Source organism: Elgaria multicarinata, chromosome 7 (genome assembly GCF_023053635.1).
Source record: "Elgaria multicarinata webbii isolate HBS135686 ecotype San Diego chromosome 7, rElgMul1.1.pri, whole genome shotgun sequence".
In the NCBI taxonomy this organism is placed as follows: Eukaryota; Metazoa; Chordata; class Lepidosauria; order Squamata; family Anguidae; genus Elgaria; species Elgaria multicarinata.
In genome coordinates, this window is record NC_086177.1 from 79,059,919 (window position 1) to 79,177,536 (window position 117,618).

The following is a 117,618-nucleotide window of genomic DNA, read 5'->3' on the forward strand; positions in this document are numbered from 1 at the left end:
TAATACCACATGGGTAGCAAGGCTTGCAAAATACATGTGGTTATCTAGTCGCAAGTATAGTGAGATTGCATCATTGGCACATCGTAGTGTGAAAATGTAGCTAGGGCAAAGAGGAAAAAAATCAATGTTATAAAGGATAGCAAGGAGAAAAAAATGAATAGTAAGGAATAAGTGATAAAATTAAAGGCAGGAAGAGGCTTTGTTTGGGTAAAGAGTGGGGGGGAAATGCTGGTACAGTATTCTTGACAACTTTTGTGACAGACCAACAGCATGATGACTTTTTAAAATTGCCCTCTTAATATTTGGAGAAATGCTGTTGTAAATTGTTGCATCAACAGAATTGCAGGAAAATAGCTTGATTTGGAAAGTTATTGCTATATCAGCTCTTGCATTTAGAACTTGATAGGCAAGTTCCTTTATTTTCACCTTCAAAATTGTGTAGAGGGCTGTACAGCAACAGCATTTCCATTCTGCATATGATTTAAAATATAAGAATGTGCAATTACCTGCTGTTGGACTTTAAGTACTCTCTGTCTTTCATCCTGTAGTAGTGTCTTCAAGTAGGCGAGCTCCATCTCAAGTTGCCGTTCTCTCTCTCTCCCCGATGCCAATTTGCACACCCTTCTTGAATGGGAAGTACTCTCCTCCTCTCTCAGCTGCCTCTCCTGTGGCATTTGTAGGATTTAAGGCTGTACATTAGTACCGTTCCCTTTGCCTGAGTTGCTTCTACTTTGCCCACCCTCCCATGATTACTCTAGTAAACAGGACGCATATTTGCTCTCCCTCCTAGTGTTAAAAGATCTATAGATTCTTTAAAGCTAAGAGCGCAGTGTGCATAACCTCTTTAAGACTGGATAGAATGCCACACGATGGGGGGGGGAGGGCATAGCACTTTACAAAGACATTGGCTGTGTTCGCATGTCACACTAAACCACCCTGCAAATAAATTATGCAATATGGGTTGTTCATGGAACAACCCATTGTGCACCCAACAGATGATTGGGCTCACTGTGTGGCTTGTTCTCCACTTCTTCCCCCTTGGTCCTCCAGCTGGTATTCCAGTGCCCTTCGTGGCAGAATTAGTCTTGGCTCTCCCTAGCCGAATCCCACAACTCACAATGAAATTGCTCTCCTGGGTTCAAATGACACAACAACCCATCGTGAATCAAACAACACCTAGAGCAAGCCATGGCTTGTCAAGTTGGTTTGTTGCCGAAAAATAAGTCACCCTGTGGGAAGTGGTCTCAGTTTGGATGACATGACAACCCATTGTGTCTAGTTACTCATGATGGGTTGTGTTGTGTGAACCCAGTCATTGTAGTATTATGGGGACTGTGTGTCTGGTACTCCTTGTGGGGAAGGAAGAACATGCTGCACATAGTATACTACACGTGTATACTAGATCCTTGCCCTTCCTGGCTTATAAAAGCTGCCAGAGGGGGACTGGCTGAGTGGGTAAGCTGAGTGGTCAATGCCTCCCTTCGCCAAGGTAGGGTCCCAGCCTGCTTAAAGGAGGCAGTGGTAAGACCCACACTAAAAAAGCCCTCCTTGGCCCCCACTGTATTGGATAACTACCGGCCAGTCTCTAACATCCCATTTTTGGGCAAGGTATTGGAGCGTGTGGTGGCCTCCCAGCTCCAGGGATTCCTGGATGAGACGGGTTATCTAGATCCATTTCAATCTGGCTTCAGGCCTGGTTATGGGACAGAAACAGCTTTTGTCGCTGTTTCTGTTGGTGGATGATTTTCGCTGGGAACTGGACAGGGGGAGTGTATCCCTGCTGGTTCTGCTGGACCTCTCAGCGGCGTTCGATACCATCAACCATGGTATCCTTCTGGGCTGCCTTGCTGGGATGGGTCTTGGAGGCACTGTTTTACAGTGGCTCCATTCCTTCCTGGATGGACGGACCCAGAAGGTGGTACTGGGGGACTCCTGTTCGACTCCTTGGCCGTTGGCCTGTGGAGTCCCTCAGGGCTCTGTTTTGTCCCCCATGCTATTTAACATATACATGAAACCATTGGGAGAGGTTATCCGGAGTTGTGGGGTGCAGTTCCACCAGTACGCTGATGACACTCAACTCTACTACACCTTTCCACCGAATTCCAAGGAAGTGGTTTCTGTGCTAAACCGGTGTTTGTTGGCAGTAATGGATTGGATGAGGGCGAACAAATTGAAGCTTAATCCAGATAAGACAGAGGTGCTCCTGGTCAGTCGAAAGGCAGATCAGGGAATAGGGATTCAGCTTGTGTTGGATGGGGTAACGCTCCCCCTGAAGACGCAGGTCCGCAGCTTGGGTGTACTTCTGGATTCAGCCCTGAGCCTGGATGCCCAGGTTTCGGCGGTGGCCAGGAATGCATTTGCACAGTTAAAGCTAGTGCGCCAGCTGCGCCCGTTCCTAGAGATGTCGGACCTGGCCACAGTGACACATGCCTTAGTTACATCCTGATTGGATTAGTGTAACGCGCAGGGCAGGCTTTTTTGCGCCCTAGGCAAGGTGAGCTGCTTTCACCCCCCCACCGTATCCCCCCCACTCCAGGTAGGTGGAGACAGGTTACCTGTCCCTCGCCTGAAGTCCTCCTGGCTTGGGATGCTGTGGTGGGGTGGGCGGGCAGCTCCAATTCCGTCCGTTCGCCGCCGCCCCGCCCCCCAGTGTCCTGGCTTGTCTTTGGCTGGGAGCCCCCAGCCGAAACCAAGCCGGGAAGCTGGGGGAGGGCAGTCAGACGGCTCCATGTTCTGACTTTCGGCATGCACCGGAAGTCAGAACGTGGAGCCGTTCCTTCCCCCCCCCCAGCGTCCCAGTTTGAGTTTGGCTGGGAGCCCCCAGCTGAAGCCAAGCCGGGAAGCTGGGGGAGGGCGGTCAGACAGCTCCATGTTCTGACGTGGAGCCACCCGTCCCCGCCCCCCAGTGTCCCAGGTTGGCTTCGGCTGCTGGGCGGGCGCCCAGCTGAAGCCAAGCCAGGGACGCTGGGGAGCAGGGCGGAAGGCTTTGGAACGGCGCACCCGGAAGTGGCCCTCACTCGGCCAGAGCGGCTCTGGGAGTGGGAGGGCGACTTCCGGGGGCGCCGAACTTGGCGCTCTAGGCGGCCGCCTAACTGGCCTCTATGGAAGCACCGACCCTGGTAACGCGCTCTACGTGGGGCTGCCTTTGAAGAGTGGAAACTCCAGCTGGTTCAAAGAGCTGCAGCCAGATTGTTGACCAGGGCTGGTTACAGGGAGCACACAACTCCACTGTTAAAACAGCTCCACTGGCTTCCAGTCTGTTTCCGGGCACAATTGAAAGTGCTGGTTAAAGCCCTATATGGCTCGGGTCCAGGTTATTTGAAAGAATGTATTCTTCCTTATGAGCCTGTCCGTGCTTTGAGATCTTCTGGAGAAGCCCTTCTTTCAGTCCCACCATCTTCACAGGCGTGCTTGGTGGGAACATGGGAGAGGGCCTTCTTGGTGGCTGCTCCAGTGCTCTGGAACTCTCTTCCCGGGGAAGCTAGGCTGGCTCCCTCCTTGATGGGCTTTCGGAAGCAGGCTAAAACTTTTTTGTTCCAGCAGGCCTTTGGAGAATAATCTGGTCCTCCATCTATGTTAATGTCTTATAATTTTGTTGTGTGTTTTAAACGTTTATGGTTTTGTCCCCCCCACCCCACCCCCAATGTATGTTTTAAACTTTGTAAGGCCGCCTTGAGGCCCAGCATTGGGCAAAAGGCGGGATACTACTACTACTACTACTACTACTACTACTACTAATAATAATAATAATAATACAGGTACAGTTTGCTTTTGCTTGTAAAGGGGCAACTGTGATAAGCTCTAGACAGAAAGTGAATTGCAAACTGTGCATCTATATGAGTGAGTACAATTTGAAGACAATTTATGTCTGTTCCCACTTTCATTTCACAGTATGAAACCAGAAGTGCAAGAAGCAGTACTTGAGAAATGGAAAGTATCATGTTGTATAGAGTTTTACCCATACTTCCCTAAGTAAACTGTTTCTTTGCTATTTCCTTAAAATTTCTTAGAACAAACAGGTAGTGAAGATGGAAAAGCAATGTGCAAACATACCCTTAATGGTGACCATTTCTGAAAACTCCTACGGTTTTTGCAAACTACTCTTCCATCTTGGATTGATTCTTGTGCCAGGAGGTATGTGCTACCATTTTGACTTTAAAATGCTGTCTGCTTTTAATGCACCTACCGCTTTGGGCACATTTATGCCCTGTCTTAGGGAACCACCATACAGTCTGAAGTCCTAAAATGGTAAATTCACCGATATGGATGTAAGTGTATTGCATTCAATAGGACTACTGTAGTGCAACTGCTTTGTGCATGAGTTGCTTGATCCTTTGTATTACATTTAGCTGGTGCTGTGCAAGCAACAGCTTCTTTTATGGAGCATAAGTTAGTTGCAAAGCTATGTTCTAGTCCAGGGGTCCCCAACCCCTGGGCCACGGACCGGTCCCGGTCCGTGGCCTGTTAGGAACCAGACCGTGCAGGTGAGCTGCTTTCACCCCCACCCCAGTGTACCTGGGTGCGGGGCGCCATCTCGCCTGCCCAGCCAAAGCGAAGCCAGGATGCTGGGGTGAGGGGGCGGGGGGGGGCTTCCCAAAACCATCCCCTCAAACCACAACCACCCCGGTCTGTGGAAAAAATGTCTTCCATGAAACCAGTCCCTGGTGCTAAAAAGGTTGGGGACCGCTGTTCTAGTCTACTTGCTGTAACATTTCTTTACTACAGGGAAACAGCAATAGAGTTTTTCTGCTGTGCCCATCTCTTAGGTCATATGATGCCTATTTGGGAAATACAGGCTCAGCCATAGTGGTATTCCAGGATTACTGGTAGAATTCTATGCTGGCCCTGGGACCTGCATATCCTGTTCAATGGGCCTTACCCTGCTTCTTTGGTTTCTGTAGCTAAAGGAATTCTAACAAAATTATTCAAGTTTATTATGTTTTGTTTCAGATCTTGTCATGTATTTTTCAGTAACATACAAGCTCATAATTTACAAACTTAAAAAAATCTTGGAATGGGACTCATCTATGTTTTTTTCTAATGTTTTCAAGGCAAAAAGACAATGAACTAACATGCTTGGTACCAGATAAAAACTTACTTTGCTTAGTTGCCTGGTACCTTCCAGCACTTGAGCTTGTAAGAGGCCATTTTCCCTTGTCAGATGTCCACAATCCTCCGCCATCTTGTTGCGTAAGTATTTATCCTCATCAGCTGAAAGCTCTTTTTCCTTGAGCACTTGCCTTAATTTTTCAATCTCCTCGCTAAATGTAAATAATTTAAAATATCAGCTCATATGGGGTATGGAGAAAAAGTTAACTTTTGCTGCATTTTTTAAAAAAACGTGCATGACAATTTACATTATGTTAGCCATGCCCAAGAAAAACCCAGGTTGTTGTACACAGTAGTGAAGTCTGTACTACAAAAGGTACTAGCTAGAGTTGGCATTGTTGAAGCCTGCCCGTCTTTGTCTCCAGCATCTAGTATTCAAAGATAGCTTTCCAAACTTCCAAACTTCTAAATGGGGGGTTATCTCTCAAGGCTTTATCGGTATAAGAAATTGTACTATACTTTTTAAAATGCAAGCCATTGGCAACTAAGTGTGAACAGTAGATGCTCAATAGTTCTGAAAGTGTTAAAAGACAATATTCATGCCCCTACCGAAGTTCTTTAGCAATATGCTCTTGTGTGGATGGGGAACCCGCGAGGAATTTCTCTTCTAGCTGATGGAATAATGCTTGCAGCTGTATGCATTCTGATCTGCTTTCTGTAAGTTTTCGTTCTGTATCCTGGCACTGTTGAATCTGCTGCTGAAGCTGAATAAAGCATACTGTAATAGTGAATACCAAATGATCCTTGTCTTCCCTGTTTTATTGTTTGATAGTTATCATTAAATGCCTGTTCTAGTGAGAAACTCGATCAAAAGCAAAGACTTTTGGTTTATAGAACAATCAGTGCTGTTGTTACCCAGGAATTATACAGAGATTGATGGCTGTCTTCCTTGCATTTTTGTAGCACTGGATCTGCTCATTTTGTGCCCAAGGGAAATGCAATTTTTTGCCAGCTTCTACCCCTAATCATGCTGTAGCCACAAGCAACAACTTGTGACCCTGGCCGTTGATGCACCACCAGAAGTGGGGATTGGCTGAGCATTGTGATGCTAAGGTAGATTTGCATCTTGAGCTACATCAGGAACACATGAAATTTTCCATTTTGGAATGTGACTGTGCAATTATCCTGGGCACATATTGGTCATTGATATGTTCCATTAATGATGGCACACAACTGTCTTTATGCTTCCAGTAATTTGAGTACTTAAAAAAATAGCAGTTGAGAGTGCTATGCACTCTCCTGGCCTGTCTTTTCAGTGCTGCCACTCTCTTCTAGACTAGTTAGCTCTTTAAAAAAATAAATTAATGGAAACACAGCATAAGCAACCCCTTCATCCTCACTACATCAACATTTCAATCATAAAATCATAGAATAGCAGAGTTGGAAGGGGCCTACAAGGCCATCGAGTCCAACCCCTTGCTCAATGCAGGAATCCACCCTAAAGCATCCCTGACAGATGGTTGTCCAGCTGCCTCTTGAAGGCCTCTAGTGTGGGAGAGCCCACAACCTCCCTAGTAACTGATTCCATTGTCATACTGCTCTAACAGTCAGGAAGTTTTTCCTGATGTCCCGCTGGAATCTGGCTTCCTTTAACTTGAGCCCGTTATTCCGTGTCCTGCACTCTGGGAGGATCAAGAAGAGATCCTGGCTCTCCTCTGTGTGACAACCTTTTGATTATTTGAAGAGTGCTATCATGTCTCCCCTCAATCTTCTCTTCTCCAGGCTAAACATGCCCAGTTGTTTCAGTATCTCTTCATAGGGCTTTGTTTCCAGACCCCAATCATCTTAATTGATTTTTATTTTCCTTTCAGGTTGTGAAAGGAAAATAAAATGATGGAAAAACAGTTCTGCCATGCCTATGCATCCATTAGTATGGCTGCTATTTGCAACTTTAAAAACACCTTCTCCCTACTGCAGAAGGATTGCTTGGGGATTGGATATTGAATTCTGGAGCTGCATCAGAGAGGCTCTAAACATACTTACATTACAAAATGGAAGGCTCCAATCCTGTCCACATTTACCTGGAAGCAATACTCATTTTAACACTGTCCAGCTTGGTCTTGGTAATATTAACATGCACTGGATCAGGCAGTGGTGCCATCAGGGCAGAACTTTGCGGAAGAAGTCCAGGGCTCCACTCCGCCCCAAATGCAGTAGGGCTATCATACCATATTTTGAAGTAATTGAAATAATACACTATCTAAACAAGGGTCTTTGTAAGACCATAAGTCCAGAGTAAAAAATTAACTAACTGCACCACTAGGATCAGGCTGCATATGTGCCAGAAAATGGTTTTCACTATCAAGCTTCCCCCCCCACCACCAATAATCCTGGAGGTTGTTGTTTTGTAGAGGCTGAAATCTCTTTCTTTGGCTGAGATCCTTGGTCCTTTCACAGACCAAAATATCCAGAGATAAATTGTGGAGAGCCAAGGAATTTTAAACAGGTTAATTTTTCTTTAATCTAGGGCATGTGTGTCCTATTCTACGGGAAAGCCCATAAAACGCTTGAAGTTTTCAAGACTGTGCTTAAAAGTTTGTGAATGGAATGTATTCCTATTCAGGAATGTAATCATACTCAGGTTACCGAAACAGGTTTAAAACAAGCATGTGAGTTTAGCTAGGTTGTGGATTGAGCAGTAAATGTATTTCATTAGCACATTTAACAATGTATTGTGTATTAATCAAAGCCTGTATCTTTTTCACCAATGAAAGCTGGTCCAAAGTTTTATCTCTTGGTAACTTAGCTTAATATGGGAACAATTCCCCACACCAAATACGTTTTTGAATGATTCATTTATTACTGAGTTGGAATAGCTTACCTGTGATTCCAAGTGATGGACTTCATGTTCTTTTTCCTTCACTGAGTGTACAGTACACTGCGCTTCTCGCTGAATTTTTAGCAGTTCTGCTTCTTTGTGTGAAACAGCCTGGGTGGAGCTGTTAGCCAGTTTTTTCAGCATTGTAGCATCCTCCATTAATACCAGCTTTTCACTAGCATTTCCATCTGCAGGAAATCATCAGGATTGCTCAATACCTTTTAGAACTTATACAATCTTTTTATAAACTTTAATTTTCTTAGATGATTGTTCAGTTGAATTGTAACTGACATCCAGGGAATGGATCCAGGATTTGCCTTCCATGCACCTGAATTTGAGGATTACCCCTCCCACACACCACAGCTCACAACATTTAACAGGGTCTCTGTTGCATTTTGGGGCTGGGGAGGAGGGGGTGGGGAAGTTAGTGCAGAATGTCAGTGCAGTGGATCCAGCGTAAATCTAGATCCAACCACAAATGTTTCTGAGGCGCCAATTCTAAGGACCTGTTTGAACTAATGGCAGCATCTGGTGGCAATTCATGGGTTAATTAACCCACAAATTGTGGGGATGTGCACTACATCCGAGCTGCTTCCTGTTTCTATTTACAGCCCTCGAATGGGCATTTGAGGGTGGTTATCATGACATCCGAACCTGGGAGCTTGGAAGTTGTTCATAGGTTAAACAATCCCAAATTACTCCGTGGCTTATTCTTGGGTTAACTTGGGGTTGTTTATCCCATCAACAACCTCAGGTTCCCAGGTTTGGAGGACCTGGTAACAGAAAGCAGTTCGTCCATGTCCCTTAAATTCGTGGGTTTAATTAACCCATGAATTGCCAACAAACACCACCAGAACTATCAGGGCTCTGTACCCTTCTTTTCCCCTTTGGATTTAGGGTACCAGCAAAAGAGTTTTTGGGGGAAAGCTGGGCCTTGTGTGGAAAAATGTTGTACCAAAATATAGGTAAAGGCAATTGAAAATGATTCAGTACTGACAGGCTGAATGCATATTCCAACACACATCCAACATATGCCCATGGTTCCTAATACAGCAACTTTGGAACAATGAGTAAAATCTAAAGCTTTGCATGGACCTACAAAGCTTCCACTGTGAGTTTTGTTGTGTCATGCAAAATTATTGGTAATGGTCATGGTGGAAAAATTGTATGATGTATACACCATGGCTAAGGTTGGATATAGCAGGGGAGGGGAAGCAGCATGTTCCTTATATATCAACCTTTTCCATAAGAGAAAAATCCATAACAACAACAACAACGAGCCAATTTAGCATCAATTCATATTTATAAATGCATTTTAATTTTAAGAATAGCAACTCATGTAAACAGTTCCGTATTACCAGACAGTGATTGAAGACGCCTGTGTATTGCTTGAATTTCAACTTCAAGTATCTTGACACTGCTTTCTTTCTTTGCAATTTCTATTTGGGCTGCATTTATTGTAGTCTCCAGTTCCTTTAAAATATACTACAGATTAACCGCATAAAACACACTGATTTGGGGCAAACCACCACCACCAGGGTTGAAGCCAGATGACAAAACAATAAAGAATACAAGTGAGATGAAAATGTTATTTGGTGCTGCGCCCAGATTCCCAATAGTGGGTTGAATCCAATGTTAGTCCTACTTAGGGATACAGAACTTCTTTCAGTACAAGGGCCAAATTTCGTTTCAGACAAGCTTTTGGAGTCGCATTCCAGTGGTGGGCAGGGCCAAAGACAAAAGGGGTGGAGCCAAAATACCAAGAACACCAGCATGAAGCTCTTACTGCTGGTAACCAAGCCGTAGGAAAGGCATTTTGACCTTTTAGAAGGGAGGGGGGAGGAATCTACACAAAAGCTGGGAAACCACTAAACAATCAGTGGTTGAAGGAAATTGGGTGGGGCCAGGGAAACCCAGGAGGGACAGATTCCCCCCCCCCCGCAAGCCTGGGGTTCTGAATCCCTGGAATAGACCCACTGAAATGAATGGGATGTCCTATTCGCTCTGATGTGTCTACTTCTAAGTGGTACCAACATTAGATTCAGTCCTGTATCAGGAAATATAATCTAGTTCCAAGTGTTGGCTGCAAAGATCCAGCCTATACTCAGGACACTTTTATGTTTTTGCCTCCTCATATAGCAGGCGTTCTGCATGTGCTTTGCTCTGTATTGGCTGGGGCAAAGATGCTGGACGTCAAAGATCTATACAGAAACACATTCCCCAATTTTATGGTATGACATTTCCCTGAAAGAACAGATGACACTTCAGTGGACATCTGGTAATATAAGCCAGGGTTGAAATGTCCAAAATATTGCAGTTATTGTTGGACTGAGTAGACTGCAATGAAACCTTGTACAGTATCTGTTCCACAACTCAACATGTAATTTCTGATTGCCTTTAGTTGATTGTGTCTCCATCTGGCTCACAGCTTGCTCTCCCTGGCTTAAATCAATGTATTTTGCTATTTTCCAAGGGCTGGCTATACTGCTAGGTCAAGCTGATAAAGGTAGAGAACACTCAGGGGGGTTAACAAAAGGATAGGCCATGCCTCCAGTTAGGTACACTGAGCTATAAGGCATTTTGTGCATATCAGGTTTTTAATTTACAAAGGTGTCTAACATCATAGCATAGTATTAGTACAAATTTCTCTTTATCCAGAAAAGAACGGAAGCTTACTATATAATTCAATGACCTACGGAGCAATCCTAAAGCTGGCCAAAGGCCAGCTGAGGCCTCATTGGACGTGGTGCAAGTGCTGCTCTGCTGGTGGAGAGGAGCTGTCTGCCCGTGGAAAGTTCCATGGGAGTATATGCAGGCTCATCATACAATTTCCTATGGCCGTGGCAGATGCGATCCTGAATCCATTGGATTCAAAGCCCCTCTTTCCTCTGATAATCCACAACTGATGATGCCCATTCCCTTATTTGTGTCAAGAAAATAAATGGAGAGAAAGATACTGTAACTACCTAGCTCCTCCCCTGCTCATTGTAAACCAGTTGGGCTTAGGAAGCAGCAGTTCTTTGCCATGGAATTGTCCCACCAAAGGATTGCTCTATAAGCAATGGTAAGAATGGATAATTTCCATGAAACAAGTGGTTATGTGACCGTCCATCATAACTACTTCGTGTTTATAAATGCTTCTGTACATATATCAACCCCCTGATGATTTTGGTTCCAACTGTGCAGCACCTCATGCTTTAATGAGATGCCACTTTGGAAGGTCTCTAAGCCCATAGAAGTGTTCTCTGAAAAGCCACAGGAAACTGCTGTAGGAAAGGGATCCCCCAAAGTCCTGGTATGGCTGCAGAAGCCTGTGTGTATGCTCTTTTGAGTCCTGATCATTAAGCTAGACAAATTAACAATTGTTTTAAAATAGAATTAGTTCAAATGTAAGAGAACCTAGTAAACACTTAGGAAGTTACCTTCATTTTTTGCAATATTTTTTCGGCTTCTCTGGTAACTTTGGGTTGGATGCTTGTAGCTTCTCTAGCCGTCTTTCTGGTTTATGATGCATAATTAAGGAACATTTGTTTGAAATATTTAGAAGACCAGTACACTAGTTTTAGAAATATATTTCATATTAAAAACCTTGTGCTGTCTGTGAATTTGTTATTCTCTTCCGACACCCTCTAAAATTTCTGCAGTACTAATGAGTGCAAAGCCCTCTACTACATGGCCTCTTTCCAATTCCTTTTTTGATAGGGTGACCATATGAAAAGGAGCACAGGGCTCCTGTATTTTTTAACAGTTGCATAGAAAAGGGAATTTCAGCAGGTGTCATTTGTATGCATGCAGCACCTGGTGAAATTCCCTCTTCACCATAATGGTTAAAGCTGCAGGAGCCCTGCCCTCTTGACTAGATACAAAAGTTAGTACATGTAAGTATTATGAAGATACAAAGACAACTCAAGATAAAGAAAGAGAATCAAAATGAAAGAGAGCCCTGGCCTCTTTTGTAGAGTGACCAGATGCTCTAGCTATACTAGAGTGACCAGATACAAAAGAGGCCAGGGCTTCTGCAGCTTTAACTGTTGTGATGAAGAGGGAAATTCACCAGGTGCTGCATGCATACAAATGACACCTGCTGAAATTCCCTTTTCTATGCAACTATTAAAAGATACAGGAGCCCTGAGCTCCTTTTCATATGGGCACCCTAATTTTAATAAATGTCGGGGAGGGGTGATTGGGAAAAGAGGGACACAATCCAGCTCCATTGAGTTCAAAGGGAGAGTTAAGCATGTTCTTCATATCTCTCCTACTCTAGTCAATGCAACTTAAATGCTTTCATCTTTGTCCGATATATGTAATAGGCCTAAAAAGGCACCCTATTAACTTGAGTGAAAGGAGAGTGGGGTATCATGACATACATGTTTGTTCAAGATATGGGAGTTATGTTAACGAAGAGGGAGTATTATGAGAACTGCATGTAATGAGTCATGGGGTCCTCATTGTTATTTCCCTGAGCACCCAGACCAGGAAATCGCTGTCATGCCTAGACTTTAGAATCACTAACAGATTTATTGTGGTTAAAGCTTTTGTTGACTAGAGTCTACTTCATCAGATGCATGAAGTGTTATTCTTAGTTGGCAGATACACGTATAAATGGGTATAGAATACATATCCACGTTTCTGCTGAGGTCAGCACTTCATGCATTTGGTTAAGTGGGCTTTAGCTTAGGAAAGCTTATGTCTCAATACATCTGTTAGTCTTTAAGGTTACACAAGACTGTGTGTGCACTTGTCATCTCAGACTAACATCCTGTATAACGTAGCACTTTGGAAAGTTTGATTACCATTATGATTTTACTAGTAAATATCAGGCTGGTAGTGTGTATTATCTTTACCAGAGACTCCTTCTAGCTTGCTATTCTTATCACAGATTGGTATATATGAGAGAACTGTAGGTGGCTTTGTTGTCCCCATCTCCACAGAATGATTGGGGCCAAGAGCAAGGGAAGAAAGTAACCACCAGTGATCTCTATAGCCTTTCCCCACTCTACATCTAACAGTGTAGACGAGACTTCGCCAACCTGGTGCCATCCAGATTCTTTGGCTTTAGCTCACATCAGCCCCATCCAGCATGGCCAACGATCAAGACTGCTGGGAGTCCAAAACATCAGGAGAACAGCAGGCTGGAGGAACACTCTCTCCTCCCCACAATGTGATGTACAGAAGTTGACTGGGTGAGTAGCCAAATCTTACTTTAACACTGGCAAAGGAAGAGCATCCTACACTACACCTAAGGGTAGCAGGCTAGCTTGGGTGTGTGTGTGTCAAGGCAGGCTACGTATCACACCCAGGTCTATCCTCCAAAATCTCATCACAGCTCCTTGTCTTCCAACACCTTCTGCCTAATGGTAGGACTGGCCCTCTGAAGAATACCAGCGTGGAAGCCTGTCATCACCTCACCCCTACCCAACTCTTGTTTCATGCTTCACTTTCAATGTGCTGTGAGGGCTGTTGAAATCCTCCCTACTGACAGATGTACCGAGTGCACAGACTGTTTGCTGGATGGGATAATTCTTTCCTACACAGGACACTGTTGAGTACCTGCCATAGCAGAACCGTATGTTTCCACACACAATCTACCACTGCAGAGCAGTTAGTGTGTTTGCTTTTTAGTCATGTGTCCATTGATCCACACATCACACAATGCCAGTTTTCTGTCTAACAAATAGTTATCTTGTGGTTATTAAAAGCATATAATAACCAAAAGGATATTTGAACATGGCACATAACTGACCCGAACTTAAATTTTAACTTTAGATGATTTCTGGCGTCATTGTTTGGAATAAAGAATCCTGAAACTTGTTGTTATTTGAAACAACAACATTGTTTCAAAGAGTTAATATGATCTAAAGCCGGGGCACATCCTTCTCAGAGGTTATAGGATGGCCTTGGTTAAATCAGCAATTTTTGGCTTACATTATATTGTTTTATATGAATATATCAAATTAAATTATACGTCTTTTGGCAACAACCCTTCTTCTGCCAAATTACAAAAATGCTTCACTCACTTTTCAGCAAATATAAAGTCACTTTAATGGCCATATCGTTCTTCAGCTACCGCTTCCTCCATGTACAATTTCAACACAATTGCCAATACTGATACATAATAAGAAAAAAAGAGTGAATATATACGTACAAAAGAAGAAGAAAAAGGCATCATACACACATATGCATGCACACACACGGAAAAAGGGGAAGAGTACAAAGAGTCAGCTGGTATATCAAAGCCAAGTGTTCTGTGAAAGTATTCTCAAAATAGATCCCAGATTATTCTTCAAATCTTTCTGTCAAGGGAGGCTAGTTGTCCTTCTCCAGCAGGCAAAGACATTTTTATTCAAGCATGCCATTGGCATGTAAAATGGTCTTTTGGGTTGGGTACTTTTTATATTGTTATTGTTGTGTTTTTAATATATTTGTTTTATTGTTTTAACCAAGTTTTATTTAAACTTTTTTAAAATTTCTGTGATTGTAAGCCACTTTGAGTGCCATTTTCTTAGTAGAACAAAGGGATACAAACCCAATCCAATAAATACATCAAACATTGAGGATCATAGAACAGTAGAGATGGAAGGGGCCTATAAGGCTATCAAGCCCAATCCCCTGCTCATTGCAGGAATCTACCTTAAAGCATCCCTGACAGATGGCTGTCCAGCTGCATCTTGAATGCCTCCAGTGTGGGAGAGCCCACAACCTCCCTTGGCAATTGGTCCCATTGTCATACTGCTCTAACAGGAAGTTTTTCCTGATGCCCTGCCAGAACCTGGCTTCCTGTAACTTGAGCCCTTTATTCTGTGTCCTGTACTCTGGAATGATCGAGAAGAGATCCTGGCCCTCCTCTGTGTGACAACCTTTCAAGTATTTGAGGAGTGCTATCGTGTCTCCCCTCAATCCTCTCTTCTCCAGGCTAAACATGCCCAGCTCTTTCAGTCTCTCCTCAAAGGGCTTTGTTTCCAGACCCCTGATCATCCTCGTTGCCCGCCTCTGAACACGCTCCAGCTTGTCTGCATCCTTCTTGAGGTGTGGTGTCCAGAACTAGATGCAATACTCAAGATAAGGCCTAACCAGTGCCCATTATAGGGGAACCAGTACCTCGCACAATTTGGAAGCTATACTTCTATTAATGCAGCCCAAAATAGCGTCTGCTTTTTTTGCAGCCACATCACACTGTTGGCTCATATTCCACTTGTGATCTAAAATGGGCTAATCCTTTATATCCTTTATATCCTGCTCAGAGTTTCTGGCAGAAAAGAAGTGGGATACAAATGTGGAAAATGCCTATTGCCCTGTTGTTTGTTGAGCTTCTCCCAGTAACATTAGTCTGCACCAAAAATCTGAATCACTGGTCAGTTGATTTTCCATAGCAACATACCACAGGCCCATTTCAGAGCACCATTGAAATGCAAAGAATGCATTGTTTATTTGTCTTTGGCTGTTCTGGGTATTAAAGAGGTACTAATTTTCAATCATCTTTTTTTTAAAGATGAAAGAAAGAGTGACTACATATGATTTAAAAGGACTACCTGCCACATCCAACCTGCACAATTCTCTTGTGCCACTGAAAATAATTCTTATATACTGGCATTGCCACCTGCCCCTGAACAGGTAGAAAGTGCTGGGACCAAGCTGTCAAGAACATAAAGGGACTAAGATGCTTTTTACCTGTTCAAAGGATGGTTCTCCATATGCTTGAAGTAGAATTGATACAAATACCTAACCTTTGATTGCCAGAGATTTATTATGCTGCCAACAAAGCTTACAGCTATAATTCTTGTCTCAAATATACCGATGTCAAGAGAAAAAGTTTTTACAGTCCCTGGTAAGCAGAAAGTATACATAGCTGGTCACAATTCTCTCTACTGAGGGAGAAGTCTATTACTCTAGTCTAGTCATTCTTGCATATGTGTTTGGAAGGATATAGATCTGGACTCAAGGGGACAAAACCAGGGCCCTCTTCTGAAATGACACCAATAATGTATCTAGTGTTTCAGTATATACTTTTTAGTATAGTTGATGTAATGTGTAATATGGAAAATAGGCCATGTAATTTCAGCAAGACTGTGGGATGGATATGCAACTATTAATTTTGAATGATTTGATGGGTTCTTTTTCTTGCCAACACACATCTCTCACAATAGTTAAATCCCAAAAATAGCAAGGTGGAGGCTCAACACTATGGCCCCAAACCCCCAAGACTGTATTACACCTCTGGAAGGGCACCCTGAGAAGATTTGGAGGGACAATTCTGCATTGCTACTTTACAAGGTCCAAGACAGGCATCTTACATTATCACCAGGATCTGAGGTAGAGCCCCACTCATTTTTCTGCTGTCTTTGCATTTCCTGCAACTGCCAATAGACCTTCTGATGCACATATATGTTTTCTAGGGGTGTATCTGTTACTAGTCCCTGTTGGTTTCAGAGGAAAACATCCCATGTGGAGTGGCTGTTTCTAGTATAAACTTCTTTTTCTTTTCGGCTTGAGCCACATGTTGCAGTTGGAGTTAGACTAAAACACTATGATGCTTGAGATGGAAGATCAAACTGTCCCACCTTCCCACACATTTCCTAATTAACATAAGGTACAACTGCAAGGAATTTGTCCTGTCAACTTCTCCCTGAATAGACAGACACCATGATCTTCCACATACGGGAATAAAATTGATATTGGTGTATCAACAAAGTCCCTATTACCCCAAATGTAAGACCAAAACTGGTCTTACATGCTTCAAATTGCAGCATGAAAAATAGAGAGGGTACAGGCTGTACTATCAACAGAAGGCATGACTTGTCTTTCCAAAATAAATTGGGGAGAGGAGGGGGAAGACTATGGTAGATTTTTTTGGGTTGAAACCAACAAATTAGCATTTTTTTTTCAAACAGAAGAGACATGGATCTTCAGTATTGCAGAACATAGTTCTCCAAATATATAGTTAACATTGAAAAAATAAAACCCATTCAGTGGTTTCATAAGTAATTGTAATAAAACAGTATTACTTTAAAAGGATATAGATATGATGTCTCAAATTCCAGTAAACAGACTTCTTTTTGCAAATTCTTTATGTACTCTACTTCAATGGAACTCAGAGAATCCATTTTGCTGAAAAGAAAAGGCAAAGCGTATTTTGACTTGAGACTCTACAGGATACAGGCAGGGAAACCCCCCAATCATTTTGCATTTGCATGTCTTTTGTACAATTCAGCCAATTTAGGAGATTTGTAAAAGCTTCTAAATCAATTTATATTGCCTTTTCTCATCCCTCATTAACATTAAAAAAAAGTCAAATCCACATGCCAAGAATATATAGCACATTATTACTGAAAAATGAACCTCCAGGGACACCCCGCCCCTGCAAAACACTCTGTCTTAAAAAGAAATCTCGAAGTCAAGAGGCTGATTTCAATAAGACCACATTTAATTTTAATCACACACTTAAGAATACAATGCATGGGTGGAATCCAGTGGAGTGCTTATGCCTCCACCAATTCCCGTACACCCTTCCAATTCCTGTCTGTGAGCAGGACGCACCACTTGCAGAAGGAAGATTTAATGCTTCCAGGACAACTGGAAACAACAATACAGCAGGGTGGTAGAGCTCTAACGATCTGCCCCACTTGTTTCAGGGCTTATTATTATTATTATTATTATTTATTTATATAGCACCATCAATGTACATGGTGCTGTACAGAGTAAAACAGTAAATAGCAAGACCCTGCCGCATAGGCTTACAATCTAATAAAATCATAGTAAAACAATAAGGAGGGGAAGAGAATGCAAACAGGTACAGGGTAGGGTAAGCAGGCACAGGGTAGGGAAAAACTAACAGTAGAAAGTAACAGTAGAAGTCTGCACAACATCAAGTTTTAAAAGCTTTAGGAAAAAGAAAAGTTTTTAGTTGAGCTTTAAAAGCTGTGGTTGAACTTGTAGTTCTCAAATGTTCTGGAAGAGCGTTCCAGGCTTGCCCTGGGAAGCTCTAAATTGCTGTTGTACAAGCAGTGGGTCCCACTTGCACAACAAAATCGGCGGGACCCATGATGTGTGCAACAGAATCAGCAGAGTTCAAGAGAATCAGCGGAGGCATAAGCACCCCCATTGGATTCTGCTCCGTGCATTTTACTGGAAGTCCCCACTGTATTCAGTGGCACTTACTCCTAGGTAAGTGTGTAAGGGGTTGAAGCCATAAGCTCAATGGGACTTTTTTCTGATTAAACACAATTTCCTCCTGTGTGATGACGCTGTATAGGTTGGGATTTTATTGCAAGTCTCAAGATGTATAATTCTGACTGTTTGAATATACAGTATCTTTTAAGTTAATAAGGGCAGGATCCATGATAAAGGTTTATAAAATCAGGCATGATGTGGAGAAAATAGAGAGAGAGAGGTTTTACCCCTCTCTCATAATACTAGAATCCAGGGTCATCTCATGAAGTTGAATAGTGGGAGATTCAAGACAGATAAAAGGAAGTACTTGTTCATGCAGCACATAGTTAAACTATGGAATTAGCTACCACAAGATGCCATGCTGGCCACCAATTTGGATGGCTTTAAAAGGGGATTGCAGAAATTAATGAAGGATAAGGCTATCAATGGCTAGTAGTCTAGTCAAAACAGTGATATGGTAACTCCATACAAGAGCCGGAATGACTCTGTATGCCAGTTGCTGGGGAACATGTGCGGGTGTGTCCTGCTTGTGGGCTTCTCAGGGATATTTGGTTGGCCACTGTGTGAACAGAATTCTGGACAAGATAGGCCTTTGGTCTGATCCAGCATGGCTCTTATGTTCTTAATGCTGAAAGCAACGTAAACTTTAAAAAAAAATATACTCACTTAGAAGCAGGTGTCATTTTTGGGGTAAGAATCCCTTTTGAAGAGGTCAGCTTCTTTGCAGTTTCTGAAAAAGTTATACAAGGGCTTTTGGTCACAGAACCATACCAACTTCTCTTTATTCCTATCTAATGATGGATATGGAGAAAAATGACCATTCAGGGGGCTAATAGGATATTCAGCACAGTGAGCGCAACTGACAGACTCCCCCACCCCCTCTCCCTAACCTCTAGGAACCAGTGGAAGTGGGTGGCTCCGATTTCAGTGGGGCTGTGCATCCATTCTGAGTTTCAGCCAGAACTAGCCAGAACCCTAAAGCATCTATCCAAAGTTCTGAATCTGTTTCGGGGGTGTGTGTGTTGGGTTCAGCGCCCTATCCGTCTGGCCGATGTACTTACCAGCCCACATCACACCGACACCTGCTATTCAGGAGGAGCAGAGCAAGAAGCTGCTGGAGGCTGCTCTAGAGGCCTCTGGGCCCAAGCCTAACGCGGTTTGCTTCGGCCGCTGCTATAGCAACCACGCTTCGCCCTCTCCCCCCGCCCCCCGCGCAGGTTCTTTAAGACATGGGAGGATGCAATGTGCGCTATTGACCACTAGGGGCGCCCTTAACACGGAACTTTCTTCTATCTAGAGAAGAAGGGCTCTGTAGGGCCAAGCAAAATATTACGACAATAAAGCACGCGGGCTCTTGTAGAAGCTGGATGTTAAACAAGGCTCTTACTGCAGATATTTGAGCAAGGTAGGGAAACTCTTTGCAGCTCAGCCTTCACGCTTATAGGTGCAAAGAGCCAAGTAGGCACAACAGAGATCATTAGGGCATTTTCTTGGGTGGCGTTTACCTGTGAGTAGCTTTGGCTTGGAAAGCTTTTAAGGCCTAAAGTGTTGGTATTATTGATAGTTGATCAACAGAGTTTTGTGCCGAGGCTTTGGCTAACCAGGTCTGCAATTAAGTAGCTGTTCCTCGCCCCCTTTATTGCTGCATTCCAATGTAAAGTTCTGATTTGAAGATATTTAGAGTACAATCCAATCGATGTTTAGATAGATAAAAGCCATACAACTCGCATTTCCAAGCCAGCCACGGTGGCTGGGCGGTGCTGGGAGTTGTAGGACTTTTATTCTATGTATAAATTCATAGGATTGCCTCCTTAATATAGTTTCTGTTTCATATTGACTATATTTAACAACAATATCTTCTTGTTTTGTGATTTCCTGTCAGTGTTGTTCCATGAATTAAAAAGTGTATAGACCTGTTGTTGTTGTTACTACAACTACAATTCTCCAAATACCAATACCATTCTGTCTAAAATCTGACTAAATATAAGCTCCTTAATTTATGGTTATCTATTTATTGTGATAACCTAATGGTGCTGTGTTATTACTACTTACTAGCACACAAAAGCTTAAGGCATAACTGCTGGTTTCTACATTCTGTCTCCCTACAACCAGGATCTTTTTGCACCTGTGATGACCTATTAACAGCTCAGTCCTATGCATGGTAACCTACACCTGCCGAAATTCCTTCTTCTTCACAACTGTGAAAGGTATGTACAGCTCTGTCCTCTTTTTCACCTGGTCACCTTACAGGGGTACGGTTACAAACTTCAGGCTAGATTTCAATCATGTCCAGCAATATCTGTTTCTAATTCGTTGTTGTTTTGCTTAACATTCTGCCTGATCAAGCATTTTGATGAGCCTGAAACCTTGCATGCTTTTTCATGACCTTTTAATTGAGCCAAATAAGGGTTGGTTTTTTTTGTATATTCTACTAGTAACTGACATTTTATTTAAGAGGTGTCACTGTAGAATATGATAACGTGATTTGATTTTATGTTTTACATTTTAACATGCAACTCTTGTCTATAACACTTTTCTGTAAGATTAACTTTTTTTTTAGTTATCACAATAGCAGTCCAATCCTATGCACATTGACTTGACAGTAAGCCCCACTGATCACAATGGTATTTCGAAGTCAACAAGTATACATTGAATAGGATCAGGTTGCACAACTACAATCCTAAGCTCACTTCCTAGGGAGTAAGTCCCATAGAATTCACTAGCATGTTTAATAGGCTCATTACATCTTTACTGCTTCCTTCCAGAATAAGCAAATAAATTAGGATAATATTTATTCATTTATTTATTTATTACATTTTTATACCGCCCAATAGCCGAAGCTCTCTGGGCGGTTCACAAAAATTAAAACCATCATAAAACAACCAACAAGTTAAAAATACAAATACAAATACAATATGAAAACTTAATGTGTAGAATTACATCACGAATGTATGTGTAAAGTGTTATTGCTATATCTTAATTTGTGTGGTAGATGGTACATTAAAAGCAAATAACAAAGAAAATGTTTGAAATATGAACTGAAATGGAGTGAAGACTTCAAAAGTCCTTGTCTGTTTGAATTGTCACTGTAGGTATTTGTGTTGGTTGTGGGAATCACTTTTATCGCCAAGTTTGCATTCCTGGGCCGGTCACAAGACGGCTGATACTGTGATCTACAGGCATTGGCACTTTGGATATTGCTTTGTTTAATAGGATCTTTCTATCCATATGATGTTGAAATTGCCTCTTTTTGCCTTTTTATAGCCTCCTAGTTGAATTTCACACACATACATCCAAAGCTTGCCATTAGGCGCTGTGAGCCACAGCCTCTCTCTTTCATTAGCCTTTCCTTTCCACAGCTTGCCTGGTTTCTTGGCCTGTCTCTTCCCAGAACAAAATGTTATGAGGGAAACATGGGCTTCTCAACCTTCCTTTTTCATCCTGCAGCAGCACATTTGGAGGGTTGCATTGCTTTATTCTCCCAAAAAGAAAAAGAAAAAACTGTTTCAAAATAGATATGTTTTCCAATGCATTTTCAGGAAACTCTAAATTGAGAGAAATCTCTGTAAAACAATAAAGAATTATACACTCTAAAAATATACAGAATCACACTCTACAAAGACAACATCCAAAATAATAAATCACATTAAACAGATACTGCAGTATCTAAATATATACATAATGCATATAAAATACTCAGTATTTTACACCCATTGTAATGAACTGCATACAAAACTATAAACTAGAAAACCCCTAGTACCCAAAATATTGCAAAAATATGAACATAATTACTTCGAAATTATTTCTTGCAACTTTTTAAATGGGAAAGCATAGGCCATAAAACGACTTAGTGCCTAAAGTGCTGCAAGACTCTTCATTATTTTTGTAAGTTTATACGTAATATATTTTAAAAGCAAAGTGTGAATTAATGCACACATACCTAACAGTGTGTTACACAGGTATGTTCTTCAGGGAGCCATGATAGTTTACAAGGCAGTCCCCTTTTGAGCACACCAAAGTTTGCTTCCGCATAATTTGGGAAACTTCAGGCCTCTGTGTTCTCCACTTTCTTTTCAGTCCAGTCTCCGCTCTCCCATCTTTTTTAGTACCTAGTCTTTAACTTATTTGCCCCCTAAAACATCTTGTCACTGGCCTTTTCAAACCTTAGCTTCTTCTGTCATTCATGAACACATTATATATCATTTGTCCCAGTGCCTGTCCTGTAGGGCCCCACTGTTTGAATTGTTTGCTTAGTTGTGAAAACTGCCAGTTTATTCCTTTTTTGCCCTGCGACCCCTCGCATTTTAGGATTGCCAGTGAGGCTTTTGGCCTGTTCCAGTTTCTGGTCTCTCATGAATTGTGTGTTTGTTTTCCCTGGTCTCTTTGAAGAGGTGGATGAAGACATATTTTGTTTGCCCATGCATTTGGAGATCGTGTCTATATGGGGCTTTACGTGTTGCATGTACATGTGGCTTGGAATTGTTGTTTTGGTTGTAAACTGCTTTGTAAACACTTTTTTTGAAAGGTGGCTTAAAAATATTGAAAATAAATAACAGAAAGCCACATTGCGGTGTAGAACACCTCACGCTCTTGCTCTTGTCCTGGAAATAAGCAGCAAGCTCCCACAATTTTTCTCCTTAAAATGTGCTACAAGACAGAGAATTGGCATACAAAGGAGCTTTGTAGACAGTGGCAAAGGAGCCCTTGTTTTCCCACAGTCCCGGTGCAACCAAGTGCAAGAAGATATAGCAAGTGGGTTAAATGTAGGTCTCAGTAGCAAGTGGGGTCGTGTTGATCTCACTCAAGATGTTGCTTGAGCTGCGATAAAGTCCTAAATAGGATTTTGTCTGCCAGGCTGCGATATTGTGTCCATCCTGTGCAAAAGTGAACATTCGCTTCCACTTTCTAAAGTGATTAGTGATTTAAATTCCAGTTCAGGTTACCTAGCTGTGGCACATGAGGATCTCAGGGGACTGACTGCTCTCCTCCATTGGACTCTCTTTGTGCAGTGCTGAATTTCTCAGTGCCTTCTGCAATTGTGACCCCTGCCGTGAGAATCCATTAATTCCTCCCATCTGTCTGGATCAGCCACTATGGCAACTGTGCAGTGTTTCCAGTGCTGAGAATTTCCCCCTTGAAGTGTAAACCTGAGATCGATCCAGTCTTGGTAGGAAGATGTAACCCTTCTACCAAAAGCAGCTGTAACAATGCTGTGTGAGGTGTATATGCATCATTTTTTGTGCTTGAGAATCTACCCATGCCTCTTTCTCCATGGCTCAGTGCAGCCACTGGGATCTTCTTATCTATGTGAGTATTGCATGAGAAATTGCTGCACACGATGGGCGTTGCCCTCTGGGCATGTTCAAATGCCAGCACCAAGGAAGAATGAAGGAGGAGGAAATCCAGCTCTTTGTTTTGATATTAGGATTTCCCTCTGCAAGCCTTTCTTTCTTTAAAGCATATGTTAGCAGCCATTCCAAGGCTCTACGTGGCCTCCATACCAAAAGCTAAACCCCAGAGGGTGAGCAGGGGGTTGGACTCAACAGCCTTATAGGCCTTTCCAACTCTACTATTCTATGATTCTATGACCATTCCACAGCGGTGGAGCAGCAAACAAAAAGGCCCTGCATCTACTTCTAATCCTGAGTGAAGACAGTAAGCAAAGTAGAGTTTGGGAAGATGTGTAGTTGGCTTGGGGACAGTGCAAACAAGGGTGGTCACTTGTGTGCTGGTTTTAGGTTCTACCCAAAGGACCCTCAACCAGCTGTCCCTCATGTAGGACACATGTGTATTAGCTATCTTCGAGGCCTAGGATGTAGGTGTGTGCAGTTGCCAGACTAGAAATCGTCATATGCTCTCGACATTGAGAAAAACAATGTCAGAATTCAGTGCCAAGGAAACAATAGTTGTTGGAGTGCCCTAGATACAAATAATTCTATTTAAAGACGTCTTGCCAAACTGTTTTGATAGCAGGCTTCTAAATGGTACATAACGTACCATGGTGGTCCTTTCTTTCACTTCTGTGTCTTCCCTTCGGCTATTGGGCGGTATAAAAATGTAATAAATAAATAAATAAATAAAATAAATAAATACTTGTCCCCATAATCTTTCTTTGTTTCCTTCCATCTTTTTCTTTTTTGTTGCAGTTTGAATTTTTTTTGGGGGGGGGAATAAAGGTAGGATAGGGAAGTGTCAATTTATTGGTCAATTGATAAATCTCAATTTTGTGGGGAAGGTACTGCCACAACACAGGCTCTTTACAAGAGGCTTGTCCGCGGACACTCCCTGCTCAAGCTAAGTGCCACCACTTTATGAGCCTGAGGTGAGGAACAAACACCACCTTTCTACAAACTACGTGGAGAAAGGGGTTAAACTAGGGTGACCATATGAAAAGGAGGAGAGGGCTCCTGTATCTTTAACAGTTGCATAGAAAAAGGAATTTCAGCAGGTGGCATTTGTATATATGGAGAACCTGGTGAAATTCCCTCTTCATCACAACAGTTAAAGTGCAGGAGCTGTACTGTGACCAGATTTAAAAGAGGGCAGGGCACCTGCAGCTTTAAGTGTTGTGATGAAGAGGAAATTTCACCAGGTTCTCCATATATACAAATGACACCTGCTGAATTTCCCTTTTCAATACAACTGTTAAAGATACAGGAGCCCTGTCCTGCTTTTCATATGGTCACCCTAGTTAAACAGGAATAATTTCAGAAATAAAATAATGCACTGTGAATTATATGTGCTGATGGTGAATTAATGTCAGAATGGGTGTTATATGTATATAACTGCAGATGATAAATGCCAAGGAGACACGTGGGATTTTTGTGGTAGTAAAACAAACTGAATAAAAATGTATTTCAATGTTCACAAACTTTGTTTCTGTCAGGATCGGTGCTATTGCTGAGTGCTTACAGGACCCAGATCCGCGCTCAAAGGGCTGCTCTGCTGCAGAGTGCTAGCAGAACTCAGGCCCTGGCCAGCAGCATTTCATGGTGGGTTAATTCAGTGCAGCTGGGAGCAGCTAGAGTCAGGGCTATTTAAGACCAACATTGTAGCTCCAGCTTTTGCCACAGCAACACCGTTTCTGTGGTGCTCGGCATCAGTTCCCGTGTGCCTTGTTTGTTCCTGATCTTGGACTGCTCTCTGGACTATGCTACTGCTTTTGCCTCTGCCACGCTTTGTTTGTTCAGACCTTGGACCATGCCCTTGCTTCTGGCCCTGTCTGTACTCAGGTTGGACCTTGCTTTTGAACCCTTGTTTGACCCTGGACTTGCTACTACTGATGGCCCTGTTGGACCCTGGTCTCCGCCACCGGGTTACCACCGGAACCTTGCCCCTGCCTCTTGCTTCCGCCACGTTGTGCTTGTACAAGTAAACCGGTCTATCCCAGACAGCTTGTGTGTGTTAGTCTCTGTACACCTTCACTCTCCCGGGTCCCGGCACCCAGTCTGTGTTCCCAGCCACCCACGCCCCGGACTGTTACAGTTTCATAATAAAACTTTTCAGACCCTTATTAAAACCTCTCATCCAATCCTTTCTCTCTTCTCATACACGCTTTCCTTTCTCTCACACCTTCACTCTTGAACTTTCTTTATTATCAGGATTGTTTAATATACACCAACTAACTATCTGCACACTACACTCAAAAGACAACCCTTTTACCCTGATCCTCTAATTCTCCCTCGAACCAAACTACTTCAAAAGCAACCTCCTTATCACCTCAGTCATTCCCTTATATAGCCTCCTTCCCCCCACCCCAAAGATATTCAGTCTCCATCCACTCAGGTCAACATTCTAAACACTATAGACTTGCAAATCTTAGACATACATTAGGGAACTGACTTGTGGGGTGTAACGCCACAGGTACGTCTTCTGACATGGAAGTCCTGCCTCCTAAATCCCAGAGGCGTAACATCAGAGGTGCTGTTCTTGATTACACTTGATCTTAGCTAAAAGGCTGTAAAGTGATACTTTATTATTATGTCACATGTCCTAAAGCTGAAAGCTGGCAGTCCAAAAAAGTTCTAAAACTGAATTCTCCTGAGCTTTTATTCAGTTTAAGGCTGTACTCCTGTGCACATTTATGAATAAGTAACAGTGAATTCAGTAGTCCTATGTATACTCACTCATGAGTCGGCCTCATTGACATCCGTGTGACTTATAAGTAAACATGCACAAGACCAGGCTCCATGTCCTCCTAGTATGAGAAAGTTAAATTATTACCAGGATATGTATTTTTCTTCCAATTCATGTTTTCTCATACTTCTAAGGTGTCCTCCACCTCCCGCCGAGTCTCTGGGACTCAAAATAACCCAGATTCTAATCTTCTAGTTATGGGGTCTATTTCAGATGTTTAGTGTTATCCAAGGAAGTGTAACTCAGTGTTAGATCACATGCTTTCCATACAAAAGGGCCCCAGTTCAATTCCTGACATCTCCAGATAAGGCAGGGAAAGACCCCTTCTAGTAACTGTTGGTGGGGAACCTCCAGCTTGTGGGCCTAATCCAGCTGTTGGAGGCTCCCTATGTGGCCTGCGGAGGCTTGGCAACCTCTGCAGGTCCCACCCACTCCACTTCCCAAGTCCTGCCCCTTGGCCTGAAGGCTAGAAAATCTGCTGTCATTCAGCAGATGTGCACTGAGCTAGATGGACCAGTGGTCTGACTTGGTATATAAGGCAGCTTCCTATGTTCCAGTGCCGGACTCCAGCATGTTGTGTACTCAAAAACAAAAATAATTTATTGACATGGTGGACAGGGACGATAATTCAGTGAAATTTTGCATGTACAATCTCCGAGGTTCAAAACTTGGTATCTCCAGTTAAAGGATCTTGGATAGCAGAGCTAGTAAACATCTCTGTCTGCCAGAGCCTCTGGAATGCTGCTGAGTCTGGAATGCTGCTGTCTAGAGTAGACACCTCATCTAATGGTCTGCAATAGTGTATCATCCTCACGTGTTCATCTAATATGAATTAATCTACGTGTGGGTTTCATGTTAACCCTACCCAGAACTGGCCATGTCATAGGAACTGTGCAACACAAAAAGTAGCCCTAAATGTTTTTAATTAAACTGAATTTCATAGTCAGGTTAATCCAATCCCGGTCCTGAATTGGGGGCAGCACTACAATTATTTCCCTTTTGAATCTGCTAGTTACACTATCATTGCAATTAATGATTATTATATTTGGATGAAGCACAGGGGCATGTGAAGTCACTGAGCGCTATGAAGCCTGCAAAACATTGTGGGATTCCTCTGAATCGCTCTTTCCTGTATGCAAGTACAATATCCTGACATTGTCTTGTGCCTGGCAAAAAGTAACACTTCATTGACTAGAGGATAATGGCTTCAGACAGTGGCAACAAGGCAGTGGTGTGTAAGAAGAGCCCCTTTGTTCTAGCTTGTAACAGCAGCAACAACTGACTCCCTTCCCATCTCACTTTTGTTACATGTGGCCCAGTGCGTATAGAAAATGCCACATGTATCCTCAAGGATTTTTTTTTTTTGCCTCGAGGAATATGTTTCCATCTCATGGAATATTCAGCTGCAGCCTTGATGATTAATGTGGATGTTGACTTGGTATACTACCAGCTCCTCTGGGGAAAATCCAGATCAAATCTCTCATAGCCAAGAAAGCAAAAAGGCCTAGTTCTTAAATAAGATGTATGAAACTAGGGCAGGAGTTCAAATATGACAACTGTTAGCAGGCTTGCCTTTTCTGGTTTCAGCTACCAGAAATGGAGTTGGTTGCAATTTCTTGCAGTTTTAGAGCGCAATCCTATGGACTGTGCTCTCAATAGATGAAGGGCTCCAACAGCATCGGAGCCCTCCATCTATCCAATGCCCTGCCAATGAGAGCCAGCCAGGGCGGGAGGAGGACTGAGGCTTTTAGAGCCCTCTATTCCTCTAGTTATGTTGTTTATCACCTTCACGTAGGTGAGATGTACGGCAGAGAGGCTTGGGGATCTATGGCGCTCCTCTCTCGTCCCCTTCCCACCCACTGGAAACACCCCTTTTCTCCCCTCTCTTCGGAGGTTGCTCTTGCGACCTCCGAAGAGAAAGCACCGTGGTGCTTTCCACGGCAGCTGCAAGGAATGAGGGGTGGAAAAATCCGTACTTGGATTCCCACCTCCATGGTTGTAGCTGTGCCTCTGGCCTCGGAGGTGGGGATCTGTGCCATCCTAGGGCTCCTCAGATGGCAACTGAGGAGAGATAGGATTGCTCTATTAGTACATTAATCTCACAAGAGTTTTAGGAAGTGTAATGGGAACAAGAACCATTTCATAATCTATACATCTGTGCCTCTTCAAACTGTTAAATGTTAGCTGGAAGTATTCCACAAAAATACAATTTGCATTACGTTTTTTTTTTAATACTATTTTTATTGATTACATTACGGTTTTTTTAAAAAATTATCTGAAGGTCGGCTGGGACTGGACAGTAAATATTTATGAGACTAATTTGGAGTTGGCAGGAGGAAGTCTTTTGTCCTGGGAAAAAAAAATCTTAAGAGATAAATGAAAACAAGAGAAAAAGCCAAGATAAAGCATTCTGTAAGGCAACTAGTGAGTAATTTCTAAAGAAAGTTGTGCTGGACCACAAGCCTTTCTGCAAACAACATCCTCTGACCTGTAACAGTTTCTCTCCAAGCGAAGGTATGTGTGGACTGGATCTGATAACCCAATGGTGACAGACTTTTATTTTCACTTTCCACGTGCTCAGAGGCACTGTCACTGATGTTTCATTCTACAGGGGAGTTCTATCTCAGTTAAAACCCTGAAGGTACCCTAAATCCCTACAGGGCACACTACAAATTCCTATGCAGGAATACCAGTTGTGCAAGTCTTAAAACTGTGCCAATTGTACCGGTGGATATTTCATTGCATGTGCATTGACTGATAAGTCACATTAGCTGCAGTTTCCTGCCCATGGGTTGAATATATTTCCTCCGAAGGAAAAGTAGAAGGAGCTGTGACAGCACAATCAACTACTCAGTCTCTTTTGAAGTCCCAGCACCAGGAAGTAAGGACTAAAACTTGCATTGCCAAGTATGGACTCTATAGGATTTTATAGGAATCCACTCTGTAGAAATATAGGAAGCATCTTTACATGATGTCAGACCATTGGTACTCTCTGGCAAGGGAGACCAGTGTGAAGAACCTAGGTTCTTTTCAGGATATTTAGCTGCTGGTATCAAGCTCCATTTCGTTAGGAGGGGATGGCACTCACTCACTAAAACCACCTGCATGCATTATCATAAGGTTTGTAGTCTTCAGGCCTTCAAGGTCAGAGCTGAAGCTCTGCCAAAATTAGATGAACAGACTTTGGCTGGGTTAGAGTGAGAGCCTTTCACTCTCCCCTCCTGGAAGCTGAAGTAGTCATCCAGTTTTACAGTGTTGTTCACCCATAGAGCATTTCTTAGTGCCCTAGAGTGTTTTATAGCCTCGTTGCAAAAGCGTGGTGCAAATGTTTTCCCAATTCTTCCTAGAATTACATGTTTTTGGTCTGTGTACTCTGAGCATATGCAGAGTATAATTTGCCAGAGCACTTGGCAATCTTTGTAATTTGAAAAAGTAAGTTCTGATAGCTGAAACCAACAGAAACTGTTATTAACACCATGTACCTTTCATTGCTGATAAGAACCTCACACATCGTAAGGGCCTGGGGTGAGTGTGTTATAAACCTAGGAGGGGCCGCTGTTGTCGTTTGGTCTTCAACTGTGAATCTGGTCTTCAATCGAATCCTGGTTTGAATAATAATAATATATTTATTTCTTACCTGCCCCTCCCTCTGGATCGAGGCGGGGAACAGCATCAAATATAAAAATACTATAAAATACATCAATGATTAAAAACATATAAAACAAATACATTATTAAAATAACAGCCAGACATCTTAAAATTCGACTGGGTAGGCCTGCTGGAAGAGATCAGTCTTTATAGCTTTTTTAAATTCAGAAAGACTGTTGAGTTGGCGGATCTCTCCTGGCAGGCCATTCCAGAGTCTGGGAGCAGCAGAAGAGAAGGTCCTCTGGGTAATGGTTGTCAGCCTAGTTTTCACTGACTGAAGTAAATTCTTCCCAGAGGACCTGAGTGTGCAGGGTGGATTGTATGAGAGAAGGCGATCCCGCAGGTAACTTGGACCCAAACCATGTAGGGCCTTAAAGGTAATGACCAACACATTATACTTTGCCTGGAAAATAATTGGCAGCCAGTGAAGAGATTTTGAAATTGGTGTAATCTTCAGTCTTCGTCTGTCAGCTGGCTTTGGGCCTGGGAACTTTGCAGCTTGTCCTATCTGAAGACCCTTTACCTCAATAAAGTATAGGATAGGATAGGTAGGACTTTCTTGTTTTGCCTGCAGCATTGCTTCAAAAGGTTTCTCTGTCATTTTGGGTTTCTTAATTGTCTGAAATTGGTACACCTCTTTCCCCTCATTTCCCCCTTCCTTATTGTTAATAACACTCACATTTACTTTAAAGCTGGTGTGTGCTTTAATCCATTGAAGCCTCAGTACTAAATCCAGAGCCTTCTGCTTTGATCCTGCTGCTTTTTAGGGTTCTAGGTTTGGGGTACAAAATAAAGGGTGTCAGTTTGAGCCCTTATTTCTGTGCCCTAAGGGTGTCCTGAAAGTTCTGAGTATTCCCTGGCTCAGGCTGGGTTGGATGTTAAGGGGTGGTGGCAGCTTACTGGTTAATTGGTTTGCCTGCTGTCCACGGAACAGAGGGGGTTGGGTGTTTTGGGGTAACCCCTCTTACTCCCCCTCTCCCTTGGGGGGTTTATTCCTTCACTGCTAAGTTGGCCTCTGCTTGGATGACCTTCCACCAGCAGGCAAAGACATTTTTTTAGGCAGGCATTTGGCAAGTAAGCCAGTCTGTTGCCAAAGAGGTTTTTAATTGGTTTAATTAATTAATTTTATTCTTTTTAATTCGTTTTTAATTTTAAGAAAATTTATTTGTTTTCTTGTTCAAGTTCATAGCACAATTAGCACAAATTAAACAGTGTAACAATCACACCAAAGGAATTCATTAAGCATATAAAGTTTAAGACTCCATCTGAGAGTTGTGGTGAATTCTATAGTCTTATTTAGTCTTGCCATGTAGAGCTGTGACCAAAAGTATCTTTCCAGAGCTTCTCCTGAGTAGTTGGTGATACATTCTAATTAAAATTGTGTTTTTAATCTGTATTTTGTTATTGTTAGCTACCTTGAATGCCATTTTTGGTGGAAAGGAGGGCTATAAATTAAATTAATCAAAATAAACGTGTACATCTTGCTTAGCACTGTCAACACTGGCTGGCAGCGGGACTCCCATGCTGCATACAGGAGTTTTTTCTAAGCCTACCTGGAGTTGCCAGGGATTGTACCTGGGATCTTCAGCATGGAAAGCAGGTGCTTTTACATTGAGCTGCAGCCCGTGGCGTTAATGCTGCACCATCTGTTGTACAGGTGTCATTTATTCTCGCCTGTGCTTGCTGCTGAACAGTAGTTCAGCTTTAAACACCCTTCTTGTGTGCATCAGTCCTAGAACCTTTTCTGCAGGATCTGCCGTCCTCGTCCCGCTCCATGCTAGGCGGCACTGACATGCAAATACTGCATCTATTCATCCTAATGCATGTAGAAGAGACATTTGAGGCTAATCCCAGCACACCAAATGGGTCTCCAGGAGCAGAAAGAGCTTTTCATGTCAAACAAATCAGAATTAAGTGATGTGTACTTTGCTCCTCACCTTGTGAATCACTGCATATGAGAAAGATGCTTTCAAACACGTGTTATGAAATTCAGTAGTGCTAGTAGCACTTGTTTGTCCTCCCCCCTGCCCCCACATGCCCCATGGTTCATTCTCCCTCATCTCATATATATATGTATATATAGGAGTTTGTGGGTTGTTGGCTGTAAACATACTTTCTGCCACAGGAGGGCACCCTATGATAAAAATTTAATAAACTGCTTTAGCATTTTTTTAAAAAAATAATTTAATAAGCTGGTTTTGAAAGTGCTGCTACTACTGTATTTCTTCGATTCTAAGACACACTTTTTTCCCCATATAAACATCTCTAAAAACGGGGTGTGTCTTAGAATCGCAGGTCATTTATTATTTCTTAGAATCAAAGCTTTTTTTTATGTTGGTGGTACTGAAATTAGTGTGCGTCTTACAATCGATGGCGTCTTAGAATCGAAGAAATACGGTAGTTTTAAATGAAATGGCTGAAACCCCTACCAGTAATCTGCAATTCCCCACTAATTTTAAATGAAATCTATGAGTTGCTCCTAAATGAAGAACAAATACATAAATAGCTGGTTCTCCCACCCCTACAGCTATTCCATTTCCCCCTCCTTAACAGGTTTTTTTTCTGGTAAGAAAAAAGTCAGAAAAAGGAGTGGGAACACATAGGAGGGTTATATGTTGAAGACATTTATTACATTTATATACCACCCCACAACCGACATCATTTGGACCCACACACACATCCCAAATTCTGTGAATAAGGCAGGGCCTTTGCAGAATAAAAGCCAGCTCTCTTGCATAGGTTGGTTGTTTTGTTTTGATACCACACTTGTAACACTCAGCCCAGCAATAAAAATAAACGTTTGCAAACAACCACATTGTTATGTATGGGGTCTTTGCTATGAAACAAACACAGCATGAAAAAGACTTAGGATCCTAGAAGCTGCTGTTTTGAACAAACAGGACCCAATAGTATTAACTCCGTGCTAGTCTGAGAGTTAATATGTTGTGAGATCACAATGGGACTAAGGCCCTTCTCTGCTACATCATTGGCTTCATTTCAGCGCCAAGTTAAAACATGGCTCTTTATCAAAGCCTTTGAGGACTAAATTCTCCATGGTCACACATAGTTGCAATTGTTTTTATTGCTTTTTTTTAAAAAAATCTTCTACTGGTTTTAATTGTTTTATTTATTATTTTATTTTATTTATTACATTTCTATACCACCCAATAGCCGGAGCTCTCTGGGCGGTTCACAAAAATTAAAAACATTCAAAGTATAAAACAACACTATAAAACCATAATATAAAATATAATATAAAAGCTCAACCAGATAAAAACAGCAGCAATGCAAAATTATGAATTTAAAACACCAAGTTAAAATTTATTTATAGACTGTTAAAGTGCTGGGAGAATAAAAAGGTCTTCACCTGGCGTCTAAAAGCATATAATGTAGGTGCCAAGCGAACCTCCTTAGGGAGCTCATTCCACAGCCGGGGTGCCACAGCAGAGAAGGCCCTCCTCCTGATAGCCACATGCCTCACTTCCTTTGGCAGGGGCTCACGGAGAAGGACCCCTGAGGATGACCTTAGGGTCCGGGCAGGTACATTGTTAACAATTTAATATTTTTTTAGCTGAATATATTTATGTTTACATTGTTCTGATTTTATCTGTATGCTGCCCAGAGTTTCCAGTGATATAGGGCGGGATACAAATGTTTTAATAAATCATGTCAGAATGGTGAAGGTGGACAGCTTTTCATCCTTCAGAGAGTTTTTCCAGAGGTGTATCTTGCCCAGTATTTGAGCATCTGCTAGGAGTGGTTTACTGATGATGAGGTTGGCAATACTCTTCAATAGGGCTTACTCTGGGTAAACATGCAGAGCATCATAATGCATTTATCAGGCCAGCTCAAAGGTCGCAAAAATGTGCAAGCTTTTGAGATCTTCAGATCTCTTCATCAGGCAAGATGTTACAAAAACAAGTGTGTGTGTCTGTGTGTGTTGGAGAAGGAAATATGAGTGAGGAAAGCCTGAGTTGCTGTTAAAGTTATGATGTCTGCATAGTCAGTCTTAAGAACAAAGAGGGTAGGAGAATGCCAATGTTCAGGTTGGGCTGTACCAGGTGATGTCATTGTTTCGGGTTTCATTTGTAGCTGTGCCTAGGACCACTGTGAACAAGAAAGAAGAAAACAATGGTATTTTTGAAAAATATAAATTCCAGTTGTTACCTAGAACTGTCTCCATCCTCAGCGAAGCACACACTCTCTTCTCTGGATGCCAGAGAGAAAGTAGGCAATATTTTATATTAACAAAATTGGTGATAATTTAGATTCTGTACTAGGTTGTTTTTTTTAAAAAAAAGCTTCTTGCCTCTGTAGGCTTGAAGTGAATTTCTGAAGCTAAGAGGACAAGGGGATGGTGAGATGTGAACGCAGTTTGCAGCATGTCCACTACCAAGGTAGGAGAGGTGAAGATGTAGTCATTGCCCAAGGAACAGTCCTTGAGCACACACAAGGAAGAAAATGGAAGGAGCATCTTGGCCCTATAGGGGTGAGGCAGCTCTATGACTAGCAACATAGGACTTCTCTAAAAGACCTGTGTATAGCATGCTTGTTTCTGGCCACTCAGAAATGTTTCCAGGTCTGTTAAACGATGCTGTAAACAAACAGGACATTTCCTATGGTCCCCCCTTATTCCGTTTTAAAATAGATTAGAGAAAAACTGGAATAAACCCTTAATGGCGCAAAATTGGCAGCATGTAAAGTGGGCATTGCCCTATGAAGTTGCCGAGGAAGGACTTTAAACGGAGGGAGAAGAGGGTAAAATGCCTCCCAGCAACAAAGGGAGGCAAATCTGATCCCCATGTGTCTACTCAGAAGTTAGTGCCATTTTGTTCAATGGGGTGTACTCCCAAGGGGCTGTGTTAACGGTTGCAAACTTAACAGTACAATCTTCTACTCAGAAGTAAGCCCTGACTTTCCTGGGGGCTGCAAGGAAACGAATGAAAACAAGACTCCCTCGCTCTTTTGTACACATGCCAAGGAGAGAGGGAGGCGCTCCCTCTATGTGTCTGCTGTTTGAAGGAACACTGGGAAGCATCAGGATCTTCCGCCCTGTTGCCCCTCTCCTGTGTAATCCAACTCATATCAATTGTGCCAAAGAACTAGGAAGCACAGAAGTGCTGGGTAAACAATGGGACTTCCCTTAATACAGAGACGCTCTTAGACACTCCCTTAAAGTAATGCCTGTTTTGGCGTTACATCTTTAATTTTTTTACTATAGACTGGGCACCAGGACCCTGATCTTGATTGCATCCTTAGCATGGAGGGTAGAGGAACTTTTAAGCTTCAGCTCAGGGGTCCTGCACCTACTCTAAAATCATTGTTGCTAGACACACATTTAAAGTATTGTGTGTTTTGGCCCATAGAGCACCACTGAGCTTGTGGTTTAAGAGATCCCTCCCTCCCTTGTCATGTACAGGTTCCTTGTAACTCAACTTAAATAAATGGTGCTAGTGAAATTGTGTTCAAACTAATTATTATTATTTTTTAAAAAAACATTTCAGGTAGAAGATGCTTCCCCCACTACTTTTGAAAAGCAGGTATTTTTGTCTTTTGTCGTGTAGAGAGGCATAGAACATAATTATGGAAAAACAGCACTCTGGACAGTGCCAGATGGAATCTGAGTTTTAATTTCACTTCCAGCAGATGGAGAGCAGGAACTTTTCATCAGCCCGTTTACTAACAGGGACTGGCCGGCAAGACCACATTACGCCAGTCCTTTTACAACTTCATTGGCCGCTAGTCCAGGTCCGGGCCCGGGCCCGATTCAAAGTGCTGATACTAACATTCAAAGCCCTAAACGGCTTGGGGCCAGATTATTTGAAGGAATGCCTCCTCCCATATGTACCTGCCCGGACCTTAAGATCATCCACAGGGGCCCTTCTCTGTGAGCCCCTGCCAAAGGAAGTTAGGCAGGTGGCTACTAGGAGGAGGGCTTTCTCCGCTGTGGCACCCCGGCTGTGGAATGAGCTCCCCAGAGAGGTCCACCTGGCGCCTACACTGTACTCCTTTCGTCACCAGCTGAAGACCTTTTTATTCTCTCAGTATTTTAACAACTAATTTTAACTTACATTTAAATTTTACTGTTTTAATTCTGTATTTTAATCTTATATCAACTTCTGCTGCGTGGTTTTATCCTGGTTGTGCTTTTTATACTGTATTTTGTATTTGTGTTTTTAGATTGTTGGTTGTTTTATTATGTTCTTCATGGTTTTAATTTTTGTGAACCACCCAGAGAGCTTCGGCTATTGGGCGGTATAAAAATGTAATAAATGAAATAAATAAATAAATAAATAAATAAATTTAAAAGGCCCAGTGTAGAAGCAACCTAGGTCTAGTTGTCCTTAGCTAAAGAGAATACCAGTTCTCCCCACTCCCTCTCTGTTTTCTAGTTTCTGTTTTCCTCTCTCTGTTTTGTCACTTCCTCTAATAAAGAGACATCACCTCAAAACATGGTAGGATTTTAAACTCTGTGGAGTACTTGAATTCGATATTTCCATAATTGGATTGGTACCCTGGGTCTGTTTTTTAGCTCATCGTTTTTAAAATTGTTATACTGGTTTTAAATGTATGTGTATTTTGCTTGTTTTTGTGGGTTTTTTTTAATCTTTGTATATTGTTTTTAAACGTTTTTATCTTATGTGAACTGCCCAGAGAACTTCTGCTATGGGGCAGTATACAAATGCAATAAATAAAATATAATAAAATAATAATAATAATAATAATAATAATACATTGGATTTAGCTGTTCTTTTCCTTGTTGATGTAGTGCAACCTTTTTGTTTCACTGCAGAAAGAACAGAAGCCCAACAAAAGCAGTCCCACACCAAAGCTTATACACAAAAGCTTTTAATTACATGAAATAGTTCAACACACTCCATGGTAGCAAATCAATTATAAGTGCATTTTAAGTTGTGTTTGTGGACATCATAACAGTCTGACATAGTTTCGCAAGATGGCCAGTCTTTCGACTAAGTTCAAGCAAGTGCAGCTAATAGAATAGCCATTAACAGTAAAATACAGATAAACAATGATATTAAGACTAGGTAAGCAACGGCATATTTGTCACATCCAAGCACCACGAAGTAGAGCACACTTATCAAAGACGATCACTAAAATGGATTTTACAAACATACTAATCTATTTCTAACGTTCCATCTTGGAAGTCTGTTACTTCAGTAACTTATTAAAACTTTGCTTCTTTTCCCTCCCTAATGAGGAAACATTTCAATTTTTGCAACTCTTATCAGGTGGGGCAGGGGTGGAGGAGGACACAAGAAAAGATGTAAACATGTTGTGGTCTTATTTTGAAAGCTCATTTAGAGTAAATACATTGCATGCCACAAGAAAGTGCATTTTACCTGGTGCCATCCGTAAGGGCCAGTTTAAAAACTTAAATTCTGCTCCTGAAACCAATGTTGTGATTCACATAGGGTTAGAGCTATTCATTTCTGGTGTAAAATAGTTAGAAAACATTTTAATCTACACATAACGCCTTTTTAATTCATTCATTCGTAAAGCAATACAAAACACATTTTATTTTCTTGGAGAACAGCGATAAAAACACTAAACATTGAACCATATGGACTTATTTTTATATATATATTTATAATTTATATATAATATATATGTACACAAACACACAATATACCAAAAGCTAGCAAAGCACTTCGAACAGTCAATTCTCTCCCTCCCCCCAGGTTTTGAAACCTGAACTAGTTTTATTTTTTGCATTTACAGTCTGATAGGAATCCACAGAAGTAGTAATCAGAATATCTGTATTTGACTAAAAATTATATAAAAAGACAGAACATTTCTTTTTAAATAACCTTCTAAATATATATTAAAAGTATCCAGTATTTCCATTAGTGCCAAAATTGGAAGCTCTCTTTCAAATATTTATAAAGTGAATTTTCCCATACTAAACAGGCAATAAAAGAAACCCTCCTTAAAGACAAGGATGACTCACTCTCATTGCATTCTTTGGAAAGAGTTCCACGGATTCCAATGAAAGTGAAACCCCAGAGACATGAACACAGTCTTACAGGCTGTAAAACATGTTGGTATTTTTGCAGCATTCACCTAGGGTGCCGTCTGTCCCCGTGTCAAACATGAGGTGGGCTGCAGTTATTCCCTGTGTCAAACATGAGGTGGGCTGCAGATTCTTGTTTCTAGTGAATTAACTTCCAGTCCCTGCTTCGAGGTAGGCTTGAATCTAACCCAAGGCCAACCTAGAACCTGCCACAGGTTAAAATATACTATAATGAACAAGCCCTCTAGTGATGCAGCAGTGGTGGCTATATCTGAACCTTCAGTATCATGTTTGCAAATAGTTCCCCACATGCAAGAATACCAGATTGTGTAATTGGAGTCATAGTACAATAGCAAAGACATTTCTTCCTGTATTGGATGGATGCTAATTTTCCTAATACGTATTTGTTAAAAATCACGCCAAAAATATATATATTTAAAATTGTGATAATGCTGCATACAATAGAGTAATGCGGCAGTATTATTAAACATGTCAATAAAGTATTAATGATACAATTAACATAATTAGATCAGTAAATCACACATAACAGCAAATTGTGGGTTAATTGATTTGTTGTTTGGTTAACTCTGGGTGGTTTAACTACTTGTCCCAAATACACCACTAAACCACCCTTAATGTCAGATATCACAAGAGCAACCTATGATCGGGGTGATCATAGATTTTAAAATGAAAGTGGAAGTGAGGACCATGCCAGAGGCAGTATGCTCGCTCCTACTTGTGCCTGGCAAATTAACCCATGATTTGCCATTATGGCATTTAAAAAGATTACGGGTGAACCTAAGTGCGTTTAGGCACTAGCTCATAGGGTTGAATGTACAGCCACTTCTAAAGTATGATGTATTCTTTTGCCATCGATTGGACTGCCATTGCACGAACCTAAGCAGTCTATAGTTCAGTGTAAATGTTAACCACAATCCAGCCAAAATTAAGCACTGTTAAGCTCAGTTGATTTTGAAACGTGAGTAATTTAAGCGCATGCCTAAGGGAGCATTTCTATACTTACCGGGAGATTGGCTGAAGGGCCTCAGGAAGTGGTGGAAGGGCTATTTTACTGGTAGAGAGTTAGGTCCCTCGGTAGGAAGACACCCTGTCAAAGTCTTCCAGTACATAGGCAAAAAATTCTGCCGGTGTCGGTATCGGGCAGTTTTCCTAGTACACCAACACTATGCCAGTAGTTGATCTCCTGCCATTGTAACCAATGGGAGGGAAAACACTATACCTACCTCCTGCCCTGGCAAAACAACGGATGTAGCAATTGCTCCACCAGCAGATCTACCCCCGGTCTTGCTGTAAGTGAACCATAGAATTGTTCTGTAGCACTATCAAAATCAGCAGGACTTAAAAAGTACATAACTTGGGCTAGAGTGTGCCCATTATCTTTAATCACATTAACTAGAAAAATGTTTCTCCAATTGTTGATATTTCTTCCTCTGATTCATCCCTTTGAAGTTTAAAAGAATTCTAAGTGTGCTAGGAGTGTAAGTGTGGGCAACTCATCATGGGCAGTATTTAACAATTGTAGATATTTAGGAAGATATTGAGTTGGAATAAAATACAAGTTTTTATGAAAATGCATAGTTTACAATTATAAATACATTCATTTACTAAAATCCAAGGATTCTTTTGGAGGAGACAAATGTTTGTAAAATAATGTTTTGAAGCAACTGTATTAGCAGTTACTGCATAATATTAGGTACATCTTTCCTCTTGGTCTAGCTCTTTGAAACAACCTAAGTAGTTTTTGTTACCAGAATCTACTAGATCAAATACAATAGTAAATCCCCAAACCAATTATAGGGGATTCTTGCTGAGCCTTTAGTGCATGGATTTTTTTAGTGTAGGTATACTGGGGTTTTATAGAACTCTGTAAATAATCCTTAAAAAGCCAAACTCAGTGCATGAGCTGGATATCTAAGAGCTCCTTCAGACAGGAGGGAATTGCATTCCCTTACTGTTGGGCTGTGAAGCTGCATCTCTTCTGCTTGTGAAACGAGCTGTAATTACAGAGGAAGACAGCAGTAAGAAAAATGACCACATGGCCCATTTAATGTAGTGGGACAGTGCTCTCTAGTGGGCATTTTATAGCAAAACTTCTCTGGCACATGGCAAGAAATAGTGACAGATGTCGCTATAGCTCAGAAGAGTCGCGTTTTTGGAGGGTTATTGTACAATGAAAAGAATGGTGGAAGGAGTGGGAGACCAGCGGAAGACCTGCAGGTAGAACACCGAGTTGTCAAAATGACCCATGAAGGATCTGCGAATGGCCAGTCACGAGCATGCAATAAAATGCTCGTTTCAAGAAGCTCTAAGTCTGATACCTTAGTCCTCCATATAGATGAGTGCTTTTGCATTTGTCAAATGTGCTTGATAACAAGTATTTCATGTACACTTTGGAACCTAGCCTTTTCCCAACAAAGAAAGCTTACTGTACCATTCATTCAAATTATATACATTTTCAGCAGCTAAATGAGCTTGGCAGGGAGAGTGAGAGTATGGATAGCGTGTTTCACGCAGCTCTTCCGGAATGATTTGAATGGGACACAAAGGGGCATATTGAAACATACCCTCTCACTGACACTAACCTGAAAAGACTAGGCTCATGAGTTCACAAATGAAGAAATCAAGTGAGCCAGGCATGATGCACAAACATGACGTACAAGTAGTAAAATACACCCTGGCATCCAGCAGTTAAAGTTCCACTTACATTGCACATTTAAAATTGCTTTAACTAGATATCCTTTTGCTGCAGAAAATCTCACAATAGTTAAATGGAAATCTATGAGAACTTCAATGTACCAGAGTACATAGCTTGTAGACTAAAGTTTACAGGTTGTATCTAATTATGTCATTCCACTACTGCAAAGCGTCTACTACTTGCAGAAATTGTTTTCATCATTATGCAGGTGTCATATTAAATACTTTGATCTACTTACACAAGGTGTTGTACAACATCTTACAACTTTATTAGATTAGGTGTTGTCTGTGCTAGTTATGCAAGTTATGGTGTTAGTTGTTCTGCTAGTGGTTGTGCACCTGCTGGCACCACACCACCAAGTCTGGTAATTTTTCTGCTAGTATACCTTTGGCTATAATGCAAAGTCTCCTTACATGGGGAGAGCCTCCCCTCCCCCTCTGGACTGAAGTTCTCACAAGCTGTTTTTAGTGAAGTCCATGTGCTCAACTGGTCTTGTGAGTTCAACCCATGTCCAGGTTGTGACTTTGCCACGTCTTTCAAAAACAAAATGTTGAAATCAGATGGGTTGCAAAGGATCTTGTCCTGGCTTATGATCCAAGTTGGTTAGCAGACATTAAGCCAGAGTTTTCAGTTTGGTACATAATGTAAAACTCTGATTTAAAACTAGCCTGGATCTCCACACTGAAGCCAGTGGGCAAGGGGAGGGGAAGGTTGCACGAGCCCAGCACTCATTCCTGGCTTCCTAAACCATTGTTTATGAACCCAGCAACGTTTTGATGGAACCTGTATTACCCTTCCTCAATGTGAATTGATGCTATTATTGCAAAGCTGATTCAATTAAAAGGCAGCCCAAGGAAGCTTTGCTTATAATAGATACAAATATCTAAGAGAGGAGATTTCAGCAAGTATCATCTTAGTACTGTCAATCATAACAGACAAATGTTCATTAATTTACTTAACTACAAGCTTGACTAGATACTTGAAACATTGTTAGTGTTTGGTATAAAATACTTTGAATGGAAGAAAAAGAGATAATTTGATACATGTCTTCTATGTTCTCATTTTATAGAACATCACAGAATTATTAATGATAATCATGATGATAATAATACTAATAATTAATAAAGAATCTACAGGAATCATTCCATAGAAAATTAAAAGCTTAATATTTTGATACAATAGAAGACATGTATACAGGAGGGTGCTATTTTATTCATGTCCTACCTGTGGGTTTCCTATGGGCATCTGGTCAGTCACTCTGTGAAAAAGCTGAACCAGATAGGCCTTTGGTCTAAAGCAGCAGGGCTCTTTCTTATGTGAGAGGGCAGGAACAAACTGACACTTACTGCTGCTATAATACATCATCCATTAATTTCAGTGCTGGATTTATGTGGGACACCTTCAAGTCCCATTGAAATAAATGGAGATCATGAAGCAATAATGCTTTGGTAGATCATGTATGTAGATTTTTAATTTATAGCAGGAATGTAGCCATATTGACCTCTGCATTCCATCACCTCTAGAAATATGTTCATCTTATGAAAAGTTTTTCAAGCGTTGTACAACATGACAATGTCACAAAGCACTGTTATTTCACAGCGTACCCTAAACCTATGGATATATAATTGAAAGTAAGGAGCCACAAGAAAGTGGCATAGCTGCAGAATACAATGAGAGTTTGATAAGTTACACATGATAGTCCATTCATGCTGTGAGCTTCAGTAATCTGGCTTGGCAACGAAGTCATAAAAGCATTTTAAAACATTGGATAACCTCAAACATATGTCCACTGCATCCATTGCTTTCTTGGCTCAAATTCTTCAGAAGCAGTTAAGACTATTGCTTTTCTCTTTGTCTGTGCACTGACCTTCATCCAGAAGAATACCAAGAGATTAATAATGGTAAAATATCAAATAAGATCACTAGATCTTTTAATCTTTGGTTAACGTTAGGGTTTTGGAGAGCGAGACATTTTTCTTTTGAAAAAATTGCAAGAAAAAAAGTACATTCCACAGGCTGTTTGAAAAGCTGTTTGAAAGGCATTCACAAATAATCATTATCTTGCACTGCAGGTCAACGTTTTGAGACAAGTAGAGGCAAGTTTTAAGTTACTTTTACATTGTCTAAATGCTATATTTGGACAGAGACCAGTTATGACATATGGTTCAAGAGTAGAGCTTCCTAGCTAACCCACACCTTTCTTGTGGAGACTTAAGATCCTGCAAATAAGATTACAGAAAACAATTTTCAAATTTCATCCCTATTCAAATGTAAGTAAAAAGTAGATGTTTTCAAGAAAGCCTCAATGTATTTTTGAAAAACATACCTTTGTTTAAAATAATTTGCAAATTTGTTCTAGTTGTGCCTGTACAAACCTGCTAGTAAGATGCTGTAAAACTATTCTTCACAGTGGCTTATATACTCCTTCAACAAGTTAGCCCTTTGTTGAGTAAAAAGCAATATTGCACCATTCAATAAGGCTGTTGTCTTTCATTTTGACTACAACTACTGCATATCTTAAATACTAAAACCACCATGTGTTACAGGTATCTAACCAACTAGACTTACTTTTAAAACATTTTATTTTAAAAAAGTCAATTCAGTAAGCTATTTCTTGGTATATCCTTAAATACTTCTCCCGTTAACATTTAAGTTCTTAGAGAAAAATTAGTAGTGGCATGACTTATACCCCCCCCCCCCAAGATTGTCGTGCAATATAAATATATCCAAACAAGACTAGAAATACGCTCATGGCGTAAGGGACTTAAATTCTTTTTTAAATTTTAGAATTAGGATTGTTAATCTCATGTTTAGCTTCACTTACTTGTTTTGCTTAAGAGTTCATTCAGAACAGTCATGCTCAAAACGTCTTCCCCCAGAGAACCCATTCCACATTAAATTTATTTGGCAATGAACTCTTGGTCTTTGACTGATGAATCTCGTGTAGCGGGGTATTCTGGGACACCAGTTGGGCCTAGATGCCACTGTACACATTGCACAGGAAGATCAGCATGAGGAAATATTACTGATGTTCACACTGAGGCATCTCTGGAACACACTTTGAAAACCGAATTAGACTATATAAAGAACCACACCTCTCTTAATATCTACAGACAGACATGAGTATTCATTTTTCTACAAAGGTGAATGCGCTAGCAAGATCAGCACCAGTGTGAGAGTTATGATAATTAAAAGGAATCCTATAATATATACTGGCCTTGAAGGTTAGGCATTTGGAAGATTGGGAGTAACCAAAAGCCATATTACTATCATATACAGGATTAGAGGCTTTTAAAGTACTACCTTTAAAAAGCTGTTTACGGGGGTTTCTTGCACATGCTGCCACAAAAAGGCTGTCTTAGATTCCAATTGTGCTGTTTTCATTTAGGATTTTAAATAATTATTTGCATGAATGAGTCTCAATTTTCTTTAAAATGCCATCTTGTTAAAGAGAAGAAAACATAGTGGAAGCCCTACAAACAAAAATTGCACTTTGCAAGACAAAGGCTCTGGTCAGATGTTTATATGAGTACAGGGGAACAACCTTTAAGCTGCTATACATTCCCTACAACAATACTGGCTTTTCCTGTACTTGGCATCACCCTGAATCTGCTATCCACATTCGGATTGGAAAAAGGCCCAAGAATGGATTCAGAGAAATCCAGGGTACGGATAAGGCCAGTATTACCTGGAAAAGAAATTTATTTTCACTTTGGAAGAGGACAGCCAGAGGATGAGTGACCACCCTACACTTGATTTGCATTCATAGAGGTGGTGGAATCACTGCTTGACTTGATCCAAAGAACTTTGGCTGTGAAAGATATAATAACAATAAATAATATACATCTTAAAAAAAATGATTTACCATGCCGCAATTCTGTTGCAGGTACTTTGTTAGTTTGATTGTACATTAATCAAACAAAGCTCTCTTGAGCCTAATACATCATTCCAGTCATTTCTACACAAAGAATTGTCAACCTCCTGTTAAATTAGATCACACTGAAATTCAGTTCTGGTATACAAAAGATTAAGAGACATGCTTGTGTCCAAGGGTGGATCCAGATTTAGTCATACTTACAGCAGACCCATTGAAATCAATGGGGCTTAAGGTAGTCAGGACTTAAGACCTATTGCTTTCAATGAGTTTTCTCCAAGGATGGCTAAGTCTAGATTCAGCCCTGAATCGCCCTGTGCACACTAATTCTATTTTTAGCAAAATCTCATTGCTGTTCTCTTCATTTTCCATCCCTAAAGAATAAGATGGTGGGGCCTAAAACTACTTCTGTGAGCCCAAGAGAGCTTTAGACTGGCTTTCTTGAATAGCACTTTCTCATGGCTCACACCACACTTGTTTTGAAATGCAGAGAAGTTTCAAATGTCTGTGCTATGGCATAGGAAGGCAGCTGTTCAGAGCAAAGAATTTTACTGGGCTAGAGCAAGCCCCTTGCACACATTTTTGTTAGGGTTACAACAAAAACCAGATGCTGATTTCATGATCCAAGAAGTAATTTTCATGTGATAGTCTTTTATCTGAAAACAGTTTCCTATGTTGAGAGTTTATCATCCAAGAACAAACTCAATAGTATTTCATGGTTGACTCTGTCACAATCAGACATTTAAACAAAATACTGACCATGAGGAACTGATAAAGTAAAATAGAGTTATGGTTACTTTAACACATCAGAATGTAATTAGTGAATTGGGCATGGAAGAGACAACAGTTAACATGTTTCTGCGTAACTGACATGATACCAAAATCCATGCATTATATTAGCAACCTCCATATACATCATTGATAGATATTCAAGCTATTGCTGAGCCAAATACAAGGGACAGATTTCATTAATATTTTCACCACCTGGGAAATGTGCCCCCATTTTTGTTTGGAGACAGTGCTTCCTGCCCATTCTGAATCTGCTTTGTGGTATCACTATGTCATCAAATCTGGATATGTGGTGCCATCATATTCACAACAGGATTGGCTGGGATCATAGTCCATAGAACAAGAGGTGGCAGGTAAGAGGAGAAAATGGCATTGGCTCATGAGCTGAGGGAGACTCAGGATATGTGAATATGTGTGGTAAAATGGTAAACACAAGGGCAGATTTGGGGTGACATTTCAGCCCTCCCCAAAGTCCAATTTTATGCTGGAAATGTTTTCTGGAGAATATTCAGTGAGCATTAATTCAAAACAGATACTGTAAAATCCAGCCTGTATTTTTTTTTTAAAAAAAAGCAATAATGTGAATTGTTCACTGTAGCCACCAGTGGTTTAGCTTAGCATTTATATCACCTGTCAAGCTGGCTTAGTTACAATTCTGGCTAATGACCTACTTTCTGTGGTTTTCCTGTGTTTCAAAACCCTATTGAGATTCTAAAACAATTTTTTAAAAATCTGTTATACTGTAAAGCAATTTTAGAACAAGCAGTTAATATGTACAAGACAAACTCCAGCAGTTCCATTGTTAAATTATATCCTTCTCTTCATATCAGATCCAACAGAGCCACCTGAAGGTCATTTCAGTCAATGAGTAAACAACCAAATCCTATCTTAAGACAGATTGGCCTTAACCTAGCTATGGCAAACAGTAGTTCAAACAACACTGTAAAGGCTGTCTCAGTATTGCCATGTGGGACACCCCCATACGTGAACAACATACAGTATAAAGCTTTGCAGAGCAGAGAAATGGAGATGGGAAAAAGCAGTTGATGATGCCAACCAATGTCACACAAAGACAGACGGGTGGGCATATTTGGCAGGCAGGCATTCTCCTGATTATGTTTCAGTTTTTTAAAATAAGTTTCTAGCCCTTATGAGTTCAGAGTGCTGAGCTGAAAACTATATTACAAAAATGCTAAATGATCAGATGTCAAACACTGATCTTCAACTCTTGGGAATCTGAAATCAAATTATCGAGATTTGTCAAGGCCTGACTCTAGCTTTGAGAGCACCAGCATAGAGGAATATGCCTAGCAGGAGGGTTATGCCAACCAAGAATAATTTGGCAAATGCCACAGTCCCCAAAATTAATTTGCAGTCATACATGCAACCAAATCAGCTGCAGATTCCTAGAACATTACATAATACCCCAACCCCTGCAAATAGAGATTTCCTCCTGTTCTATTATCTCCAGTCACACTAATAATATATTTGGATGATGAGTTATTTTGCAACTTGTATGGCAATATCGTCCTGTAAAAATAGATATGAAATACCACAGAAATAGAATAGATCCTTGTGAATTAAACAGGGTCCAAAAGTAGCAGATAATCAAGACTACATACTCCCAAAAGGAGCACTTATTCAAACGGAAAATGATTGCCTATGTGTGGAAATTACCATTATTTCAGTTTGCAAAGCACTCGGAACTTTCCTGGAGCTTCTGTTCTTTCTATCACAAGAACGTTACATTGACCATATAAAGTTACATTAGACTGAGTCAGACCATTGGTCCATTTAGCCCAATATTATCTTATTCCAAAATGGCAGCTGTTCTCCAAGGCCTCACACAGATACACTTTGTAGCCTTGCTACCTGGAATCGTGTAAATGGAAAATCAGGAATTGAACCCAAGTTCTCTAGCATGCAAAGTACATGCACTACAACTTTTCTATACACAGTTGGGAATGAACCATAAAACTGTACCTTCTCTTTCCTCTGGATGTGCACTGAACATTAAGGTACGGTTAATGTTTGTACTCTTTTCTGAGCAGCAAGTCAGAACAGAAGTTATGCTACGGCTGATCACCACTGGGTAAATTTCAAATGGATTACTGTGAACACCCAGAGATGTACTGCAACACAAAAGTAAGACTACAGTTCAACACATTAAAAGATGGAACACAGGGTGCAACTGTTGCATCAGGAGTACAGTTCTAAAATTAGCAGTTAGCTCCTTGATCATGGAAAGAGAATGCATTGAATAATTAGTTTAAAATAAAGCCTTGTTTTTTCCTGAATCTTTTTCTTAACTCTGATGGCTAGGCTAGACATAAACGAAGACCAAGTCATAAGGAAAACAAAATATTTCATTTGTATTCAGCTCATGCCTGTTTATTTTACTGACAAGTCTTAAGATAGGCATGCTCCATACTTCCTAGTTGTTAAGACTGGTGGCAACTGTGTACTATATATACAAAGAATTTCCGTCTTTGAAGGTGTTAAGAGAAAACTGGATGAATATCTGTAGTGAGTGCTTAGATCAAAGGGAACCCTGACAATGCTATGCAGAGTTGTTCAACCAGAGAGACTTATTTTGGAAGGCAATCCTAGGCCTACTATATAGAAATGCTGCAAAATGAGTGTCCTTTTGTTAAATTTAGTAGTTTTGCACTGAAGTTCACATAAAGATCAGCCCTAGCTATAGATTCTCTTTTCCAACCAAATCTTGTGCTTTTTCCTCCCTCTTAGTCAAAGGTAGAGATAGTCTAGTAAGAGAGATTTGTGTTGTGTTCCGATCATTGGTCCTTCTGAGCCAAAAAATAAACTTTGCCTATGACTTGTCACCATACAACAGTTGGAATAAGCATCCACATGGGCTCCCATTCTTGCTCTTGTTTTCTGAATTTGGGAAACCACTCTGGAGTTAATATCATAGGGCAAAACCCACCAGAATGTTTTTGAGCACAAGCCCCACTGCAATTAATATATGGTAGCATTCTTGCACTAATCCCATTTATTACTAGAAGGGCCTGCAGAGACAATCTTTCCAGTACACCTGTGCCCAAAATCTCCACCGATTTTCAAACATTAGCTCAATTTTTATCACACTAAAATAATCCGTGCCATTTCATGGGCCAAAAAAGTACTAAATTACACTAAAGCACAAAAACCTATCAAAGTGCAAGCCAGTGTGAAGGCTTTTATTTCTGACCTTGAAATAACTTGATAATCATTGGACTTTTTACATACATACACCTGCTTTGCTGCACTCATATTTTACTTGTTGGAAAGCTGAAGCAGGGAGCTGTTGTCTTCGTGTAGTCTCCTCCTTGCCCAAAATAATGCATTTTGCATTTTAAATCGAACTGTTCATCTGGTATTCTCATAAAAAGCAGGAAAGGAAGCGGCTGGGTTGGATCACATCCCTGAATAAAAGCTTATGAAGTCTAGCTGGCTGCCCGTACTCACTTGGAGCAAGGCCTTTAGCACTGTGAGATGTACAAAGAGTTCTCCTGTGATCATTTCTGGGAAGATATCCTGAATCATAAATTATGTTCTTATGCTCACTTCAATCCAAGTTCATTTAAAATCAGACTCCTCTCCCGCTTGTGGATGTATTTTTTAGTTTAGGTCTGCTGGTGATTTCCCCAAATGTATCCTCTTTTAGGATATAAACAAAAGTGATACTTAGGCTTCAGGTCTAAGTTTGAGACCACTCTTGAAATTCTCTTCACAATGCTGCTTGTCCTTCCAGCAACACAATATTCTAATAACCCTAAAGGACAAGCCAAGGATGCTGCACCAACTCTGATCCCATTAGAAATATTGACCATATCTGAAAGAGCTGCTTTTGAGAAAATTGTAGCTTATGCATTTGTAAAGTATAGTGTAGAAACCCCCTTGCAATGTATGCACTTTTTAAAAAACCATTTCGGGTAAAGTAGTATCACTTGGTTTTTTTTTGCTTTTTCTGATTCCAAAGTTCTCAGAACAGACAATGATGCTGTGTGAAAAACAAAATGTCCTGGCAGGCAAGTTGTTCAAGATTATTAAAAAGGATTTTTCTTCTTTTAAAGAAAAATACATATAGCTGCCCCTGATTCAAAACTTTTAAAAGGTTTTGTTGTTGTTAGTTTCTCCTATATTGCTGCACATAGGCATTTGAGAACTCCTCCTTGGGTACTACTGTTTTCCTTTTAAAGTGCAAGCCTTCTGTAAAAGCCAGCACTGAATGATGTGGGGAAAGTCACACAGTGCAGCTGCAGCATGAAAATCCTGCTATACATGATTCCGTATTGTTTCCATGCTTCAGTCAATGAACCTCTGGCAGGCCTTTTTCCAACGACAAGCTGTGCACCACATATCTCTGTTCTCCATCCCATATACTTTGCGACATTTCTTTCCCTCTCCTCTAGGTTTTCTGCCGGAATAATGGAAAGAAAGGCTGATTAATTAAAGGTTTATCTTATCCAAAATACTAACACATGGGGGGAGAAAATCATTGGATGTGATACTGAAAATCTAAAAAAAATATTGTAAGCTCAGTTATTGCAAGATTGGAAATGGAATAGCATGAGTAGAAAGGATGTGAAGACTGGTTCCTATTTCCATATGTGGTGGGATTGCCCATTAGTCTCTGTTTTCGGGGGGGGGGGAGTCTTCCATGAGACCAAACTCATTACTAACCAAACTATTCCACTTGATCCTAAAATTGCCCTCCTGTCAATAAACTTTGGAATGGCAATATATCTTATCCAGAAGGGCCTCAGAACTCAAGACTCACTATAGCCAAATGCTAGAGATTCCTGGATGGAGATTTTGAAATCTGCCTGGCACAGCTTTGGAACTTAGTTCTAATAGACAAATTAACAAATGAAACCTGGAATCGAAGAAACAAAACAATCACCATCAGTTTTTATAAAACTTGGTTTACATTTACTTCTTATGTGGTCACAGAGGAACATGGATATCTACCTCCAGCCAAACATGGAGATCTCTGAAACACTACTTTTATTTAACTGGTGGGAGAATTTCTGGACACTCTAAACCTTGGCAGGATCTACACTACTGGTTTATAATGGTATTGGCAACTGTTGGGGCTCATGACACATTCCATACACTGTTTTCAAAGTGTTATATCCTGCTTTTTGTGGATCTGGCCCTTGTTTTGTCCATGCTATCCATATTTTTTTGTGGTACTCTTGTTGGCAGAGAGGGAGTTGTTCATCTGTATCGTTTCTACCTTATACCTTATATATATGGGACGTAAAGGAGGGCCAAATGGGAAAGTGTTGCAGGGGTTATCGGATCTGGATAGATATATCCAACAAAGGTTCTAGTTTTGTGGTGGGTTGTACTAGAAAAGGAAATCTACTAAATCAGTGAAACTTCCAACACAGCCGAAGTGCAAAACCTCAGGCCTGGGGGTCAAATCCAGCCCTCTGGAAGTCCTAGAACAGTCTTCCCCCAATCACTAATCATTTGGTGGTTTCATGGCTTTTTTCCTAGTCTAAAAAGTTGAAATGCCTCTTCTAAGGCTTAGTTACTGACAGTAAGAGCTTTAAGCTATAATATACCTCACATCTTTAGCCTTTGGTCCATCCACCATGGAATGCAGCCCCTGAGAACTTCTCCAAATTGGAATGCACCCTCAGGTTGCAAGAGGCTCTGCGTCCCTACAATACACACCTGCTTTCCAGCTTTAGAAAGTTTTTTCTTCAAAGGGTCAACTTTCAGCACAGTCATATGCATGTCTACTTGTAAGTAAGCCCCATGAGTTAAGCGGGGTAACTCCTAGGTCAGTGTGTACAGGATTACAGCCCAATTATTTACAAGTGAAGTTGGCAACAGTTCTTCTGCATCATTCAAGCAAGTTCTTTTTATCCATCACCCAGAACTACAGTTTAGGATTTTGAAATCCTGCAAGCTGCACAGGGAAATTTGTAAATTTATCTCATTTTCTTCCTCTTTCTGCATTTCCTAGGTAGGGAGCAAATCAGATGACACATTACTTGTTTAGGACAGCTAGAAGGTATGTATTTTTATAGACTGAGAAAAATAAACTAATGGGCGTTTAAAAATAAGTCATCTAAAATTAAATGATACTCTTAATATTCTGTTGCCATTTAGTTATGTTTAAAAAAACCACATTTAACTATATCATAGAATCATAGAATAGTAGAGTTGGAAGGGGCCTATAAGGCCATTGAGTCCAACCCCCCGTGCAGGATATGCAGTGCAGAAGGTACCTACGCATGTATTTTTATAGACTGATAAAAATAAATGGCATTTTAAAAAAAGACATTTAAAATAAAATGACAGTCTTTTCAATATTCTGTTGCTATTTAGTTACGTTGAAAAGAATTTCATTTAACTATATGCAGTACAGAAGAAATATGTTAATTACAGTGTCCCCCCTCCCACCACTCCAATTAATTTAGTGTATTGCTACCAGAAGTAAAACTTCTACCTTAGGCCAACTGATGCTCTAGGTGGTGATGACAGAACTGTCTGAATCTGTTGCTTTTGTTCTCCACTCCCTGCAGGGCGCGTGTGAGTTGGTGAAACCTGGTGATAGAGACAAACATGCCACTTTCATTATAGACTTATCAATTGGAAGGGACACTCTGGATCCTAGAGTCAAATCATTCATTCATTTTTCATTTCATTTATTACATTTTTATACCGCCCAATAGCCGAAGCTCTCTGAGCGGTTTAAAAATTAAAACTACAACAATGCTTAACAATATACTAATCAACAATATCACAATAATATTCAAAACTATACAAAATACAAGTTTACAGCAAAACAGAGCAGATAAGGAAAAAAATAACTTGGTTGAAATGTTTCTCCCCATGAAGCAGCACCTCCCAAACTTCAGCGCGAGCCTTGCTTTTAAAGTCTCCAGGTGTGTGTGTGTGGGGGGGGAGGGGAGCAGGTGGAATAGCTCACCCTTGGTGGAACAGCGTTTCTCTCCCCTATACCCTGTTTCTCAACAGCTGGCCCATCAACTCAATCCCTTTGGGCCTCTGACACTCAGCCCCAACACTCAGAAGGGCATGTGGTTCAGACTTCAAAGGAAGGGAATGTTTGTTTATTTATTACGTTTATACACCGCCCCATAGCTGAAGCTCTCTGGGCGGTTTACAAAAAGTGATTGGGAGCAAACGAGCATCCAGCATACCCCTTATGTATATCTGAAGTAGCACAGTCCCAATGTAAGTCTGTATGACATGTCCTGCTCTACGTTCACCCTTTCTTGTCTTTCTTCCATTGCCTCAATTTCTTTTCCTGCTACTTGGATATATCCAGTATTGTAAAAAAACAAAAAACATTTATGGAGTGAGGGGATACTATGGCATACACCTTAAACACTGCTAGCAGTTGACTATTTTGGACCTTACTTGAAAATGTTCAAGGAAGATTTCATGACCTGTTCCCAAGCACAGCTGTTCCACAGGTATTTCTCCTCGAGATTTAGAATGAATCTCACTTCTCGTAATTTAAACTCCCTGCTCCCTGCTGTGCCTTAGTCCCGATATCTAAATGCAGTTGAAGTAATACGCACTTTAATTCTCTGGCAACACACTTGTAGCCCTGGCACTTGGTTTTATTTCCGACGGCATTCCGATTTGCAGGGTGAGGAGGGCAAAGTATTCAACACGTGATAAACCAGGAATGCTGCTACTCAAGCTGACAGGCTATTAATGAGCTTGTTTAGAGAAAAGAGTCTAGGCAGCTTCATCGGTTCCTGGCATCCCATTAGTGAAAAGTGGTGATACCAGAGCAATTAATTTTAAAGCAGCACCGCAAAGGGATTTCTACCTGCAATCATCCTGGTATATAAAATCAGGACAAAAGCATCAGCTGTTGTTCTGAAGGAGAGCCACTGTAGCAAAGCCACTGAAGGTGTATTGGCCTATTCCATGAGAAATAATTCATTCTTCCAGCTTCAACAGCTTGTCAACTTCAGTTATCTCAGCAAATCCATCTATACTTCTAGTTTAGAAGTAGAACTAGAAGTATAGATGGATTTGCTGAGAGAACTAGAGTGAAATGGGAAAATGCTCCACACATAGTTCATTAAAACCAGTGGGTAGGATCTAGTGTAGCACTTAGTACAGCTCCATTCACATTGGAGAAATGTGCGGAGAAGCACTACTCACTTTATTGATTGATTGATTGATTGATTGATTGATTGCATTTCTATACAGCCCAATGGCCGAAGCTCTCTGGGTGCTATTTATTCCTCCTTTCCAAAAAGCTTCTCTGGAGGGCTGGAGGCCCTCTGCAGCAGCATGAAAGGCAACACGGGGCTGCAGGGGGAAAGGGGAATCAGTGGCTATCATCTCCCTGGCCCCTTCCTCTGGCGGGGAACTTCTACTGGATCCCAGTACCTTCTGTGAACAGAAAGAGCCCTTCCGTTCACAGAGTGCCCAATCTGGATCCAACCCACTGATCGTTTTCTGCAATGCTGCACACACAGAATTTTGCTTATAGTTCAGTGTAGAATCCGATAACTTCTCAAGAAATCGATTTTTAAAAGCAAGTTTCTAGTTGTCATGATTGTGGAGATGCATTTGAAAACACACTGGCAGTGCCTCTAAAAGACTTCAGTGTTCACATCAGGCATCATGTGTGTGTGTGTATAAATTATGCATGCATGCATGTATATGCATATACTATTTGATTTGTCCCAGTCAAATCAGAGACAATAAGGCTTGGGACTACACAGTATCAATTTGGCTTGTTTCTACAGTAGTAACAAGATAGATATTTCTGATTAGACTGGTTCACTGATCTGCTTTCCTACTGCAGGGCCATCCACATGGGTATGTTTGGACAATCATGGGGGGGAAAAAAGCCATCATGGCTCCCCCCCCCACCCCGTCATTTACATAATTACCCACCCCCTGCAGCATGGGTTGGTGTGTCATCTGAACCTAGCATGCGACACGGCAGGGGTGACTTCATAGCCACCCTACAAATCCTACAGCAAGTTGTGGGTTGTAGGGTGGGTATGAAGCCACCCCTGCTGCACCACATGCCAAGTTTGGACGACATGCCAACCCGCACTGCAGCATGGGTAATTATGTACAGGGGCGGGAGTGGGGATGAAGCCACAATGGCTTTGTTTTCCCCATGATCAACCAAACCCAGACATGGCTTCTTGGTGCTGAGCCAGTCAAGGGAGGGGAAACTTAACTAGTACTACATTTTCTAGGGCTGCATTTAGAATTCTTTCAACCCTTCCACAGAATTGGAAACATATGAACCATATAGGGCCAAAAGCATTTCTCAGCCTAAATACAACCAATAAAGCCAGACCATAAGTTCAGTGCAACACATGTCAAAATGCTATCAGTGCGATTTCACAAGTATTTTAAAACTCTACAGCCGCTTTTAGACCTACCGTGTTATGTACATCATTGTGCATTCAGGAATATTATGAAAATTAGAAAATGCATTTATATACATGCCATTTTAACACACACACACACAATTTTGTTGGGAATGGTTAATCATTACGGACAAAAGATCACTGGTATTGCCTGAAGCACTCGGAATACCTACATGCTTAATCCAGTTGCCTTCAGTGTCTGGTTTACAGAGTGACTAATGAGATCCTCTGATTTCTTGCGCTACTTGTGCCAATTTTCTGCAGTGCCACAGAGAACAAACCACCTTTATAATTACTCTAGATCAACCATATTGTCATGAAATCAAATTTTAGGAGTATTTTATGCGCAGCATGTTCTGTTAAGTGTCTCTTGTTCAAATTGCTGCCAGCAGGATGCCTTTCACCACTAGCTGTTCCTTGATGGAATTTAATAAATATTCATTGGCAGAATGCAATGTAATTGATTCAGCTACTTTCATTTTTTATCAGCTCAGCAGGAGTCCACAGACTCCACAGAAAACCTCCAAGACATGCCAAAGGTTGACAGTAAGAGGCTTTTGTGATTCACTTGATGAAGAGAGAAGGAGCGGGCAGTGCCTTATCGGTGTCTAATTCACATTGTCAGAAAGCAGAGGTTTTGTATAACCAGCGTGCATTTCCGAGAAATGGAAATTTCTGGATGTGTTGCCTTAGGTAAGGTGCTTTGATATCAAGGGAGACTTATGCTCACATGGTGATCATTTAAACGCTAGAACAATTATTTTAATAAAAATTAAAATACTGTTCATTTACTTACAGTCATGATTGGTATTACGTGAAATGTAAGGCATTATGCACAGGGAAAAATGGCAAACAGAAGGGGTATGAGCAGCTAGACAGAGAAATGATATAAAATGATATGGGATTACACTGGATCACAATGTCAACAAAAACAATGCTGTGAGGGAGCTGAGGAGAAGGTGGAAACCAGCAAGCTGGGCTTAACAACTCAGTAGACTGGAAGACATCCAGAATTAACTTTGGGATAAATCTGAGTATTATCTACACAGGTTCTACTGCCATGGGGTAATATTTTGATACTGTGTGTTTTAGTAAGAAAGAACAATGTAAACCGAAGACATTATTTGATTCACAGCTGAAATACTTAGGCCAAAGCTAGACCTATGGTTTATCCCTGGATCGTCCAGGGGTCAAACCTGTTCATCTAGGTGACACACAGGGGATCCAGTGCTCAGGCAGGGGCGAACCCTGGATGATCCCAGGATAAACCTTAGGTCTAGCTGTGGCCTTAGTTAATTTGCAGGTCTTTCTGACTGGGTTCAGACAACACCATATCCAACAGTGGTTTAAATAGTCGATGGTGATTTAACCCACCATGTTATCATGTTGTGTGGTGGGAGTGTTTTTAACCAACAGTTGGTTATTTGGCTGAAATAACCAGTGAAAATAACCAACGCTATGTTGGCTATTTGAACCATTGTTGGTTATCGTGTTGTATAGAGGGCATCGTTGGTTATTTCCTTGGCAACTATTGGTTATTTTGGCAGCCACAAGGCAAGAGGCGTCAAAGTGGCGGCTGATGATCTGGTCCAGCCAGCAGAATAGATTTTCAGCAGCCATGGCTGATGGGATACTAGTGGGAGGACTAAAGGGAGAGAGAGGGCAGGGATGAGTGAGTCAATTCAGCGTGGACTAATAGTCAACACAATGTTGATCCTAATACACACTGCATTTGATTATTATCATATTGTGTGGGGCGTACCCTCTAGATAAACCACTGTTGAGTGGATTATTACTCCACTGTCGACTATCATGTTGTCTGAACACAGGCAAAGTGTGCCCAAACTCCCACTATCCCTTTTTGATGCCAATGATGCATCCATAGATTGAGGGGGAGAAGGAAGAGAACTGAGTCTTGCTGCAAAAATATGTTCACCTGGGCAAAGGACAGGAGTGAATCCTACCAGGCATGTACAACATAATAAAGAAAATCTCCCACTGTTGTTGTTTTGTTGGTTTTCTACTTACTGGAACGCCAGTGAAGGTAACTGGAGGAGACTGCCAAGAGATGCTAAAGCTATTTCCATTGGGCGTGAACTTGGTTGACCCTGGAATGTTCATTGGAGCAGTGGCCTGTTTTAAAAAACAGTCGATTAAGGAGGAACCACCCTTATTCTACAGAATTGTATTTTTGATCAGGTGTGCAGACCTTCATTGAGCCAGAAGGCTGAAATCCATTTTGGAGAAGCTGTTTCGGGGGTGGGTGGGGGAGCGCATTCTAGAATGGGAAAAACCTGCACAGAAGTCAGGCAAATACCAAACTATTGGTGGGTGGTGGAAAAGGACTTTTGGGGACCTCTCAGAGGGCCAGATTTGACCCCAATCCTGAGGTTCTGCACCTCTGTTTTAGACTTGTCTCACTCTGAGGATTACAGAGTGGTTTCAATATTGGAAAGAAATTATTTTGAAATGGCATTCTCTCTCTCTGACAATTCTCTGAGGGATTATGATATCCACTGAAAGTAGAGAAAGAACAGCAGTCACTGTAATTTATGAGAGATAAAGGTTTTTTAAAAAATATATGCAGTTCTAACAATGACTCTTTAAAGGTTTAGGTCTTACAAAAGCAGCATTTAAGAGGGTTTTTTAAACACCTGAGTTTTTTTTTAAAAAAATAGTATTTACTAGTTTCTATCACAGAACGATTAAAAGAACAGCAATGACTAAGAGCAAACACATGGCATTATCCGTTGCTATCATCATTTTGAAACTACTAAAAACCTAAGTAACAGATATCAAGCTGAGTTAACCTGATGAGGAGTTATACAGCAATTACAAAGCGAAAGTGGGAAGGAAAAGTATGGCAGCATACAAAGATCCTTCAGGATTTAATTGCAATCTCTACCTATAAAGCTGAAAGTATGTGTGTGGGATGTATGTCCGGAAATGTTTACCTACTTCCAGATGAGTTAGAAACTTGAAATTTGGCACGCTGATAGGTCTGGCTGTACAATGTACCAGAAAATTCTAAAAACATGCATTTTGGGGTTTTAAGTATTTTTAAAGAATTTAATAAAAAAAACAGGGTTATACCTACAATTCCCAGCATGCCTTGGGTGGGAGACCAGACTTACCAGCTTTTGGAAGCCATTGTGAGTGCGCGGGCATGCCTTTCACAACCCAGACTCCTAAGATCAGTCACAAGCAATCAACCCAATTCCACATAAAAGGAAACAGCTCACATAAATGGCTGTGTCCATTTGTGCTGCCTCCTCCCGCCAGCCGTGCAGTTTTAAAATCATAACTAGATACAACAGCATGTCTTTGAGCGGCTGAACTCTGAACATGCTCAAAGGCATCCCATCCTGATATCACTGTTTTCTCAGAATCTGGGGGAAGTGTGTGCAAGGCCTTTGCCCTTAAGAGGGAGGCAGGAAGGGGAAGCACTCTCTGCATGCCCAGAAACAGGCCCAACAAAGGAAGGAACTGCACAGGCCAGCCCCGGCCTTTCAGTACAGGCTCCTGATGAAGCACTTGATGGGCAAGAAGTGCGGGCCGAGGCAGTCCCAGCAGAACTTACCCAGAGCTGGGCATGTCCACTGACAGCTGCTTAAATCCCCTCCTCAGCGATGCTACACCTGATGCTCTGTCGAGAAGCAGCATTAGCAATGAGAGGAGGGAAGTGTCTCTCAGAGGACGTGAGCATCTGTGGGCTGCCAAAGGCATGCTGGGAGGTGTAGTACTGGCATGTAGAGTGGCTGATTTTAAATAAAGCATGGATTAGCAAACCAAGTCACTATGAGCAAACTAGGTCACTATCTCTCAATCCTAAACCAACTCCCATTTGCCTGACCTCTCACTAACTGTTTTTATTCTCTTTCTACCTGACTTTCTCCATTTGCCACTAAACCTCACCACCACCATTCTGTTCTAGCCTCCGCTTACACCTACAACTCCCAGCATGCCCTGGGCAATTTAATTTGTTTAAAAGTTAAATCACAGGACTAGCACCAGCCTACTATTTTAAGATGATTACCTTGCAGACATATATCTTAGGGTGGCGAGCAACGTCGGGTATATCAACTAGTTACTTATAAAACAGACTTGGCTAAAATATATATTGAATGATAAAAAGAAACCTGGCAGTTTAAGGCCAGCATTAAGGCTATCTCATGTTGGCTCAAGGTCCCTACCCTGTGCCTGTTTGCATTCTCTTCCCCTCCTTATTGTTTTACTATGATTTTATTAGATTGTAAGCCTATGCGGCAGAGTCTTGCTATTTACTGTTTTACTCTGTACAGCACCATGTACATTGATGGTGCTATATAAATAATAATAATAATAATAATTAACAGACGTGTCCTGTTATCAGTAACTTGCTTACAACTTACACTCCATGCACCCACACTTTCCCTGTTTTTTTCAGGCCCAAATCCAGATGAGGATGAAGTGCCTGGGACCGGTAAAGATCCCCACGTTGTCCTGGCCTTCTTTGCTTTATGAAGAATTTGAGTCTTACTGCTTTGCAGCTTGGAGTAAAAAGTACAAATGTGTCCATTTTCAGCAAATTTTGCCATATTTTATCTGTGGCATATTAGATCGGTTTGAAATTTTACACAATTGTAAACTGCATCAGGTAGATTATGGACATCAAGTTTCAAGTTATTGGCTCAATCAGTGTCATTTTTATCAGCAGCAGAACTCTGAGGCAGCTTATAATGGTGGAAACCTTTTGTGTGTGACTGACCTCAACTAAAGAGGCATTCCTGCACCCCTTTAATTAACAATGCTATTGTGCCTTGTCTCACTTGGGGCACAATCCAATGCTAGTTAAGACAGAAAAAAGTCCTACAACTCCCAGCATTCCCCAGCCATTATGGTGACCATTTGGAAAGGAGGAAAGGGCTCCTGTATCTTTAACAGCTGAATAGAAAGGAGATTTCAGCAGGTGTCATTTGTACGCATAATACAGCACCTGGTGAAATTCCCTCTTTATCTCAACAGCTAAAGCTGCAGGAGCCCTGCCCTCTTTTGTATCTGGTCACTCTAGAATAGCTCCTGCAGCTTTCATTGTGATCAAGAGGGAATTTCACCAGGTGCTGCATGCATACAAATGACACCTGCTGAAATTGCCTTTTCTATACAACTGTTAAAGATACAGGAGCCCTATCCTCCTTTTCATATGGTCATCCTACCAGCCAGCCATTTGTAGGATTGCACCCTAAGTTCCTGGCTGGACATGTTGGGAGTTGTAGGACTCTCCCCCCCCCGCCCTGTCTAAACATGCATAGGATTGCACCCTTACAGCTTACATTTCTGCAGAGACTATGCTGGTGCACCTGCCTTCCCCTATATATCCTGCCTTCTGTGATCTGCTCAACATCTAATGTTCTACTCTGGGACTCCTTACAGACTGAACTTCGGCAGGAGACTCCCAAGAGCAGGACTCCTTCAGCGGAGGCACCGATATCACCCTTCCCTTCCCTGGCCACCAGACGTTTTGGCTACAGGAGCCCATGCTGGTTGGGGTTGATGGGAGCTGTTAACACATCTAAACGCTGGGGAAAACTGCTCTGTATCTTCAGGCACTAAAATCCCAGCTCTTTCAGAAGGCATTTGTGTTGTTGGATTCTGCTCTCTTTCTCTCTGCCTGCTTTTGATGTTATGTTGTGTTTGGTTTTGTAACTGATAATTTGTTTGGTTTGTCTGTAAGTCATTTTGAATTTATTTATGAAGAAAGGTGGGACATTTTTAAAATAATAATAATGAAAACAGATCTTCTGTCTGTTTTCTTTTTTCTTGAAAGGATCAGCAAAAGGATTTTGTATGAGCAGAGGAGAGGTAAACTATATTGTTCAAGCATACCAATGAGGGGTTTTGCAACCCAATATTAAGAGTGGTGCTGGCTTGTACTTGTCCATGATTTACACTGGCTCGGGTGACTAGAAAATATATGCTGCTACAGGGGAAAGATATTTATTTATTTATTACATTTTTATACCGCCCAATAGCCGAAGCTCTCTGGGCGGTTCACAAAAATTAAAACCACAATAAACAACCAACAGGTTAAAAGCACAAATACAAAATACAGTATAAAAAGCACAACCAGGATAAAACCACGCAGCAAAATTGATATAAGATTAAAATACAAAGTTAAAACAGTAACATTTAAATTTAAGTTAAAATAAAGTGTTAAAATACTGAGAGAATAAATATCTGCTTTTCAGATAAGACACTGTAAACATCTGCACAGATCGCACAGTATGCTTAGGCACCATATATGATATCATTTAAATTCCCCCCTACCTCCAAATCCTTCTGATCTGAGCATTTTTGGAAAAAAAAAACATAGCCCCAAACCCTCTTCTAAAGGATCTTTCAGATCTTTTGCATTGCAGAAATCTAATTAATGCAATGAAGTATTACATAAATGCCAATATGTAAACATATTGGCTTGGTTCAGACAAAAGAAACCATAGTTCCCTTTACAAGAATGAGCCTGAGAAAGCCTCACCCACGCTCCTCTGCTCTTTATTTGAAACTAACCACAGATCCCTGTGAAAATAATGAACTCTAGAAACTGTGGTTGTGGTTAGAGAACAAGCCAGGATCTGAACCCATGATTTGATCTTGGCCTATCTCATTAGCCAATGTTTAAGCAAACCACACTCCATCAAATTTAGATATCCAAGGAAGCTGTGGTTTGTTATTCTCTTGGTGAATATGAAAAGGGAGAACAGAAGGAAAAAGCGCACAAGCCTCAGTTTCAACCCAGATAATCCACCTGGTGGGAAACCATAGTTTCTTGTTACATCTAAAGTAAGACAGTAACTCTTATGTATATATTTTTTTTACCTGGTAAGCGTGATCAGAGTGAACGAGGTAGAGGTTGGTAGGAGCAGAGCGGCTTAGAGGCGTCATCCCTTTAGCATCTGTTTTGGCACATGATAACTCACTTTTGCTCACATCTTGGGATGGAAAAGAAGGAGGAGATGCTAGAGATGGAGAGACGGGAGATAAGCTACTTAATCCATCAGCTACTGAGTCGGTGTTGAGACGTATCTCTGTGTAGTAAAAATCTTCCTCTCCATCACTGTAGTCAGATTCACCTACACGCCTAAATCAATTAAAGACCGAGAAGTTATTCGTAGCAGGCTAAATTCCGTACAGTAAAATAGAGCTGTTATATTAGTATATGGGTACATGCAAAGAAGTTACATTTCTCTGCATTTATTACAAATGGTACAAACTATATCAATATATTTCTTAATTTGGTAATGACTACTAATGCATATATGCAGCTGCATATGTATATGCATACACACGTGCACACAGAATGAAGGGAAATGATTTTTTTTCTTAAACTGTGATCTAAAAGGGATGCAGCTAAAATAATAGTGCTCACATTTCTGTACGCAGATGTACAAGCTAGGTACACAATCAGCTGTGTAACACACATTTTTGCACATTGGATGAATACTTTTTCACTACCCATAGTCATGATTACTAGAAACACAATTTAATTTAGACCTGCAGAAACAATTTCTTTATTCGTCACATTTGTACTTCACTTTTCCCCAAAGCAGCTCAGCATAGTGTACATGGATGGGACTATTCTCCTTTATCCTCACAACCAACTCTGTGAGGTAAGCAAGGCTGAGAGAGAGTGCACATGCAATTTTCCCAGGACGATGTAATGATCTTCCTCCAAGTGAAGATTCAAACCCATTTTTCCCCAGCCAATCTCATGCTACCTAAAGGCAAATTTGTGTAAATGTAGAACTTTTTCCTGCACCTGCATTTACAGGATAAATGTACAATAGGACATTATAACTCAAGGGATTTAGTTTATGGCAGCCTTCTCCAACCTAGGACACGGAATAATGGGTCAAGTTAAAGGAAGCCAGATTCCAGCTGGACATCAGGAAAAACTTCCTGACTGTTAGAGCAGTACGACAATGGAATCAGTTACCTAGGGAGGTTGTGGGTTCTCCCACACTAGAGGCCTTCAAGAGGCAGCTGGACAACCATCTGTCAGGGATGCCTTAGGGTGGATTCCTGCATTGAGCAGGGGGTTGGACTTGATGGCCTTGTAGGTCCCTTCCAACTCTGCTATTCTATGATTCTATGCCCCTCCAGATGTTTAGGACCACACCTTCCAACATTCCTGATAATTGGTCATGCCGGTTGGGGCTAATGGGAGTTTAATCCAAACACATCCAAAAAATCTGGAGGGGAGTCCAGGTTGGGGGAGGCTGGTCTATGCAATCTTCAGTGTGGTGGATCTCAGAATTCTGAAATATTGTGAAGGGAATTAGCTGCAGTGAATATTGGAGTTGTGAGTTCCCCCTTCTTCTCTTTCAGTACAGCTGGCAGACCAGAAGCTTGAGATTCCATTTTTGATTAACCACAATTTAGGGTTTACATCTGAACCCTAAACAATGGCTAATTTTTAACCATGTTGTGTTGAAACTTCAAACCAACTTCATGGTCTGTAGTTGGTTTGCGTCAAACATACTGTGATACAATATGCATTGTAATGTGTGAGTCTGACAAGAATGTATTGTATTTTGTGGAAGTGATCAGTTCTATATGTGCCATGAGCTAACTTGGAATGAAAAAAATGTATTTTAGGAATTGGGCAAAGATGCTTACCACAGGTGGGTTGGTTAATCCGCGGAGTGGGAACATTTTAGTAATCTCAAAACCATAGCTAAGATTAAGCAGAATTTGTTGGATTTAGACAATACAACAAGCTGCAGTTAATAACAAATAGAAGCAAAAGCTTCTGGTCTCTTCATGGATGCACTGGAGGAGGGCGTGAAAGTCTTGCTGAAGCTTGTTCCTGTCATGATAAACCACAATGTATCAGCTTGGTATGCCACTCTACTGATTCCCAGGAATCGCTTGTCCCAGAAACAACTCTTATACATGTAAAAATGTATGCCTAGAAAATGTAGGAACGGATCCTATATCATTGCCAAAATCTATCAATTCAGTAGTAGTAAAATTAGAAAATTAATGATACAATCGTTAATAGCTAAATCCTAAGCATACTCACTTGGATATAAAATCCCAGTGAAATCAAATGGACTTTCTTCTGAGTAAATGTTAGGATTTTGGGTCTTTTCATAGTTAGAAGGAATAATAGTCCTCTTACCCAAGGTGAATGGTCCGGATGTGTTTTTGAATGCCAACAGCTGTGCTCAGTACCTTTCCGCAGTTTTTCCAAAGGCATTTAAACATGACCTTCATTGAATTCTGAAAAATTCAACAAAAGTAAGCATAAATTTACCTTAATTTGTTCACATATTTGTTTGACTTTCATGGATCATAAATTAGGCCATATTCTGCTTACAACTATGTTAGAGGCAATCCAAATTAAGGGGACAAACCTAAATACACTTACTAGGGAGTAAGCCCCACTGAACACCCTGGGATGTACTTCTGAGTAAACATGCATCTGAAAGCAGTGCAAATCCAAAATTCAGAATTGTATAGATAGTGGAGCACCAAATAGTATTAGTTACAAAAATATGAAAGATCAAAAACAATCCACCACCACCACACTGGGCCTGATCCCCAGACACAGGTTTGCTATGGTCCAAAGGGAAAGGCAAGCCTCACGCTGGTGCTGTAAAGTAGTAATTGATATATAAAAAATGCCAGTGCATTTCACTCAAGATTCTTCCTTTAGGGGTATTAAAACAACACATATTTTTAAAATATGGACATTAAAATAACTACAACGTGCTAAAACAAATAATAAATGTCTGTCTTCAAATAGGATGTATGGTTATTGCATAAATAACTTAGACTGTTTTCTAATCAACATTCATGCAACAACACAGAACTGGTAAGAACCAAATTTTGCAAACCTGGAAGGAGGAACAGCAACAAGCAATTTTAATGTACATTTAAAAAATGTGGGTTTTTTTGGTGTTGCTGAACTGAACAGGATGGCCAGTTCAGATGTAACAATAACAGCCTGGGAATGAGTTGTGTGGCCATATGCTCTCTTCCTCCCCTAATGCACCTGTTGTTGTTATTTATTTATTTATTTATTTATACCCCAATACTGGGACTCACCTATCTTTGGTGACATCTAAACCATGAAGTGGTGATTGAAATAAACCAAGATATAAGCCATGATCAGATCCCGATTTGTAAGCCAGAAGGAATCACAATTATACAACATGGAAGTCATAGGAAACTGCTTTAAACAAGTCATGATATGAGCAGCAAAAGCTGGGCGCATGAGGAAGGAGTGTGTGGCCATATGGTTCATTCATAGACTCACAAGCCATGGCTTTTCAGCCCAAAATTGTTATGCTTGAACTGGACAAAAGAAATTACTGCTTTCAAGAGCCAGCATGAGATCTGTCTCTCCATTTACTCCTATGCATATTTATTCAAAAGTAGATCCTACTGTGTTCAGAATTACAAATAAATATGTACATACAGGAGTAGACAATGTGGTGCCTGCAAGCACCAATGCACCACCAGGCATTGGTGCCTGCCAAGGTGCCCCACCCCTCCCACTTTTTTTAATTAACACATTATCAAAAATTAACACGTTTTCATATCAGCAGACTTACCTTCCTTTTTCTAGGAATGGGCTCATCAAAGAGGAGGCTGCTAGTTTCAGCCTCATCAATGCCATCATCTGTTTGAGAGGGCAATCGAAATGGTTTGAAGCTGTCGGCCGAGAGAGGTGGTGATGGGGTAGATGGGTTTGACTGGTCGCTTGGAGCGCTCCAGCTCCAATACCCACTGCTGCTGGTACTAGAAGGCACAAATCCTCCTTCTTTCCAAGATCCATTTAAGGACTCTAGAAATTTTTAAAAAGGGAAGAAAAAAAGAAAATCAAATATGAGTTAAGGTTGAACGGTATTGGATAAAGCTACGGTCACAGTTGCTGTATTTTTTTCAAGAAAATTTGGGCAACCATCCTAAAATCACTCACTGATGACTCCTAAATCAACTGGATTACACACAAATGAAAACAATGAGTCGTCTATTCAAGTTATAACAGGTGCTTGTCAATGTTTCTGTGTACACACATCATCCAAAGCCACAACTGGCTATGACTTCCAAGATAGGTAGACCACATGTACCCCACATATGCACATGCACTGCAGGCTTACATACATTTTCCCTGCCCAGAGGCAGGAGCTGAGAGGGAAAGAGCCTGGAACCTATGGCTTTGTACCCAGTTGCCCCATGTGATCAGCCACCAATACTACAGGCTGGAGAACCCCTTAGGCCAGCCTTACCCCAACCTCCATATGTTTTGGACTACAACTTCCAGCTTTCCTTTCCATACTAGCTGGGGCATATGGGAGTCGCAGTCCAAAACCTCTGGAAGACATCAAGTTGAGGAAGCCTGCCTTAGGGAGTAAAGGGTTTCCATAGAGGTACTGAAGTGACTCCACTCAGAGTGACCATTGGATGTCCTCAACAGGAAGTGCTATAAAGGCTCCCTCTTTTGGGCGGGACTTTGCTTGGATAACAATAGTTTTTTACTGGCACTGGTTCTCAGTTTGCTCTCTAGTTCTGCCTTCCAGTTGTCAGGAGCTGCTGGATCTATGTGCAGCTGTTCTGTGTGGTGAACTAGTGAACTTTTCAGTGGTGTCCTGCACATCTAGAATCAGCTTCCATCAGGGGCTCGTCAGGCGGCTTCTTTGCAGGTCTTTAGGAAGGTTCCGAAGACTCACCTGTTTTTGCTGGCTTTCCCAAAATCTGTGGTCTGCATGTTTTATTGGTATAATCTGCTTTTATAGTATTTTATTGTATATCACTGCTTATCTGTATATTTTTGTATGGTTTTTATCCTGTACACCTAAAAATAATTTCATGAATAAAAAACAAATAAAAAACCCTGCAGGTAGCAGTCTTTGAAGGAAGTGCTTTCAGACCTTAAACTAAATGTGCCCACCCAGGCTGGCCATTGAATCATTGACAGATGAACGTTGTTCATTGAACAAGGCCTTTCTGAGCTCTGGTGTGTTCCTGGATCCTTGGGTCCTGTCTCCTGGGTACCTTCCAGGCAGAAGGTCCAAGCAATACCAATTAAAAGGCACTGCACAGCTATTCCATCTTTCCTACCTCAGCATATTTTCTGTAGTGAGAAAAAGGATGGAAGACGTGGTGGGGAAACACGGGAGGGTTACAAATGGAAGATGACGTTGTTTGGACCCCCATAAAATTTCAAGTTTGAGGCAGGATGATGGTATACTAAAAGCCTCACCTGGGAGAACCTCTGGTTTGCTTTCCAGTTCTGATTTCTGGTATCCTCCTTCACCTAGCCTGACTACTGATTATTAGCTTTGGTTCTGACTTGCTCTTTAGTCCCAACTCCTAGTGTGTCCCCTGATCCTTGTTCCAGGCTCACCTCAGACTGGTGCTCATGATAGAGCCCTGACATCAATTCCAAATGGTGTAAAGCTCAAGCTCCCACTTGAGTGTGGTATACAGCTCAGAGGAGTAATATGCTATATAACACACACACACACACACATGTGGGATGTAATGTACTTGAAGTGGCCCTATGTAGATTTATGTTTGTGACTTCAGCTGTAGAGAGGTCTGGTTACAAATTTTAAATCATTATTTCCTGTAAATTTGAGCCATACTTAGGGATTCAGCCAGAACAGGGTAGGCTAAATGTATGAGTTCAGTGTGAGGGCTGTACATGCAAGCCCCCACCCCCTACGTCCAAGTGTTCACCACCCCCTCAGTTCACACCTTGCTGTATTGACCAACAAGGGCTGAATGAGAGTTCTTCTCATGAGTAGACCTCCCCTACGTAATAAGGGGCCCTGCTTCATCAGGGTTCCTGATTACATGAAGAGATTTACTCGTAATCAAACATACATGAGTAGAACTCCCATTCAAACCTTGCGACTCAACACAGCAAGGTGTGAACTGCTGGGCAGGGGCGGGGGGACTGTGTGGTCCTATGCTGTACTCACATATTTAGCCTACTGTGTTTAGCGGTTTGGTCAAGTGAGAATATCTGCAGAAATATCTCTTCTACCCTGGTAAGAGAATGTTCTTTGGGAACCTGCTAGCAATGTGTAACTTCCTCTCCTGAAGTCTCTTTTACATCTCAAGTAAAGGGGAAACAAACTTAAAGCATCTTGTAATAGCCAAAAATGTTTTTAACTAACAATTAACCTAAAAGTATGCCCTAATTAGGAGCTCACCGAAGCTGTATCCATCACATAAAGCAAAGGTTTAAACAATGACCTTGCACAATGAGCTCTTTACAAAAATAGAACTGCACTTACCTGGCTAGATCTATACTGGATTAGCTGGTAACAATTACAAAATATCTAGCCCATGTGCAGTGCTTTCATTAATTTTTTACAAATTGTATGTAAGCAGCACTTCCAAGTTGAGCACAGTTTAAAAATGCTGTTTGTTCACAGAAGCCAAAAGAAAAGGTGCCGGGGGGGGGGGGGGAGCCTTCATTCAAAAGTAATTTTCAGCCGTTTAATTATGGCATTTCTGTCTTATCTGTCTTTTCAATTCCCTTTACATTTCCTAAAAAACCCAAAGATTTAAATCGAGAACAACATTTTGAAAGAAAAGAGCCTGATAGAATGAGGTTGAATACAAAGTACAACAAAACAAAATAAAAAAAGATTTCCTATCATCATTTTTATTATTCTCCATACTATTGAAATAAAAAGATCAATTTGATCTTACGCTGTGGATGTTATGAACAATTGCAAATATCTTTCCCCTGGTTCTTTTTTTTTTTTCAAAACAAAAAACCACACACCCCAAAGGGTAGTATCCTATTGTGCCTGTATATTCATGAGATCCAATGCTTGCGCAATGGCGCTTTTGCAATTCTAAAGTAACTCGAAATGAACAGATATGCTCATTTCCGGAATGGAGCAGGCCAGTGGAGCTTGCAGAAGGGATCTATCCTGTTCTGGAAACAAGTATTTCTGCTTGTTTCCAGGGTTATTTATCACATGCTGCACTAACCATAATGACAAGAATAAAAGCCCTATTGTACAAGTGGTCCCTTGAGTGCAATGGAGGCAGAGTGGCCCTGTTGGATACTACTCATAAGCAGAAAAAACACCTTAAAGCAAGGGCGGGCAGAAGGTAGATCTCCCAAAGTTTGGGGCTTCAACTCCTTTAAGGATGCATGCTACCAGCAAAGCCAGTGGTCACGAATGCTTGGAGTTGAAGTCCAAAACATCTGGAGATCTAACTTTTTGCCCATCCCAGGCTTAGAGGCTGCCATTGGGAGAGGATGAATGGTGAAAGAAAGGGGCTGCTTAATTCTCCTTGCCGTTTGCCAGCTCAAAATTGAATCTCCTGGCTGCTGGGGAAAAGTGAATCATGAGTTATTCATTAGCCACTCTGACTTCAGCATGACACTACAACGGGATAATGGTTCCCAGGATTTCTTCTCCAGTTTGAGATTTAAGTGCAAGAGCCCTACAACTTCTCATAACTTCTCCCAAGTAAGTATGAAGGCATCCTTACCATTGGGCCGAACAGGAGGGCTGCGGACCAAAGGGCTGGTGGATAAACTGGTTAGTACCATAGCTGCCGTGACTTTATCCATATCCAGTTCTTCTGAAGATTTTCTGAGGAAGAAGGTGAAGACACACACACACATCAGTAGCAAATCAAGGCAAGCCTGGGAAGCAATAGTGTCATTGATAGTTAGTATTGCTCACATTCAGTAAAGAGCAGCAGCCAACAGGAACAGACAGCTCATCACCTGAGGTGCAAGACACTGTTGTCTACTGCTGTCCAATGTGTAATAGCTGCCCACAATAATGCTCTGTCCTCCCACACCTCAGATGCTACATTTCTGAGATCAAAACAATCTCATTAAATGATAATGCATCAATCACACCTTTCAAATGAATTAAACTCATTTCAGGGGACTATCATGTGGATTATGAGTAGCCATTTCTTGAGCAGAGAAGAGTTACTCAGTTGTAGGGCAGTCCCTAGGAACATTCAAGGCAAAATCCAATACAGAGTTAGGCATGAAAGGGATTAAGCAGGCCTAACTTGGTGTGGATTGTGGTTTTTATAATTTAATAGGGAGAAGGTACATCTTATGGCCTCTTTATAGCTAGATATACAGGAATAACCAGCCTTTCAATCATAGTGAAAATAAACGATACATGGGAGGTATGTGAAAGACCACCTGACGGTTTGGGGTTTTAACTAAAATGCAGCAGAAAGAAGCTACAAATTTCGAAGGAGCAATGGTGGGAGAGTGTACAGACATTTCTTGTGTATCATTAAGCTTGGCCTTCATTTAAACAGAAAAACATTAAAATTAGGCAGCAAGTTTACCCAAAAGTGTACGTGAAAGAGATAACTGCATTTTCTCCGCTTGGCTGAAGAATTACAGCAACATGAACTTATTTTTGTACTTCTTAAAAAACAACCCAATCTCAATTTCCCATGAAACTAATTAGACAAAGTACCCTCAAGGCAAACATAGTGCACTTTAACACGGATTCAGCTAATGAATGGTAATAATCTTAAGTGTCAGGTAGAGAAAGGAAAACCAGCTTCACATGCAGTTACAACATACTGAAGCTTCTATCCCATCCACAACCTGATAGTTAAAAAAAAAGATTTCCAAAGGGCTAATGCATTTCAGAAGCTATGCTTAATAATGTACTTAAGCAAAGGGTGATGATTTTACAGTATACTCTCTCCATGAACATTTATTGAATTATCAGTACTAAATTGGTTCGGTTACGTTGCGAACATGGGGTGTTTCTATTTTAGTCAGTCAATCTGTTGACTTGCAAGAAAATGCATAGTGTACTGGAAAAACAACAATGCAGGATGGGGAAACTGGCTATATGCTGGATAGTAGTTCCAAGTACGACTACTGCAATGTATTTTATATGGGGCTACCTTTGAAGACTAGAGAAGTACTATTGGTTCATAACATGGTGCAACTTTCAAAGCTCTATACAGCTTTGGACCTGGGTGTCTAAAGGGACCAAATGCTCCTACATGTAACTTCAGAAAATTATCAGAAGTCCTTCTCCAGATTCATTTACCTGTCAAAGGTTAGGCGGTTGACAAGCGGTAAAGTGACTGAGGAAAGGACCTTCTCTATGGCATATCCTAATTCTGGAACTCTCACCCTACTCTTGCCTGGGATCTGGACTGATGAACTTTAGGCACCATATAAAGGAGATGTCGGGAACTAAACACGGAGCCTCCTCCATGCAAAGCATGTGCTCTACTGCTGAGCTACGGTAGAAGTTACCTAGGGAGGTTGTGGGCTCTCCCACACTAGAGGCCTTCAAGAGGCAGCTGGACAACCATCTGTCAGGGATGCTTTAGGGTGGATTCCTGCATTGAGCAGTGGGTTGGACTCGATGACCAACTCTGCTATTCTATGATTCTAAGAGACGCTTCCATGCCTTGCAGCGCTACTCCCACATTCCCCATCACTAAAAAAATTAAAATATTTAAGTGATAAAACACATTCAAATTTGCAGGCTGTAAAGACAGCCATAGCTCAGGCTGGCAAAGAACATACTTTGCATGTATTCAGTTCATAGTTTCAACCTGCTCGCATCTCCATTGAAAAATCATTTTGGATTAGGAGACTCAGAAAGACCTGGAAAGCATCTACCAGCATAGACAATATTGGCTTTATACTAAAAAATAAAAAAACCCAGGCAGAACAGGAACAGAAGTTTGCAAACATATTTTGTTTCTATTCAGTTTCAAAATTATTGCTGACACTTGGAATCAAAACAATATTTGTGTTCCCAGAAAAAAGATGCCTCATATCCCAATAGCTATAGGAAGGGTTATCATTTCTTTCCAAAATATCTACTTATTATCTTTTAGGATTGCGGGGGTGGAGTGGGGGAAGGAATCAGCTCTCAAAACACACACACCCTATTGTCTTGCAATTTTAAAATATTTGTTTTCAATATTTAGCAATGACTAACACTTAAAGTGTATATTCAGTTTCAATAAATTAAAACTGTAACAGCAAGGTAATCTTCAGTTGGGCCTCAGTACCCTCTATATTTAGGGTGGAATTATGTGTTACAGGAAAAAGTTGAAGTAACCAATTCTCTGGTTTTCCTTGAACAGCAAATGTAGGGACAGGAAAGCAAAACTTGAAGGGAGAATTGGCAGAGTGTGTGTGTGTGTGTGTGTGTGTGTGTGTGTGTTTGGCATGCTCACTTCTTTCCCTGCAATCCCCGCGCCCCTGTAAACAGTTTTTTGCTTTCTTTTTTGCCACTTTAACAGCACAATACTATGTATGACTTATTGAGTTCAATTGCTCTTATTCTCAGGAAACTAGGTATAGGATTGCAACCTAAATTCATTTTTCTGCAGCTGAACTTTGAAGGAAGTTGGGTTGGGGTTGAAAATCAGGGTTCTTTAATCTTATGAAGTGCTTCCATGGATACAGGAGGTTCTCCTCTTCATACAGTTACCTTCCATGAGTACAGGACAATGGAAATGTGTGAAGAGGGGAATGGGGCTAGAGTGCATCCTCTCCTCGTGTATTTAATCTACAGATTCTGAACGCCCAAATACAGTTACTCGGGAGTCTTGTTCAGGGTGTCTCCACACCTTACGTGGCTGTCACAACCGCTCCCCTTGGGTCTCCTTTTTACCTTTCTCTATAAAGGATCCCAACCATGGACACAGTTGGTATATTTCTGTCCCCTGGTTCTGTGGTTCTATGATCCCTTTTTGGTCCCACAGCAACCAGCTTGGCACTCCGCTGCCACCATATAACTCTGTACCTTACCTCAGGTACTTAAAGAATCCACTCCATAGTGAAACAGAATAACAATTATTTAACAAGAAGTTTATGCATTTGATCAGGCTTTGTGGTTTTATTTGGTTCAGTACTTAGTTTGTTACATTAAATATATCAGGTTTTCCCTGCCTACTCTACCCTCTATCTCAAATCTAACTCCTCCTGTCCTTCTTATTCCCAAAATAATAAAACACAGACCCTACACTATCTATTCCCTTCAGCAGATAAACCCCAACTCTCTCACTTCTAACTCTTACTCCTAACTCCTAACTGCTAACTCTCCTTCACACACTTGAATCCAAGAGCCAATCAAAATTCACTCCAACATTCCATGCACTCACTTCCCCTCCCAACAGAATTAACCACTTACCATCCTTACCATATGAAGTCCAAACAGCATTTACACTACAAATATATGGAATAAAAACAGTGAAACATCACAGTGGCCAACATAAATTACTGTGTACACAGTTATATTATAACAGTGCTTCCCTCAGCAAACATGTACAGTGTCGTTGACATATCTGCATCTTTCAACAAATACAAGATACACAGATTGGGCTAGGCTTCCAGACATGTTTGTTCAAAGATGTGGATATGTTGTCCACATTTTACACATTTGCTGGGGGAAACATTGGTGTGTATGCAGCAACAGTGGTTGCTGCCTAAAATGTGGAGCCATCCTCAGTGATAAAATGGAAACATTTGCCTCTCCCATATGCCATTGCAGTAGTCTTTCAGAACAGCACTTTCGGAACAGTAATCTTTCAAACAGCCTTTTAATGTCTTCTTTCTAGGTTCCATTTCTTCAGTCCTCTCTTTTACGTTTTCCAGACACTCATCATATCCAGCTTTTGGTTTCTTCCTCCCCTCCCCCCCCTTATAGGTGTTTTATGCCCTTCACAACCTTGCCTCCCTTTAGAGAGTTCTTAACAATAAGTTATTTTGGAGATCATGAGACACAACGCACACCACGCTAGATATAACTGGGCTAGTTTCCAAGCTTTACGGATTACGCAATCCAAACACATTCTATATTTCCTTCTAATTTTTTTTAAAGAGGTTTAAATGTTCAGAAGATCTATCTGGAAAAATTAATAGGGATATGATTTTTTAAAGGTAGGGGAGAGAAATATGACTGCCAAGAAAGATATCACCCTAACCAGAAGTTTGGGTTGAAGTTGGACATTGTGTGCAGGACTCTTGTTTTCTCCCTCTCTGGAGCAGAACCAATCCCTCCCTCCCGTACAAAACAAGGCAAAGAACATCTTAAATTGCAATCTTTTGACTGGCAATATGATTCTGTGAGTGTGTTTTTAAAAATCTCTTCTCTGTGGGTTTTTAATAATTTATGGTGCAGTATCTCCCCCACTCTCAATTCTGTTCTGCTGGTGAGCACAGAGAATGCGAATCGCCACAGGGCTGAACTGGCACAGTGTAAATTGCTGAGGCTCCTCCCCAATGAGCTCATCCCCTAGCAGTACAAATGAGAATGACATAATGTTTCTCTGAAGCTCAACACGCGTAGAACTCATTTCTCAAGCTGCAGCCACTTTTCTTCTCCTTCAATACAGCTTTTTCTGCCAAGATCTTTCATTACCAGGAGGAAACAGTACATTTCAGGAAAACAGAAGCAGAACATACATAGTTATTCAACATCGGGAGATTTCTCTGTTTTCTACTCCGTTCACCCCACCAATCTTTAGGTCATTGACGTATTTCTTTCATTTGTAAAACAAGTACAAAATTAAATATTTCTTGGGGAGGCAGGAAAGGGTGGGGAGAAGACAAAGCCTTTGGAGTGAGCATAAATTTCCATTAACTTGAAGTCAAATTCTTCCCAATTAAATTTATCAGCCTCTTTTTACCTCCTGTTAAGAATTTCCCTATGTGACATTGATAATGATGATTAGAGTACACAGAATCCCTGCAAGTCCTTTTATATGGAAGCATCTGAATAAGAAAGACTGGAATAAAGGGTACGTGGACTCTCTGCTGAGACCCATGCATCTATGATCCGGAAGCAGGGCTGGACCAGGACATGCTGAAGCCTGAGGCAATGGACAAAATGGCACCTCATGCCCTCCATCCCATGCACAAGAGGCAACCAATCTGGCTGTTGAATCTTATTTTGACAACGACAGTGGGATAGCACCTTCAACTCTACCTGAGGGCAACTGACTAGCTTAGGGAGCACAGGGCAGACCACTTGGCACACACAGGTCTATTGACTCCTTGCTCCTCAGCATCTTCCACCTGGTATGGCTAGCCCTTCCCAGAAGACAGTCTTTAAAGTGATTTCCACAGGGGTTGTACACACAACACATTAACCCACACTCAGTGGGTGAGTATGAGCTGTTTGAACCCTGGGTTGTTTGTTGGACCCGTTAACATGTTAACCGTGCAGTGTGATTTATTTTCTCAAACAAGCCACCTTGAGAACCCATAGTTTGTTGTTGGGTTGTTTAGTATAGTTAATAAGCCACACTGTGTGGTTAACAAGCCACCCTGGCAGCATTCAGACAACACAATTACTCACCCTGTGGAAAACACGCTGCTTTCAGACAACATGATAACCCAACCTACCAACCTACCAACCCAAGCAAACCAACCTACACTCAATCACTGAGTCTGGGTTAGCGTGTTCCATGAACAGCCCCAGAGAGGCTGGCTCCCTTCAATCCCCAGAAATGTGCGTGGGTAGAAATCGCCAACGTTGCCTGACCTTGTAGAACATTTTTAATGGTGCCCAGAGATTTTAGAACAAACTATACATGAGGCTAAATTGTAATTTTATGAATCTTTGTTTCACTTGCAAATAGTAGCCATTGTGGGGACTATTCAGAACTAGTACCAGAGCATATGTGGAATTTAACCAATAAGAACTTTCTTCCTGGGTTTAATAGCAGCTTTGGGGAGGGGGATTTTGTCAGGACAATGGGATGAGAGGAAGGGTTTAAGTTCCTCACTCCTATGTGGACAGGTAGACATTCAATATGGAAAGCCCCCACCCATCTCAGCGGGCCAGCAATGTGTTCCTGTTCGTTTACCAAACAGAGATGAACTGAGTGCCTCTTGAGCTTGTTTCCTGAAGAAAACAGATGATAAAGACTGATGTACTTTGATGCTGTTGCAGTGTGGTGGATCAATTTTCTTTACTGATATGCCCAAAGGTCTAGCCCTATTCTTCCTTTGCCCTTAAGGAGGAAAATCACATGGCAATTCATGGCCATCCTCTAAACCCAGCAGACCTGTGGACCTCCAGAGGTGATTGGTCTCTTAGTTCCGATCAGCACCAGATAGCATAGCTAACGGTAAGGGATGATGGGATCTGTAATCCAACATCTGGAAGGCCACTCTAAATCAACATACCATGGCAACTGCTACCTTAACCTGAGTTAACCAATATAAAGCATACCTTGACTGTAGGCACTTTGATAGTATGAAATGATCAAGGTCTTTAAAGATAACCTACACATTTTTGTGTGTTTGCAAATTTTGGGAAGACCAAACAAATTAAACACACACAATAACGTCAGCCCCCTCCACCGCCCCAGCCACCCACTTGCTTTAATAAGCACAGATGTCTGGCACTTCAACAGAGATATTTTTGTACATCACTTAACACATGCCACAAAGCAGCTACTTTTACTGAGGGTGCTGCCTGCTGTTTAACAGTTTTCTGAAATTTCACCATCATTTCTTCAAGCCTTCAGGCTAGAAAATAAGGCATGCCCTTACTTCAAGACTCTCAGATCAAGCTACTATGGCTACGGAGTGTAGCTCCATAGTACAGGTTTTGGCAGAATCACCCTCCCCAAGATAGTATCTTACTTGGTTGAGTTATCACAATATTTCTGACACACAAACATAAACAAAAACAGTTATTCTTCCAAGTCTTGGAAGCTGGGGGGAATTTAAATTAATACTGTATATTTATTATTTGTTAGCAATATTTATATACTGCTTCTCATTTGAATAAATCCCAGAATATAATAAAAATAAAATAAAAAAGAGAAAGAAAAAGAGAAAACTGGCATGTTAGTGTTTTCAACAAGTATAGCGAAAGCATGATGATAAAAGCATAATGCTTAGCAGCATGTTTTTCAAGTAGGACTTGGCATTGCTGGACATCAGGACTTGAGGGGAGGGGCTGTAGTTCAGGGATAGTATACATGCTTTGTATGCAGAAGGTTCCAGGTTCGATCCTTGACATCTCCAGGTAGGGCAGGAAAAAATTCTGCCTGCCTGAAACCCTGTAGAGCTGCTCCCAGTCAGTGTTGACAATACTGAGCTAGATGGGCCAATGGTCTGACTCAGCTTTAGCTAATTAGGTGTAATCTGAAATGCACAATTAGACCTACTTGTTGCAAGGAGGGTAAATTGTAGTTTCCAAATAAAATTGAATGAGGTGAATGCAGCTGATCTCCAGACGTGAAGCTCATCTGAAGCCTAGACTACGGTATGAGTCATATTATCTTTGCAATGTACATAATGCAGTAGCACATCTTTCATGATGATAGTTTCTCCATATATGTTCATTATAATTTCATAAAGTATCTGACTTTTAGATATATTTCAAGGCAAATTATTACACATATTCATTTCTTATATCCCTGAACACCACATGAAAATTTGAAAGAAAGGGACTTGTGCTCATTTAACACAGCAAAGAATCTAATGACATTAAGTGCTGCATTGTCATGAGTTCGTTTTGCTTCAGCAGTTGGAGAGAGATCATCAGTACTGTGCATAATTCACATCAGCTTCTTTCTACACAGGTGCTCATTCTTATTTCCATATCAATAATTAGCGTTCGACAATGAATGTTATCAAACCTGTCTCGGAGAAATAGACAAGTCTAGTCACAAAACCAATCTTGATGACTTGATTTGACTGTGGGGCCAATTATCTTAAAAGTAAAATTTAGAGGAGTTGTCTTTCTCATACACAGATAGTATGCTATGGACTGGTGAAATTAGAATGCACAACCTTTCATCTTGCAACCCCTATTATCCTTCTGTCAGAATAGGGTTGTCAGAGATATTTGTTTGGGGGGGGAAGGGGGGTTCAACAGGTTTCCCTAGGCTCAGCCCCCAGATGTTGTTTCAGTTCCTGCTGTGGCACCTGACTTGATGTGCACTGAGTTGGGCCACTTCCTGGATTTTCTGGGAACTTTTTGTACTCGGGGATGGGTGGGGGGCTGCAATTTGTGCAAATTTCTGAGAAATTTCCGCAAATTATGCCTGAATTTGTGTATTTTTGTGTCAATAATACATAACTCTTCAATACGTTTTTGAACTCTTGATGAATTAAGTGTCTTCCTGATTTAACCTCAGTAAACATATAGCTAGGAAGGATAGCCAACACCATGACACAAAGCTAGGAGGAATAACAAATGCCATAAAAGACAGGATCAAGATTCAAAAGGAGCTAGATAGGCTGGAACACTGGGCTGAATCTAACAAGATGAGATTCAACAGTAATAAATGTAAACTCTTGCATTTAGGTACAAAACAACAGCTACAAAGACAAAAGTATAGGATGGGGGAGAACAAGCTTAGCAACAGTACATGCAAAAGGACTGAGGTGTCTTAGAGGATCTCAGGCTGAATTTGAGCCAGCAGTGCAATACTGTAGCTTAAAAAGTTAATGTAATCTTAACTTGCATTAAGTCACATGAAGTAAACAGTCTGCTCAATTTGAGTATCATGTCCAGTTTGGGGTACCCTACTTTAAGAAGGACATTGACAAGTTGGATTGCATTTAGAGAAGAGCAACCAATTCGTCAGAGGCCTGGAAACAAAGTCTTATGCGGAACGGTTGAAAGAGTGGGGTATGTTTAGCCTGGAGAAGAGAAAATTAATGAGACATGATAGCAGTCTTTGTTTTCTGTTGCTCTGGGGGGGGGGGGGCAGGACTAGAACCACTTGGTAGAAATTGCAGGAAAGAATATTTCAGCTTAACATGAGAAATGTCCTAACATTGAGCACTGTTCAGCATTGAGACAGACTGCCTTTGGGAGATGGCGGATTCTGCATCACTGGAGTTATGTAAGCAGAGGCAGGATGTTCATCTGTCAGGGCAGAGCCAGCATTGAGCAGGGGGTTGGACTAGGTGATCTCAAAGGGCTCTTCCACATCTATGATACTATGATTTTAAGGGTGAAATCCTATGTGAAATCCAGCAAAAAGTCCTACAGAACTTTTTTGTGTCTAAACTTGCATACAACTGCGCCCTAAATAGACATTTAGTTTGAAGTAACTCTCGTTTGCAAAATACAGGTTATGCTTCTTCAAGTTCTAAGAATAAAAGTAGAGATGTGGCAGTTTTCACAACTGGGAAATAGTAACTGGGCACCATCTATTTGTAAATTCTACTGTACAACCACCACTGCTCTGCTCTCGAAATCAACAGAAGAAGCTCAAAAGCTCATTCTAGACAGATTGTTTGTGTTGTTAGTCCTTCTTTCCATTTACAAATATTAGCTACTGAAGACTTCAGACAATTGCTTAATGTTGCTACGCAACAATGCAAGCCACTAAAAGTTGCTCAGACTGTGGTTTGAAATTGGGTAAGATAAATGATTTACTCACACATTGTTTGGGGAATCTCTGAACACGTATATTTCGAAGCCTTATTTATTTTAGTACTTTGAAGAAAAGCAAAGGCTGTGTTAAGTGATCAATTGAAGAGTCTAAGGAATCCTGTAATAATATCATCTGTATCTAATTTTAGCTTAAACTCACAGGTTTGAATAAAACAGAATTGGAGCTGAAATGAAATAACTTTTCAGTTCTTCTCTTGGGTTGCTAACCTAAAGGCAACATTTAGACATGCACAATAAGAAGTGTGCTGGGGAAGAAGTGGGCGCAGTAAGACAATAAAAAACAACATACAGTCACATTCTCCTTCACAAGATGAGTAGAACTTTTAAAACTCTCCCAATGATAATAAAGCCATTTGGTGATTAAAAAACCTTGTATTTGAGGTGCTCTGGTAGACCCTGGGAGTTGAATTATGCGTAGGAGACATAGGGGCTGTTCCCACGGTGGCTGCAAATTGGCGCTACGTCGGTTATATGATGTAGCTGCCTATTCACAGTCACTGCAGGGCTTTCCTCTGAAGCTACAGGGACTTACCCCGACTTTTCCCTTCGAAGCAAGGTCATCCTCCATGTGAACTCGCTCTGGCATCAAGCCAGGGGTGTTTCAGGGCAGATGGTGACCGGTGGTTGGTCACTGGGAAGAGGGGGGTGGGCTCCAATAGCCGGATGACTGCTGGGAAACCCCACTCTCCCTCCTGGTGTGGGGATTTCCTGCCCCCACTCCGCAGTAGCAATACCACGGGGTTTCAAGGGAAAGGAGTAGCGAAGTGGTGCCATAAAGACAGGCCTGTATACATAGTCACAGTAAAGATACACAACTATTAAAAAGTCAAATTTCCGCAGCATGTCAACCATAAGTTTTTCATAACAAACAGTATATGATGGCTTTCTGTTTAAGACTCTCAGTGCTATCAAAGGTAATTGATTAATTTAAAAACATTTCTGGAAATCATCATTTGGAGAACTAATCTGTTGTTTGCATAGGGCCTTGTATCTTGAGCTCTTTCATGGCCCAGCAGCAGATGCGACCATGATGACTCTTGTCAAGTATAAATAAATCCCAGGGCACTAAACTGTACCTCCTTGAGCAAAAGCAATGGTAGGAAAAACAGATGTGAGATTTCAAGTGTACATAATTCTCTGGACTATAAAACCTTTTTAAAAACAACAACAATAACAACTGAAGAATTGAAGAAGCAGGATTTCATTTCTAGAGAATTTGTGATTAACAACTAACTTACTGAAACTGACTTGACTCTTACTCACAGGGATATCTGTATTGTTTTGAACCATGCAGTAAGTCAAGGCAAATGCATATCTTTGGCAACTAATTCATTTGTTTTTATTTATTTATTAAATTTATATACCGCCCCATAGCTGAAGCTCTCTGGGCGGTTTACAAAAGTTAAAAACAGTGAACATTTTCACATTCTTCATCACTTAAGTGATCTCTACTTTAAATAGCCCAACAATGCATGAAAAAAAATAGCATCCATCCTAACTGTTGTCCAGAAGTATTGCCACATCTTTCTTTCACTTAGTAAAACTAAATGAAATTAATAAGATTAGGTTTTCCCATCCTGTCCTTCCAATTTTCTATGTCTGCTGTGCTTATATTCAAAAGAATCTCCACCCCATTCAATGCAACATTCACGTTTATCCTTAGCCTCACCTTTTTTATATATATATAAATGATGTTCAAACTTGAGACACTGAAAATTCAACCCTGTAAATGATATAATTGTAAGAAACGTTCCCTTGTTTCTTATGTTGTGGAACCAACTAACCTAATCCCTTTTGCTAAATCGAGATAGTAAGCACTCTCTAGTGCCACTTAGTGGCTCTAACATAATCTTGTTATTTTGTAGTGGCTCTGTTGTGTTGGTTTCACAGAAACTCCCAGGTAGATAATAGGTACAATCTCTAGATTAATTTAGGGGCACCAAAATACCACTGAAAATTGTAAGTTTAAGTACACAATTAAGCACTTTATTGCCTTTAGAGTGAGGCAAATTAAACAATTTGCTACGAACAAATTGTTCACTACTATTATGGATTATGCATGTTAATATATCCAGACTGGTTGTTTTTATGGGTTTACCCTTAAATAAAGAGAATGAGACTTTCTTAAAACAAACAATATTTTTTTAAAAAAGCTACAACTTTGTAATCCATTTATATGTTATCACATGTTTTATCCACTTCTCTGTTGTGCTTATGTTTGCAGTTGAGAAAACAGTGAGTATATTCCACTGTTTTGAAAACAGACTTTTGTTCATGCAATGAGGCTGTCTCCTCCTCTCCCCCCACCCCCTGCAGGCCCCCAAACCCTCCCAAAATCTGCTTCAGAAGGTGCCCCAACCCCTGGAGTAGATTTTGAGGGCATGCTGAGGGCTGCAAGGAGGAGAACCACCCCCTCACCATTCCGCAAATGGAAGCTATTCCGTCAGCAGAATGAGCTAATTGGATTCCTCACAGGATTATTTTTATTCACTCACACATATACGCCTACATTTTAAAAAAGCAAATATCCACAGTGCAAAATAAGTTTTGAGTAGGAGTGTTAAAAAAAACACTGTATCAACAGGACATATCACTGCTTCTAGAGATCCTTCTGTTCATGGGCTGATATAATATCACCAGCAAGTGTGGTTCAGTGGAGTGATATGAATCTGAGAGATACAAATTTTAAAACTGCCATGCTTCTGTCAATCAAAATGGAGAGGTGGGTAAGAAATAAAATTATTATTATTATTATTATTATTATTATTATTATTGGCAGCATGTTGAAGAGCCAGTATAGTGTAGTGGTTAGAGTGTTGAACTGGGACTTAGGAGACCTGGGTTCTAGTCCCCCCTTGGCCATGATGATAGCCACTGGATGATTCGGGGCCAGTAACTGACTTTCAGCCCAATCTACCACACAGGGTTGTTGTGAGGATAAAATGGAGGAGGAGGAGGAGGATCATGTACTCTGCCTTAAGCTTTTTGGAACAAATAAAGTAAACTAATTGAATGAGGCTATTGATGCTCAACTGGGGGTCCACAGGCTCACTTCACAGGATGCAGCAGTAGCGCTGCCACCATGTTTTTAAAATGGTTTCCTTATGCTAATTGTTAGGGAAACTAGAGTGCAAAGACCCCAACAGCAAATGAAAAAAAAAAGCAGCCGTGAAAAACACCCAGCTTAGTAAAGCAGCAGAAAAGGGTAGCAGAGGTAAAGGTGAGTCCCAGGTTGCAAAAGCTTAAGACTACTGTCATTGTGGTAAGGTTCCATGATTCTTATGGGGCACTACCAGCAACCAGAATCTGAGCTATAATGTCACCATTGCTTCAGTGTTGAGTCTTAGACAATCGACTCTTCAAATGTAACCATCTTGGTCTAACAAGCCATGGTTTAGATTGGAAATGAGCCTTGTACCTGCATGTCCTGCTCTCACCCCTCCCCTTGCGTGCCTAGCTTTGGTGCTTCTATCAATGTATAGTGCAACCATGACTGCAACTACAATTGCCCAGTTGACTTGTTTACCTAAAAATGGGCCATGCTATTCTTGAAGTTCACATCTATTGCCCTGGGAGCGGTGGCACTTAAATGTCTCTCCATTACCATAGAGACAGGGCTGACATTACAAGTTGTCACAATTGAGCCCTAACACACTGTACTGGTGTGGGCTAATGGTCTCAGCCATTTAAAAAAACAAAAAAACTCTTCCTTCCTGATCCCACGCCCTAAAACATTTAGTACATGTCTTTTCGTTCTGACATTTCACACAAAACTGCAGTTCAACGGCCTCCTAAAGGATCATACGTTCAATTTTTAAGGATATCCTGGTTTATTCAGCATCGCAGCAATTAGAGTGCTAAACTTCCACTAAGGAAATAGCCACTGCTGCCCTATTCTTACAATTCCTTCTTGCGCAGTATTATATTTCTTTGAAAAAAATACTTACCTTTTCTCATGCCTTCAGCTCCCTTTCTTCTTGACTTCATTTGCTATTTCATTGTAAGCTGGTTGCCACAGCACCGAGCAATTAGTGATGGGTATCAACATATAAAATTCTGAAGCTTTTCCAAGAGGTTTTCAAATCATTCACTTACTTAGAGTGTGGACCGAGACAAATCCCAGCTCTCACCAATACCATAACTTCCAACAATTACCATAGTAAGCTTTTACACCAATTAACGAGCAGAACAAATCATGGGTGTCAACCATCAAACTCTGGGGAAGGTCAATATTTCCCACTCCCTATGCACACTGCAAGAAGTACCACCAACAAAAAAACATTACACAGAATAACTTCTACGGTAATGCAAATACACTTACGGTAAATATCTTTTACGAGCCTTTTGCTAATGCCCCAAGGCAAGCATAGAAAGAGAGGGGAGGAGGACAAAGAGAGAGAGAGAGAGAGAGAGAGGAGGAAAACGCACAATCCTGCCATAGAGTATACTGGAAGCAGGATGTTCAAATGAATTCTGTACCGATCAGCATTAGTAAGATATTGGGGGGAAATAAGGATTTGAAGAATTATGAAGTATTATACATTCTGAAAGATAATGTGCTAAGGTGTTCCATAATAAAATCATTTATAAAAATTTCTAGGAAGTAGCCATCACTGATCTCATATTTTATAAGCTACATTTACCTAGTGTAGCTTATACCAATGCTTTTAATTCTATCACGTATCTTTAACGGAGGACAACAATTTGACAACATGGCTCATATAAATTATGAAGAAAATACAAAACCACTCAGCAATGTTTTTTTAAAAATTGGTAAATCAGAATTGCTTGTGAGTGGATGGGTTTCAGCCAAGCTATAACATTTGTTTTAGCGCTATTATAATTAGTTTTTATTAAACCAGATAATTATATCCATTTCTTTTTCAAATTCACAGTGCAATCCTATCCAGAAGCAAGTCCCATTGAATTAAATCTGGTTTATTCCTTGGTTATTTAAGACTGTAGCCTAAATAAAGCACATCCATAGTACTAATTCTGCTGGTTCGGGTCCTTAGGCAGGAGAAGCAAGTTTTCCCAGGCTAACCTGAGTAGCATGGCAAACCATGGCTGCCTTGGCCACCAAGGAGTGATAAGGATGGAGTTTGTCCCTTCTCTTTCTATTTTCACAATTACTTTGGAGAGGAGTGGGAATGGAGGGAATAGGTAGAAAAGTTCCGATGTCCATGAGGCATCCCCTTGGGAAGTGTCCCCCCGACCAGCCCTGGAACAATATTTTTGACAGACTGTATTGTCCTGGGAAGTGAAAAGGTCTGTTGTTGGAGGCTCCATCTTTGAAATATTTGGTGAAGGATCACAGCAGACAGTTGCCACTCATGGGAGTTGGCATAAGATCTGACAGCTGCTCCATTCCAAAAATACAAAATGGCTGCTGATCACAGAAAACGTCTGTGAAGGCTAGAGTGACACAAGAAGTGTGGGATGCTCTAGGCTGCCATGTCTATGGTTGTGACCATCTAACCTGCTGAAGCTCTTTTAAATCACTTCAGAGTCCGCCACACGTCACTGTAAGCTGCCCAAGGGCTCTTAAACTTACTGAAGCGGGATGGTAAGCCAGGGTGGTTCCATGACTTCTCTTGTTGTTTTTTGCCCCACTTACAACACGGTCACAGTATGCCATCATAGTTAGTCCAAACCCCTTAACTATCATGGCTTAGCATGACTTCTGAACAGGCCCATAGTTTAAAATCCTGGCCAATATGTTGCACTACTGGTTATCAAGGCCAAATACTGTGTACTGTAGCTGGCAGTGATTCTCTAACGTCTCAGGCAAATATCTTTTCCAGCCCTATTATCAGAAAACCTTTTCACTGCCGATACCGAGGATTTAACCTAGAACTCTACACAAGCAAAACATGTGCTCTACCGCTGAGCTATGGGTCATCCCTTCAGTTAATCTTTGTATTGGAAAAGGCAATGTATAAAGCATCCCTGAACAGTATTGCTCGTAATAGCAAATAAAAGCAAAAATGAAACTCAAAAGCTATCACGTTTGCTTTCATGGTGTAAGAGAATAATTTGTACTGCTTCCCAGTTATTAGAACACGTTAAGGACACAAGAAGAGCTATGCTGGATGAGATCAAAGGTCCATCTAGTGCAGCGTGTGAGTGCAACACCACCTTCCCACTCTTGATCCCCAGCAACTGGCATTGAGAAGCACATGGGCCTCGGATAATGGAGGTAATTTCCAGCCATCAAAATTATACAGCCAACAATGAATCAATGCCGACACTCCAACCTTACTATGAACTGTTCAAATCAAATTACACATATCACAGGCAGTATTAGCTTGCATATACTGAGCGGGTCCTAGTGGTAGTTAGCCAATGATCATGATTAGGGCTGTGCACTGCCTCGGATCCGAACACCGAATCTGAAGCGGATCGGGGTGATTCAGACCTCCAAATCACTGATCCGAGGTGGTTCAGGCAAAGGCTGAGACAGCCCAAAGCCAATTGGCTCCGAAGCTTCAGGCCACCTTGGTGCTTCGGAGCTGGCCCCACCTCCCATCAGTCTCCTTACCTGCTGCCTCTGTTGCCGCTGTTGTCACCATCTTGGTTCTAGCGGCTTCTGGTACCACCGCTGGAAATGAAAGGCAGTAGGCCGCGCGATTTTAAGATATTGCGCGGCCTCTGTTGTGCACCTCTATGGCCACTGTAGTTTGTGCCCATAGAGGTACTAAACAGTTTAGAACCTCTATGGTCACAAACTATGGTGGCCATAGAGGTACTAATCAGCAGAGGCCGCACGATATCTCAATATCACATGGCCTACTTCCAGTTATTTCCAGCGGCAACACTAGAAGCTGCCAGAAGGAAGATGGCAGCAGTGACGGAGGCAACAGGTAAGGAGACTGGGTGGGTGGGTGGGTCCCTTTTCCGGGTGCCGGCTGTGCAGCCAGCACCCAGAAAAGTCTGAGTCGCCTCGGAGGGCCCGAATCTCGCCTCGGCTTAGGTGCCGAGGTGGGCTGGGAAACCCCCAAGGTGGACTGGGGCTGCTTCGGGGGCTCTGGATCGGCCTCGGAGGCGGATCGGGGGGTGGCTGCAGAGCCCTAATCACGATGTCAATCAACATCCTTATCCTTTTGGGAACACTGCATGAAAGTGGGGGAGTGAAATGCTGTAATTTAAGCTGCCATGATTCTTGGTGGACACTGTTCACAAGCAGAATGTGAGCAGAATGTCATCTGGCTACCACAGGTACTGCAATCTTTAAAGCAGCTTATATTAAAGCATGATCCAGCATGATCCATCCTCGCCCCTCTCCTTGTAGCCCAGCTTTGACACTTATCTCATTGTTTATTAAGCCACATTTTCTTGTTATATCCAAACTGGGAACTGTAGCTGAATGAGAGCCTAGTTATAGTCTAGGGTAGACTTTCCCAGCCAGTTGGCCTAAGTCCCATCAGACCTAGTCAGTGAATCCACAGCTCAGATGGTATTCCAAAGTCCACGTTCAATATTGACCATTAGTCTATGCACCTCCCTTATACGCACACTTGTATTATACTTGTAGGAAACATTATATATTTTATCTTGAACTTGTAAGAGGGAAAAATACCCTGCCAGTGTTGAACTGTGTAGGGAACCAATGCTTTCCACCCTTTCCCACTTTTTCAGGTTTTCCTACCTTGCAGGAGGCACATCAATATTAGAAGATACAACTTTGCGCTTCTGTTCAAGAAGGCAGATCGAACGAGTGCTTTCTTTTTCGTGCTCATGGACTCTGCCAGGTTTTTTGGTGTCTGCTGTTTTTGAATCTTCTTCCTTCATGGCCAATAGAAAAAGCTGTTGGTCTGATAGTTTTTGATTCAGATCACTTTTTAGGTCCTCCTGGTGAAATACTGTGAAGGTCATTTCACGCTTTATGTTGGTTGCCTGAAAAATTAAAAGCAATGATTAGATTTCTCGCAATTCATTTTAAAACAGGGGGCAGACATAGCTTCCAGGCATTCAATCCTATTTAGCAGCTCTGACACACATTACTACCACATTTGCTTTACGAGCATCAGAAAACCTCTTCATTTCCTTTCCTAGAGGTATTTGCAAATTGTCAAAAGTGGTCTCTTGAGAGTGTCCCCCTCATATTAAATGCCCACACCGAGGGCCAAACTAGACTTAATCTGAATCAAATTGAAGAATATGTACAGTTTTTGTTATGGACATATCAGCCACAGGGAAGCCTGAGCAGTCTCAGAGATGGGGACAGGGAATTTAACACTGGTCCCAATAAAAAACACTACTCTAAAGCTGGTTAAGAAAACTCCATTGGTGCCAATTTGTCACGTCTAGTTTGGCCTTGAGTTTGTCTTTTTCACTGTTACTGATGTTTCCACAGAGCTGTTCACTACAGCAGGTTCTCTTTCCTAGATAATTTGGATCCCACCATCATTTAAATGAAGTTAGGCTTTGTGTTCTGATGTGCATGACTTTCCTGACTTTCCCAAACTCACCCCTGAAAATCTACCTAATTACTTAAGCACCTGATTCTAATTATTCCTTTGAATTGAGCTGATACAACCAGGGGTTCACTTATTTTTGCACATACCCTGACTCTTAAGTACTCATTGTTTGCCTAATTTATATATCATTTTATTTCACAAGACATGATGAACCCTATTGGATGTTTCAAAAAGGACTGGTTTTGATTCACGAAGGTTGTCATGGTCAACACTACAGAATTTCCATAGTTATCATTAGTGTTCACAAACTTTTTCTCTACCTGTATGGGCATGTATGAAACAGCCCGTCCAACTTCAGCCCTGAAGCATACAGATTTTGATTAAAACTTGGACACTCCCAAAAATTAAATTAAATTAAACAAAAAAAGTCATAAATGTATTTAAGTTTGAATGTATGATGGCCCAAAGTGTCCAATATGGCCCAGTCATGCAAGGCTGGTCATATAATGTATATCTCTTTAAGAGACTAGGACCTAGACTCACCATAGCTGACAGCACAATCCCCTACGATCATCCTGCCATGTATCCTCTGGATGTTTCTGCCAAACCCACAGGATGAATCTATTGGCAAAATTGTATCAGTGGCAGTGGGGAAATCCCTCCCAAATTCTTTCTATGAAGGGAAGTGATAACTGCACATCACCTGTCTATCTGAGGTTTAAACCAATTTTTTTTATCATAACCCGATTGGCAGTGTCCAATCAGGTTAATATCTCTAATATCATTCCCCCCACTTTTTAAATTAAATAATGTTTCTCTTAATTTTGACTCTGGGGTTCACCTGCCTGCTTTTAGCACCCAAGGAATAATATTCCGCTTGCCATACATTGATCTAAGGTAGTCTTGTGCAACCTAGCACCTTCCAGATGTGCTGTAATACAACAACATCCATATTCTCCAGAATGATCACTGAGTTGTAGTCTAATACATCAGGATGGCACCAGGTTGCAGGAGGAGGGGAAAAGGGCTGAACACTCTCTCTCAATGGTGTCAAATTAACAGCCCATGGTTTTCTGGGCATCCCTTCACTCCATTAACCAGGGGGTTATTTGAAGAAATGAGCCTTGGATGCAGACCACCTTACAAAGTTGCTGTACGTCCTTATCACAGGTCCTTACAATGATGCAACATTCCTATTTGTTGCTCACTGCTGATTTATTTCTATGTTACCATACAAATTTATCACCTTGATGATGAACCTTTATATTCTGATGTTGTTGAACAGTGCGACCTGCAGTGTTTGAACCGCTACGAATCTACCTGTGGACTACAATCAACACCAGAGATCCTCCTCCAAGTGCTTCTTCCAATGGAGGATCAGAGGACGGCAGCAAGGGAGAGGGCCTTCTCAGTGGTGGCGCCTGACTATATGGTACACAAGAACTACCTTGTACCATCATTGTCATCTATTGATTGATTGATTGATTTCATTTCTATACCACCCAATAACCAAAGCTATTTTTTTGGTGCCAAATCAAGACTTTCCTCTACTCCCAGGCCTTTGACAGCATATTATAAGGATTTAACAGGTCCCAGGATTTGCTATTGATTGTTTTAAATTGTTATATTTTTGTACATAACTGGTTTTATATTTTGTTATTATATTGTATTTTTACGTTTTAATCTTTGTAAACTGCCCGGAGAGTTTTCACTATTGGGTGGTATGTAAAAAATAAATAAAATGAATGTAGTGAACCCTGAATAAGCAGATATTCTAAGTTCTGTCTTTTTTCACAAACTGGACAGAACCAGGTATCAAGGGCAGAGTTATTAAGGGTGTGGGAGCAGAGTCTAAACACATTTTGACTGGCAACCTACATGGCTGACATCAGAGATGGGACTTATCTCGCCACTGGGCAAAACAATCTCTGCTAAGTGGTCAGCTTTTGGCTGGTTCAAAATTTCCATAAATGGGTAAAGGCCCACATCAGTATTTCATCTTCCTGGGAACCCTGAATTAGGACTCGAAAGATGCTCTCACTCAGATCATCTTCTTTCAAGGAATTCTACATATGCTCTGAAGCCCAATATTCCACTGAAATAAGTTAACATGTAGCACATTGGGCCTGTTCAGACAACACACTAAGCCATGGTTAGGCTGCAAACCCTTTTGCAGCAAATGGTTAGTGAGCATGTTTAAACCATTGTTATGTAGCCCTCATGGTTAGGAATAGTTCACACAATGCGCTAAGCCATAATGTTTAGCTCGAAATACTTAGCCATTGTGGCTTAGTGTGTTGTCTGAACAGCGTCATAAAGTTAGATTTTACTGATTTTTCTTTGGAATTGTGTCTGCCTGTCTCTGTGTGTGTATGATTGTAGTCTTCCCTTTTTCTCATTCCTTTTTTATATCTTGACATTTTACTTCTTTGTTTTAAAAGGGAATTTCCCACTGAAACCTTCCCCACATCCGCAGTGGCCAGGCTACCCTTTTTGTTCTCAGAATATTTCACCAGGGTTTTGTTAAGTCCTGTGTCTCCTAGGTCTTGGGCAAATAACTCCAAAGCACCTACATTTCAATTATTTTCTTCAGGGGGCTGTCTATATGCGGGGGCGGGGAGGCCCCCTAGTAGCTGCTTCACAGCCACCATGGGGACCTTCCCATGAAGCTGCACATTGAAAAAGTTGAGGGCTAACTCTGACATTTTTAATGGGATTGATGTCAGTACAGCTCTTCTGACGTCTGTCGATGTCAGTACAGCTCTTCTGATGTTGCTCTGGGGCCAATCTGGGGGCGGTCCCTGGTAGAAGGTGACCAGCATATTGGTCGCCTTCCACCAGGAAGAGGGCGGCGGGGGGGGCTCCAATACCCGGATGGCCACTGGAAACCCCACACTCTGTCTTTGATGTCGGGATTACCCAACGGTGCCCCAGAGGAGAAAAGCCGCAGGGGTTTGGAAGGAGGCAATGCCAGCCCAGCACCATGAAGACAGCCCTCCTAGAGCAGGGTAGACATGTCCTGGGCAACAGAACTTAGAATGCCCCAAGAAGCTGCAAAGCTGAGAGCAGCCTTCCCCAACCTGGCACCCGCATGGGCAATGATCAGGGATGCTGGGAGCTGTAGTTCAAAAGGTTTTGAGGGCACCAGGTTGGGGAGGCAGCCCTAGAGTGTACAGGTGTAAATCAGCCAGGGATGATAGCTTAGCAGGATTATTTTGGGGGGAACCCTTACTAAAACAAGGTCCACCAGTAGTGAAAGTCTTTCCCACCTACAATCCGTAAGTTACTATAAAACACAGTGGACGTTTACAGTCCAAGCACATGTCACTGCATGCACGTAAATAGAAGCAAAATATTTAAGTACGTTTCCCATGTTGAAGTTTCCTTGGAAGATCTTCTGGCAGTTGTTTCAAGAACAAAACTGGAATGATTACTTTAAGAACATAAATGGTCTCCAAGCTGAAAGCATTAGTCATTTTATATTTCTTGATATGCAGCCAGATGACACACTAACCAGGAAATATGCTTCCCCACCATACTGCAAAGCAAAAAGCTCACAACACAAAACAAATCATAATTAATTTTAAAAGCATAATTTAGTTATTTAGTTATTGCATTTTTATACCGCCCAATAGCAGAAGCTCCCTAGGTGGTTCACAAAAACGTTCATAACTTTCACTGACATAATATCATGTTTGAGAGATGGAAGGCAGGCCGGATGCCACTTCTTGAAGTAAGCTGATTTTCAACTAATTACCCCAGGAGAAATCAGACACTAAGGCCACAGCTAGACCTAAGGTTTAACCTGGGATCATCCAGGGTTCGCCCCTGCCTGAGCACTGGATTCCCTGTGTGTCACCTAGATGAACAGGTTTGACCCCTGGACGATCCAGGGATAAACCTTAGGTCTAGCTATGGCCTAATTCTGAGGCAATGCGCTCAACAGTTGGGTGCACTGTAGGTACTTAACATGTCTCTATGTATGTCATCTCCCTAATCATGCCTGGTTAGCTGTATATATCTGCCAACACACACATATTTGCAGAACCATTATTTTGAGCATGTGCAGTGTGTCATGCAAAAGAGCTTAACCAGCATTTGAAAAGTGGTGGCTGCACACAGCTGTTGGCTGTAGGCAGAGCACCAGCATCGATAGCAAGTGCAGAACCTCAGGCTTGGAGGCCAAATACAGTCCTCCTAGGGCCTCAACCTGGCCCTCTGGGGTCCCCTAGCTAGCCATGGTCCCTTTCCCTTATCCACAGATGGTTTAGTGGTTTCCCAGCAGTATTTTTACCCATCCTAAATGGTTGAAATGCTGCTCCTAAAGCTTAGCTACTGGTAGTAAGATTCTTAAGCTAAAATATGCTGGTATTCTTTATATTTTGGCCCCAATCCCTTTTACATTCAGCCTGCTCACCACTGAAATGCAGACCGTGAAAGCTTTTCCAAAATGCAATTTGGCCCCCGGGCTGAAAGTGGTTCTGCACCCCGATCTATAGGAATTTCAACCATTGTCTATGTGTCCAAGGCCCATTCTACATCTAAGGGTTATCCCAGGAAAATGGAGGGATCGTCCCTGCCTGCTCCCGGGATCCCCTGTGTGTCATTTGGATGCACAGGAACAATCCAGGGATGATCGTGGGGAAAAGGCAGGTGTAGAAACGCCCCAAAAGTCTTCTAAACTGACCAAAGCTACAGTCATATGTACATACATACAAAGGGTGTTTTTGGGATCATATATTGAAGTGAGGAAGGGATCATGAGCACCTTTCCCCACAAACCAAACTGCTTTTGATTATCCCCATTGAAACTAATAACGTTTGAGCATTTTATAGTGATTTCTAAGCATTACGGTGACCATATGGAAAGGACGACAGGGTCCCTGTATTTTAAACACTTGTATTGAAAAGGGAATTCCAGCAGGTGTCATTTGTATGCAAGCAGTACCTGGTGAAATTCCCTCTTCAACACAACAGTTAAAGCTTCCGGAGCCCTGCCCTCTTGACGAGATACAAAAGAGGGCTTGGAAAAAACACCTCACCACCTTTCCAGAAAACTTGCCTGGGATTTGAGTCAATCCATTTTGGAAGACGATTAAAGATGTTTGGGGAAGAGCAACATTTTAAGAATGGCCTCACTGTTTCTCCCATGGCTCATGCTTATGAGTAGTATAACAACAGCGAGTTTCTGAAGAAGCTGCAGCAAAACAGGTGTAAAATCTGGAGTCCTGGGCTTATCTCGCTGTGTGCCCATTTCTTTCCATTTCAGCATTTCATTACTAAATACAAGCAATTGTTTTTGAATGTCTTAACTCTGTTTATTAAGTACTATTTCTACTAGTACTGTGTACACACTTTTCTGTATTCAGTTTCAATTCCATTGTTACCATAATTGATGTTACATGTCCCAATCCTCTTGCAATTTTCTTTGTGCTTACATATTATAATAGTTTGTCTGCCCTCTTGTCTGGTTGTTAATCAAACTTTGTGCATTTGTCTTTGTCGATGCCACCACTGGACTCAACTTCAGAGGAGGAGACAGAAACTACAAAGCCGGTTAGCCCCTCAGAAGACTCTGGTACTAGTCTGGGACCCTCAGGAGTGATGCTTCTGAATCTACCTCCTGGAGATGCAGTGCCTGAGGCCGAGGACATATGACATGCCTCTAGCGTGATGCACCTGAACGCTGGGTGGGGTTCCAGTAGTTCTAGCTGTATCAGTTCTCACTTGAAACGTGAGAGTTGCTAGAAACAATGACTGATCTTCAGCACTAGTCTTTGTATCCTGTTTCCCCCCATGACCTTGCCATGTGTTTTGATATCTTTGATACTGACTTCTGGACTGCTACCTGCTTTTGGACTATGTTTTTACTTGATTGATCTCCTCAGTTTTGACCTTGGCTACGCCTCAAAACTTGCTTTGGAAAGTCCCTGTGTGTTGGTAAAATCGTGCTTGACCATTTGCTTGCCGAATTGACTATTATATACATTCTGGTATTGGCTTAGCAAAGGGCAAGGACTCTGTTTAGAGCAGGACAGTGAGAGAAGAAGGTCGTAGTAGCTAAGGTAAGAGATGATTAGAACATGAACTGAAGAGGCAGAAAAGGAGGGCTGGAATATTTGCTAACACTGTACAGGGCGAAGTGGCATGTCTTAGTGATAGATCGAATATAGAAAACAAGGAAGGAGGAATTCAGGACAAAACCAAGACTTTATGTGTGATTAAGAGAGTGGATGGTAGTAGTACCAATGCATACTTGTCAATGAGAAGAACGCTTAGGAGAAGCAGTTGAGTTTCAGATGGCAATAAAACATCCACACAGAAATATCAGAAAGTCAGCTGGAAAGTCAGCTCCACAATTCAAGAAGGACGCAGACAAGCTGGAGCGTGTTCAGAGGAGGGTAACCAGGATGATCAGGGGTCTGGAAACAAAGCCCTATGAAGAGAGACTGAAAGAACTGGGCATGTTTAGCCTGGAGAAGAGAAGATTGAGGGGAGACATGATAGCACTCTTCAAATACTTAAAAGGTTGTCACACAGAGGAGGGCCAGGATCTCTTCTCGATCCTCCCAGAGTGCAGGACACGGAATAACGGGCTCAAGTTAAAGGAAGCCAGATTCCAGCTGGACATCAGGAAAAACTTTCTGACTGTTAGAGCAGTACGACAATGGAATCAGTTACCTAGGGAGGTTGTGGGCTCTCCCACACTAGAGGCCTTCAAGGGGCAACTGGACAGGCATCTGTCAGGGATACTTTAGGGTGGATTCCTGCATTGAGCAGGGGGTTGGACTCGATGGCCTTGTAAGCCCCTTCCAACTCTGCTATTCTATGATTCTATGATTCTATGAAATACAGGACTGGATGGAGGAGGCGAATTCTGGAGGAGAGACATTAAGTGAATTCTTTTTATAAATACTTAAAATGATCATAAAAGGAGACTTACAGGAAAGCTTAGGTTGCAAGTTCTTCCTCAGAGGTTTTACTAGCACCAATAAACTTTTCTTGTAATCCTGAACACATCACCACTGGTAGCAAGAGGGGCAGGACAATGCCTCATCTTGTTAAAACAGTTAATGGCTAAAATACTATTTAAAGTCAAATCTAATTGCTGTGTATTTCTTAGCATACAACTTCTAACTCAAGTTCTCTTCAGCATTCTCTCATTTTTTGTGCCATGCAATGAAGAACTATATTGTACAAATCTATTCAGCAAGAAGTCTCTATTCACAGAGGAGCACAATGAGGTAAGGCAGATTCTTCTAATGATGCTTGGAAAATTATACTGCCCTGAATTTCAATGTATTACTACATTTTGGGCTATTCATTGTATTTAATTACTCACCTTGCCATTGGTTGCTTATTCTACATGAGCTATGCCAGTTAGGCTTATTCATTCAAAGTATCTGTAAAAAATCTGTATTCAAAAACACTACCTGAAACAATGCATTTTAAGTGTTCTTCAGAAACAACATACCATTTTAGTACACATCTTTGCCATTTGGCTAAAGAATAAAATTCTCCTCAGTATCAGTGCATACAAAATACAGAGGGTTTTCTCTGCATGGTCAAACAATTATATAACTACAACTAGATACAGTTTCGTCAAGAAGGCTTCAAAACATGTAGCATATGAATATTTGACAATATTCATATGCTGTGGCAAAAACTGGCACTATGAACACCAACAAATTTACTGTGGCATAATAAGCTTTCATGAACAAATGTTTTATCTTCTGTGGTCTAAAGGAACAATCTTATGCATTTTTAGACAGAAAAAAAGTCCTAAACTCCCAGCATGCCCTAGCCAGCCATGCAGAGGATTGCACCTTAAGTTGCTGGCTGGGGCATGCTGGTACTGAACATGCATAGTACTGTGCCCTTAGTGTGAGAAACTTTCCAGCCAACTCATTATCCAAACTATACTTGCCTCCAACTATCTATTCCCCCTCCATCCCATTTTTCCAAAGTGAAATATAATGTAACAGGATACAACCTTCTGTTGCCAAACCAACGCAGACTACCTTTCAAGTTACATGAGACTTGAGCTAGTTTAGCAATGTAAAAAAGCAATGAGATAATAAAAATGCAAGTGACTAGTGCATCTTTTGCCACTTCTGTGCATATATGAACGGGCGCTTAGTTCCATTTAACTGCATCTTCCTTTGCTAACAGAAGCTGGCATACTTATATGAAGTTGTACTTTTATTTTCTCAGACCAACATGGCAACTACTTTCTGTTCCAGACTTTTCTTAATTCAGACAAACCTCCCAACCATGATTTTGAGGATTGGGAACATGGTATCGAGGCCTGCAGTCTTTCTCCTTACCGCTCCGTCTATTCGCAAGCAGGGTCTCTCTTCCAGCCTCAGGCTTCCTCTAGTCATAATTTGCTGTAATGTCTAAATTTTGGCAATGTGTTTTACTATTAACCCCCAAGCCATGGTTTGAAGTGGGTTATCATGTCATAGTTTAGATGCCACCACTAAGCCGCCTTGAGGCCCAGCATTGGGGGGGGGGGGGAAGTGGGATATAAATAAATATAATAATAAATGGTTTGACTGCTTCAGATATCAAAGCACATTATGATTAAGAAACTGTGCAGCAAATCAGTACTTGAGAGGGGAGGACACAGACCACAATAAGTTTTCAATCTTCCAAAGTATGGCCTGGAAGATAATGTCTGAATTGACACATTGTTTGGAATTGTCTTGACTTTTAAAGTACCAAGTAGCATGCATGCTCAGTCACTCAGAATACAGCTTTTATTAAAAGGTGTGAAGTGAATATTAAGAGAATATAAACATATCAAGGAAACTTTGTTGTAAGCAGTTTATAAGAAAACAGAACTTCCATGGAACAGGAAGTCTTCTCAACGGCTTCCTTCTCCCATGAAATAGAACTATAATCTTTTTCCTTATGCTGCATGTTTTTGTACAGAAATGGTTTTGTCATGCACAGTAAACTGCTTTGATATTGCTTATCTTAGCCAAGCTGAGTTTATTTGTGGCATCAGCAACAGGTTAGGGCTCTTCATATCACAAGTAACTTTTATATGTCAAGGATTTGGCAGCATCCATCTCAGTTATAAAAACATAATATACGCCCATCAATGCATGGGGGTCTTTGAGAGAAAACTTTATGAAGAATTCAAATAACCATAAATGATGTGGTTTCTCTCAACTTATCCTTTCACGCCTTTAACTGTGTTGCTCTGCACAAAGACAACATTTTCTGGATAAGCATTTGCACTACTATTTAGCAAAGTCTGAAAATGTGGCTAGTTTTCCACCTTTAATCAAGATGCACTGTTTGTGCAAACTTAGTGTGCGACCGCTGTAAAGAAGGCAAACTCTGTGTTAGGCATTATTAGAAAAGAAATTGAGAATAAAACTGCCAGTATCATATTGCCTTTATACAGATCTATGGTGCAAGCACACTTAAAATATTACAGAGCTGGAGAAAGTGCAGAAAAAGGTAACAAAAATTATTAAGTGGCTGGAGCGTCTCTCCTATGAGGTAAGGTTACAATAGGTGGGATTGTTTAGCCTGGAAAAAAGAAGGCTTAGGGCAGACAAAATTATACATGGTGTGGAGAATGTGGATAGGGAGACATTTTTCTCCCTCTCCCCTAATACCAGAACCCAGGGTCATCCCATGAAACTGATTAGTGGGAGATTCAGGACAACTAAAAGAAAGTACTTCTTCACACAGCACATAGTTAAATTATGGAATTTACTACCACAAGATGTGGGGATGGCCACCAATTTAGATGGCTTTAAAAGGGGGTTGAATAAATTCCTGGAGGAGAAGCTTATCAGTGGCTACTAGTTCTGATAGCTATGTGCTACCTCCAGTATTGTGAACCGCCCAGAGAGCTCTGGCTATTGGGCGGTATAGAAACATAATAAATAAATAAATAAATATCTGAGGCAATAAACCAATATGGAGCAGTTGCAGGGGAAACATGGGTGGGAGGGTGTTGTTGCACTGTGTCCTGCTTTATGGGTTCCTAGTCGACAGCTGGTTGTCCACTGTGTGAAGAGAGTGCTGGACTAGAAGGACCCTTGGTGTGATCCAACACGGCACTTCTTAAACTCACAAATTCTACCTCTTAGGTAGAATTCCCTCACTTATAATGACTTGAGCATACAAACTAGAATAATTTTTAAAAAAACATGCAGGCTGGCGAATGCTGGGCATTGTAGTACCTTTTTCTGTCTGAACACGCATAGGGTTGTGCCCTCAATGATCCATCTAGTTCAGTTTTTCAATACTGGCCAAACAACACCAAAAAAGAGGAATCTACAAGTTGGACACGATGGGGGGGGGGGAGGTTCAGAGCACAGGACATTAAAACAATAAAAACATTAATTAAAAAGACTCCTCCCATGCTCACAAAAGCAGCATGTAAGGGAAAAAAACCTGAACAGCACTTAGCAACTACCATAAGTCACCTTGTCTTTTTTAAAGGCATGTTTTTACCAAACAACAAAACATAACTACTGATGGAGCCAGATGGGCTTCCCTAGAATATAACGGCATTTCAGAGCACTGATGCCATGATTGAAAAGGCTTGTCTCGTCTGTTATAAAAAAAAACCTTGTTGAACAGGACCTCTGATACTCATTGAAGAGGAAACAGCCCTTGACAGTCTAATCTAATGCTTGCTTTCTCTGAAGTAAATTCCGCTGTGTTTGACACAATTTACTCCCAAATAAGTGTGCATAGAATTGCAACTTCAGTCACCCAAATTCTTAGGGCTGGATTAGACCTTTTAAAAGGAAAGAAGCAGTGTTCCAAACGGTGTAGAGGACCTCTTTCAGCCGATTCCATTTCAGAGAAGTTCGGGGGTTGGTGCATTCCAGTAGTTTGTGGGGCCAGAATACCAGCAGTTTGTGGGGCCAGAATACCAGCATATTTTAGTTTAAAGTTCTTACTGCCAGTAGCTAAACCTTAGAAGAGGCATTTCAACCTTTTAGAATTGGGGGTGGGTGGGGACTACACAAAATCTGGGAAACTGGTTGGTGAAAGGGGGCGGGGCCTTCTGATTTTCTGTAACCCTGCTGCAGACCAAGTCAGAATACCACACATGCTTGTTGCAGAAATGCTGCAGAGCCGTTTCTCTGTCCGTCACAGTCACACGCTTCTCCCCAGAGCAATAATTGTGCCTTAATTGCTTCACATTCTTTTCTAATGTAGCTGCCCATTATATTCTACTCTCACAGAGTCCTTTACAGATTCAGCCCCAGACACTTCGGCTGCAATAAATACACTAATCTGGGAATTAGCCCTATTGAACCCAATGGGACCTTCTGAGCAGGCAAGTGCACTAGACACTGTATATGGGATTTCGGTGTTGCTATCCCCATGGCTCCCTTCAGTGGAGGAGCTGTGCTGGCTGATGTCATTCTTACTCCTTCCCTTCCCTTTCTGGCATTTCCCTTGGCCTTATTAAGCTTCACCAGTATCCACCCTCCCCACCCCCGGGCTTCAGATGCATGCATTTCAAAGTCTTATGTACACCTTAGAACTAGCCATATTGACCATTATTTCCAGTGGTCATTCCACCATTGCCCTCTACTGTCAGAGGGCACTCCATTTTATGTCATTCATTGTAGTACAGCACACAAGGAATAATCCAACAATAAAAAGTTCTCCATTCGAGCACCACAGACTATGTTAATAGAGCTTGATTTCTTTTCTTTTTTAATTGTAAACAACAGCCATCTTTATTTACACTATGAGATAACTGTTTTGAGTTGGGGAATAAAATAGCTGAATGCCAACCCCCGCAGGGGCCTTAAACCAACGGATTATGCTACACCATTTTCATGTTTAAATCCATCTGAATATGCATCCCACCGATTTAAATTAAAAATAGATGCATTCTGCTCTTCCCCTGCCCCACCTTACAATACCATTGCTACTTGGGAAGAGAAATGGAAACACTGCACACGATGCCTTTTGTCACACCGCAACACGATCCTTCCCCACTGACAGCTAGGCTTCTCCCGCCCCACAACAACACGGCAAAGAGTTTGTGCGATTGGGGTCCACCAGGTTCTGCTGCCCAGCCTGGCAGGACAGACGGTTCTGCGGGTCTGTTAGCAACCTGAGACCGGAGTTGGTTTCCCGTGCCTTCAGCGTCACTCCGGGAAGGCACTCTGGGTATGCTCAGATGACCCCCTCCCTTTTGCATGATCTCATCGCCGTTCTCCCCAAGGCTGGGGCTGGATTGAGCCCTGCCTCAACTTCCAAGTGGTTGCCCTAGGAATGACCCCGCTGTCACAAACCAGCCCCGACAACGGAAGCGCCTCCACGCCGGCCCTCCGGAACGCAGCCCAGTGACAAGGGCCGGGACGTGTGGCACTGACCCACCCAAGCGCCCCCAACCTCCCCCCTTCGCCGTCCTCTGACGCCTGAGCCCTGTGGCGCCTTCGCCGGCGCTAGGGCTTTCCCCGCCCCACCGACAACGACCACGCACCTTGAGGTTTGCCCGGACGGCCGCGTGGCCCTTGCCCGGCCCGCCGAGGTCGGACAGGGGGCTGCCCAAGCCGGGCGCCTCCGCCTCGTCGGCGTCGTCTTCCTCCTCCACGTCGACCACCACGTCTTCCTCCTCGTCCTCTTCCTCGAGGGCGGCCGCCGAGCCCTCCCGCCGGGGCGGCCTCCAGGAGTTTTCGGGCTTCGGCGCACCGCGGGCGCCCGGCTCCGGGAAAGGCTGAGCGGCCGACGGCGGCCCCGCCGTGCTCAAGCGCCGGCTGCCCAGGCTGGAGCGCTTGGCCAGACGCCGCGCTTGCATGGCCGCGCCCAGCCCAGCTCAGTTTAGCGCGCCGCACCGCGAGCGGGCTCGGTTGGGTTGGGCTAGCCTGAGCTAAGGGGCGGCGGCGGCGGCGAGCGCTCTTGCAGCCGCTACGGCTCAGGCACTCACGGCAAGGCGGCAGAGGCGCGGCAGCCGCCGCTCGGAGCACAGGCGCTGGGCAGGAAGGCCGGGCGCAGCGCAGCCATCAGGGCAGCCTGCAGCCCAGGGCGAGCGGTTCGGGACGCTCTTCCCGCCGGCCCAGCGGCGCTGCCCAGCTGTTGGCGGGCGGGAGAGACGGCTGGACCGAGCCAGCCAGCGAGCGAGCGAGCAAGCGAGGGTCTTTAGCTAGCCTTTCCTTGCAGCTCGCTAGTCCCCAACCTCAAAACCCGGACTGGAGTCGCCTTCCTGCCGAATGCTCGTCGGCTGCGGATTCGCGTTCCGGCGGCGGAGGCGTCGCCGGAGGATCCGTGTTGCCGCTGCCTTGGGGCGTGTTCGCCCGCCCAGGCTTTCCCTCACCTCGCTGAAGTACTAGCAGACAGGCGGGCCCGGCAACAAGTGCTGATATCCGAGCTGGCGCGGAGCAGGACGTGGTTGCAAAGCCGGGACACGGCTGGAAGTGGGTAGGTCTCGCTGAAGTGAAGGGGGAAACCCTCGCCCGAGATGGGCGGGGAAAAGCATTGGTTGCATTCGAAGCCGAGATGCTCTTGCGGGAAAGGGTCTAGCGCAGTGGTAGAAGCCATGTACAAATCCACTGACCTAGGTGAACCAATGGCACTACCACATCTTTTCCCAACTTTGTGGCCTCCAGGGGTTTTGGACCACAACTCCCAGTATCCCTGACCATTGGCTTCAATGGCTTGCTGCCTGGGGATGATGGGAATGTTAGACCAACACATCAGGTTGGGAAAGGCCAGAGAAGGCAGTTTCCTGTGTTCCAGAAGTTTGCAACCCAGCTCTGCGCCTGCTAACTCAGAAGTAAGTGCTTCCCTATTCAAAGGAGATTCCTATGAAGTAAGTAAATGCATGTAGAATTGCATCTTAATAGCCCAATCCCATGCAAGTTTAGCTTTCCCTAAACCTATTGAAATTAATGGTTTTGAAATCAGTGGGTTTGGGCATGCCCTCAGATTTGTAAAGAAGCACAATACCTAAGAACTGATTTGTGCAGTTGTTTGAGAAACAAACATGAGCTGAGGCTAAAATGAAAAAGGTGAAGACAAGAAGTGTGTATTTGCAAACATGTTTGCCATTCACATACCTCCGGAAGTTGTGATTGGAGGCTGCTTGCTGCTGACTGTTATTTTAATAATTTATTTCATGTTGTTCCCCGCCTCGAACCAGAGGGAGAGGTAAGTAATTTTATTTATTTATTTATTTATTACATTTCTATACTGCCCAATAGCTGGAGCTCTCTGGGCGGTTCACAAAAATTAAAACCATTCAGAGTATAAAACAACAGTATAAAACCATAATATAAAATACAATACTTTATGCTCAACCAGATAAAAACAGCAGCAATGCAAAATTACATATTGAAAACACCAAGTTAAAATTTATTTATAGACTGTTAAAATGCCGGGAGATTAAACAGGTCTTCACCTGGCGTCTAAAGGCATATAATGTAGGTGCCAAGCAAACCTCCTTAGGGAGCTCATTCCACAGCCGGGGTGCCACAGCAGAGAAGGCCCTCCTCCTGGTAGCCACCTGCCTCACTTCCTTTGGCAGGGGCTCGCGAACAAGGACCCCTGAGGATGACCTTAGGGTCCGGGCAGGTACATATGGGAGGGGGGCCATATATAAAAATATTATATTTATAATATAAATATATTATTATTATTGAGTGGTTATACAGTGGCAATCACGGCTTTACCACTGTGTAATAAATGGAATAGCCATAAGTTTGCAGTCCTGAACTCATCTACCACAATGTATTCCAAATATTTGGTCAGGAGTGTGCTTTAATGCCACACAAACCAATATTTGGGGATAAGATCCACATTGCACCCATCACTAGCCCATTCTGATCAGGTGACTGAGAAAATTGCTGTTAGCCAAGAGACACATCTCTGAACTTAGCAGAAGCAGTGTTGGCATCTTAAGGCCTTCTTCTATGTGTTTTTACTTAAGCAGTAGAACACCAAAGCAAAAGTTTGGAAACAACTGTTACAGATGTTGTCTTGGTTTTGGGCTTTCAGCCCCTTGTGAACTCAAAAGCTAACATTAGCAGCGAGGAAACTTGTTTTATAAAGTCTTAGGAATCCTTCCTTTTGGAATAAAAAATCGACCACATGATTGTTCCTTCTTTCACTGATGACAGAAGCTCTTTTATCTGCTTGGAGCCTTATCAGTCTGTCACCTTCAAGACCAAACAAGTATGTTTGTTTCCTCTTAACTCCTTAATGTTCTCATTTATGTGTCACTTTTGACAAATGCCCTTACGTGGAAAATGAACAATATTGTTACTACTACTGGCAACCTCAGGTGATCATTGGTTAAGATGGCGCTGAATGTAAACATCAGTTCAAATCTCTAAGCAGCCATGAAGTAACTGAGAGGCCTTGAAGTACCTTTCGCACTATTTGTAAGGATAGGGTGGATTCAGATGCTTCGAAATCATTCATGTGGCGCACCCTTTGGACATAGTGATATGAACAAGGTAACATCTGGACCAGCATGACCACAGTTATAGGCGCAGTTTCTTAGCGGTGATTCCAGTGAGTATAGTGGCTGAAAGTTTTGCCACCATGTTTCCACAAATCACCTCAAGGGAGCCGTCCCTGTAAATATAGTCCACCCTGTAAGGCATTGTGGAGGATATTCCAGTGCATGGTCAAACCAAAGTGGCCTACTTTACAGTAGAGGTGGGCAATGTGTGGGCCGCATGTACCCCCCCCCGTGGCTCCTTTTATGCCCCCTACTGAATTTGTTGTGGCAGCAAAAACACAGCGATTTTGCAAGAAGTGTGTATTTGCAAACATGTTTGCCATTCAAACATGTCTTGTTTGCAAGCAGATTCATACTTCTTGGAGCCTCCCAAGAAGCAATGCTGCTCCCAGAAGTTGCTCACCCATTGCCTTACAGGATTGTTATGACAAGTGAGGTAGGGATTCTCAAACATTTCTAAAAGCGTCATCAGAATAGTAATTGTAACCCCAACAGTAGAAATAATACTGTTGTTAGGCAACAAAGACGGCTAGACACAGATTGCTGTTGATATCATATTATGTCACAAAGTTTTAATCTAGTAAGCCTTTGTAGTTACTGCTTTTTTCATATGTAAATTCATATTTAACAAAAAGTATTGGAGATTGAATTGCTTAAAAAAACAAAAACCCTCTTCATCATTTCACGGGGCATGCCCATGGCATTTCAAACAGGTTCAGGAGTCCTGTTCTAGTGAGTCATTACAATTAAACACTAACCTTGCTCTATATCCATCAGAGCTGGGAAATCTTGGAGAGTCTGGCATCTTGAAAAGAACTAAACCAAGCTCCTGCTAAGAATCCATTACAGGTTTTCCTTCAGACTGTTCCTCCTACCGGCAGAATGCAGTCTGTAAACATGTGTGGCTCTGTTAAAAAGCCAGCCTCTCATTGGTCGAACTACTTCAGGCCTCCACTAAGCTCACATCTGAGCTGTCAGTTACTTTTACAGTGTGCACTAGATTTTGGCGCCACAGCTGGGAGTGAGGTTTTTGTTCCATAACAAAAACATGAGCCTGAATGGCAGTGTGCAGAGAAAAGGAAGGCATCCACTTGGAGACTGCTTCAGTGCTGTCGACAAGGGAAGCTTAGGGCTTTCGGAGCATATATTTGGAATAATGCAACACGTTACGTTTGCATCCCCAGCCAAACCTCTTTATGGTATAAATGCATAATATTGAGGGGTACTAGTATGCAGTTGCATAACTAATTCTGTAACCACATGTGGAAATCGAGAACATTTAAATTAATCCTGTTGATTTGCAGCATTTTAAGAACAGTTTCATTTAATTAAAGATGATGACAATAGGATCTTGTTCATGACTGACAGTGAAATCCCATACATGTTTGCTTGGAAGTCAATCCTATTGAGGTTTGTGGAGCTTTGCAACCTCATTGCAGCCTGAAGCTGCACTTAACTTGGGAATAAGTCTTATTGGAAAAGCTGGGGCTTACTTCTAAAGTAACACCTTCAGGAGTGGGTTGTAGGTCCCAATTCACGTGACTTTTTTAAACAAACAAACAAACAAGAATACACTAGGAGGAATGCAGGATTCCTCTTTTCTCTGGATTGTGATGTGCTTAAGAGTTATGTTCCCATCTCTAAAATGGTCATATTTTTCCTCCTATGAGAAATGGTTATAACGGCTGGAACTGTTTAGCTTAGAAAAATGGGAGTAAGGGGAGACATGATAGAACTGTTCAAAATTATACATAGTGTGGAGAATGTGGATAGGCTCATAATACTAGAACCCAGAATCATCTGATGGTTGGTGGGAGATTCAGGACAGATAAAAGGAAGTACTTTTTCACACCGTGCATAGTTAAACAGTGGAATTCACTACCCAAGATGTAGTGATGACCATGAATTTGGATGGCTTTAAAAGGGGGTTGGATAAATTCCTGGAGAAGAAGGCTATCAATGGCTACTAGAAGTGATGGCTATGTGCTGCTTCCAGTATCACAGGCAGTATGCTTATGTTCCTCAGTTGCTGGGGAACACGAGCAGAGCATGTGCGGAGTGCTGTTGCATTCATGTCCTGCTTGTGGGTTTCCCATGGACAGCTGGTTGATGTGTAAACAGAATACTACACTAGATGGACCCATAGTCTGATCCAGCATGGCTCTTCTTATGTCCATATGTGCTTAATTCATTGATGATATAATCCATATCATTGTGGTTTGATTTTCTTGAGCTACTTGTTCTTCATATTTTCCTGCTTTCCAGTTATGGCACAGGTGTAGCCTAGATTGTGCCTTTTTATGGTTTTTGGATATCATGTGTGGGTGGTAGTGACTGGTAGTGGGGGTCTTCTTGTTGTTATTATTATTATTTACATTTATATCCCACCTTTTTTCCTCCAAGGAACCCAAGGTGGTGTACATAATTCTCCTCTCTATGTTATCCTCACAGTGGGTTGGCCAAATGGGGACTAGAACCCGGATCTCCCGACTCCCAGTCCAACACCTTAGCCACTACACCACACTGGCTGTCAGTACATGCAATAGCTTGATGAGAAGAAGTGTGTTTGTTTGTGTGTGTGTGTGTGTGTGTGAGAGAGAGAGAGAGAGAGAGAGAGAGAAGTCATGTTGGGCAAATCTTGTTTTAGTTTTAACACATAACTAACCGTTCTTAGCAACAGATTGTGGGTGGAGCAGAGGGCCCAATCCACATTACAGTGTATTATGCCCCAAAATTCCTGTTGGTCCTTCTGGAAAAAAAATCTATGGCAGATTCCATCCTTCTTGTGAGTGCATCTGAAAATGCTCTGAACAAGGGGGCTGCATAGGGACAGGGTTGTTGGATACCTCTGTGCGAAATTCTCGCAGGAGTGGCATGTCTGCCCAGCTGAAGATTGTGGGGCAGGGATGGGGGGGGGAGGCCCAATAGACTCCCTAAGGAACCCCTCATTCTGTGGGAGAAAATCAGTTGTATTCCTACTTCATTCTGGCAATCCAAATGGAAAGATAAATCATTAAAGTGTATCATAGGTTGCGATTTAGGTCAGTTAGCATACAACCCATCACACGATTTCCACAGAGATTTTGCAGATTTATTCCACTCTGAAGGCTCTAGGTTTTCCAGCTGGCATCTATTCACTTTGGAACACTGGTAGTTCACTGGCACACATCCATATAGCTGTAACTTTTGAATACAGCAAATTCTTTATTGTGATTCACAGAGAGTGGCTCTCTGGTTGCCTTTTAATCTCAGCCTGGTCATGGAGATTAGTTGATTTGAGCAATGCCAACTCACTAAGTGCAGCTGCTCCACTAAACTCAAAAGTTATTTGTGACAATGAATACATACAGCATTCTTAATTTGGCTTCCCTTAAAAAAGTAGTGATTTGGCCAATGTTAGAAATTTCATTGGCTGTGTTGTTTGATAATGTTTAACAATATCCTCCACTTGGATAGGTGATACTTATATAGAAATTGGGTATCTATCCCTTTTCATTGGTTATAATTGGACATTTCTATGCATCATATGGAAAAAAATATTCCATATGGCTCACATTATTACATTGTATTTCCCCATGGTAACAATTTTGCTGTGCAGTTTCCATGCTTCATCCCACAATGAAACTGTCTTACCAGGAGAAAGGTTCAATATAGGGCAATATATAATCTGCACATGACTTCATTCCCCCCCAACCCACCCACAGTTGATTACTGTAAATTTGGTGATTGGCAGCTGAGTGTGTGAACTGATGGGGAGATCTAAACATTCCATAAGGTGTTTGCTATCACATTTCTGCGACACAGATTTTCACTGTGGCTTGCCTCGAGGCAATACTTTGCCAGTCTTGGACTTGGCAAAGGACTGTGTTGATTACCTGAGCTATTCTAGTGATATTTCCATGAGAAACAATGGTTAGGTGAACTTCCTTAAGCCTTCTCAGTTGCTAGGAAAGACCTGAAAGGGAGGATGTTGTCTCTCCCCCACTCAAGTCCTAGAGCTTCTCTGCACCAGGCTTTTTATCCCAGAACTTTACCAGGGTTTCTGTTTCTGGTTTTTCTGCAGGATTAAAACTGGCTGTTTACACACACTTCTCCTCCCCTTCCTGGGGATTTAATTTCTCTGCAAGTTCTACATGTTTTGTTATGCAGCAAAACATGCCGTCATTTATCGCAGCGTGATAAAAACGCCCACTGAATGGGCATTTAGTCATTGTTTACTTCCTCTTCTCCCATGTGAAGAAAGGAAGTATTGTGGGACAGAAGTGTGGGGGAAGCAACAATAAGGAAATGCAATTTCCCTCCGGTCTGATGTCACCCAGTGTTTGAGCTACCTCAGTGCACAGCAGTGTAAGAGGAAAGAGGTAGTTAAATTGGGCGGGAGGATTATTAGCTCATAAGAGAAATGCAGCATAGCCTGATTTTGACATCCTATTGTCCGTAGCTAAGTCTGGCTCTAAAAATACCAGTTTTTGTCTGAAGTACTTAGTTTATGAATGTGAAAGTTTATGAAAGCTGTTGTAGTTGCATGGAAGAAGCTACACCACATTGGTAGCTTGAAGCCAAGTGCACAGATATTACAGTTTTAGCAGGAAGACATGGATTTCTAATATGGAACTGCTAGAAGAACTCTCTTCGCACATGAAAGAACTCACACAGGAGAGAAGCCATATAAATGTATGGAATGTGGGGAAAGCTTCGGCCGTAGTGGGACCTTGAGTAGACATCAAAGAACCCACACAGGGGAGAAACCATATAAATGTGTGGAGTGTGGGAAAAGCTTCAGTCATACGTTCACCCTTACTTTGCATCAAAGAATTCACAGAGGTGAAAAACCATTTCTGTGTACAAAGTGTGGAAAAAGCTTCTGTCAAAAGCCTAACCTTTATCAACATAAATGTATTCACAGAAGGCAGACACCACAGCAATGAATTTTAATGCTGTTGTTTTTAAGCTTTTTATGTTTTTAAACTTCGTATATTTGTTTTTAATGTTTACTGTTTTTAACTTTTGTAAACCGCCCAGAGAGCTTTGGCTATGGGGTGGTATATAAATGCAATAAATAAATAAATAAATAAATAAATAAGAATAATGTGGAGAAGATCTGAGATGGCTTTGGTGGGAAGGCTTCTCCAATCAGATTTAAAGGAGCAGTTTTTTTTTAAAGGCTCACTTTATAAATACTTGCTATCTTTAGAGGAAATATGCATCTACTTTTCATGATAGACATTAATATTTGTAAACCACCCAGAGAGCTTTGGCTATTGGGCGGTATAAAAATGTAATAAATAAATAAATAAATAAATATTTTTTAAAAAATACAAATACAGTTTAGCTCACTCATTGTCAGGAACTATAACAAAAGTCTTCTCTTATAAAAGTCCTGGAGAAACAAGGAAATCTGCTTAACAATGTGGTGGTTTTTTGAGATTTTAAATTGAAATTTGACTGCTCAGTTCTCAGTCCTAATCTCCATTAAGAAGTTAAAGTTCAGAACCTGAACTGGGTGAAATTCTATGTCTACATACACAAATGAGTACTAGCCTTTTCCATTTTTTCTTCCTTCACTCAAATAAACCTGAAATAATGTGTTAGTTTATATGTCTCCGTTTCATGATATTGAGCTGTTGTGCTTGGCATTTCAGCTGTAAATGGATAGTATGCCCCTGATGCCTTTTCCAGCATATTATAACTGGCTTTCCTGAAAACATTTCCATATTAGCTAGGCACTTAAGAGGACAATCCTATGTATGTTAAGACAGAAAACAGTCCTACAACTCCCAGCATTTCCCAGCTAACATGGCTAGCTGGGGAATGCTGAGAGTTGTAGGACTTTTTTCTATCTGAACATGCATAGGATTGCACCCTAATATAATATAAATAAGAAATATAATGCAGATCAAAAATATAATACAAATAAAAAGCAATTGACCATCAGTCATCATGAAAAAGATCAGGAGACATAATCAGTTCAAAAATCTTAGTCTAAAAACCCTTTGGAAAAGGGCTTCCTTTTTCTTTTATATGGCATTGAAATGCTAACAAAGATGAAGCAGGTTGAGCCTCCACAAGGAAGAAATGACACAGTCTTAGTGCTACTACCAAGGAGTAATCCTACCTAAGTAGACCCATTGAGATGAATGGAATTTGAGTTTGTCATTTCAGTTGGTTTACTCTAAGTAGGACTTAGGTTGGATTTTACCCAAGAAGATGCTGTCTCATGTCATCAACAAGCATACTTAAGACTGTGGGAGGACAGAGAGCTGGTCCTCCAAGGAAGACCTTGTGTATGGGTCCTTGATCAGACTTTATGGCTTTGGGTCTAAACCAGCTGGTAACCAACAGAGCAGTTGCCTCCCAATTCTTAACATCATGGCAGCAACATTCTAGACCTGTTGTGATTTTTGCTTAGAGCATTTTGATGTAAACTAATCTGGATGTTAGAAAAGCAATAATATCCATGGCTAGTTCTTCTGTTTACATAAGATACACCTAGATACAGCTAGGGCAGTTTATGTCTTAACCCAGTAGTATCTTTCATGATGATCTGCCCATCCTCCATGGTAAATAACAAAGGAATGCATAAACCTTCTGAAAGGTCTGTTCCTCTTTGTTTTAATCAGCATCCTTACCTATCTGAATCTAAATACGTTGTGGATTAAGCACCAATGTAAATCTTGATTAGTGTAGCTTCTCAAGTCTTAAAAAAAATCACCACAAGGCTGCCTTTGCATGTTGGCACAGCTAGATCAGCCTCTTGATTTGTCAGTGCCCCTGCCATGGTGTCAGCTTTGACAGTGATCACAGTTTAGGTGGAAAGAAGAGTGACCAAGATCAGCAACTTCCAAACAAGTAATCAGTGCTGTGAGAGTTGACCCCATCAATTATCTATGTGCATGAGGCCCTATTCAGATCCAGGTGGCTTGTTTATCCCATATAACATACTTGTGTGCTGGTGGGACCTGAACCAAAGCACAGTTCACACCCAGAAGCCTATGGGATCACAGATCAAATTTGTTGAATTAAAGGCACCACATCACACGGAAGGTAAATTTTACGTATTTGAACTTGTTTCTCACTCTATACCCACATAGCTACATTTGTCTCCTGTCTAAACAAAGCCTCACCATCTTCCAATTCCACACTTAAGTTTATTTATTGTATACATATTCCACTCTAACTCAGACTATTGTATGGTTCCCAAATAGTCTCCCATCTGGGCTTCTTACAATGCCAGACCTATTTAGTTTCAACCGTGGAACTGTATCTTGGACTAACCTTCAAGACCAACCTCTGGTTTTGTTGAACGCAGCTTCCCACACATAAACTCAAGAGCCAAATTCTAAATCACCCTCTTGCTTATCCCAGTTCTTCATAGAACCATCCCGTGAACTCACTAGAAAAAAAGGATGTAGATATGGCTGCATGCTAACACATCCTAGAAAGTCTGTATGATGTAAATTAAGAGGGTCAGGCAAACAACCTGTGTCTTTTTAGTACAGTGTTCCTGAGAATCAAAAGTAATAAATGGAGCAATACTTACTGTAGGTGTGAAGGAACCAGATGGAGATATTCTTTTCAGAATTCTCCAGTACACCAGGTTGGGGAAGGCTGCTTTAGAACGTTATAATACAGATGCTCAATGCAGAAGAGGAGGTTGGTTTCTTGCCAGGTTCATCTCACTGTGCAAGCTCCAAGAATTTGCTGCTGGTCATTTTTCCCCCCTACAAAGTGCCTAGTGTATTTATTAAAAGGGTATAAGAGTTTAGAGCTTCGCCAGTACAATAAAACGTTTATTTGGGAGTGCCAAACAGATGGCAGACACTTTGGCACAATCAGAATGAACACAAAACAAGGCTCTTCAACTGCTTGTTCATGCAATCACACAGCAGAGTATTAAAGAATACCAACTAAATTACTACAACTCTTTGGTTAGAAGATACTCATAGATGTGGCTGGTAAAGCTGAACTTTTTTTAAGTCCTTAAAAAAATTATCTGTTACCTCAAATGTTTGCATACCATAGTCTGATCAACATGAGCATACTATGCACTCTTTATGTGGTTTGTTTCTTTGCTTAGATCTTAATAAAAATGTGCTGATTCCCATGTCAAAATAACTCTTATAAACTGAAAAAACATAATTACAAAAATATGAAGATCGGATTTTTTGTTGTTTATTCCTTGTATATATAAGCTTAAATAGAGGGCTTGCAGTAGCCCAACAAATGTTTGAATGTTTTTCTTTGACTGATACCATATCCAAGTATCATGTTTTTGGGCTTGCTACAAACTTGTAACTTCCCGATTAGACTTCTGCAATGCGCTCTATGTGGGGCTGCCCTTGAAGACGACTCGGAAGTTGCAGCTAGTGCAAAATGCAGCAGCTAGACTGCTGGCGGGTACATCTTACAGAGATCACATAACACCAGTCTTAAAGGAATTGCACTGGCTGCCTATACGCTTACGGTCGGAATTCAAGGTGTTGGTAGTGACGTTTAAAGCCCTAAATAGCTTGGGACCTCGATACTTGAGGGAGCGCCTCTCCTTATATATGCCTGCCCAAGACTTGAGATCTGTTGGAGGAGCCCTTCTCCGCATCCCACCAGCACAACACATTCACTATGATGGGACAAGGGAGAGGGCTTTCTCTGTTGTGGCATCCTGACTGTGGAATGCCCTCCCCTTGGAGGCCCGACTGGCACCAACGCTCGTTTTATTCCGGCGCCAAGTGAAAACATGGTTTTTTAACAAAGCCTTTAATGGTTAAATTCACTAAGATGAAACATTGTTTTAAGTGTCTTAAGTGTTTTACTGCTTTTAAATTATATATTGTTTTAACATGGTTTATGGTTTAATTTGTTTTTAGCTGTGTATGTTTACTGTTTTATACTGTATGCTTTTATCTGTACGCTGCCCTGATAACTTGATGATGTAGGGCAGGATAGAAATGTTTTAAATAAATAAATAAATAAACATGGTTGACATCTCCATTTCCCACCTCCCATAAAATGCTTTGTCTGTTTTGAAATTTAGAGCATTGATGGTTGATCTTTAGCTTCTTTTCATTACATATGTTTACATTTCTGGCTGCCTGATTAGTATTTTTGGCTGCCTGATTAGTATTTACGTGCCAGATGTGGCAGTATGCACGTATCTATTAAATTACACAGGAGTGACAGATGCCCTTTAGACGTTGTTAGGATCTAATATCAGTTTTTCTATGCCTTCTGGGGGCCTACGCCATCTACTCATATATGCTAATCCTATCAGCAGCACACACTTCCACTATCCTGGGATCTCAATAAATATGGTGCTGGTCTACCACATCCACAGAAGTAAAATGTCCATGGGATGTGTGTTGGAGAATAACATGGTAGATTGTACAGTCAATTTTGGCTCCTCAGAACTTCAGTGGCCTGTTCAGATGACACGCTAAGCCATGGTTAGTCCGCTAATCCTTTTGCCACAAATAGTTAGTGAGCATGTTTAAACTGTGGTTATGTAGCCACCATGGTTAGGAATGGTTCACATGACGTGCTAAGTCATGGTTCAATGACACACTAAGCCATAATATTTAGTTCAAAATGCTTAATCAATATGGCTTAGCGTGTCATCTGAACAGGGTCAGTGCTTTTCATAACTGGACAAAGTGAACCTTTTGGCCATGTCCCCCTTTAAAATATTTGCTCCAGGATACCCTTCCCCTTTTCCAGTACTTCATTTCTAAAATGAGATGTACTACTCACCAAGGTTATGTGCAAAGCCGCTCACAGGCCTGGAAATCCTTTTGCTTAATCCCTGACAAGGGAGAATGAGGGGGAGCAGAGTTGCTCAGTAGTGTAGGTGAGGCATTCTCTATGTGCTCAGAAGCACTTTGTTTTTCCTTTGCATGATCCAGGAGATGAATTCTGGGGGTTGAAAATAGGGTCAAGATCTGAGATGGGCAATTTGTGGCCCTCCAGATGTTATTGGACTGCAACCTATCATCTAACAACCTCTGGAGGACCACAAGTTTCCCATTCGTGGTCTTGATATAAACCGTTGTGAGCTTTGGCTCAAATTAAGTCCTGTCCCTTGCCAAACTGACCAGCACCATAGATGGTCTCCTGCAATTTGTTGTTTCAGGTGGAAAATTTATTTATTTATATATTTATTGCATTTATATACTGCCCCATAGCCGAAGCTCTCTGGGCGGTTTACAAAAGTTAAAAACAGAAAAGGAAAAGGAGGCTGCATGTAGAGCAAAAGAATGAGACAATAGCATGTACTTTAAGGACTTGGCAAATTGCTCCCCACAAGTTCAGTTAACCTACAAACAATTACTGCTAGTCCTGATAGCTATATATGCCTCTCAGTACTAGTTTCCTGGGAACATGAATGAGAGGGGTCTATTACATGCCTGTTCTGCATCTGGGACTCTTCTAGGCATATTTCCAAAAACAGGATGCTAGACCAAATAGGCTTTTGGTGTGATCCAGCATGGTTCTTTTTAAGAGCTCACACACTTTCAGAAGCAAGTAAATGGCCTAGTTTATACAACACACCAGGCTTGGTGGTTGTTTAACCCATGATGAGAAGCAGTGCGTGCCAGGTGACATTTTGAATATGCAACCCCCGATCTGGGGATTGCTGTGTTGTGTGAATCCAGCTGCCATGGGTTATTTGAGGGTTAAACAACCCTTGCATAACCTACTACAAACTGAGGATTATGTGAATGTTGTTTAACCGTCAAATAGCACATAGTGGCCGGGTTGGAGGTTGCATATTCAAAATGTCGCCTGGCACACATTGCAGCAGGGTTAAACAAGTCCCAATAAGCCCAATGTCCCAGGCAAACTGGATCAATGTTTTGAAATTTAGAAGTAAATATGTTTCTTGTCCTCCTAAAATGTCATTTTAGTAGTGTGGCAACTAAATTAACTCAGAGATATGGGAGAATTTGCCATGTTGGCTAAAAGCTAGTTATAGCATTCACAGATACTTGTTAATTCATCGATTCCAAATTAAGTATGCATATAAAAACACACAACACTGTGTTTTGTTGCTTCCCTGAGTTTTAAAGAACATTTCACTCAAATGATTATACAACAAAGTAATTTGATTGCATTTGAGTAACAGTGCCTGCAATTACAATATACTTGCTGTTTATAGGTGCAGTTTTATTTTATATATGCAAGTCAAGTATGAATAGATAGGTTTATAACAGTTGATTTTAGGATTATGTTTAATTAAGTCTAATTGACATTCCAACGTGTATCTACTTTTGAGCAAAAATACTGTTGATTAGTGCTAGAAATCACTTAACATCTACTTACAGTGAGATTATTCCACTGCCTTTCGTTAGCCTACACCAGTGTAATGGAAAATTGAATCCTATCCAAGATGCTGTACATAATTAAGAAAACATAAAATTACTTCAAACACATTTTAAAATGTATTAATGCTTATATGACATGGCCCCATGTCCCACATTAGCAGAAATATTTGGATTTAGGTCTGTGGAAAAGCCCAGCTGGTTTTGGCCTGTTGACTTTCATTTGACTAGGCAAATTACTGGGTTGCTGACAGTGAATAGTGTTTTTAAATGACTGTGCACAATACTTATTCTATTTCATATACTTGAATTTTTTTATCACCTTTTCTAATCTTCAGAGAGCAGGAAACTCTCCCCCTTCTTTCTGAATCTCTCTTAGTGTCTCATTTGAGAAGAGGCAAATAGCAGAGTTTCCTGGTGACTGGGGAAGGGGATGCTTGACAGCATCGCTTTGCCGCTCGTTCCTTCGCAGTTGCGGGATGAGAGCGGCAAATCCCCATGGCTGGAGGGAGTGCGGGCTTTCTGGGCAGCGCTGGTGGCCATTCAGCTCATCGGTCCTGCCCTCTGCCCGGCCTTCCCATACGTTCCCCCGACCTACCATGGGGCTTGATATGCCCCCGGAACGCCACCAGCGTTGTTGCGATGCAAGGACACCACCGACAGATGAGCAAAGAAGATGGTGAGCTCAGATTAGAGGAAAAAGTTATGGTAAATCAGTAACTTTTAAGTGCACAGTTTTGGGGCAGAAAGCCCATGTTGGGTGTGAGTTGGCGACTGCATTGTATAAACGCTGCAGCACCACTGCGCAGACACCATGGGGTATACAGAGCCCTTAGCAAACCCAGTCCTCCAGATGAGGAGCTTGGGTCACGTCTGTAGCTGAAGTATAACACTGTGCCATTCCTCTCCTGTCCCTTACTGAAAGTAAGAGTTGATGCATGTTTGTGCTGATTGAAAGACCATATGATACCACTGCAGGAGAGAGATGGGGGTTTACCCCCTTTCTGCCTCCAGTCCTTCCCTACAAGAGGGGGCACAATGGGTCCTCCACCACGTTGGGGCTGAAGGAATTTCCAACAGAAGCTGTCACCAAGCTCTGTGTCAGGGGCGCAAAACTTGTGGCCCAGCAGATGTTGTTGGGTCTGCAACTCCCATTATCCCCCTATCATTGGCTATCCTGATGGGAATTGTACTCCAAAAACATGTGGAGGGCCACATATTGCTCACCCCTGCTCTATAACTTCCAGAATGGTCGAGATCAGGCCATTAAGGCGCAACTCAGCCCACATGTGTCAGTTCCATGGAGCTTAAAACTCTTGCTTTTACTAATGTAAACACAAGCTTAGACTTTTAAGAAATGCACCCCTGAAAAAGTGTGAACCGTCCAGAGAGCTTCGGCTATTTGGCGGTATAAAAAATGAAATCAATAAATAAAATTTGTGAATCCTCTGATTCATGGCAATTGAAAAGGTGTCAAAGGAAATGTGAAAAAATGGTAGCCACACTAAGAAAATGACACATGCATTCTGTTGAGCCATTTTTATTGCACTTTATTCCATACCATTAAGTGATTTTTTTTTAAAAAAAAATTGTTGTTTTTGAGATATGCATTTCATCTCTGTACAAAACGTCTCTGAATTTAACACTATTTATATGGATCTCTGACGATTCCCAAGACATATGCTGCATTATCTGCTTTTGTGCAATGGTAAGAACATGAAGGATTTTATCTACTAATAAGGTAGGTTGAAGGTACTGCAGTACATAAACAAAGCTTCTAATTTATACCACTGAACTGTATTTATTCAAGCAACACTTTCTTCTAGGCTCCAATGTATTTTCATAGGAGTTGGTTTTATTTACAGTCAATAAACATCATTGCCTACTGTGTAAATGTTAAATTGGCTAGACATATTTAATGAACAATATTAGGAAAAAAGGATTGCTAAATTATATCAGACCACAGTTACAAGAAATATTGAAGGTAAGATCATTGCATGTACCCACTGATATAACCATACCTTAGTCATGATGATGAATTATTTTAAAAGTAGAACAAGACCTAGAATTATAGCAAGGCTGCAATTTGTGGTACGTAACTTCTGAAAATGACGCTACTTTACTGCCTGCTAGCTAAGTGTATAAAACTCTATAGATTATAAAACCGTAACCAGAAAGGTTGTTAAAAAGCCTTGCCTGTTGTATGTGAAGTTGTCATAGCAGTAAAATGATTAGTGATTTCTATTCACAGCAGTTGCAATTTAGCACAAGTTACATGCACTTAGGCCCCATTGGAGTCAGTGGTAGAAGTGGGCAATTGTTTACAATGCCAGAAGCTCAGAGGTGTATACAGAAACTCTTGCTTGATGAGTGTTACCATTCATTTCAAGAGAGAAAGCTGGTAGTGTGTCCATTCCTTTGGACATGCATTTATACCCTATTGTAATGAATGAAAAATGATGCATGCAGAAGCTCCTTTTGTACATCAGCATTGACCACTTCGGAACATTGCTATAAAATTGTTCTTACTAAAACTGGTTATTGAATTCTGGAGAAGAACCTATGAATAGCACACATGATTTAAAATGCACACACATGCAGAGCTTCTCTACATGAGTGATTTATTGCATGCTCATGATTGGCCCTAATGGAAGTTTGTCAACTTCCAGGACGTCTCCCAAGCCTTCGCCTGGTAATCCTGCTTTAAAAAAGATCAGTGATAATGCACTATTTAAAATGATCATGTAATATCCCCAGTGTGTAAAGTTGGCATGGTGCTATAATATAGCCACTAGATGGTGCTGTTTTATTGTACATTATGGAGCATTGCCCAGAGGGGACATTTTCATTTCCAAATCATGTGGTCGCTGTTGATCACCATCTGAAGGAGCTGATAACAGAAAGACCCAAGGAAAAAGAAAGCCTGGTAAGGATGCAGGTTTTCTCCTTAATGTAGAGATGCCCAGTCTATTGTCTGCTGAACTGTACCTATGGATGTAGTCACTGGATTCTATATGGGAAAGGGATTCTGTGCTTTTAAAAGCTGTATTCGAAGGAGTTTGGCAGGCACAGCTTCTCTTGCCGTAATGCTGCAGTAGTGGAAGAAGTGGCACCTGCGGATGCTTTTCCTTCCATGCATAAACCAGGGGCACAGATTTGAATCTGTCAAATCCCTAGCCCAGCCCTCTCTATGTGAGTGCTTACATTGGGTCAATATTACAGAGTTCCAAGTGGGTCAAGCCAAGTAATCTATGCCATGGAACATATGCACAATCAGCTGTATTGAACTGGGGGCTGCTTTCCCCCATTTTGTTAAGG

General features: G+C 41.5%; 1 protein-coding gene across 1 annotated transcript; it reads right to left on the minus strand.

Moving 5' to 3' along the window:
- Positions 1 to 46,390: 46,390 nt before the first annotated feature.
- Positions 46,391 to 100,324, minus strand: ZNF704 (zinc finger protein 704). The gene is made up of 9 exons (XM_063130881.1): positions 100,010 to 100,324; positions 86,755 to 87,002; positions 69,202 to 69,305; positions 65,289 to 65,521; positions 63,851 to 63,951; positions 61,546 to 61,807; positions 56,719 to 56,823; positions 51,759 to 51,856; positions 46,391 to 49,709 (listed from the first exon to the last, which is right to left on the minus strand). Exons 1-9 carry the CDS (start codon positions 100,322 to 100,324, stop codon positions 49,598 to 49,600), a joined length of 1,578 nt encoding a protein of 525 aa, XP_062986951.1. The 3' UTR covers positions 46,391 to 49,597.
- Positions 100,325 to 117,618: the final 17,294 nt, after the last annotated feature.

What these genes read in the sequence shown, in the direction of transcription:
- ZNF704 (XM_063130881.1), bottom strand. Translation starts at nt 100,324, where the DNA reads ATGCAAGCGCGGCGTCTGGCCAAGCGCTCCAGCCTGGGCAGCCGGCGC. An exon ending in CCCTCCTGTTCGGCCCAATG is followed by an intron (nt 65,522 to 69,201) that starts GTAAGGATGCCT and finishes AAAAATTTCTAG; the next exon opens with AGTCCTTAAATGGATCTTGG. An exon ending in CCATTCCTAGAAAAAGGAAG is followed by an intron (nt 63,952 to 65,288) that starts GTAAGTCTGCTG and finishes TGAATTTTTCAG; the next exon opens with AATTCAATGAAGGTCATGTT.